The 142,314-nt window shown below is 46.1% G+C and overlaps 2 protein-coding genes across 4 annotated transcripts; both read left to right on the forward strand.

Annotated features, from left to right (window-relative positions):
* The first annotated feature begins 10,050 nt into the window (after window positions 1–10,050).
* Window positions 10,051–14,260, forward strand: B4GAT1 (beta-1,4-glucuronyltransferase 1). Its single transcript, XM_033954427.1, has 2 exons — window positions 10,051–11,452; window positions 13,646–14,260. Exons 1-2 carry the CDS (start codon window positions 10,337–10,339, stop codon window positions 13,835–13,837), a joined length of 1,308 nt encoding a protein of 435 aa, XP_033810318.1. The 5' UTR covers window positions 10,051–10,336; the 3' UTR covers window positions 13,838–14,260.
* A 6,448-nt stretch (window positions 14,261–20,708) lies between these two features.
* BRMS1 (BRMS1 transcriptional repressor and anoikis regulator) lies at window positions 20,709–89,988 on the forward strand. Of its 3 annotated transcripts, XM_033954429.1 has the most exons (13): window positions 20,776–20,851; window positions 22,035–22,101; window positions 22,690–22,864; window positions 37,408–37,498; window positions 40,242–40,400; window positions 52,152–52,279; window positions 66,352–66,431; window positions 66,547–66,643; window positions 68,813–68,905; window positions 79,784–79,848; window positions 82,887–82,926; window positions 86,302–86,428; window positions 89,144–89,988. In XM_033954429.1, exons 3-13 carry the CDS (start codon window positions 22,726–22,728, stop codon window positions 89,259–89,261), a joined length of 1,137 nt encoding a protein of 378 aa, XP_033810320.1. In that variant the 5' UTR covers window positions 20,776–20,851; window positions 22,035–22,101; window positions 22,690–22,725; the 3' UTR covers window positions 89,262–89,988. The 3 variants fall into 3 exon arrangements, with proteins under 3 accessions (XP_033810319.1, XP_033810321.1, XP_033810320.1); XM_033954428.1 differs by lacking the exon at window positions 22,035–22,101 and having other exon boundaries at window positions 20,709–20,851; XM_033954430.1 differs by lacking the exons at window positions 22,035–22,101; window positions 40,242–40,400 and having other exon boundaries at window positions 20,710–20,851.
* Window positions 89,989–142,314: the final 52,326 nt, after the last annotated feature.

The raw sequence follows: 142,314 nt of genomic DNA on the forward strand, positions 1-142,314 counted from the left end.
ACGTCCCCACTAGACGTCCGCAATAGACGTCCCCACTAGACGCCCGCACTAGACGTCCGCAATAGACGTCCGCACTAGACGTCCCCACTAGACGCCCGCACTAGACGTCCCCACTAGACGTCCGCAATAGACGTCCCCACTAGACGCCCGCAATAGACGTCCCCACTAGACGTCCGCAATAGACGTCCCCACTAGACGTCCGCACTAGACGTCCCCACTAGACGTCCGCAATAGACGTCCGCAATAGACGTCCGCACTAGACGTCCCCACTAGACGCCCGCACTAGACGTCCCCACTAGACGTCCGCAATAGACGTCCCCACTAGACGCCCGCAATAGACGTCCCCACTAGACGTCCGCAACAGACGTCCGCAATAGACGTCCCCACTAGACGTCCGCACTAGACGTCCGCACTAGACGTCCGCAATAGACGTCCGCACTAGACGTCCCCACGTAGACGTCCGCACTAGACGCCCGCACTAGACGTCTAGTGCGGACGTCTACGTGGGGACGTCTAGTGCGGACGTCTACGTGGGGACGTCTAGTGCGGACGTCTAGTGCGGACGTCTACGTGGGGACGTCTAGTGCGGACGTCTACGTGGGGACGTCTAGTGCGGGCGTCTACGTGCGGACGTCTACGCGTGCGCGTCCTCGTGCGCGCGTCTTACATTCAGCACCAAGTGGCAGAAACCTAAACCCCAAACTCAGATAAATGCATTCCCAGGCCTTGTTCTCCCCTCCTCCAGGTCAGATTGCTGTTGAAAGCTGAGGCAACAGGAAATACGTCAGCCTCGGGGAGGATCGGAACTCAAGCTGGAGGAGGATGCACAAGGTTCTCACGGAGAAATTCACAACCACTCCCTGCAGCTCATAACCCAAATTCCACTCAGCCTGAGAAGGGTTCCGGCACGCAAACTGTTCAACAGCAGCCGAATCAGACAGCGTGCAGGGTCAGGGGGGCTTTGTTACCCGGTCGCATGACTGCTGAAGGCAGCCAAAGCCAGAAAATGTGAACTTTAGGACTGAAGAAAAGGCGAGGGAAAACCTCACTCCTCCCTTGCAATAGGGACACCCTCCTTCTCCCCCCCCCCCCCCTCTACAGCTCTAACTATGTACCTCACTCCTGCTGGCCCTAGTGCCCTCCATCACACACAGATCTACTAATATACCCCGTTCCTTCCTCGCAGTGCCTTCTGGTACTCACAAACACCCCCCCCCCCCCTCCAGATGGCTTCACATGCAGAAAGAAAGTAGGGCGTCTCATTATTTCTCCAGTGCTGGTGCCAAGAAGCAGACAGAGATTCTGATGTACTAAGGAGCACTTTCTCAGAAGCAAAACCTCCCCCTTCCCCAGGAGTGCAGAATTTGGTTTGAGTTGGGTTTGAACTTGCCAGGGCTGGACAAATTTCTTTCAGTTTGGTCCCAGGTATAGACAGAGCGTCTATTGCCTTTTAACTGGATTCCAAGCCTGAAAACATGTTTCCAAGGGTCGGTCCTTGAGGGGGTCGGTCGGCACGGAGACGGAGAGGTATTAGAACTGGGTCAGATCCCTGAAGAAGCTCATTCTCCTTCTATCAGTTTGGTTCGGTGCAGTGGCGTACCTAGGGGGGTGCGGGGGGGGCGGGCCGCCCCGGGTACCAGCCCTGAGGGGGTGTTCCCGGCCTTGCCGCTCAGTCCCCCCCCACGCCCGAAGGACCGCTCGCCCCACTGACCTTCCAGCACACCTATGAAGCAGCCCGCAGCAGGATCGCGACGTCAGCAATCCCTCAGCTGCTTGGGCGCTGCTTCCTGCGCCGCGGTCCCGTCCCTCCTCTGACGTCAGAGGAGGGGGCGGGACCGCGACGCAGGAAGCAGCTCCTAAGTAGCGCAAATATAGCTGACGTCGCGATCCTGCTGCGGCTGCTTCATAGGTAGTGCGGGGAGGCCAGGGGGGCGAATGGTCCTTCGGGGTGGGTCGGGGCATCAGGCCTTCAGGGTGGGGCGGGCGGGCGGGCAGGCAGACTTTCAAGGGGGAGGGGGGTGACGGGCAGGCAGGCAGGCCTTCAAGGGGGGGTGCAGGTCTTCGGGGGGGGGGGGTGCAGACCTTCAAGGGGGTGCAGGCCTTCAAGGGGGGGACAGGCAGGCAGGCCTTCAAGGGGGGGGACAGGCCTACAAGGGGGGGGGACAGGCCTACAAGGGGGGGGGACAGGCCTTCAAGGGGGGACAGGCCTTCAGGGGGGGTGCATGCCTTCAGGGGGGGGTGCCGACCTTCAAGGGGGTGCAGGCCTTCAAGGGGGTGCAGGCCTTTGGGGGGGTGCCAACCTTCAAGGGGGGGTGCAGGCCTTCAAGGGGGGGGGACAGGCCTTCAAGGGGGGACAAGCAGGCAGGCCTTCAAGGGGGGGGACAGGCCTACAAGGGGGTGCAGGCCTTTGGGGGGGTGCCAACCTTCAAGGGGGGGACAGGCCTTCAAGGGGGGACAAGCAGGCAGGCCTTCAAGGGGGGGTCAGGCCTTCAGGGGGGGGACAGGCCTACAAGGGGGTGGGACAGGCAGACCTTTAAGGGGGGACAGGCCTACAAGGGGGTGGGACAGGCAGACCTTTAAGGGGGGATAGGCCTTCAAGGGGGGGGACAGGCCTTCGGGGGTGCAGGCCTTCGGGGGGGGTGCAGGCCTTCGGGGTGGGTGCAGGCATTCGGGGTGGGTGCAGGCCTTCGGGATGGGTGCAGGCCTTCAGGGAGGGACAGACCTTCGGGTGGGGGGTACAATCCTTCGGGGAGGGTGCAGGCCTTCAGGGGTGGGGTTTAGGCCTTCAGAGGGGGACAGACCTTCGGGTGGGAGGTAAAGTCCTTCGGGGGGTGCAGGTCTTCAGGGGTGGGGTGTAGCCCTTCGGAGGGGGGACAGACCTTCGGGGGAGGGGGGGTCCTGGTGTAAAAGTACACAGAGGGAGAGAGGGAAGGGGGGGTTCAAAGATACGTGCATATGCCAGACTTTGGGGGTTAGAAATAATGGGTCTAAAAACAGAGGAGTGGGAGAGAGATGGTGCATAATGGGATTTAGGGAGGGAAGGAACAGAAAGGGAGAGAACTTGGAAACAGGGGATGGTGTGGAGGGGGGATAGAGATACTGGATAGGAGGATAGTTGGGAACAGAAAGGGAGAGATGGTGGATCCTGGGGTGGTGGGGAGTTGAGAAAAGGTGAATCTGTGGATGGAGACAAAAAAAAGGAAAGATGCCAGATCTCCGGGAGAGGGAAGGGAAACGGAAGGGGAGAACAGAGATGGCAGACGGATGGTTAGCACGGAGAAAGGAGACCCTGGCAAGCAAGACAACAAGAGCCTGGGACCAACAAGATTTGAATATTGATCAGAGAACAAAAGGTAGAAAAAATAATTTTATTTTCTGTTTTGTGATTACAATATGTTAGATTTGAAAAGTGTACATGAGACAGCTTGAAATGGGAACTTTTCTATTTTTGTGAATGGCAAGGCTGAGTTCAGTTAAAATATATGCTTTATAAGAAAATATAATAATGTGTTTTATAAAGTTTATAAGCATTGCTGGCATACTCGGTGAGGTGTTCCTAGTGTTGGTGGTGGTGGTAGCATGTCAGTGTGTTGAGAGGAAGAGGTAGTCTGGGAAATTCTGCTGAGCAAACTCTGGGCCCATTTCCACCCCCAGTTAGTCCACTCCACTCAACTGGTTCACACACTGAGTGGGTCTTTGGGTGTTATTTCTGGGTAGTTGTTTTAGAATCTCTTCCAGTGGTTTGTCAGTATCTCCTTCTGGTCCAAGGAAGGAAACTTTGTCAACCTTAGCATTGACCTTCAGAATATGTTTGTAACAGCGCTGCTTGTGTGGCATTAGGCTATGTAGTGATCGAAAGAAAAAAAACAGACCTTTGCACATTTTTGCACTATATGGTGGGTGTATGAGGAGATTCATTTCCTGCACAGTTAAGTCCATGTGAAGTTACCTTGTGCTGTATTTGACATCTAGCAAGGTCTCTGTTTGGAAGGAAAGATCTAAGCTTAAAAATGAAGTGGCCAGAAGTTATGTTAAAAGTAGATAGCGTAGCTGGTTTTAAGAAAGGTTTGGACAAATTCCTGGAGGAAAAGTCCATTGTCTGTTATTAAGACATGGGGGAAGCGTCTGCTTGCCCTGGATTGGTGCACTCAGTTGTTCCCACTTGGAGAACCTATTGACTTTTACTGCTTTTCTGTGTGGCTTTAACATTTTTGCTATTCAGTATACCTAAACTATTATTCAGTAGAAAAAATTTGTTTGTTCAATCAAATCCTGTGTGGACATTGGACTTCTATGAGTGAATGTTCTGCTTGATTGAACAAACTAAATTTTTTCTACTGAATAATAGTCTAGGTACAATGAAAGTAAATAGCAAAAATGTTTGAGTAGATAATTAAGGAAATCTTTTTCATATTGCTTGCTTATGGACTGGGAAAAAAGACTGTTCAAGCAAATGTCTCCAGAACTGCTTTAATGGAAAAATGTGATTTTTTTTTTTTTAAAGTACTTTGTGAAATTTATTGTTGTTGTGAAATTTATTGTTATACTTTGTTTAAACTTAAAAAGCGGTGTCATTAACAGTGAATCTAATCGAAAAATCGATTCAACAGGGTGAATCGGATCGAATGAAATATTTTTCTCTGAATCGGGCAGCACTATTGGCTACCATGAGAATGGGCTACTGGGCATGATGGACCATTGGTGTGACCCAGTTAGGCTATTCTTATGTTATGTTCTCATCTGTAGGGGCCTTTGTTTTCACTTCTTATTTTAATGTATTTTTTTCCTGGGAACTTATCAGTGTTTTTTTATAATGGGAACAAAAATGGAAGAGAATTAATGTGTGTGGAATGGGGGGGGGGTAACTAATTTCTTCAGCTAAATAATTCAATCCACTTCAAACAGACATAGGAGAACTCACGCACCATTCACACACCCTCCAACCAAAAACGTCAAAAGAAAAAAAACTGTTCGACAACCTCCTAGCCATTCGAGCTGCAACACTTGACCCCCAACTCTACAACCTATTGACCTCGACCACAAACTACAAAACCTTAAAAAAAGAAATAAAAACCCTTCTATTAAAAAAACACATAAAACCAAACTAACATAATCAGAACTGTCCCAAGCATCACCTGCAACTACTCCATATGTACTTCTGATGTCATGACAATTCAGACATAATTTATGTTATGTTATGTTTGGAATAATGGTTACATAAATGAGGTTCAATAAAAGAAAATTTTCTGTGGGAGCATTTGTTGGAACTTCTGTTATCCTGATTTCTTCTATCTGTGGGCTTTCTTTAGCTAACCTACTTATCTGGGGCTTTCCACTTCTGCAGCTGCCCTTTTCACGGTCCACTTTGCGCTTGCACTCTCTGGGGAGGGGGGGTTGGGTCTGGGCTTGGTGGGGTAGGTGTGTCTGGTAGTTTTGTCTGGGTGGTGGCTGGGTGTTTCTTGGGTGCTTGTTGTGCGGATTGGTGTGTCTGGTGAGCGGTCTGGGTGTTGTTGCTTGTGGGGGTTTTTTTCATTATAAAATATGGCTGAGGGTCTAGTCCGGCTTATTATTCTTGTGGGTTCTGGGGTGGGATTTGTTTGCTTGCCCCAAGTTTTGGCCTTTTGTTGTGTATTGCTATGCCTCTCATTGGCAATTTTCTCTTGGGAGAGGCTTGTTCATGCTTGTTGTTGCTGTTACTCTCATTCTGTGTTCTTTTTGATAATGTATAAGTTTCTGTACAGACCATGGTTGCTTGTCTGGACCTTTTGCCATTCTCAATAAAAATACTTTGAAAAAAAAAAAAGAAAATTTTCACTGCCTGTTTCTATTCTGACCATTTATTCCATTTCATGGTTATTGCAAAAAAAAAAAAAAAAAAAATTTTACATGAGGGGGGGGGGGGGGTGTCAAAAAATGATGGGCCCCGGGTGCCACATACCCTAGGTACGCCACTGTGCAGCATATACATAACAAAGTGTGAAATGCCCAATACTAGTTATGACAGTGTAAGAAAAAGTCCAGCATGGCGCGGGGGGGGGGGGGGAGGGGGCAAGAGCCTGCCAGGTGGCCCCAAAGTCCAGCAAGGCCTTCCAGTCAGCAGTTAGCTCCACAGGTGATTAAGAAAAAGGAGAGTCAACTGCTAAGTGAGGAATGCAACCATAGATCGGGTCTAGAACATAACAGGCTCCGCAGGATGAAATGAAGTATCCATTCCCCAATGTCCAACCAGGTACCTTCAGTTTCACCAGTATGGATAAGGTTAGTCCTGGGGCCCCCCGTGGCTCAGCCAGAAACACCTTAAGCTCATCCAAAGTGTCGCAGAGCCAGGGGCCTGAGGCCATCTAGACTCGTACATTGGCCAGGAATAGGACTGTAAATCAAAGCCCCCTGTTGGGTAGTTCCGAACAATAAGGGGCTAGCGCTCTCTGACTAGAAGCATGGCAGGGAAATAGTCATTGAACAGCAGAAGCTTTGCTCCACCTCATTCCAAGGATGCTGTTTTCTGATATAAAGCAAGAATCCTGTCCTTGATGGTCGCATTTAAAAAGCGGACTGCGGTCGAGGGTCTCCCTGGCGCATTTTGCTGATTCTGTGTACATGCTCTACCACTGCACGTATGTCTCCCAGTTCCAGGCCCACCTCCGGCAGCCACTGCTCCACTACGGCCCACAGCTCAGCATCGCAGACCGCTTTGGGCAGACCAACGATACGCAGATTATTTCTGCATCCGCTATTCTCCTGGTCCTCCAGGTGCACAGTGAACGTGATGCATTGAGCCTCGAGGGTCTGAACACGAGAAGCAGCCCGGCCAGTCTGATCCTCCTGCTCCAACCTTTGCTCCAGCTGAGTTATCTGCGAGCCCAGTCTCTCTATGCAGTCCTTGATTTCATCCACCGATGCTTGAAATTTGCCAAACTTATCAATAAGAGCTGAGAGATGCTTGGTAAGTTCTCAAATCGTGTCTTCCTGTAGCTTTACTGCTGTACGGACAGGGGCCCCTTCAGCCACCATCTTGGGTGAGAGCGTGGTTTGTCGGAGTTTAGTCAGCTGCGGAGTCTTAGATGGCATATCCCAGCCCCGTCATTGATACGTGCCAATTAAACACGCACTGTCGCTGCAGAGAGACTTAAAAAACACTTGGCAATAATAAAGAGCATAAATTCACTGCTGCATAGCGAGAAAAAGAAAGGTTAAAGCAGGGGCGATGCGGAGCTCGGGCAGCGAGCCACTGTTCAGCTATGCGTCATTACATAACCCTGCCCCCCTCCCCCGTGCCAGCTGTCTTAAGTTTGAATTCCTCATTAAGGAAGTAAAGGAACAGAGAGGAAGTGGCAAGACTGAGAAGAATTTGTGAGAATGAGAGGTACATCGATGAAAGGGTTCATGAGGTGTCAAAGATTTCTAGCAGTGGGGAAGAAGAGGCTGTGCTGAGGGAAGACAGCTGGACTCAGATTACGGAATCCTGCAAGATTGGTACCGTTACTCCACCCACCCTTGAACTGAAAAACCAGTATGCTACCCTGGAAATGGAAGAGATGAGAGCATCCCAGGGAGAGAAAGGACCAAAGCTTGAAATCCCTAAAATTGCTGGATCCATGACCACTAGGAGGTGTAAAGAAGTGGTGGGAGGAATGGAGAAGAGAGATGCTAAAAACCACCTGAGGTAGGGAGAGATGGAAAAGAAGACAGAGATGCCAGACCATGAGGGGAGCGGAGGGAAGATTTGTGCCAGACCAATTGGGGGGGAGGGGGGAGAGGTGGAAGGGAAAGACAGAGGCAGAGAGAAGGCAGACAGTGGAAGGAAAGAAGAGAATGATGAGAAGATGAGGATAAAGTAGTATTGACTCTTTTTTCAACATCAAGTGTGTAGACCAAAGGACTCGGGCACTGCACACTGCAAAAAAATCAATATAAAAAGCTTATCCTTCCTGCTTCCTGATGTAGCGTAGCGAAACACAGACTGTGTTGGAGCCGTGAACTGACCTTTTCAGATAAACAGCTTTTGTAGAGCCATAACATTTGCCACTCCAGTAGAAGTGAGAATCTTTGCTCCTTGCAATGTGTTATGATTAAAATTCAAGCACTTTTTCAGCGATGTACCGCTGCTGTGGTGCCTTGCTGAAGAGCTTATGAGCCCATTTAAATATTTAAAAGCTTTTAAATGTTATATGATGATATTATTTGAAAAACTTGTCCAGTATTGATGAGAGGGGGGGTCTTTTGTGTTTTGTTCTATTTTGAAAGTATTACCCCCTCGAGTGGACTGTGATTCAAAATCCCCTGTCTGTTTGAATCAGACCATAGAAGGAGGCAGGGGATAGATAGGAAGACATAGTGGATCCAGGGTGTGGGAGAAAGGAAAGGACATGCTTATTTTGTTATCTTTGCACTTTCAATTCTTTTGTAATGCATTTTATTGATGAGTTTATATAGGGGATGGTAGTCTTGGGGCTATATTATTAAATGATTGATTTTGATAAAACCAGCTTCTTTATTGTAAGTTCTATTTTCTGGAGCCATATGGTAACTCTATCCAAACCCCACCAACTAAAGACCTCTTCCCTGCCAAATAAGCTTACATTTGGAGCAGCTGCCAGCACTGTCTCCAAGCTTTTGCTGACAGCTGCAGGCCTCTGCATATGCTCGAGCTTGCATGCTTGAAAAATGAGCATGAATGGGGGGGGGGGGGGCTGTGGCTGGCAGCAGTGGCTCCAGGACAGTGCTGGCAGCAGCCCAAGATATAAATTCTTTTGGTGGGGAGGATGTCTTCAGTTGGCAGAGTTTGGGGAATCTCCACCAGCCACAGTAAAGAACGCCAGTGACCACTACCATTAAGTGGCATAGTAAGGGGGGAGCAGTCCGCCCTAAGCTCAGGCTTCATAAGGGCACAACACCCCTCCTCCTCCCCCTGCTGTTCTCCTTGCCATGTATGCACACCCCTGCCTTCCCCCATACCTTTTTTACTGACATCAGTTCTGGGACCTGCACCTAGGAAGTGATGTCAAATGGCGTGTGGACACCGATGTGGGCTTGCTGCTCACATCGGAGAAGATTAAAAAAAATGTACGGGGAGGGGCATTCCCAGGTGCCACTCACCCTTAATACGCCACTGCTACCACTATGATCAATGGCTGTTTAGCTATTCCATTGAGAAAGGGTTCCACAAAACCAAGAGAATGCTACACATGGATAGACAGGAGTGTTTGGTGTGTTTTGTTGTTTTTTTTAATGGGAAAAAAAACCTCATTTTAAAAATTCTGTTTTCTTTCTTTGAGCTATAGCAAGGGTAGGGAGGGAACTCTGGTCCTGGAGAGCCGTATTCCAGTCAGGTTTTCCCCAATGAATATGCATTGAAAGCAGTGCATGCAAATATATATCATCCATATTCACTGGGGAAATCCTGAAAACCCGACTGGAATACAGCTCTCGAGGACCGGAGTTCCCTACCCCTGAGCTATAGAAATAGAAATTCACAAGTGATTTTTTTTTTTTTTTTTTTAGTAGGTCAGATTTATGAGCCAGCTCTGTGGATGCTGAGTACCACCACTACTAAGCAAATTCCTTCAATGTGTCCAGGGGTAATCTGAGTATCATTTTGAAATATCATTTCCTATGCCAGCGACAATTTGGGGACATCAGATGCTGAAAGTCCAACGTCTGCTTTTGCTGATCGTAGGCGCGTAGTTGGAGGAGCAGCAGCGACCACCAGATAATTTGATGCCCGCTAACCAAATTATCCGTTTATATGTTGAGCACGTTCGGGCGAACTGCAGAGAGCGCATAGGCTGCAAATACTGTACTCGTAAAACTGCAAAAGGGTGTCAAAGTCCCTCCTCGAGGGCCGGAATCCAGTAGGGTTTTCTGGATTTCCCCAATGAATATGCATTGAAAGCAGTGCATGCAAATAGATCTCATGCAGATTCATTGGGGAAATCCTGAAAACCCGACTGGATTCTGGCCCTCGAGGACCGACTTTGACACCTTAAGCAGACAGGTTAATCCTTCCCGCTTGTGCGAGTGATCGCTTTTCTGCCTGCAACACGGACTCCTCCTGCCGGGTAGATGGCGCTATAGGGCGTTTGGGGGACAGTCCCGCTGCTCTTTACTCACAATGGAAAGCTGCGAGCAGAGCATCGGGTGCAGAAGTGAGCCGGGGGAGTGCTCGGTTAAAAGAGTCTGCTGCATGATCCGGGAGGGCTCGTTTAGACTAGGAGTCCGCCTGCGTGCATTTTCGAGCCACGGCAGGTGGTAGCTGAGATTGGAATGTAGCATTTTCTCCTTTTTGGATTGACAAAGAGATTTTGGCTCGTGCACCGTGCACCTTGCTTGCTTGCAAATGCGTTTGCCCATGAAATGCTCCTTTTTTAAGGTGGCATTGACTGCACTCTTGCTGGTCGCTCTGTTACAGCTTCTCTATCTTTCCTTGTTGTCCCGGCTGCATGGAAAGCAGCAGCAATACAAGTATTCAGAGCTCTTCGAAGCTGGCGGCGCCAGAAAGGGGGAGGCGGAGAAGTACCGCTGGGATCGCGAGAAGCGGGAGCACCTCAAGTTCTCATTGGCCTCTGGGGGGGTGTTTGATGCCAGCGGCCAGTACAGGCTCTACCGAAACCTGGTGAGGGCTTCACATGCAGAGGAAGCTGCCCTCCTGCAACACCAGGAGGAGCTGGTGCTAGCCACTCATGCCACACTTAATAACTTGCACTACCTACGGGGGCTGGTGGCACGCTGGAGGGGTCCCCTTTCTCTGGCACTCTTTGCTTCCAGTCCAGAGGAGGCGCGCCTGGCCACCATGGCTGCCTACACCCTGGCCACGCTTTGTACAGCGGTCCGAGAGCTGGTTTCCTTTCATCTAGTGTGCCACTCTGGTGACCTGGCCAGCTTCCCCGAGCTAGAAGACCGGGGTGAGTTTGCTCGCTTGAAGAGCTGTGTGGAAGCATTCAGAAAGGTGGCCAATGCTAGTGTCAAGCAGCGAAACTATGCCTTGGGCACTAACATCTCCTATCCCAATAATCTCCTGCGTAATGTGGCCAGGGTGGCAGCCATGGCCCATTATGTGTTGGTGATTGATGTAGACATTTTACCCAGTGAGGGACTGCGCCCAGCCTTCCTTGCACTGGCCACCAGCAGGGGGAAGGAGCATAGTGGGGAGCAGGCTGTGTTTGTCATACCTGCCTTTGAGATCCGTCATGCCCGAAAGGTCCCTGGAGACAAAGCAGAGCTACTGCAGCTCTACCAGGTGGGGGAGATCCGTCCATTCTACGAGGAGCTCTGCCCACGATGCCAAACACCCCTCAATTATTCACACTGGTTGAATCTACCAGCCAAGCCCAGCTTGCAGGTGGCATATACAATGGAGTGGAAGGACCCCTGGGAGCCTTTCTACATTGGTCCCAGCTCAGTACCCGCCTATGATGAGAGGTTTAAGCAATACGGTTTCAACCGAATAAGCCAGGTAGGAAATTCTGTTGCACCCAAAAAAGGACAGCTGTTGAATTTTAGGGTCACCAGCAAGCTCTGGATCATGAGCGCCATCGCAAATTGGTCCTAATTTTACCTTCCCCCACTGTTGCATCTGTAGGAAACTTTATTTCTATTGCCCTGGTATAATTCATCACATGACCTGAGTAGAGGATGACATTCAGTTTTTGCATCAAAACTAACCTAAACTTCTATGGGATCAAATACACCAATTTTATAGCCTATGTCTAGCAAGGGGACTGAAAAAGCAGGCCTACCTGTAATTCTCATCATAAGGGCCCATTCTTTCTCATCCCACTTAGACATAGAGGGAGCTTTATGGAAGTCTATGAACAATGTTCCCACTAAGCTGCACACCTTTTAATAGCAAACTGAAACAAACCATCTGCGGGACCTTCTCGGACATATGGCTGCCAGCTCACCCTTTTCAACATCACTTCTTTGGGGCAAAGCCAGCAGCCATGGATATGTATGAGAAGGTCCCACGGCCGGTTTGTTTCAGTTTGCTGCTGCTGTTTCAAGAATGCAGCAGTTGGGATGCTAGGAGGCAGACGCTGGTAGAAATTGTTGGGGGTAGGGGTAGAGAGAGGGGTAGAGTTTGTATAGAAGTGGGAAGACAGATGTTGAGGGGTATGGTACAAATAGGAAAAAGATGATGGAATAGGGGAAGTGAAAGGGGAGATGTAGATGGAAGGTGAGAGATACAAAGAGCATGGAAATATTAGTGGAAGGGGAGAAGCTGGATGGAAAGGAGAAGGGGGAGAATAACAGAAGCCTGGCTAGAAGAGGGGAAAGACAGGAGGGAGATGATGGAAGGGGATGTGAAAGGGGAGGGGGGGGCAGACAATGGAAGGCGACAGATGCTATATGGAAGAGGGGAAAGAAGTGAGCAGATATTTTTTGGGGGGGGGAGACAAAGGAGGGATATAATGATGGAAGTAGAAAGAAAAGCACAGTTACTTACCGTAACAGGTGTTATCCAGGGACAGCAGGCAGATATTCTTAACTGATGGGTGACGGAGCCTCGGTACGGACAATTTTAGAGTGATTGCACTCTAAGAACTTAGAAAGTTCTAGTTAGGCTGCATCGCGCATTCGCGAGTGCCTTCCCGCCCGACGGAGGTGCACGGTCCCCAGTTAGGATAAGCCAGCTAAGAAGCCAACCCGGGGACTTGGGTGGGACGTAAGAATATCTGCCTGCTGTCCCTGGATAACACCTGTTACGGTAAGTAACTGTGCTTTATCCCAGGACAAGCAGGCAGCATATTCTTAACTGATGGGTGACCTCCAAGCTAACAAAAAGAGGGATGGAGGGAAGGTTGGCCATTAGGAAAATAAATTTTGAATAAAGTATCATCTTATTTTCAGTTCTTAATTTGTAATGTAGTGTGTATAATTCCATCAGGGTAATGTAATAGAAAATTTTTGCTTTCCTCAACTCAAGTTCTTTGCTTGCAAAAAAATAAAAATTGATCCTTAGAGGGAACATTGCCTGTGAACATCAACAGAGCCATAGCTTGCTGGAACATGTTTCTCTTATTGTAGTGCATTTTAATTTGATCTTGTTTGATGCTGTGTGTTTTTTATTAAGTACTTCATAAAGAAAGATTTAAAAAAAATTAACCTAAATTCTATTTTTGGAATGTTTTCAGTCTTGGCAAAACTGCCTGTATATTTTCAGCGGAGACAGAAATTTTGTGCATTGTCCCATTTGGCTTCCCTTCATTTCCACCTTCTCCTCCCAAAAGAATTCCTCCTCCTCTCCTCCCCCCCCCCCCCCCCCGACCTACCTTATGATCCCTGATGTTCTAGAGCTGTAATCAGACAGGAGCGATGCCTAGTTGCTCCTACCCATACTGGCTCCGCTTTCAAAACTGCCATAACCTACAACAACAGTCTCCTGAGTGGTCACCACAGCCATTATGAGAGCAGAGGCAGTGACTAGGGATTGTTCCTACCCTGCCTATACCTCTACCACCAAGGATTATATGTTGACATTAATATTATAAGTATTTTATGAAGTAATGTGAATACTGATTTAATCTTTAAGTGATTATTTTTCTAATTTACATTGAAATTACAGTTTATATTTCATATTACTATTGTGGTTAACACTGTCACACCTGTTGCATCCCTGTAATGATATCTTTCTATCCCACCCCTCCAGGCTTGTGAGCTCCATGTATCAGGTCACACGTTCCTTGTGCTAGACAATGCCTTCTTAGTGCATCAAGGCTTCAAGGTGGCAGGTGAGTTCCATGACCAGAAGGAGGCCGAGAACCAGCGCAACAAGGTCCTATTCCGGCAGTTCAAGCAGGAGCTGAAGCAAAAGTACCCGCTGACCTCCCGTCGCTGCTAATGCTTCTCCCACAGACAGCAAGAAACATGCCAGTGCTGCAACAGGGGGGGTGGAAGGGGTGTCCAAGTGCCCTGGCAGAGAAAGAGAGCAGTCCATGATCACTATCTGCAGGATCCAAATGCTTCTTCCACTGTGAAACTTGTCCTTGATACAACGGGCATGCAGTCACTTGCACCTGTTTCATTTTGGTGGGTAGATGGTTGATGGTAAAGTACATAGAAAGAATTAAAATGTACTTTTCCTCCCCTGACAATGCCACTTCTCAGTGTAGGTAATTGAAATCTGGATTAAATATAAATTGTGAAAATTGATCCAACATTTCACAGAGAATTCTTTTAAAACTTGAACTGCTTTTGTGTTGCAGTGTTTAAATTATTGCTGGTGTGTCAAATAAAAATAATAAAGTTTTATTTTTGAGAAGTGGAATTTCTTCATTATGGCTGAAGTGGAAAAGTGGAACCCTTTTCTGTTGTCATTTTTTTGAGAAAATTATTTCTCCCTGCAATAGACTTGACATAGTCCATTTGCTCAAAATCAGAAAAGTCCCAGAGTGCAGTGGGCTTAGAACCTAGGAAACAGGGTTCAATTCCCACTGTTGCTTCTTCTAATGCTAGGTGTCAGTTAACCCTCCATTGCCACAGATATAAAAAACTGGCTCATTAAGGACAGAATGTAAACTCCTTTGGTTGTACTACAGAAAGGCAGTTTATCAAATCCATGATCCTTTTTTACCTCATATACTTTACACATTCTAAACACAAAGAAGGGGCTTTCTATCCTTCAAGACTTGATGTTCTTTAATGTACAGTACTCCTATATAAGATATGCTATACCAAGGAAGACAATGGTCCCTTACATCCAGCATCCTGTCTCTTATCAGTTGTTGGTCTGGATTGCTGGGTTTTCTTGATAAATCACAAATAGAAGCCTGGTCCATACTGTGGCCACCTAAGGCTTTCTGGCTCAATCATTTCCTCTGGAAACTTTTGTCACACCTTTAGCTCATAGAAACATAGAAGATAATGGCAGATGGAAAAATTATGTTCTTACCTGTTAATTTTCTTTCCCTTAGACGCAGCAGATGAATCCAGAGACCAATGGGATAGCCCACATCTACTAGCAGGCGGAGATAGAGAAACTGATTAACAGGTGGTCCTATTGGCTGGCATTCCTCCTGTTTATCCAGTATAGCTCCTTGCCCAAGCATCCGTAACCAACAATAGGCATAGCATATAAAAACTTCTTTCCCATAACAAATCTCAAAATGCAATAATACAGAAAACAACCTGCCACAATAACCAACTGCGAAAGTTGCAAACGAAAAAAAACCGAGAGACAATATCCAGAAAGGGTGGGGCTCTGGATTCATCTGCTGCGTCTAAGGGAAAGAAAATTAACAGGTAAGAACATAATTTTTCCTTCCCTAGCAACTAGGCATCCCGTACCCATAACGATCGCAGCAGGAGGGATGCCCATTCCCTTCTGCCCTAAGCCGCAGCGATCCCCAAATGATCGCCAGCAGGAGAGATGCCCTACTGACCCACCCCCAAGTCTACTATCCTAGGGATCCCACTCCTGGTGACAGGTTCCCTTGGCTTAACCCTCTAAGGGATCCCACATGGGCATCCCATTTGCTCTTAAATTCTTGCACGCTGTTTGCCTAAGTTGCAGGAAGCCTAAACAGTGACTTTCCGAGGCCTTGGCGTGGCTTCCCTAGGAAGAGGGAAGACTCTCTTCAGGTAGTATGACTTAGGCCAGGGGTGCCCAAAAGGCCAAACGCGATCGACCAATAGATCGCAAAGGCAATGTAAGTCGATCGTGGAACCCATCTTGGGCTCCGCGATCGACTCATGTTGCCTTTGCAATTTGTTCTCTCTGCTTCTCCGACGCCAGGCCAGGTGCATAGAAGCGCCGGGCCCATAGCCTCTCCCCCCCCCCCCCCCCCGATTGGGAAAGGAATTTCCGGGCCAACCAATCGCTGCCTGGCTGACCTGGAATTTGCTCTCCGATGTCAGAATTGATGTCGGGGGAAAGGCTTGTGGGCCCGGCGCTTCTATGTGGCTGGCCTGGTGGCAGGGAGAAATTGGCAGCAGGGGCTTGGAGAGAGAAAGACAGAAAGGGGGTGGGGAGAGAGAAAGGGGGGCAGAGAGAGATACAAAGAAAGAAAGGGGGGCAAGGAGAGAGAAAGACAAAGAAAGGGGAGGGGCAGGAAAAGAGGAAGAAAAAGTTGGGCTCATGGTTGGGGAATGGAATGCGGTCTGGAGGAGAGGAAGTATGCAGGAGGCAGAAAGAAAGAAATATTGGAATTAGGGTCAGAAGAAGGAAGTGCAACCAGAGACTCATGAAATCACCAGACAGCAAAGGTAGGAAAAATGATTTTATTTCAGTGATCAAAATGTGTCTGTTTTGAGAATTTATATCTGCTGTCTATATTTTGCACTATGGCCACCTTTTACTAAACTGTGAAAGCATTTTTTAGCACAAGGAGCCTATGAGCGTCGGGAACAGTGCAGCTCCCTGTGCTAAAAACTGCTATTGCAGTTTAGTAAAAGGGGAGGGGGTATATTTGTCTATTTTTGTTCAGACATGATATGGGGGGTAAAGCAGCCTAAGGAGTCCATTTTCAATGATTTTGACTAAAAAGATGTTTTTGAGGCAGATTGAGATGGATTGAAAATCCAAAATGGCCACCACAGCCGTGATTTCACACCAAAAAAAAACCCCAGCACAGGACAGCAATATTGTTGCTGTTAGGTGCCATCGGCTCATGTTGAAGTCCTAGCGACTTGATGAATTGCGGATCTAAAAAGAAATTGGTTTTGTGCAAGTCTGGAAAGGTCTCTCAGTATCATCCCCATGGTTGTTTTCAACGTGTCCAGCCAGCTTGATTGTAGATCGCCTTCTTTGCCTGGTTCCTTCGATTTTCCCAAACATGGTTCATTCGATCTTCCCAAACATGGTGTCCTTCTCCAGTGATCTTTCTCTTCTGATGGGGTAACCAAAATAAGACAGTCGTAGCTTCATTATTTGGGCTTCGAGTGACATAGCCGGTTTGATCTCTTCCAGTATCGATTTGTTAGTTCTGGCAATATTAAAAGCCAAAAAAATTCAGAAGAGGTTTTTTTGGAGGTGGGAGACCTAAATCTGGACCCCAGAAATCCCCAAGAAGTCAATTTTCAGAAACACCGCTATCTCCCATAGACTGTAATAGGCTTTACTCACAAGGTTCATAGATAGTGGCGCGCAAGACGCCAGCACGCTGACAATCCAGCGCCGACAATTTGGCGCAAGACAGAAGTGCGCGGGGGAAAAAGTAATTTTTAAAGAGCTCAGACGGGGGGTTTGGGGTGGCAACCCCCCCCCACTTTATTGCTTAGTGTTCGCGCTGCTGTTGGAGGGGGGTTCAGGGGGTTGGAAACCTCCATTATAGCGAAAACGGAACACTAACCAATAAAGTAGGGGGGTTGCCACCCCAAACCCCCAGTCGGAGCTCTTTGAAAATTACTTTTTCCCCCGCGCGCTTCTGTCTTGCGCTGAATTGTCGGTGCGCTGGCATCTGGCGTGCGATTATCTCGTCATCACTCACAATCCTGTCAGGTACAGGCAAGGCTAAAAGGTGAAGGGAAAGAGACTATTAGAGCAAAAAAACACAACCCAACATCCTTTAAAGCACAGGTGTCAAAGTCGGTCCTCGAGGGCCAGAATCCAGTCGGGTTTTCAGGATTTCCCCATTGAATCTGCATGAGATCTATTTGCATGCACTGCTTTCAATGCATATTCATTGGGGAAATCCAGAAAACCCGACTGGATTCCGGCCCTCGAGGAGGGACTTTGACACCCCTGCTTTAAAGAAAGAAAAAAGGATGCAAATGAAGAAAATAAGAAGAGACAAGCACTGGCAAGTTAGATGGATAAAGTTAGTTGATAAAGCTAAAAAAGAATATGAAGAGAAACTTGCCAAACAGGCAAAAACTCATAGTAACAGTTTTTTTAGTTACATCAGAAGCAGAAAATCTGTGAGGGAATCCGTGGAATTGTTGGATGACCAAGGAGCAAAAGGAGCGCTCAGTGAGGATAAGGCCATAGAGGAGAGACTGAATGAATTCTTTGCTTTGGTCTTTATGAAAAAAGATACGAGATCTACCTGAACTGGAAATGGTTTTCAAGGGTGATGATGCGGAAGAACTGAAAGAAATCTTGATGAATCTGGAAAACGTACTAAGCCAAATTGATAAGTGAAAATGATAAATCACCTGGCCCAGATGGTATACATCCCAGGGTACTGAAAGAACTAAAATATGAAATTACGATCTGCTGTGAGATCTGGGAAATTACAGACCAGTATGCCTGACTTCAGTGCTGGGCAAAATAGTGGAAACAATTATAAAAAATAAAATTGTGGAACAATTAGACAAACATGATTTAATGGGAGAGGGTAAGTATGAGGTACATAATAATAAAAAAAATAAAGAAGTCGTCTAAACCCCCACCTAAATCGGCAGTTGGATGAGCAAAATAACAGGTCATCCAAGTACCAATAATTGAACAGGGTTTTAGACATATCTAAAACCAGCTTAGGCCTTTTCCCTGCTTCTGTGTGCCCAGAGTGAAAAGGAGCGTTTTTGGAGGAGTGGGTAAGGCGAGATGTGGGTCAACCTACACTTAGTCATCCGACAGCCATAATCGAAAAGTTTGAAAGGTTGCCTGGATGGAACTTATACGTTTGACTCGGACCAAGTCAAAACAGGTATAAGTTCCGGATCGTGCCACTGAGCTGATTGCAGCTGCTGCGATCAGCTCAGCGGACTGGGCATCCCGTACCCATAACGATCGCAGCAGGAGGGATGCACATTCCCTTCTGCCCTAAGCCGCAGCGATCCTCAAATGATCGCCAGCAAGAGATGCCCAATCTCTTGCTGCGATCCCCCTAACCCTCCCGCAATGTTCCCCGGCAGAAGGGATGCCCAATACCTCCTGCTACGATTCCCCGAACCCTCCCGCAATCTTCCCCAGCAGGAGGGATGCCCAGTCCCATCTGCAGACCCCCCCGAAAGTTTGCCCCCAGGCCCCTCCTGAAAGTTCACCCCCACTAGGACCCTCCCATACCGGGTTTAATTGGTTGGCAGGCCCGCCTTTGAAGGAATGGCAGGGATGCACCAAGGAGAGGCCTAAGGGCCTGATTGGTCCAGGGAGGGGCCTTAGGCACCTGGGCCAACCAGAATGTTAGGCCTATCTCCCAGTGCATTCTGGGATGCACTGGGAGTGGCCTAAATTTCCGATTGGCCAGATCCCCTAGGCCCCTCCTATGGAGGATTGTGAAAAACTGCAAGAGGACCTTGGGAGACTAGGCATCAAAATGGTAAATGACATTTAAGATGAGCAAGTGCAAAGTGATGTCTGTGGAAAAGAGGATCTATAGTAGGGGTCTAAGTCACTCCTTGAAGGCCGCAATCCAGTTAGGTTTTCAGAATTTCCCCAATGAATATGCATGAGATTTATGTGCATGCACTGCTTTCAATGGATATTCATTGGGGAAATCCTGAAAACCGACTGGATTGCAGCCCTCAAGGAGGGACTTTGAGATCCCTGATCTATAGCTAGATGATGCAGGGTGAGGAGTCGCTGCCCAAAAAAAGGATCTAGATTGTCATCATTGAGGATTTGTTTAAACTCTCAGTTCAATGTGTGGCAGTGATTAAGAAAGTAAATAGAATATTTGGAATTATCAAGAAAGGAATGGAAAAAAAAAAGATGGAGTGGCCACACCTCAAATAATGTGTGCAATTCTGGTCACCAAAGAAGATATAGCAGAATTAGAAAAGATACAGAGAAGGGTGACAAAAATGATAAAAGGGGTGGGACAACTTCCCTATCAGGAAAGGCTAAAGCAGCTGTTCAGCTTGGAGATGCCTCAGGGGCAATATGATGACGTTCAGTAACATACTGTTTACTCTTTCCAAAAATGCTAGGACTAAGGGGCACTACTACTATTAATTATTTCTATAGCATTACCAGATGGGTTTGGAGGGCGGTGGGGAATAGGGTTATGGATTGAAAGCTATTATCAAAAAGATAGGTTTTCAGTTTGCATTTAAGTAAGGGAAAGGCTTGGCGGACAAACTCAGGTAACTTATTCCAGGCATAGGGGGCAGCTAGATGAAAGGAACGAAGTCTGGAATTGGCAGTGGAGAAGAGTAAAGCTTATCTGATGAACGGAGAGAAAAGAGAGATATTGAGGGGCAGCAGAATGAACACACTTGTAGGTCAGCAATAGGAGCTTGAACTGTATGTGAAGGCGGATAGGGAGCCAGGAGAGGGATAACCCGATTCCTGTTGCCTTTCTTATCGGAGTTGCTTGCTTGTTTTACTTTCTGTCAAATTGGGGCGGAGGGGGGGGCGTTGCCGATCGATGCTGGAGGGGTCCATCGCCGTTTGGAAAAAACAATGTTGATTCCCTCCTTCATCGGGCCCCCCTGACCATTTCGGGCCCTAGGCACGTGCCTATTGGTTAACCCTGCCCTGAATGCTGCACGGGGGTGGGGAGAACAGACCCGAACATTAGCCCTGGACGTCAAGGAGGTAAAAGCCGGCACGATGCATCGACGTCTCCAAATTCCGTAAACCATAAAACCGAGGAAACAGACGCTCAACACCCCTCGTCTGGGATCTGCCCCAAATCTCCTTCCAGCTCTGTATCTCTCACCCTCGCGTTCGGCTCCTACCTTCAAACTTGTCCTTGAGGTCAACGGTAAAAGGCAGAAATTGCCTGCAACCGCCTCCAAAGCTTCCCTTCTTCCCAGCATCCCTGCCCGCCCCCCTCTATGAAGCAATTGCCTATGTCCCGCCCATCCTGACGCTACTTCCTGCTTCTCGGCAGCTCAGGACGTTAAGGAGGGAAGGAAGTGACGTCAGAGGGGCGGGGCGGGGCACTAGAGAAGGAAAGCGCCGAGGCTAGTTGCAAGCAACTTGTGTGAATCGCCACCTCCGCCAGTGACCTCAGAGACGAGCTCGAAGGTAAGGGAGAGAGGCCGGACCGTGGACGGGGAGGATCGGGGGAGATATGATGGATCGGGGGAGGGATTCTGGATCTGGGATGCTTGGTCTGTGAACCGGTATCTAAATAAATACATCTCTCTCCCCCAAGTAGCAAATAGGACTTAAACAAGAAAAAGTGTCCTGAGCAGCTTCTTATGGGACTTCACCCCCCTTGGTCTTATGGGTAAACTTATATATTCTTAATTTTAGCAAACTCGTACTGCTAACTTAGGTAAATTTCGATTTAATGGCCTAGTGGAAATGTGGTTGCAGCTTAAATGCTTCCATATATAATGCAGACACAAAAAAAGGTTTAAAGACAAAGAGCTGTATTAAGTTTTTAGAAATTAAATGGGAATAAAAATCTAGATACCATTCCTCCCTTTAACATAGTAAATGAAGGCAGATAAAACCTGTGTGGTCTATCTAGGCTGCCCAACAGTCACATTCATTCTCAAGGCAATGTTGAACCAACAAACCAGCAATTGTTCATTTTACTTGCTGAGTTGTAGAATAAGATGTCTTCCCCTCCCCCCACCGAGATAGGTAAGAACTGTACTCAGATGATTTGAATGTAATAAGAATTGCCATCTCCGGATCAGACCCAGGGTCCATCAAGTCCGGTGATCCGCACACGCGGAGGCCCTGCCAGGTGTACCCTGGCATAGTTTTAGTCCCCATATCACATTTGCTTCTCAAGGGAGATGTGCATCTAATTTACCCTTACCCGTATCACTCTATGCCAGTCTTAAGGAGATGTGCATCTAGTTTACCCTTAAATCCTAGAACGGTGGATTCTGCAATTACTTCCTCTGGGAGAGCATTCCAGGTGTCCACCACTCACTGCGTGAAACAGAACTTCCTGATATTCGTTCTGGACCTGTCCCCCCCTCAGCTTCAGTCTTTGTCCTCTTGTCCATGTCACATTGGACATTGTAAATAACTGCTTTTCCTGCTCCATTTTGTCGAATCCTTTCAGTATTTTGAAAGTCTCGATCAGATCCCCTCACAGTCTCTTCTTCTCAAGGAAGAGCAACCCCAGTCTCCTAAGTTGTTCCTTGTAGTCCAGGTTCTCCATACCTTTCACTAGCACATAGGTGCTCTTGATCCGTGAGCCCCTGTGAGACTTGTGGGAACTCACAGTAGCTATTTATGTTCACAGCTCTGCACAGGAGTGTAGGAAGATCACTTCTGTCCTTCTTCACCATTGGACCATCAGGCTTTAAAAAGTAAGTTGTGTAGGGGCCCAGGAGACAGGAGTGGGTCAGAGTCGGCCCTAAAGTTATTCCCAAAATTTTCTTATTTGCGGGCCGGCTTTGCCCCTAAAATATATACTGCTCTCCTATCTGAAGAAGTATTATCTCTACATTATATAATTGAAGAAGTATTATTCCTATATTATATCTGTCAGTTGAGAGTTATATGATGTAGCGGTGGACTCATGTTACTCCTGTTAATACCCACAAGCCCACTTCATGAGAGAGAGAACTATATCCAAAAGAACAATATACATAATAGAAAAGAAACCAATTTATACAAGTGGCTAAATAATCAATTAAGTCCTAACTACATAAGCATCTATTTCTTGATCTTTAAGAAAATCTTCTAACTGTAAAGATTCCCAGAAAGAAAATTCCTTCCCCTGATAAGTAACAAGACAGGGCTCCTAAATTTTAAAGATACTTTCCCATCCCTGATTTTCTTTAACAGTGTTATTTCTTGTCCTGTCTCCTGATGTAATGTACAGTGACTGATCTCAGTATCTTAAAATGTTTGAAGACTGCTATCAAATCACTTCACCATTTTTTCTGCTCTAGGTTAAATATCATCTCCAGAAACCACATCACGTTCCAATGCCTGTTCGGCCACTAAGCAAAGAAGCTGAAGAGATGGAAGGGGAAGCAGAGTCTGGCGCAGAGCTAAATGGGGAGGGGGAGGAGAGCGAGGAGGAGCAGAGTGGCAGCCAGTCAGAAACTGAAGAGGAGAGTTCTGGTAAGGGTCTCCTTGGGAACATCCCCCTAGCCCTCAGCTGCTCCAAAGCTGGGGTGTATATAGAATATCTGAGCCCCTGTCCTGACCTCTTCTTAGCACTGGGACCTCAAAGTCATCAGAAAGTTTTATCACTGATGGTTAGAAAGTTGGTTTGTCACGAGTGCTGCTTGAGCTCAGGAGAGAACAAAACATTTGTTTTCAAGAATGGTGTAGAGCTGCTATTGACTAGTTATGAGGAGGCTAGGTTGAGTGAACCCCTTCTCTTTTTTTTATATTATTAATTCTGTAGAAGAATAAGTGAAATCATAGGGCTATCAAGCCTGGCATTCTGTGTCTGATGGTGGCCAGTCAGGATCTCTAGGAATTAACCTGGCAGAGCCCAAAGATTAGGTCAATTACTTTATGCGCAATATCCAGAATAAGTGATATTCCTGCAGGGAGAGGGGAGACTATCCAGCCTTTTGCCACATGCATGATTGTCTAACAGTTAGAGGTTGTATGTGTGTATGCATTCGGTTCAAAGAGCCCTTGGGGAATGAGTCCAGTGTTCTGAGGCCAGAGTGGCAGACCTGGAAGCGCTAAATGGGATAGAGAGGTATAGAGGAAATCTTCATGGACATAGAAAACAATCCCATTTCCACTGGCAACCTTGTTTCTCCCTTAGAAGGGAAAGGTCACCCAGAAGGAGTTTTATCATCCTGATGTGGCAGGAAGCAATCCTTTAGCCCAGGGGTCTCAAAGTCCCTCCTCGAGGGCCGGAATCCAGTCAGGTTTTCAGGATTTCCCCAATGAATATGCATGAGATATATTTGTATGCACTGCTTTCATTGTATGCTAATAGATCTCATGCATATTCATTGGGGAAATCCTGAAAACCCAACTGGATTCCGGCTCTCAAGGAGGGACTTTGAGACCCCTGCTGTAGACTAAAGCAGCCTTCAAGCCTGGTGTGTGGTGATTGAGAGGATACCACCTTGTTGATGTGTCTCCAGGGCACGCATCTAGGAGGGGAGAGTTAGGATGGCTGGCTCAGTTGGTGTTTTTGTTTGTTAGGCATGCACATAGCAATACTCATGTCCACAACCTACCAGCCTAATCACTTGCTTGCCTGGTGCAAAGGTAGCAGACCCTAACCATCTCTAGATAAGATTTTAAACAGTGATGGGGGAAGTTAGTAGTTGTGATACATGTGGGTACCAATGACAGGAATATATAGGAAAGATTTTCTGGAAGCCAAATTTAAGATTTTAGGTAAAAAGTTGAAATCCAGAACCTTCAAGATGGCATTCTCAGAATTGCTCCCTATTCCACATGTAGGGTCCCAAAAGCAGGCAGAGCTCCAGAATCTTTATGTATGGATAAAAGAATGTTGCAGGGAAGAGGGCTTTAAAAACAGGGCAATCTTTTGGGGAAATGGGGGGGCCTTTTTTGAAAGGATGAGCTCTACCTTAACCATGGTAGAATAAGGTTGCTGACACATTTCTGAAAATGTTTTTTTTATTTTATTTCTTTTAATTCTGTTTCTAGTGTGACAGATACTTTATTCTTGAACCTTGTGGGTAGTCAAAGTTCCCTTCTTGCGAGAATTCTTGTAGAGAGCCTCATTAGCAATTTTTTGCTTCGCCTACCATCCCTCTGGGCTATCCTCCAAGTCCTCAGATGTCTGTCTATGAAGCAAGATGATAGAGCCTATCTTTTCTTTTCATGTTTATTTTTTTATTAAATTTATTGAGGTTTGTTTGGTTTTTTTGGAGGGGGGTTGCTAACCATTTGCAAGGCTTTTTGGTGCAGCAGAGGATCCCACTTGTGATAGCTCTGGCTGCAGGAGAGCGCAGACTCTGAGGTTGAGGGTCTGCTTCCAAGGGGCAGACTGCTCTGCAGTGCACCCACTTGGACAGCCTGCACTAAAAGTTCGGGAGCTCAGGGACTGTTCCATTGGGAGTAAGACTCACCCTAGGTTCATTTGCAGTGGGCTTGAGTTCAGGCTTAGTGGCTCCTTGACTTTTTCTCCAGGATCAGGGCCAACTGCTTTCCTCCCACCATTTGCGTGCACGAGGTCCAGTGGGGGTTGAGGTCTCTGGCCGGTTCATTGGGTCAAGAGGCAGTCCAAAGACACAAGCAGTCCAGATTCCAAGCTTGTTGAGGCAGAATTTCTCCTGAAAGCTGTTTGCAACTTCAGCATTTGCAGCTCTCGGCACACAGCATGGCACAGTGAGTAAACAACAGAGCCTGTAAAAACAAATTTTTTTTTGGGGGGGGGAGGGTTTCTGGGGTTAAAGTTAGGTTTCCCCACTTCTAAAATCCCAAAATCGCTAGTTTTAGGACCCAAATGTAGCTCCCCTGAACTGTTTTTTGCCCTAAAATTGCTGCCACAGTAGCCATCTTGGATTTCTCATTTTGAAAATGAAAGGCTCTAATACCTTGATTATAATTAAAAACAGGTGTGAAGGACTCCTCAGGCTAGGATTCCTTGGATTCATGCAAAGTTTGTGATGGATGGCCGTCTGAGAATCAACCGTGTTCCACATGCTGCACGGCACATGGGGTGGGCGGGAGCCGCTGGCTTAGTCTCCTCTGGTCCCTCTGGAGGTATTAGTGTCCAGATGGTGTGAGGGCTGGGGAAAAAATCCATCTTTGAGTCAGAGAGTAGCACTAGTGCATCCCCTGTCAAAGTGCAGCCATGGTGCTGCTGCAAAACCCCAGAAAGGAGCTCATGAGTATCCGCAGGGGGCCATCTGGACGACATGGATATGGGATTCCCCCTGAATTCATCAGTATGATGTTTGAGGCTTACATGAGTCATGAGCAAAATGTCTGCTTATTCCATTTCCTCCTGCAAGATGCTAGGAATCAGACAGTGTGTGAAGGACTCCTCCTCCAAAGTGACCTTGAGTAAATTACCATTTAAAGGACAATTACTCTTTGGGAATGGTCTGGACACTTTTATGGCCAATGTACAGGATCGCAAGCCAAAGACCTCAAACCCCCTAGTGGGTCAGAGCACAATAAGGTTTGGGCCTCAAGGTGATATCACCAGTTCTCAGGAGGGCCTTTGGGCCAGAGATCATTTCAAAGCTCTAGACAAAGATTTGTAGGGACCAGGCACCCCCCAATCTTCGGGATCTTGCTCTACAACAGCAGTTATGAGACGCCAAGCCATCGGCTGTGCCTCCATGCATTGAAGGGAGGTTGTCGGCCTATTGGGAAGCGTGGATGTAGAGATCACTACAGACCATTGGGTGATGGACATTATAGAGGAGGGGTACAAGCTCTAGTTCTTTCATCCCCTCTTGGATCTTTTTTTAGACTGTCCAGCTGAAAAAGCGGTCAGAGTCCGAGCAACAGTGCAAAAGCTGCTAGATCTGGAAGCCATAGTAAATGATGGCAGATAAAGACCTGAAAGGTCCATCCAGTCTGCCCATTAGTTATACCCATTAAAAATACATGATTAATTTAACTTGCCTCTTCTTTGATATTTCTGGGTCATAGACTGTAAAGTCCACCTGGTATTGTCCTAGGTTCCAAATGCTGAAGTTGCCTTCCAAGCTCTCTCCAGCCTATCCAACCATCCTGTTTGCAGGATATCTACAATAAAGTCTGGCCAGTAACATCCTCATGCTCCAAGTTAGTAGAGTTCCCATTGATGCCCTCCCCAGCCCAATCCTATACCAAATCAGCACATATGGGACACAGACTGTGCAAGTCTGTTCAGTACCGGCCTTAGCTCTAATTTACATTATTTGTTTTCTAATTAGAGATACTCTGTTTATCCCACGCTTTTTTGAATTCCATCACCGTTTCCCTCTCCACCACTTCCCTCGGGAGGGCATTCCAGGCATCTACCACACTCTCCGTGAAAAAGAATTTCCTAACATTGCTCCTGAGTCTTCCTCCACGCAACTTCATATTATGCCTTCTAGTTTTACTATTTTTCTCTTCCCTGGAAAAGATTTGGTTCTATATTAATACCTTTCAAGTATTTAAACGTCTATCATATCTCCCCTGTCCTTCCTCTCCTCCAGAGTATACATATTTAGGTCTTCCAGTCTCTTCTCATACTACTTTTGTTTCAAATCCATTACCATTTTCGTCGCCTTCCTCTGGACCGCTTCAAGTCTTTTTTATATCGTTTATCAGATAAGGCCTCCAAAACTGAAGTTTTTCAAGTTTCAAGTTTTCAAGTTTTATTAGGATTTTATATACCGCCTATCAAGGTTATCTAAGCGGTTTTTTACAATCAGGTACTCAAGCATTTTCCCTATCTGTCCCGATGGGCTCACAATCTATCTAACGTACCTGGGGCTGTGGAGGACTGAGTGACTTGCCCAGGGTCACAGGGAGCAGCGCGGGGTTTGAACCCACAACCCCAGGGTGCTGAGGCTGTAGATCCAACCACTGCGCCACACACTCCTCAATATTCCAAGTGCAGCTTCACCAACAGTGGCATCAGGACCCCCCTTCTTCTGCTGGTTATTCCTCTTTCTACACAGCCTAGCAAATTGCTACAGCCACCGCCTTATCGTACTGTTTAGATGCCTTTAGATCCTCACAATCACCCCAAGATTCCGCTCTTCATCAGTACTTACCAGCCTATCGCCTCCCAGCACATACAGTTCCCTGGGATTTCTACCCCCCAAATGCATCACTCTGCACTTCTTCGCATTGAATTTTAGTTTCCAGATATTAGACCATTCTTCTAACTTTTGCAAATCCTTTTTCATGTTTTTCACTCCCTCCGGGGTGTGTTACAAATCTTGGTATCATCCGCAAAAAGGCTAACCTTACCATCTAACCCTTCAGCAGTGTCGCTTACAAACATATTAAACAGAATTGGTCCCAGCACCAATCCCTGAGGCACTCCATTAGTCATCTTTCCCTCCTCCAAGAGAATTCCATTAACCACCACCCTCTAGCGTCTGTCTGTCAACCAGCTTCTAATCTAGTTCATGACTTTGGGCCCTAACTTCAGCCCATGGAGTTTAAGAGCCCATACCAGAGAAAGATTCGGGCTCCATCAGATACTTGATATACTTCATAGTGCATTAAACAAGCTCGGAAAACTGGAGGCTGATTCTAGACCTCGAGATATCACATTTACAGATGGAGATGGTGAAGTCGGTAATTGCTTCAGTGGTGCCTGGGGAATGTCTCACTTCACTGGATTTGATGGAGGCCTATCTGCACATTCCTATTTTTCTAAAGCACAGTAAGTTCTTGCGATTCCATGTGCTAGAGCACAGGTGTCAAAGTCGGTCCTCAAGGGCCAGAATCCAGTCGGGTTTTCAGGATTTCCCCAATGAATCTGCATGAGATCTATTTGCATGCACTGCTTTCAATGCATATTCATTGGGGAAATCCAGAAAACCCGACTGGATTCCGGCCCTCGAGGAGGGACTTTGAAACCCCTGTGCTAGAGCAACACTTCCCGTTCGCAGCCTTACTGTTCGGGCTGGCCAAGGCATCACATACCTTCACCAAGGTGATGGTGGTAGTTGCAGCACACATACATAGAGCATGTATACAAGTACATCCGTGTATGGATGATTGACTGATAAAAGCCCGGTATGAATCTAAAAGCAGAATGGCTGTGCAAAGAGTGATTTAGCTACTGAAGAGGCTGGGTGGAGTGATCAACTTTTGGGAAAAGCAACTGGAACCAATGCATATCTGGGAGTCCAGACAGACACAGTGGAAAACAAGGTGTTCCTCCCGGAAACCCACAGAAAGAAGCTCCTGTGTCAAATACAGGAGTTTCAGAGCAAGACAGCTTCGACGGCCTGGCATTACTTGCAAGTGCTGGGATTAGTGGTTGCGACCATGGATGTGGTTCTCTGAGCAAGGGTGCACTTGCATCCACTCCAGAATATGCTCTTCTCCTGATGGTGTCCACAGAAGGATGCTCTGCAGCAGTGGCTGCCTTGGATGGTGGAAGCTTGTTGCAGTTTGCCCTGTTGGTTGCAGCCTCAGTTTTTAGTCAGAGGAGTTCCCCTTCACATCTCCGCATGGGTGATCCTGACGATGGATGGCTGCCTATATGGGTGGGGTGCACATTATAAAGGGCGTCCAGCTCAGAGATTCTGGTCCCCTTCTCAGAGGAAGTGGTTGATCAACCGCTTGGAATTTCAAGCCATCAGTCTGGCACTTCAGGTGTTTGGGAGCACGTTGCAGAACAAAGCGGTGCAAGTTTTCTCGGATAACACAATGGCATTAGCCTATGTCAATCACCAGGGGTTACCAAGAATGCTTTTCTATGCTTGGAAACCCAGGTGTTTCATTGGGTGGAGTCCCATCTTTTGGCACGCTAAGCGGCACATGTGACGAGAGTGGACAATGTGCAAGCGGTTTTCCTCAGCCGGAAGACTCTGGACCCTGGGGAGGGGTCACTTTGTCAGGAAGCCTTCATCTGCATTGTGAGTTGCTGGGGGCACCTGAATTTCAATCTGATGATAATAATAATAACTTTATTTTTATATACCGCAATACCACAAACAGTTCAGAGCGGTTTACAGAGGAAGAGACTGTATACAGACAGCGATATTACAGAAAACTTTCGAAATTGCGTTATGTTAAGGTTAATCAAATTTGACTAGAAGTGTTTCAAGGCAGATGTAGGGTCAGAGAAATTTATCAAAGAGATAACTTTTGATTGACTTCCTAAAAGTTTGATAAGAGAGTACGTTTGAAATGAAGTTGGTTAAACATTTATTCCATTTGCCTGCTTGGAATGATAATGTTCTATCAAGGAATTTCTTATAGATACAGCCCTTCAAGGATGACCCGGATTCTGCAAAGTACGTCCTGATTTTAGGCAGCTGTAGGCGTCTTACAGCTGTCTAATCAGCCAATTGGGACGCACGTTTAAAAAAAAAAAAAAAAAAAAAAATGCTCCCCAGGCAGGCTGCCTATATTGAAGGCGCCTCTGGGAGCCTAGGAAGGCCCGCAAGACCACCTAAGCATGCCTAAGGCTAGGCAGTATCCTTAGGCAAACCTAGGCGGCCCTATGCATCTCCCTAGTAGTGTGGGAGATGCTTACAATGTAGGACAGTAAAATGCTGGCTGCTATACTTATCTCTGGGGCCAATTGCTGGCAGGAGGGTGCCCAACCTCTCCTGCTGGAGGACAACCCTCCGCGGACACCCCCTATCTTCCCCCCCCCCACTAACCTTTAATCGTTGACCAGCCGGCTGGGTCTTGCTACTGGCTGGCTGGCAGGCCTGCCTCGTTGAAATGAGGCGGTCCCGCCCATTTCCAGCCCATCTTCAATATGCCTAAGGCCTGATTGGCCCAGGATCCTAGAGCCTGAGCCAATCAGGCCTTAGGTTTATCGGGTCCGCCCATCCCCACCCATCCCCAATAAGCCTAAGGCCTGATTGGCTCAGGCTCTAGGATCCTGGGCCAATCGGGCCATAGGCTTATCGAGGATGGGCTGGAAAGGGGTGGGCCCGCCTCATTTCGACGAGGCAGGCCGGCCGGTAGCAAGACACAGCCGGCCAGCCAATGATTAAAGGTTAGTGTATGTGGGGGGGGAGAGGATAGGGGGTGTCCGTAGGGGTCATCCTTCAGAAGGAGGGCTTGGGCACCCTCCTGCAGGCGATCAGGGGGGTGTCATGATCATCCGCCGGCAGGACAGATTGGGCACCCTCCTGCTGGTGATCGTTGGGGGGGGGGGGGGGACGACAGGCGGCCGCAACCGCTATACCTATTGAGGCAGGGAGATCCCTTGCCATGATAAGTGTAGCGGCCATGTCTACTCTAACCTGGTTCTGTAGCCGGCATCTGTAACATGGACATCGGTTACAGAATCTGGGTTAGTGTAGGCCCAATTCTGTATAGGATTCCCCTCCCGGGTGTCCTATACAGAATCCGGGCCTCCGTGTACAAGTTGTGCCTGGAAATTCGAAGTGATGAGACAGATAGATTGGGGATGAACCTGATATGGTTTTGAAGCAAAGGCAAGCAAACTTAAAGATGACCCTCGATTCCACAGGCAGCATCAGCAGCCAACAAGAAGGCAGCTTGGGTCTTCAGTCGAAGATACGAGCCAGGAAACGAAGGCTTTGATGCTCTGCTGCAACAATGGCCAAAGGCAAGACTTCTCAACATTTTCCCTTCATGGCCTTTGATAGGCAGACTTCTGTGCAGGTTCATGACGCACCAAGGACTGGTGATTTCTAGTAGCACCAGACTGGCTGAGGCAACCGTAGTATGCAGATCTGTTCTGTCTTTAAAGAGACCATAGTATCAGCCTTCCATGTCATCTGAGACTGCTCACTCGGGGCCCAATTGCCTTAGAGGATCCAGAACTCTTTGGTCTTACAGCATGGCTCTTTGAGTGTACAGCACTAGAGCATAAAGGCTATTTAGATGGAGTGGTTTCCACCCTTCTAAAATGTGGGAAGAAAGTGACTCTAGTCACGTATGTGAAAGCCTGGAAGTGCTTCCAAGCTTGATGTGCTCAGAGAAGTGAGGACCTGAGCTCAGCACTGATATCTGTGGTGCTTGCCTTCCTGCAGGAAGGTCTGGAAAAATGCCTAGTGGTTGGCTCCCTGAAAATTCAGATTGTGGGGCCCTCGTGTTTTAGGCCTAGCGTTAATAAGAGCACCATAGCTGCATATCCAGATGTGGTTAGGATTTTGAAGGGTGCATTGCTCCTCTGTCTCATGCGACAGCCTTTTCTGGCATGGAGTCTTAGCGACGCTTGCTAGCGCGCCCTATGAACCTCTAGAGCAAGCTTCTCTGATGGATCTTACACTCAAAACAATATGTTTGTTGGCAATTACTTCAGCTCAATGAGTTTGGAATTGCAGGCCTTGTCATGCAGAGATCCCTTCCTCAGAATTTCACAGTCAGGTTTGGTATTGCGCACAGTACCATCTTTCTTATCGAAAGTAGTCTCCAGTTTTCATATCGGCCAGGGAGCTTGATTGCCTGCCTTCATGCCCTCAGAATCGAAGAAGAGTGATAAAGTGCTAAAATTGTTGAATCTGCACAGTGTGTTACTGCACTACCTGGAGGTTAAGAACGAATTTCGACTGTTGAATTATCTCTTTTTCCTGGCGGGTGCTGCCCACAAAGGCTAACCAGCCTTGAATGACCATTTCCAGATGGATCTGTATGGTCATCTCTTCAGCCTTTATCAGAAGTTGAAAGCGACCACTTAAATCTGTAAAGGTGTGTTCCACTAGAAGCGTAGCTTCCTCGTGTGCAGAATCAGCGGTGTCTCCAGAAGAAATCTGTAGAGCTTAACCCTGGCTGCATTTTCACTGCCTCCTCCCACCCTTCGAGTTTGCGGTTCCGTGGTGGTAGAGGATCAGTCTGACTTCAGTCCAGCTGGCAGCCTGACAGTCTTGGTGTTGAAGGACTAACTGATTGAAGCAGAATTTCTTCTCCCAGATCCAGCTACTTTTTAGAGTTGAGGCAGACTGCAGCATCTTCATAGCACCCTTGTGCCACGTACTGTGCAGCAAGTGAAGGGGGGTGGGTGTGGGAGTGTCCGATTTAGCCTCCATTTTGGTGTCTAGAGCTGAGGAGCCATTGGGCCCTGTCTGCTGGGAGAAAATCCCTTCCAGAGCTCCGGAACAGCAGCATACCTAAGCGGAAGAGTGTGCAAGCTGCAGAGCCCAAGAGATGTAAGGTGGAGTTACTGCTGCCTAGTAATGCCTTTTCTCCTGTATTCATTAATTTGATGTAGAGCAGTGTTCTTCAACCATCGGTCCATGGACCGGTGCCGGTCCACAGAAATTTCCTACTGATCCAAAGGGCCAGCACATGCATCAGGCCCAAAACAGTGTTCTTCAACCGCTGGTCCATGGTGCGATCAATGCGGCGTTATCTTCGAGCCAGCTCCCTTTTCCTCACTGATTCAGTGCACAAAGCCATGGGCAGTGGTTCCTACGCACGTCTTGTGCCTGAACTGGAAGCCTTCTCTCTGATGTTGCAGCTTTGTGCACTGCATCAGTGAGGAAGAGGGAGCGGGCCTGAATATAATATCGGGGGCGTCATAAAATGGCAAGGCGGGAGCAGGCCAGAAGGTAAGGCATAGCATGGAGGGAGGGCAACAACAAAGGTAGGGGGGAATGATTTTATTTTTGAATTTAGTGATTGAATTATGTCAATTTTGAGAATTTGCATCTGCTGTCAGTGTGCTTTGTGTAGTTTAATTTTGTAGTTAACCATTATATGTTGTTAATAAGATTATATTGTGTATCTGTGAAAAATGAATGGAAAAAATAGTGTTACAATTAGTACTATTATGGGGGCGGGGTCTGGGGTGGAGATTGGGTAGAGATGGGCGGGGTCTGGCCCACGACTTAGCACATTGTTCTTCAACTACTGGTCCATGGACCGATGCCGGTCCACAGAATAATTCTTTTATTTCTGCCGGTCCATAGGTATAAAAAGGTTGAAAAACACTGATGTAGAGAGCTTAGCTGTATAGCTGGGATATTCATAAGAAGTCTTGGCAGCAAGCCAGGGGTCATGCAGGGAGGCTTGGGCTCCCAGAGCATATCAGCAGCATTGCCAGAAGCTGACCAGGATCTTGTGGACCTTTCTGACAGGGATTTGGATGGGAATGATCAGTCTGTATGCCTTTGCTCTTGCAGATCAAGTCTTCCCTGTTGGGAAATTTAGGGTCTCACAGGAACAAGTTCGCAAAATGCAGTAGGGGCTCTCGACCAAGGGGAAGATCCCATTGTACGTCGGCTGTTCAAGCCTTTGGCACTATTAGAGATCATTATTGACTCCCTGTGGGAGTTAGACTCCCAGCAAGCTCTTTCCACTCAGTGGTCTATCCTCGGCAACATGAGAGCGCAACTCATGTCTTTTCCCTGGCATCCTGATATGAGCACTGGGATGCTGCTGAGAAGGTAGCCAAAGCAATGTCTAGGCTGTATGCTATGGTGCAGGAGTGTCAAAAGATGTTCACTCAACCTAAGGTAGATTACATGGTTACTCAAGTAACCAAGCAAACGTCCCTGCCAAGTAAGGGAGGTGTAGTATTAGGATATGCAGGATCGCAGAATGAATGTGTTCCTAAAAAGGCAGTTTGAAGCTTTGGCCTTGGGGATCAATGCAGCTGCAGCAGCCTCTTTTGTGGCATGCGCTTGTCATTCCAAGATGCATAGGCTCACCCTAATAGTCTTTGTCCCAGCTGATGCTAGCAGGGGTGAATTATGTGACTGATGCTCTCTACATCATCGGAGTCACAAGCAAAGTTTTAGCTTATTTGATTTTAGCTTGCAGAATGCTCTGGATTAGGCAATGGGCAGGGGATTCCACCTTCAAGGCTATTCTCAGCAGACTCCCTTTCAAAGGACAGATGTTTGAAAAGGGTCTGGATGATCTGATGGCCAACGTGGCAGATCACTGGCCCTATTCTCTCTGCCTGACAACAGATTTCGAGCCTCTAGAAGTTCTGGGCAGTCTAATGTTTGTAATTCCAGGCACTTTCGACAGTACTCAGGAGGAGACTCAGCTCAGAGATCCTATTAGGGTTCAGAGCAAAAATTCACAGGACCTTGGCAAAGCCAAGCCTCCAGTTCTCGTCCCACTTCAACCTCTGAGTAAGCACTATGACACAAGGACCGAAGTCTTCCTCCTGAGGATAGACAGAAGGCTTTCGGCGTATGCGGAGATCTGGGCGCAGAGCTCTACTGATTGCTGGGAGCTGAAGATCATTTGGGGAGGGTACAAACTTCCTTTTGGTTTGGCAACAGCACCCTGTATATTTGCCAAGGTGATGGTGGTAGTGGTAGCAGCATTTCTTCTCAGGGCAGGATTGCAAGTGCATCCATATCTAGATGACTGGCTGATCAAAGCTCCATTGTTCTTGGAAGGAGAACAAGCAATGATTCAAGTGGTCCAGGTCTTACAGAGCCTGGGCTGAATTGTAAATTTCCAAAAGAGCCAACTAATTCCATCCCAATTGCTGGAATACCTGAAATTTTTATTCAACATGGCAGAAGGCCTTATCTATCTTTCAGATAACACATAGACAGAATTTTGCACTCAGATTTTGGGCATGATGGCCAAGCTAGCTTAGTCAGTGTGGCAATTTCCAGGCCAACTACCTTAGCAGGCAGATCTTAGGCCTGGCAGAATGGGTGTTATCTGAAGCAACATTCCAGTCCATCATTCTTTGATGGGGTCAGCCAACTTTCGATCTGATGGCTACAGTGAGGAACAAGAAGGCAGACTGTTTCTTCAGCCTAAGATCCAAGCCCAGAAGTGAAGGCCTGGATGCCCTAGTTCAGCCGAGGCCAAAGAGTGAGCTCTTGTACGTGTTTCCTCCATGGCCCCATGATAGTATGGATACTCCACAGAATAGCAAACCACCCAGGAAGAGTGCTCTTCATGGGTCCAGATTGGTTGTGCAGGCCCTGGTATGAGGACCTAGTGTGTCTATAGAGGGACAAAGGTCTCGGACTGCAGGTTTATCCTGATCTTCTTTCCCAGGGTCCCTGGTCTCAGAAGATCCAGATCACTTTGGTCTTATGGCATGGTTCTTGAACACCAAGGATACTCGGAGGTAGTCATTGCTATTCTCCTCAGAGCTGAGAAGCCTGCAACTGTCTCTGCTTACATTGAGACATGAGAGACTTTTTAGCCCTGGTGCACAACAGAAAAGATGGATCCGTTTAGTGCTCCAATCTCAGTGGTGCAAGTGGCGGGCCTCTCATGTTTCAAAGCTCTTCTGGCTTCTCAGCCCGACATAGCCAGATTCCTAAAAGGGATGCTAAGGCTCATACCACTGGTAAAGCAACCGTTCCTTAGTGGAACCTTAATGTAGTTCTGCACACTTCTTGTTGCTTTTTTATTTCATACACGTCATTACATTATTATACTATCTTTTATAGGACCCCTGAGGAAGACTCTTTTCAAAGCACAGACTGTGTTGGGTCCAACGCTCCCAGCAAACTAGGTCCTTAAGGTTTTTATGTGAATTGCTATGTTGACTTTAATATATATATTTTTTAATAATAAAAGTCCATTTCAGGAACATCGTCTTTCCACAGTGTTTTGGATTTTCTGCACAGCCTCAGTCAAACTCCATGTGAGGCTTCTGTGATGGACCTAACCATCAAGATCATTCTCATGGTCAAGACATCTGTGAGAAGCGTCTTGTAAGTGCAGTGAGCCCTTAAGATCATGGAGGCAGGAGTTTCCCTGTGCAAGGTCCTGTCCTTTATGCCAAAGATCGTTTCCTCATTTCATGTTGATCAAGAAGTAAGACCACCAAGCTTCCAGACCACAAAGTCAAAGAAAAAGGATCAGATTCTGAGACAACTGGATGTGAGGAGAGTCCTCTAAAGATTACTAATGTGTTCAGTCTGTCTGACCATCGTTTGTGCTCACTAGTCAGGTTAGACGTGGTAGACCAGCACCCTAGGCTACCGTTTCAAGATGAATTTGCATGGCCATTTCGTGAGCATATATTGCCTGTAGCAAGCAATCACCAGTCTCCTTGGAAGCACATTCAACAAGAAGCGTGACTTCATGGGTGGAAGCTTGGGCAACTTTGACTGAGGAGATTTGTAGGGTAGCAACCTGGTCCACACTGCATACGTTTTCTCAGTTCTGTAGAGTGGACGTGGCAGCACGGAGGGCACTGTATTTGGTTCATCAGTGTTACGAGCAGGCACAGAAGTCCCATCCTAGATTTTGGGGACTGCTTTTGTATGTCCCTACTGTCTAGAACACAGGTGTCGAAGTCGGTCCTCGAGGGCCGCAATCCAGTCGGGTTTTCAGAATTTCCCCAATGAATATGCATTGAAAGCAGTGCATGCACATAGATCTCATGCGTATTCATTGGGGAAATCTTGAAAACCCGACTGGATTGCGGCCCTCGAGGACCGACTTCGACACCCCTGGTCTAGAATGACACATCTATTGCACTAGAAAAAGAAATTAGGTTCTTACCTTGCTAATATCTTTTCTAGTAGATAGGTGTGTCATTCTGGAGCCCCATCCTGTCAGTTATTTTTTCGCTTGCCTATTCTCTCAATCAGTTCAAGTTTAAAGCTGAGCTTTTGATATCAATCAGCCTTCAAGGGAATGAAGAATAATGTATTGCTATAGCACATGGGGAATGTTTGAACTCTATAAATGTTTCTGATTGGTATGGTTATTCCAAAGTTTGGATTGTTCCAATGCAATGTTTAATATGTTTGTTATACTTTCAGAGCAAAACAGTACTGCATTTCAGAGTCTTCCCGTACCCTTCCTTCTTATGTGTTTCTATATAGGGCTATTGCCTGCTTTGGTACAAACTGAAGGGGGCAGCAGAGCCCTCTGTAAAAAGAGGAGGAATTAAAAACCTGGGTTGGATTCCTTCTGCATGGCTTGCAAGCATGGGGAGAATACCGTACTGTCCAGAATGACAGACCTATGTACTAGAAAATATATTAGGAAGGTAAAAACTTAATCTCATTTTTTTTTTTTTTTTTTTTAAATAAGGCTTCAGAGGTGATCCAGAAAACTACAGACCAGTAAACCTAACATCATGAAGTATTGACATTATTCCTTGTTTGTGTTTCTCTCAGAGATGGATGAACAGGACTGTGAACAGCGGCGAATCGAGTGTTTGGATGAGATGTCGGACCTGGAGAAGCAGTTCTCAGAGCTTAAGGAAAAGTAAAACTAGGATGTGATGGGGAGGGGGGGGGGACCGTTCTATTTTCTTTTCCATCCCTACCCTACCTCAAAATAATATCTGCTGAAGTGATCACCAGTGTCCTACATGTTGAGCAAATACATAAAGTACATAATAAGAACCAGAGTAGAACTCTAAAATTTGCCTAATTTGGAAAGTGTGGTGTCTCCCTGGCCCCACTGACTGCAGTTGAATTTTCAATCATGTATAACCAACACAGTGCATTTCTGCTTTTATAACCTTTGGATGTTATAACTCTGTCCACCATTTATTCACCCAGGCTGCACTTTGCATTCTTGTACATTCCTTTATCAATCAACTTGATTATTTTAACACCTTATTAAATAGTGTTCGTATTGCTGACATAAACACTTCTACAAATAGCCCAAAATATGGCAGTCAAAACTTATTACTAACTCTCACAAATACAGACATGTAATCACTTTACTCTGCCAGGAATATTGGCTACCAATTAGCCATAGAATAATTTTAAGATTTTGTTGATGGTTCACAAAGTCCATTATTCTGGACTCCTACTTTACCTATCATGTTTCTTGATTCCCTATGTCCTCACCAGCTCTTTAACATCTACACAACCATCCAGTGGGCCCCATATTCCACTTTATATGCCTTGATACCATCGGAACAAAGATTTTCAGTGTTTTTGGTCCCTCTCTCTGTAACTCTCTCCCTAGCTTTCTTAGGTTGGAACATTCACTTCAGACCTTTAAACAAGGATTGAAGATGTTTTGATTTCAGAATGCATATGACATTTAATCGTTCCTCTTGATTAAATTCCCTTCCTCCCCTTCTCCTGTCTTTGTACTCTTCGGAGGGACCAGAGGACAAATCAGTGCTGATTTTCTTTTTACTGTCTTTCACTATCTGCCTGCTGTTATTTCTTTCAGATATTTCTATGTCCTTTTGAATTTTCGTTTCAATTTCAATACGTTTTAAATCACTTAGAAAGCTTACTGAATGAGTGATATCAAATAAACATGGGTAAAATGGTAGGCTTGCCATGTTAGTGTGCTTTTAAAGATAATAAATGGAAATAAAATAAAACCAAGAAAATTATACCTTTTTATTGGACTAAATTTAATACATGCTTTGAGCTTTCGAAAGTAACCCTTTTTTCTTCAGATCAGAAATGAGTAAATGATGACCTATATCTGAATATACAAGAACATAAAAGCATTCAGGGAGAAAGGAGGAGGTGATCAGAGGGGTGACAAAGCAGTATAATTTTATGGAAACCCAGATCTTTGTTAAATCTTGTCTGGTGGATGCCAAAATATTTCATCATTTTAATTTCTAAGGTTTTATGTTCCTGGGTGGTTTTGAAATTTCCTTTTAGTATTCTTACCATAATGCCATTAAAAGTACTGTACTCTGGTCTGGCAAAATGCTGTCCTACAGAGGCATCACCCTGGTTAGCTTGGTAGTTTTTGATGTGATGTCTTTTTTTTTTATAAATCTTTATTCATTTTTAATTCTTACATCAAGTGATTTTCACATATCACTTGAATTACAATCAAATAATCTTGTAAGATAAAATAAATACCCCCCTTTTTATCAATACTCCTATTTCCATATGATATACATTACCCTCCCTAACCCCAAATATAAACTATCCATGTGCTAAGATATCATTAGAGTAACTAGTCAATGGTCTCCATATTTTTTTAAAATTATGAATATTCCCTTGTTGTAACGCTATCATCTTTTCCATCTTATGTATGTGGCAAACTGAATTCCACCAAAATGTATAATTTAATTTAGTATAATCTTTCCAATTTTGAGTAATTTGTTGCAGTGGATGTGATGTCTATATAGATTCAGTCTTGTCTTAAGCATTTGGTCTCTCTCTCCACCATAGCGTCCTTTGCATTGAATAATGTACACCTAATGTGTAGGATCCCCATATGCTGAATGTGAGCGATACTGTGATGTGTTGGCACAGTTTGTAGCTTGATGTGTTTCCATTCTCTTTTTCAGTTTCCACTGGGAGCTTTGTTTTCACTAATTTTTATTTTAGATTAGGTGGCTGCCAGAAGGGACAGCATAAGTGGAGCTTGGAATATCTCTTTCAGTAATTCATCCTCCTGGAGTAATCACTGTAGATCTTTTATGTTTCTTCTCAGTTTTTCCAGCTCTAGATTGTATGTCATTACAAAGGGCGCTCTCATTTTCTTTTCTTAGTACTGCAGTAAGTTTTCTCTTGAGTATTTTGAGAGATGAGGCTACCTTCTTGGAAATTATTTTGGTTTAGCACCTGATTATCTTGTGGATCATTTTTTTATTCATTAATTCACAGTGCCCAAGACGTATTTGTAATTTGTTTGCTTTTCCAATGACTCCTATCTTTTCAGTAGAGAGTTGCATAGGGACAGAAATCAAGCCCGTCCCTGCTGGAAATCAAACCTGTCCTTGCTGGAATCAAATCTGTCTCTTTAAACTTCAGAAGTAGTTATTTCATTTAATTATGCTACTGAATTAAAGGCTGAGGTAGAGAACCATTTACAAATTAGCAAAGGCACTTTATTAATTGGGAAATATTAATTGGGAAGAATACATACTTTGTAAATGGGTTTCCACGAGAGCCTCTAATGTAAATATAAAATATAATTACTTCAGCTGATGAAGACCCCCCAAGCTATATCAGTTGAGGGGTGGTCCCTGTGAAACCATTTTCATGTTCTGAGTGTGGTAAATTCTTTTCAGACAAGAGAACACTCGCAACACACCAGAGAAGTCACACAGGAGAGAAACAGATACATGTTCTGAGTGTGGTAAAAGCCACACAGGAGTGAAGCCATATTGTCAGTGTCACCCCTGTGCCTGTAAAGGAAACACTGCAGTGCCCAAGAAGCAGGGATGGAGGTATGGACCAGACTGTGAGAGATGCAATACCTGTCCCTAGTGATAGTCCAGAGTATTGCAGCACCAGCAGAATACTTTACAACTATATTAATGGAGCTAGACTGACCTATGACGCTTTTAGGAAAGCCATAAAAACTGCATTATTTGATAGATTTATCACCTAAACAGTAACTACACTAAACACTAAAACCAATTCTATTTTTTCTAATATATCCACTCTTGCGTATATGTTGTATTTTTAATCAACTGTACATTGTAATTCGCTGTATTTTAAGAATCTGCATATTGGAATTCGCTGACTGTCCAGTTCTCTTCAATGCGAACCACCTAGAAGTCACACGACTATGGCGGTGTAGAAGAATAAAGTTATTATTATTATTATTATTAAGTTTGGCAGGCAGCAGTAGCGTCCCTGAGTTACAAATGTTGGCACCTCAGTAGCTCAGGGATGCTACCAGCGACTGCTGTGCTTGGTGGAGAGGAGTTCTGGCTGTCTTTGGAGGAGGTCCTCAGCTGGCGATACTTGGGGATTCCCACAAGCCACAGCAAGGGTCAGCAAGTACTTCAGCACTGGAGAAATAAAACCAGAAATGCATTTCCTTTTCTTTTCAACACAATACAAAGACATCTGCTATATACATTTCCTAAAGCTAACATATTTCAGTCAAAAAATTTCTTTTTCTGTATCACCTGATAGACTGAGAACAAACTTGTATATCAGGATAGACTCCCCCCTAGCAATCCAGTCTATCTCAGTCTCCATAGCAGGTGGTAAAACTAATTTGGTTCTCCTCTTAGTACTATTGGAATTTTGTTTTGGACTCCTGGGTTCCCCTTTTGTGCCGGCCGGAACTTGGACGGGTCCTTTTTGGGGATCTGTCTGACCTCGGGAGTGTTAAACTCGGTGGGTCTCGTGTTGGGTCCCTCCCCCACCTTCTCAAATTTTTATAGAGGTACCTCAGCCGGCAGCCTGACCCCTGGTTGGTCAGCCTTCCTGCTTTGAAAGCTGTGGAGTCTGTTTTGCTTAAGTTTAAAAAAAATTTCTGAAGTATGCCGGTCTAAAGGGCTCATTTTCCCTTTAAAACTTCCCTTTTTTCTGTGTTTTCTCATTTAACTGGCACTTTTTCTTTCAGCTAGGGTGGTTTTCAGCACAAAGAGCACTTTTAAAGGGAAAAAATGCTCATTGTTCTCCAGACACAAGGTACTTGCGGCCGGCCTATACAAGCGTTGTGCAGGCCGGAGTGATGAGGCAGTCTCGTCGGCAACAGTTGCCTGCGACCAGGGCACCCCACCGCATGTACCTTGCGAGTCAGCTTCGGATCGCAGGTAAGCCCGGGCTTCCCCCAACACCCACGCGGAGGGTGCCCAGCCGCTGATGGTCAGGGTGAAAAGGATTCTCTTACTGCCAGAATGGCTGTGGATTCACTTTTTGCGTCAGTCAGTTCCTCGGCCTCAGCGTCAGGAAAGTCCCAGGCTTTTCAGACGCAGCAGACCACTGGAGCTCCAATTTTGGCAGTTTCAGGTCCAATTTCGGCGGGAACCTCCTCCCTGTCCTGGAAATACACGGGCAAGGTATGGCAGGGTCCCCTGTTGGGGCACAGAGTCCCTTAGGGCCGCTGGGGATTTTTCCCCCTGAATTTATGTTAGCACTTTGTAAAGCTTATGTGCTGGCGGCTGGAGGTTCCGTGTTCACTCCAAGGGGGGGGGGGGGGAGTTTGCTTGTGACATCTTCCCTGGTGCAGCCCCAGGTAGTGGTGGTTTTGCTCCCTCTACTCCTCTCTCATCCAAGCGCCCGAGGGTTTCTTGGGATGAGGATTTTTACCCAGAGGAGCAAGATGTTATTGATGAGAACCTGGACACTTGGGGAGATTTCCAGGATCCTCTTGGGGGTCGGATGCCGCCAGCGAGGGATTCGAGACGCCCCCTGCTGGCGAAGATGTGTCTGTGGTGCGCATTTTTCAGTGGGAAGAGCTTCATGAGATAATTCTTCAGTTTGCTTTGGTATTGCACTTTGAGGACACCGTGTCGGAGCCCCCACGTACAGTGGATCCCTTGGTTAAGGGAATCCGCTCTGCTTCCCGCTCTTTTCCTATGCATCAGGATATTTGGGACATTACACTCGCACAGTGGCAGGTACCGGAAGCTCCCTTCATTTTGCGTGCTCCATAGTCCATCTGTATCCCATTCCTGAAGGGGATAGGGACACTGAAGTCGCCTGTGGTGGATGGTGGTCTCGGCCATCTCTAAGCGGCATACCCTGCCTGTTGAGGGCAGTGCGGCCTTGAAGGACCCTGAAGAGCGTAAGTTGGAGTTTTGATGTGACAGCTCTGGCAGTCCAGGCGGCGATGTGTGACGGGCTTGTGGCTCAGGCGTGTTTTTGCTGGGCCAAGCATATGCTTGACAGTAAATCTGAGGATTGGGAATTGCTAAAGCGCGAAGTGGCAAAGATTGAATTGGGTGCTTCTTATCTTTCAGATGCCAGGTATGATCTCTTGCAAGCTTCGTTCATGTCGTTGGCTTTTGCAGTGGCAGCTCGCTGTACCTTGTGGCTTTGTGCTTGGTCGGCAGATTCAGCGTCCAAAGCTAAGTTGACTAGGTTTCTCTTTAAGGGATATTTCTTATATGGTGAGGACCTGGACAAGTTGGTTCAGATTCTCACTGATTCTAAAGTGCCTCATTTGCTTGAGGAGAGGCCTAGGCTGCTGGCTCGAGGTGATGCTGCTCGTGGGTGTGGGCGTGATTTCCGCCACTTCCACCCTGATTGAGGGACTGCTTCTTTTCAGTCTCCTGAGCTCTCTAGAGGCAGGTTCTTCTAGTGCAAGCAGTCCTTTCATGGGGCCCGCTGGGGTGCGGGTAGTGCCCCCACCGGGTCCCCTGCCGCCTATCCTGCCCAATGACTCCTTGCTGGCACTTGTTTTGGTTCCGGTGGGCACCCAGCTGCAGGATTTTTATCCGAAATGGGCAGACATCACGTCCGATCAGTGGGTTCTGGAGGTGATTCGGGATGGCTGTTCTCTGGAGTTTGCCCGTTCCTTGCCAGATCGTTTTCTTGCTTTCCCCGCGCAGATGGCATGGAAGCAGCAGGCCTTTCGCCAGACCCTTCAAAGAATGTTGGATCTCCATGCGGTGCATAAGAACATAAGAATTGCCGCTGCTGGGTCAGACCAGTGGTCCATCGTGCCCAGCAGTCCGCTCATGCGGTGGCACGCAGGTCTAAGACCAGTGCTCTAAATGAGTCCAGCCTCACTTGCATACGTTCCAGTTTAGCAGAAATTTATCCAACTTTGTCTTGAATTTCTGGAGGGTGGTTCCAGTTCCCCCGCAGGAGTGGGGCACAGGTTGGTACTCTATTTACTTTATGGTGCCAAAGAAAGAAGGACCTTTTGGCCCATCCTAGATTTGAAGGGGCCTAGATGCTCTGGTTCAACCATGACCAACGGAGGGGCTGTTGTATGTGTTCACTCTGTGGCCATTAGTGGACAGAGTTCTTCTCTGCATAGTTCGACAACCCGGCCTTGTGGTTCTGGTAGCTCCAGATTGGCCCAGGCGGCTGTGGTACACGGATCTGGTGAGGCATCTGGTGGAGGATCTTCTTCCTCTGCCTCTCTTGGATGACCTTCTGACTCAGGGTCCCATTGCAATGTTCGATCCGGGTCCCTTCTGTCTTGCGGCTTGGCTCTTGAAAGAGATCACCTAGGTAAGAAGGGGTATTCAGATAAAGTGATCTCAACTCTCTTGGGGTACTGGAGGCTTTCCACTTCTCAGGCTTATGTGAGGGTTTGGCTTATATTTGAGGAGTGGTGTACTGGAGTGGTCTCTTTTTGCGCTTCCTTGCCTACCATCTTAGAGTTCTTGCAGGATGGCCTGGACAGGGGACTGGCTTGGTCTTCTCTCCGGGTTCAGCTTGCGACCTTGTCAGCCTTTCGTGGGTTGTTGAAAGGTCAGCGTTTGACTGCCATTCCTGATGTGATTCGCTTCTTGCAGGCGGCCAAAGTGCTCAAGCCTCCCATATGATCCTCTGTTCCATCTTGGGATCTGAATCTGGTTCTGTCAGTTCTAGTGCACCCACCTTTTGAACCATTGGGCGCCTGCTCTTTGAAGGACCTTACTATTAAAGTGGTCACCTTGGTGGCCTTTACTTTTGCTAGACGTGTTCCTGAGCTACAGGCTTTCTCTTGTAGGGCTCCCTGCCAAAGGTAGTTTCTCCTTTTCATGTCAATCAGACAGTGGTCCTCCCGGTGTTGGGTAGCCGGAAGGGCTCTTACGAGCAGAGACAGTTGCGATGTCGGTTGGATCCTTCGCTCTTATGTGCAGAGGACCCAGGAGATCAGGAAATCAGATCATTTCTTTGTCCTACTCACAGGCCCTTTTAAGGGGGATGGCGCTTCTAAGGCTACTATTGCGCGTTGGATCAAGGAGACTATTGCTTCCGCTTATCTTCTGAAGAAAAAGTCTGTTCCAGAATTTCTCAAGGCTCATTCCACTAGGGATCAGGCAGCTTATTGGACTGTTCTTGGCTATTCGGCAGATTGGATTGCTAGGGGGGAGTTTATCCTGATATACAAGTTTGTTCTCAGTCTCCACCTGCTGGAAGCAGTGAGGTATATAGCCCATTCATAAGGACTATACCAGTCTTCAGGCTAACAGAAAGAAAATTAGCAGGTAAGAACCTAATTTCTCCTTTACCTTTGTTGCCTGGAGATTTATTTTTTCCATCAAGTTGGTCCCAGTTTCTCTTTTTTCCACTTTTCTGTCTTCTGCAAATTCTTCTGTTGCTGTCCATTGGTTCCTCCTACCATAGTCCAGCATGTCTCCCTTTCTCCCATTGTACAGCATCCTCACTCCCTTCTGTCCTGGATCAATCTTCCTCTTTTTCTCTTCCCCACTCCTGAACAGCATTTCTTCCTCTTTGCTCCACCTCCATGTGCAACAAGTCTCCCCCTCTCTCTCACTGTCCACCATCTCTTTATCTATACTCATTCTCTCCCTTGCTGCAAAGGAAGTGGGGAAAGAGAGAGAGAGGAATCCAGGGTGCATCTCTCCCACCCCCTCTATTGCCATATTTAACATTTCTCCCTCTCTTATCCCCCGGATCATGTGCAGCATCTTTCACTCCTGCCCACTAGCCCCATGCTCAATATTTCTTCTTCTATCACCCCTCCCCTGCACCATATCACTCCTCTCCATCTATTCCCTTCACCACTATGTCCAACATTTCTTCCTCTTACAACCCTTTCAAACTGTCTCACTGTTCCCTCTCCACCACCATATCCAACATTTTTCGCTCTCATCTTTCTCTTCCCCATGCATCTGTACCTCACTCCTCTCCCTCCCTATGCCCAAAACATCTTTCTTCCATTCCCCATCTGCACCATCTCTCTTTCACTCTCACTTACTCAAGCCCAATGATTCTCCCTTTCTATTCCATCCCCCACCTCAGCATCTCTTTCCCTCCCTCCCTCCCTCTATGTCTGAAGTACATGCCCCCTTCATATCTCCCTTTTCTGTCTGAAGTTCATGCCCCCTCCCTTCCTTCTGTGTTCTAATTTATGCCCTCCTTCCAGCCTTTGTCCCAAGTTCATGCCCCTCCCATGTCCCAACGTGCACCCTCCTCTATTCCAAGTTCATGCCCCCTCTTCCTTCCTTGGTCCAACATGCACGCGCATTTTGTGGCCCAACTAGTTTGATGCCCCCCTCCCACAAGACTAAACAGAAGCCATCTAGGTCAGCCGCCTCCTTGCCTTCCAACCACACTTCTTCGTAGGGCCAAGGGCCCTGCATGCTACATCGGAAGCCTTCTCTCTGACATTAGAAACATAGAAACAAGCGGCAGAAAAGGGCTATAGCCCACCAAGTCTGCCCATTCCATGTATCCCCCCCCCCCTGAGTTTACTCACTTAAAGATCCCACGTGAGTATCCCATTTTCTCTTAAAATCCGTCACGCTGCTGGCCTTTATCACCTGGAGTGGGAGTCTGTTCTAGAGAGTTGCGCGGGGACAGAAATCCCACCCGTCCCCACCCGTCCCCGCCAAAGTCCCACCCGTCCCCACCCGTCCCCGTGAGGACTCCCACCCGTCCCCACCCGTCCCCGCGAGGAATCCCTCCATCCCCACCCGTCCCCGCGAGGAATCCCTCTGTCCCCGCCCGTCCCCGCGAGGAATCCCCTACGTCCCCGCGAGGAATCCCCTACGTCCCCGCCCATCCCTATAAACTACAGAAATAGTTATTTCATTTAATTATGCTACTGAATTAAAGGCTCTGGTAGAAACCCATTTAAAAATAAGCAAAAAGACTTTATTAATTTGGAAATATTAATTGGGAAGAATACATACTTTGTAAATGGGTTTCTACCAGAGCCTCTAATGTTTATAAATTTTTATCAACACAACTAATATACTACTTTATCCTTAAGCAAAAAAAAAAAAGAATTTTTTTTCCTACCTTTGTTGCCTGGTTTCTGCTTTCTTCATATTCTCATTCAATTCCTTCCATCCACTGCCTCTCTTCTCTCTGTGTCTTCCATTTGCTCTGTTACTGTGCCTCTCCCTTTCTCCCCCATCCCAAATTGGTCTGGCACCCATCTTTTTCCTTCCACTCCCCCCATAGTCTGGCACCTCTGTCTTCTTCCCTGCCAGGGTCTTCTCCCCATTCCCTCTTCCCCATTTCCTTCCAGTGTCCTTCTCCCCCACCATCTTCCCCATGTCCTGTCAGGCAGCATCCTTCTCCCCCCTCTGCCTTTCCCATGTCCTTTCAGCGTCCTTCTCCCCCCTCTGTCTTCCCCATGTCCTTTCAGCGGCCTTCTCCCCCCCTCTGTCTTCCCCATATCCTTTCAGCAGCCTTCTCCCCCCCTGTTTTCCCCATTTCCTTTCAGTGGCCTTCTCCACCCCTGTTTTCCCCATGTCCTTTCAGTGGCATTCTCCACCCCTTTGTCTTCCCCAGTGCTTTCAGGGTCCTTCACCCCCCTCTGTCTTCCACATGTGCTTTCAGCATCCTTTCCCCCCTCCTCCCGTTTACCCCATGTCCTTTCAGCGTCCTTCTCCCTTTGTCTTCCCCAGTGCTTTCAGCGGCCTTCTCCCCCCTTAGCGTCTTTTCTTCTCCATTCCACCTTTCCTCCCTCCCTGCCTCCACCTTTGTGGCGCTTTTGCACCCGACTGACAACAGAACAGGCCCGGTCGGACAAATCTCCCTGTCCTGTAGCCGCGAATCTAAATTACTTTCTTACAGCAGCTGGAGTATTGAAGCTGCTGTAAGAGGTAATTTAGATTCGCGGCTACAGGGCAGGGAGGTTTGTCGGCCGGGCCTGTTGTCGGTCGATTGGGGGACCTGACCAGCTGTGCACATTCTTCGGGGCGGACCGCCCCCTCCCCCCTCTTTCGTTCGCCATTGCCTTCTTCCTACCTGCCCTGCCGCACACAGCCGACCGGAAGTCTTCCTGATGTCAGCGCTGACGTCGGAGGAAGGGAGGGCTTTGCTTAAGCCCTCCCTCCGACGTCAGCGCTGACATCGGGAAGACTTCCGTTCGGCTGTGTGCTGCGACAGTGCAGGTAAGGAGGAGAAGACTACCCTCGCGGCTCGAATGCAGTGCACTGCGATCCAACCCCGCAGGAACCCCGCGACCCTCGGAGGCGTCCCCACGGGATCCCCGTGACCCTAGGGGGCGTCCCCATGGGATCCCCGCGACCCTAGGGGGCGTCCCCACGGGATCCCCGTGACCCAAAGGGGGAACCCGCGGGATCCCCGCGGGTCCCGCGGGATTCCCGTCATCCCCGTTCCCGTGCAGCTCTCTAGTCTGTTCCAATGATCCACAACTCTCTCGGTGAAGAAATACTTCCTGAAGTCGCCACGAAACTTCCCTCCCCTGATTTTCAGCGGATGCCCTCTGGTGGTCGAGGGTCCCATGAGCCGGAAGATATCATCTTCTGACTCGATGCGTCCCGTGATATACTTATACGTTTCAATCATATCTCCCCGTTCTCTTCTTTCCTCAAGTGAGTACAGTCGCAATTTCTTTAGTCTTTCTTCATACGTGAGATCCTTGAGCCCCAAGACCATCCTGGTGGCTGTTCGCTGTACCGACTCGATTCTCAGCACGTCCTTTCGGTAGTGAGGTCTCCAAAACTGAACGCAGTACTCTAAGTGAGGCCTCACCATGGCTCTGTACAACGGCATCACAACTTCAGGTCTCCTGCTGACGAAACCTCTGCGTATACACCCCATCATTTGTCTTGCCCTGGAGGAAGCCTTCTCCACTTGATTGGCAACCTTCATGTCCTCGCTAATGATCACTCCTAGGTCGCGTTCCGCTGTGGTCCTAACCAAGGTCTCACCATTTAGTACATAAGTTCTATGTGGGTTACTCTTTCCCAGGTGCATTACCTTGCATTTTTTAGCATTGAAGCCAAGCTGCCAAGTAGTTGACCATTTTTCCAGCAGCAGTAGATCGTGTGTCATATTATCAGGTAATAAGCTTCTGCCTACTATGTTGCAAAGTTTGGCGTCGTCGGCGAACAACGATACCTTTCCCCTAAGTCCTTGCGTCATATCTCTTATGAATAGTTTGAATAGAATCGGACCCAGGACCGAGCCCTGCGGCACTCCACTTATCACGTCCGATGCTTCAGATGGAGTACCATTCACCACTACCCTCTGATGTCTGCCGCTCAGCCAATCCCCAACCCATGTAGTTAGAGTGTCTCCTAATCCTATCGATTTTAGCTTGTTCAGTAATCTTCGATGAGGGACGCTATCAAATGCTTTACTGAAGTCCAAATACACTACGTCCAGTGACTCTCCTGCATCCAGTTGTCTAGTAACCCAGTCAAAAAAGCTAATCAGATTAGATTGGCAGGATCTACCTTGGGTGAACCCGTGTTGGTGTGGATCACGCAGTTTTTCTTCGTCTAGGATTGTGTCAATATTCTGTTTGATCAGTGTTTCCATGAGTTTACACACTATAGACGTGAGACTCACTGGTCTGTAGTTTGCTGTTTCTGTCCTGCAGCCCTTTTTGTGGAGTGGGATTACGTTGGCGGTTTTCCAGTCCAAGGGGACCCTTCCTGTGCTTAGGGAAAGATTGAAAAGAACAGATAATGGTTCTGCCAGGACTTCCCTTAACTCCCTGAGCATTCTGGGATGCAGGTTATCTGGTCCCATGGCTTTGTTTACTTTGAGTCTTGATAGTTCGTCGTAGACGCTACTGGGTGTAAATTCATAATCTTGAAACGGGTCTTTCTGGTTATCTCCCGTCTGTAGCTGTGGACCAACTCCCGGCGCTTCTCGGGTGAATACTGAACAGAAGTATTGGTTTAGCAGTTCTGCCTTCTCAGAATCTGATTCCGCAAAATTACCGTCCGATTGCTTCAGGCGTACTATCCCATCTTTGTTTCTTTTCCTGTCACTAATATAGCTGAAGAAAGATTTATCCCCTTTCTTAATTTTCTGTGCTAGCTCTTCCTCCATTCGGAGTTTGGCCTCTCTGACTGCTGTTTTGACAGCTTTAGATCTGTCTAGGTAGTCCTCCTTCGCCCCCTCCCTGCCTAGATGTTTGTAGGTGATAAATGCGTCTTTTTTCTGTTTAACTAGGTCTGAAATTTCTTTACTGAACCATTGGGGTCTTTTGTTTCTCCTGCGTTTACTTACTGTCTTTATGTATCGGTCTGTTGCTTCGTGTAGTATGGATTTCAGAGACGACCACATATCCTCCATGTTGTCAGATTTTGCTTGTTTATGTAGCTCCCGATGGACATAATCTCCCATGCGGTTGAAGTTTGTACCTCTAAAGTTGAGAACCCTTGTTGCTGTGGTTGTCTTAGGGAAACCTTTCTTAAGGTTGAGCCATACCATATTATGGTCGCTGGAGGCCAGTGTGTCTCCTACTGAGACTTCCGTGACGCTATCTCCATTGGTGAGGACCAGGTCTAGTAATGCCTGATCCCTGATGGGCTCCAACACCAATTGCTTGAGACGTGCACCCTTTATGGAGTTCAATATTCTTTTGCTGCTACCCGTAGTCGCGGAGAGTGTGTTCCAATCTGCATCTGGCATGTTGAAGTCTCCTAGCATTACTGAGTCTCCGCGCAGCGTGATGTTCTCTATGTCCTTGATTAATTCCATGTCTTTGTCCTCCTGTTGCCTGGGAGGTCTATATATCACACCAAGGTATAGGCATTTTTCTTTCCCTCTGGCCAGGTTCACCCAGAGGGATTCCCCGGTGTATCTAATATCTGTGATTCTGGTGGTTTTGATGCTTTCCTTAGTGTATAGCGCTACTCCTCCTCCCAATTTTCCCACTCGGTCGCAACGAAGTAGGTTGTACCCTGGTATAACCATATCCCACCCATGCGATTCCGTGAACCAGGTTTCGGATATCGCTATCACGTCAAGATCGGCATTTGTTATCTCAGTCTCTAATTCTAGAATTTTATTGCCCAAGCTGTGTGCATTAACATACATAGCCCTCCATATCTGTGAAGAGATTCCTTTGTGAGTTAGTGTGGCTCCTAATTTATCAGTGATCTTTCTCCCTGAAATGTTTTGTGTATCCTTGGTACTTACCTTAGACTTTGTAGTGTGAATGCCACTTGCCTCTTCAGGGTGGTTTCTTACTGCTCTGGGATATAAGTATGTACCCTCCCCCAACTTACCTAGTTTAAAGCTCTGATGTCAGAGAGAAGGTTCTGGGTCAGCAACTGACAGCATGCTTGGAGCGCTACACGTGGCTTGGTAGAGGGGCGAATTCAGCTGGAGGGCAGGAAAGGAGGCGCACAGGTATTGGAGCCCTGTGGGAACCCCCCACAGGATCCCCACGACTCGAGGGAGGAATCCCATGGCTTCAGCAGGATTCCTGTCATCCCCGTTTCCGTGCAGCGCTCTACTTTTCAGGTAGTTTCTTGTGATAAGAGTTTGTAAATCTGTTAGTTAGCTCTGTCTCTTACCAACAATTCAGGAAATTATTGAAAACCTACTTATTTAAGAATTTTTTTGTAATGTCTTGGTCATTTGTTTTTATTGTTACCGTTTCAATTTTCTTTTGTAAACTGCATGGAACTCCTAAGGTAATGCAGTATATAAATACATTTTTATGTTATGTTATATCCTTTTTGTTTGAAGGATTCAGTCAAGATTTTGAGGTGTTTATCTCTGCAAAATGCAAAAATGTGACGAAGGATGCTATGTTAGAGAGACAGACTAAATGCTTAAGACGAGATTGAATCTACATAGACACCACATCAAAAACTATAGTGCTATTCAGAGTGGCATTTCTGTAGGACATTTTGCCTGACCAGAGCACTGTTAATGACTTTGTAGTGGGAATACTAAAAGGAAACTTCAAAACCATCCAGCAACGTAAAACCTTTGAAAAAAAGAAGAAATATTTTGGCAACCACCAAACAGGACTTAAAGATCTGGGTTTCCTATCACATTATGAATCATAAAATATTACTTCTTTATCACCCAACCATCTCTTTCTGTTTCTTACCCCCTTCCCCACTCCTAATTTCTCCCTATGACTGTCATTAGAATGCTTTTATGTTCTGAATGGTCATTTGCTCATTTCTGAATTTCTGATCTGAAGAAGGGTTACCTTTGAAAGATAATTAAAATGTGTATTAAGTTCAATTTAAAAAAAAAAAAATCTTGTTTTGTCTTTTCTTTTTATTACTAATAAACTTGGAAACTTGCAGTTGCATCCTGTGACCAGCAGAGGGGGGTTCTCCCTTTTGATTTCCTCCTCTCTTTTCATCCCCCAGGCTATTTAAGGAGAGGCTAAGCCAGGTGAAAGCCAAGTTGGAGGAAGTGGCCACAGGAAAGGCAACTGAGTACATTGATCCCCTGGCAGTCCTTCAGAATAATATGAAGATCCGTATTGAGGTGGCAGGTAAGGGATGAATGAGCCAATGGTGGTGGCCTATCGCAGGTTTCTAGTAAGTTGTTTCTATGATTTTTCTGTCCCTACAAATAGTTTTGCTTTGTCCCTTTTCTGGCTCTTCTCTGTCAGCCTAATTTGGCTTCCCTCTGCCATACTCTCTTTCCCCCTCTATTTTCTCCTACACCATTAACTTCTCGCTGCTGCTACTACTACTACTACTATTATTTCTAGAGTGCTACCAGGCGTACGCAGTACTGTACAGAGTCACAAAGGAGATAGTCCCTGCTCAAATGAGTTTACAATCTAAACAATCACGATGAATAATGGGGTGCCAGGGTAGGGATTACAGTTAGAGGGGATGGTTTAACTGCTGACTAGGGTGGTGAGCAGAGGGGAGTAGGATAATGAGTTGAAGGCTGTCTCAAAAAGGTGGATTTTCAGCCTATTTTTGAACAAGGGAAGGGGCTTGGTGGATGGACTTGGGTAGTTTATTCCAGGCATACAAGGTGGTGAGATGAAAGGAATACAGTTTGGAATTGGAAGTGGAGGAGAAGGGGTACAGATAAAGGCAATTTGTCTGAGGAATGGCATTCTCGGGGAGGTATATACGAGGAGAGACACTGAGGGGACTGCAGAATGAACACATTTGTAGGTTAGTAATAGGAGTTTGGACTGTATGCGAAGGCGGATAGGAAGCCAGTGAAGTGATTTTGAGGAGAGGGGTGAGGTGAGTGTAGCAATGTTGGCAGAAAATAAGTCGTGCAGCATGGAACTCCTAAGGTACTGCAGTACATAAATACATTTTTATGTCAAGATTTTGAGGTGTTTATCTCTGACTGTTGGGTCAGAGCAGTTGGGGTGGTATCAGGTTGCCTGGCTGTTAAAAATTGATTTTTTATTTTTTATTTTTTTGTGGTATGTGAAGGGTGGAAGCTAGAATTGTGGAGATAGCTGCATCTGTCCGCTGGTTTCTCATATATAGATGTTTTATAGGAAGCCAGTAAAGTGATTTTGAGGAGAGGGGTGAGGTGAGTGTAGTGAGGTTGGCAGAAAAGGTTGTGCAGCAGAATTTTGTACGATTGCACGGGGAGAGGCGGTTCAGCAGGAAACCTGTTAGAAGTAGTTTGCAGTAGTGTAAATATGAGGTTATGAGAGTGTGGACAAGGGTTTGGGTAGTGTGTTCAGAGAGGAAGAGGCAAATTTTGGTGATGTAGACATAGAAGTGACAGGGAATGGGTAGAAAATGAGAGGTTGGAGTCAAAGAAGACTCTCAAGGTTATGAGCAGAGGAGATAGGAACAATAACAGAGAAGTCTCTTCATCGGGAACCTCTCTGAATAATTCCAGGCTAAGGCATATATTCTCCTCCCTGCCTGAGTCCTGCCCCCATGATTCAGCACAGTTAATCCACCTCTTCTAAGGTGGCTCAGCTCTGAGCTGTAGAGCTTGGTGCACTCTTAACTCCTGTAGTTCACCTGGGCCAGTGCCCCCTGCTGCCCAACGGTACAACTGTAGCCCTGGTGAGGGGAAATCCCTCAATAACATATTTTTAATTGCACAATTAAAATTTTAATCAAAACGCAACCCTAAATACAACCATTTAGGGAAGAAGTTCATGTGGAACGAATAGATCTTACCACTTATAGAAAAGGGCAGCACCAACCAAGTCTCTAGCTGTCTCTTAGTATCTTTCAAAAGCTTAGGCACATTTAAAAATAGACTCTTGAGTGTCCATCAGAAGCTGAACATCCAGATATCTAAAGAAGGTATTCGCCCAATGTTAGTGGGAAGGACAGTCTCCATTCCATAGAGAAGTGTGGCTGCCATAGCCTCCAGTTTGGCAGGGTTCATCTTAAGCCTCCAAAATCACCAAATTCCTGAAAACTTTCTACAAATACCAACGAAGAACAATGAGGTTCAATGATGTGCACCAACAGATCATTTGCAAATGCAACAATTTTGAAGCTGGGATCACCAAGTTGGCAGCTCTCTCTCATGGAGGAGAGTCAAGATGGCGGCGGCATGAGAAGCCGCGGGGAACACGGACTTGACAGTGTCTGACGTTTCTCTTCATAACAACAGAAAAAAAAAAGAATTGGGAGCTGATGCCTCGCAGCGTTGTTAGTGATTCCTCTTGAGCCTGGGAAGTATTTTGGGCTCATTTCTTTATCCGGATTGTGGTGGCGTCTCTAAACTATGCCGTACACGAAGAGGAAAGGGGTGGTTAGAGCTGCATCCCTGCCAGCACTTACCTCCACCCCGGTACAGCAGACTGTTGACTGCTTCTTCACGGCTTTACCTGTAGCAGCGCGTTATTCCAGAAAAGTGAACCTGGCCTTGGGAAGTGGTATTAGAGAGCCTTTCTCCCCAATGGGAATGGAAATATCTTTGTCTCCTCTGGTGCCCTTTGAGCTCCCATGTCCAGCTACTACAGGCACGCTGGAGCAGGAGACCTGTGAAACCGGAAGGACTTCTAAGGGGTCTCCCAGCAGGGGCACAGCAGCTGAAACAGTAGTACTGGGAAGTTCAGCTGATGGATCAGGAGGATTACCTGCACCCATGGAGACTTCATTGAAAGACATCTGGCTGCTCCTTCAACGGATGGAAATTTCCTCAACAAAATCTACTTCGGAGGTATCAAAGATTTCATCGCAATTAAATACTTTGACTAAATCAGTAGATTCAATGAAAAAAGATTTCTCTGACCAAGCCAAGCAAAACTCAGGAGAACATACAAAGTCTACAGCAGTTTAAGTTGGCAACAATTAAGGACAGTATTTCCATTCATTGAAAATTGGAATACATTGAGAACTTTAATTGTAGGTTAAACCTTCGTCTCTTGAATTTTCCTGTTTCAGGTATTATGCCTATTGATCTTTTTAAGAGATATCTTATTGAAAATCTAAATATTCCTTCAAACAATATTCCACCAATTAATAGGATTTATTACTTGCCAAATAAAAATATTTCCTATGCAAAGACTGGAAATGCCAAACAGATCCTGGTAATATAACTGCACTATTAGAACAAACTATTACAGCTGAAATGGAAAGAACCACTCTTCTGGTATCCTTTGTTTTTGAGCAGGACATCAATATGATTTTAAAGTTATACTTTAAATATACTCAAAAACTATTCAGAGATCAAAAAGTTTGGATATATCCCGATGTTTCAAAAATAACTCGAGCGAAGGAAAGATTTCCTTTCTTTACGACAAGATACAATTAAATTGGATGCTACGTTCTTCTTAGCGTATCCCTGTAAATGCTTGGTAAGGTACTTGGGAATCAAATATACCTTTTTTTTCCCTGGAACAACTTAAGGAATTTCTGAATGTCAATAGAATCATCAAGTATTGATTAAGAACATAAGAAGTTGCCGCTGCTGGGTCAGACCAGTGGTCCATCGTGCCCAGCAGTCTGCTTCCACGGCGGCCCCCAGGTCAAAGACCAGTGCCCTGAGACCAGCCCTACTTGCATACGTTCCGGTTCAGCAGGAACTTGTCTAACTTTGTCTTGGAGGGTGTTTTCCCCTATATCAGCCTCCAGAAGAGCATTCCAGTTTTCCACCACTCTCTGGGTGAAGAAGAACTTCCTTACATTTGTACGGAATCTATCCCCTTTTAACTTTAGAGAGTGCCCTCTTGTTCTCCCTACCTTGGAGAGGGTGAACAACCTGCCTTTATCTACTAAGTCTATTCCCTTCAGTATCTTGAATGTTTCTATCATGTCCCCTCTGTCTCCTCTTTTCAAGGGAGAAGAGGCCCAGTTTTTCTAATCTCTCACTGTACGGCAACTCCTCCAGCCCCTGTATCATTTTAGTCGCTCTTCTCTGGACCCTTTCGAGTAGTACCGTGTCTTTCTTCAGGAAGGGTTTTTGATTATTATTAGCAGCTGTCTTCATATTAGGCTTTTTTCTTTAAAATTATTACCTTTACTGTCTTCAAATTTAAAAGTTGACTCTCTTTGCGTGGTGGTCTAAGAAAAGATATGGATTTTTCTTTATTAGGAAGGTTGTGTTTTCTCCCTTATTGTTTTTATGTAGTAAGATGTATTCTTGTAGTGTTATGTGAAAACTTTATAAATAAAGAAAGAAAAGGGATCACCAAGTTGTACTGCCATTATAGCAGGGTTTGACTGAATTTCCCGTATCAAAGGTTCTCCTAGGACAAGTAGGATGAGTCAGCCACATATGGGTGTTGTCTCAACACCTCCCAATTTGCGGATAAGCTCTCCAATAGCTCAGAGAGATTTTTTTTTTTTTTTTCTCTGAGCACGTGCAGTGCCCGGGCCCCACTGGGCATGCCTGAGCCCTACCCATTTCCCCCTGCTTCCCCCTAATCCCCAGTCTTTAGTTTCCACCCGTTCCCATCGGTCGGATTTTTCTACAGCTCTCCATTACAACTTTTCTACTCATCAACTTGAAGATGCCTGAATCATCTAAAGAAACAACTGGGATGCAGGAGGAGGATGAACACACTGGATCCTCATGAATTGTGCGCCCACTGATTGGATCCGGCGCTCGAGGTTTCCGTGTGGCTTGCATTGTGCGCACATGTCACCACATGCACGCAAGCTAAGGAAGAGGGCACTGAGAGACTTCATGAAGAGAAGTGAGGCCCGAGAATCTTCCTCCAGCAGCCATCCTCATCGGAGCGTAGCAGCGGGGGATCCACAGACGAATCCGGTGAGGAGCCTCCAGGACATCCTGGCTCAGTCAACCCCCCCCCCCCCCCCCCCCCGACTGCAACTTGCCCGGTTGAGAAATCTCTCCCAGAGGTCCTGCATGCTGTCGCTAGCCGCCAGCCCCTGCAGGAAGCCGATAGGAGTCTCACCAGACCGAGAGATCTTTCCAGGAGTTCCTGCATGTTGCTGCTTACAGCCAGCCTTTGCAGGGCATGAAGAGAAGTGAGGCCCGAGAATCTTCCTCCAGCAGCCATCCTCATCAGAATGCAGCAGCGGGGGATCCACAAGCTACAGTGGCAAGGAGCCACCAGGATGCCTTGGCTCAGCTAATCCCCCCGCCTGCACTTGGCCCGGTAGAGAAATATCTCCCGGAGTCCCTGCATGTTGCCGCTTAGAACCAGCCTCTGCAGGGCAGCCGATAGGAGTCTCGCCAGACCGAGAGGTCTCTCCAGGAATCCCTACAACCATCCTCTGCAGGGCAGCCGATAGGAGTCTTGCATGCTGCTGCGAAAATCCACAGCCTCTGTAAGCAACAGATCGGGGCTTTCACCCTCCAGACGGCATGCTGCCTCTTACAGCCAGCCTCTGCAGGGAGCCGATTGGGGTTCAAAGGTAAGTCCTATCTGCTTGTTTTTGGGAAAACCTCTGATAATCTGTTGCAGCCCCGAGGGCTCTGCCCCACCCTCCTCCCAATCTGAATTTAAGGAGAAAGAATCTCCCATGCTTCTTTCCCTTGGAGGGGACCTGCAGACCTCTCCCCCCAGTAGGAGACATGCTGCCCCAGAGTTCAGCTTATAAAGGACATGCTGAAAAAAAACAAAAAAAAAACTCGATGTTTCTTTCCCTCTTGGGGTCCTGTAGAGTCTACAATTCACACCTTTCCCACCCCGCCCCCCTCCCCCTCTCATGTTGGGAACGAGGAGTCTGCCTTTCTCAGCAGGGTGCTGATATCTTCAGAGATGCAGTCCAGTATTCCAGACCCAGGCTAAAGTCACATTCACCATTTCTTTAAACTTACTAAAAGGAAGCCTCAGCCCCACCACTCCACTGCTAAATTAGTGTTTCATTGCGGGAAGAATTATGTGAGAACTCATCATTGGCTGCCTGTAGCGTTATTATCAAAAAAAAATTTTCATCCAAGACGTATTTATAATAAATATGTAGTATTTTAAAGAGACTTTTAAAGCTTGTACTTAGCTTGTTCAATCAGCCAACGTCCGGGAGTGAAACCCGACATGCATGTTTCGCACTATAAAAGTGCTGTATCAAGGGTCTCCCTGCAATATATGAGAAAAAGGGCCGTTAAAATTAAACATAACCCCCTCTCCCCCCTTATTATAACATTCTTACCATATAGACAACTTGCTCAATACCCACCAAGAACGCCCGTGTCATCCGACTCCACCAATTTTAAGTGAGAAAGATGGCCGCGGCGTCTCGGCTGCGAGTTTAAATAACCCTCCCTACATAATCAAAAAGGTTACCACCCCCTAAATCCTATTGGTCCGGTCTCATCCAATGAGTGAAACCCACTCGATTTCTCCGTTTAAACCCCGTGGCTCTACTGTGTCTAGCATAAAAATATGCCTCTGTTCACATTCATTAAGTTTAAAAGGATCTTTTTCCCCATCCCTCCCAACAACCCTATGAATGACTCGCCAACGGATCTGATCTATTGTATGATGATACGCTAACCAATGTGCCACTAAGGGGGCTTGAATAACAGAGTTGATAATACGGGACTTATGTTCGGTGAGCCTAACCCGATTCGCTCTGCTTGTTCTGCCAATATAAATCAGCTCACAGGGACAGACGATAGCGTACACCACATCTTGTGTCGCACAATTAGTGTCCGATCTCGAAACCAAAGTAATGTCCCTCCCTGGAACCTTCCAACTCCCCCCTTCAATAGTTGAAGTGCACCATTGGCACCTGCCATATTTTCTATGGGAACCCTCCTGATTTCCACCGACCTTACCATAAAGCAAACGATTGCATTTTTGCCCTAATGTCATGCCCCTTGAGTAGGCCACCCTGGGAAACTCCCTCAACGCCTGGTGAGCTTGTACTATATGCCAATGGCGTTTCATCATTGTTACGAGCAGATTTGCTGCTCTTGAAAAAGGAAGTACACAAGTGAGAATGTCTCCCTTGAGTTCCTGAGACGTCCCAAACTCTTGTAAAAGAAGCTCCCGGTTGGCAAATTTAGCTCTCAAATAAGCCTGCCTTATAGATCTTTCAGGGAGGGTTATTTAAACTCGCAGCCGAGACGCCGCGGCCATCTTTCTCACTTAAAATTGGTGGAGTCGGATGACACGGGCGTTCTTGGTGGGTATTGAGCAAGTTGTCTATATGGTAAGAATGTTATAATAAGGGGGGAGAGGGGGTTATGTTTAATTTTAACGGCCCTTTTTCTCATATATTGCAGGGAGACCCTTGATACAGCACTTTTATAGTGCGAAACATGCATGTCGGGTTTTACTCCCGGACGTTGGCTGATTGAACAAGCTAAGTACAAGCTTTAAAAGTCTCTTTAAAATACTACACATTTATTATAAATACGTCTTGGATGAAAATTTTTTTTGATAATAACGCTACAGGCAGCCAATGATGAGTTCTCACATAATTCTTCCCGCAATGAAACACTAATTTAGCGGTGGAGTGGTGGGGCTGAGGCTTCCTTTTAGTAAGTTTAAAGAAATGGTGAATGTGACTTTAGCCTGGGTCTGGAATACTGGACTGGAATTCATGCTGGAGTGACTAGGGCTATAAATATTAGTAGTAAGATTTATTGCCATTCTTTTGTGATCTTCAGAGATGCGGCATGTCAGACCATGCCTCTCCAAAGGTGGGGGTTTGAAACTCATCAGTCTAAAAAGCTGTTTGCTCGTCATAAAACCTAGGCAGAGTGCTTTTCCAGCTAGCATGAGGGACTCTACTATTCATGATTTCTATAGCACTGAAAGGCATATGCAGCGCTGTACAGTTTAATATACAATAGGCAGTACAGCAGCAGAAGCCCACTCAAGAGGCATTATCACTCCTCTTTCTCTGCCTCCAGGCACAGTGGGAAACGCAGCCAGTAGCACTGGCACAGATGAAGGGGTGCATCCTGCCCCCTCTCTGCAGGCTCTCCCCCCCTCTCAAGAAGGACAGAGAAGGGCGGTGGGGTACATGGAACCACCCAACCAGTCAAGTGGAGCAGCACATGAACCTGCGAACCACCAGGGGTGGGACCAGCAGCCACAGTTAATCCTCCTGCTGACCCACTGCTCTCTCAGCGGGCTACACTCCCCACTATGTCCCCCTTTAGAGGGAGCCACGCACAACAACATGGCGCGGTTCAGCGGCATGCCATGCACCCAAGCAACGGAGGAACAAGGTACACACCAGCCTCCAGCCAGGCCCCGAGTCACCACCCACAAAAATAAATAAATATTTACTTAAAAAAAAAAAACCCCCCCACAAACGAGGACTCACCCCTAGTCCCTCCAGAAACTCACAGCCTTTCTCAAGATCCACGTGGGTGGACAACAAGTACCCAAGACAGAGTACTACAAGGCCTGAACTACCAGTACCAGTACTTCACGCAGGCAGTGGCGATTCCAGTCCACAAGAACCTCCTGGACTGCAGAGACAAGATTTGGCTGACTCCCTCCTCAGGGCAACCAACATCAAGGAGACTGGGATTGAAGTACCAGATCTTTCCAGCCCAGGGATTCGACAACCCGCAGCAGCCATACATGGACATTGCGGTAGCTTAAGAGAAACAGGGCAGCACGACCCCCCCCCCCTCCAACCCCCGTCAGGGAAGGACCTGAAAAACCCTGGTTTCCACGGGGAAAAAGACCTTCGAGGGCGCAATGCTGAGCGCACGAATTGCTGCGCTCTAGTTCCAGATGCGGCTTTATCAGAAGGCCAGTGAGAGGAAATAAATAAATAAAATAAAATAGAGACTCCAGCTCACAACTGAGCCAGTCCACACTGGCAGCAGTCTGTGCCCCAGCGCTCGCAACAGTAACATAACTGCTACGCAAACAAGCACCGCCCGAGGGGCAGGGGCATCCAAGGGCAGCCCTCTCCCCAAGACAAAAACAGAACCTTGACCACCCTCCGGCCCAGCAGGATCAGATTGTCTGCGAAGGCTTGGCCCAGGATCACCATCAACCAGTGGGCCCTCAGCATCATCAAGCAGGGATTCTGAATTCGTCTCCACTCCCGCCCCCCCCCCCCCCCCCGAGTGGGCGGGGCACCCTCCATCTGACGACCCAACTTTCCTGCAGCAAGGAGAGGACCTGCTTCGGCAGAATCAATAGAGGCGGTGACGAACAGAGGAGATCACCAAGGGGTTTCTACTCCAGGAACCCCCGCGTCACTATGGACAAGGATAACGCTCGTTCCTGGATCTCTGTAAGCTCAACAGATGCATACACAAGGTCCAGATGCACTCTCTGGGTACAGTCTTGGCCCTGTTACAGCCCGAGTATTGGCTAGTATCCCATGCACCCAGCCCACAGGAGGCATCGTCGCTTCTAAAGCCAAGACAGACGCCTCCAGTACAAGGTCCTGCCCCTTGGACTCTCAACGGCTCCAAGAGCGTTCACAAAGTGCGTGGCAGTGGCACATCCTCGCCTTCAAGGGGTGCGTGTCCTATCTTATCTCGACAGCTGGCAACCCCATCAACCACCATAACCCTCCTCCAAGAACTGGGGTTCCTCATCAACTACATGAAATCCCACCTGATACCCACCCAGGGGATATCGTTCATCTGGGCAGTCATCAACACCACGCAGACCAAGGCCGTCCTACGAGACTACCAGATCGACGCCATGACATCTCTGGCCCAGTGCATCCCTGCCAGCAGCTCATCGTCAGCACGCTCTGGTCTTTGTTGTGCAGCACACCAGACTACTCATGTGATCCCTGAAAGGGCACCTCAGACGTCACTGGGACCAGTGTACCCAACCTCTGACCACCCACCTACTGGAGCTCAGGGCCTTAGGGAATGCCCTCAAAACCTTCAAACAGGCAGGGCAGTCCTCACCCTAACAGAAAACCAGGTGGCCTTGCACTATATCAACAAACAAGGAGGGACAGGGTCAACCTCGTTATGCAAGGAAGCTTGCCACATGTGGGAGTTCTCCAACTCCATTCAATGCCCCATCCAGGCAACTTACCTCCTGTGGGAGCAGAACGACCTGGCAGAAAGACTCAGCCACCAGCTGGATCCCGATAAGTGGTGTCTCAATCCAGCGGCGATGAAGAAGATCTTCATCACCTGGGGCACACCGAGCATCGACCTGTTTGCAACCGAACCACACTCAAAATACTCGATCTTCTGCGCAAAGAAATCAACCCATCGCCGTCTCAGCCCCGACGGTCTGTCTGTGAGTTGGAACACCCTAAGTCCTGCAGAAGATTCTTCAGGACAGAGCAACGGTGATCATGATTGCCCTGTTCGGGCTCATGCAACCATGGTTCCCGTTCTGGCAAGGGATAGCGGTTCACCCACCTCATTACACAACGCGGGAACCTTACCCTCCACCACGACCTGCATTCCTTAGCCCTGACCGCATGGATGATGAGAGGATGAACCTACCACAAGACGTGGAGCACACTCATGGCAGCCAGAAGACCTTCAACCAGAAAACGCTATGGGTTGAAAGGGAGAAGGTTCCGCTACCAGTGCACAGACACGCAGCGAGACCCCTACAACTGCCCCATACCGGACATCCTGCAGTACATACTGAGCTTATCTCAGGGGGACCTAAAACCCACTTCCATCAAGGTCCACCTAAGTGCAATCACGGCATACCACGCTGGCCTAGACAGCAAACCAGTGTCGAGGCATCCAGTAATCACAAAATTTCATGAAGGGACTGTCCAATCTGCACCCACCGGCCAGACCATCACCGCCCGGATGGGACCTCAACTTGGTGCCGCATCATCTCACCTCGACCCCTTCAAACCTTTGGGGAAGGCAGATCCCGTATTCCTGGCTGGGAAAACCCTGACCATCGTGTCTACCGACACACTCCCTCATGAGAACAGGGTGGTACCCAGAACTCACCCCCGATTCTTGCCGAAGGTGGCTTCAGCGTGCCTCCCGGCACTCTACATCTCCCCACAGGGAGGCACACTGCCACCTCAGCAACACCTCCTGGACTGTGTGCGGGCCCTGACTATGCAGCAGATTAGACAAGCCTCAATTGTTCGTCTCCTACGACCAAAACAGACCAGGACTTCCGGCCACCAAACAAAGGCGCTCGCGCTGGATATAAGAGTGCATCCCCTTCACCTATAGAAAGCGCAGCATCAACCGCAGGTGGGAGCCAACGCCCACCAGCGCAGAACCTTAGCCAACACAACGGCACATCTGCACCACACACCAATAGGGGATAGGATGGAGCCACTTGGTCCTCCATGCACACCTTCACCAAGCACTACTGCCTCGACATAGCATTCCATGCTCCAAATGCATTCGGCCGAGCAGTCTTGGAAGTGGCTCTTCCCTCCCGGGAGGGACAGCAACCACTAGCACAGCCTTGACAAACACTGATCAAGTAGGGTGTTATAAATATCGACAAACACTGTTCAAGTAGAGTGTTATAGATATTGATTAAGTAGGTCTTTCAGCACTCCTCCTAGACTGAATGTGGAATAGGCAAGTATGAATTCTCACATGCAAGTACGATTTGTCACTGTTGACCAGTTGGTTTCTCACTGTTCATTGATTGTCATTGACCAGTTCATGTTCTGTGAGTATTATTGCTCAGTTAACACAGCACTTTATCTAAAACCTTGTTTCCACAACTTTACCTGCTTTGCCTGATTACCCTGCCCGGCTCGGCCTCCACAGCCAGGCGAGGGATGCACAAAGCGCTAAGGCGCAGGTCCAGTCGGTACATCCCTCGGCTAGGGAGTCACCCATATGTGGCTGACTCATCCTGCTTGTCCTAGGAGAAAGTGTAGTTACTTACCTGTAACGTAGGTTCTCCGTGGACAGCAGGATAGTCAGCCACACAACCCACCCGCCTCCCCATATGGCCGACCCGGCCACAGCTGGGGATTAGGGGGAAGCAGGGGGAAATGGGTAGGGCTCGGGCATGCCCAGTGGGGCCCGGGCACTGCACGTGCTCGGAGAAAAAAAAAAAAAATCTCTCTGAGCTATTGGAGAGCTTATCCGCAAATTGGGAGGTGTTGGGACAACACCCATATGTGGCTGACTATCCTGCTGTCCACGGAGAACCTACGTTACAGGTAAGTAACTACACTGTCTATTGTAAGCACACAAAGCAGAGGGGAGAGGGTACCAATCCATATAGGGAATGGGAAAGAAAAAATACCATTTGCCCAAACCACTGAAGCTTCTCCCTTTTTTCAGGTGCATATGATTGTTTTTTGAACAAAAGAACATAAGAATTTCCGCCGCTGGGTCAGACCAGTGGTCCATTGTGCCTAGCAGTCTGCTCACGCGGCTGCCCTCTGATCAAAGATCAGTGCCCTAACTGAATCTAGCCCTACCTGTGTACGTTCTGGTTCAGCAGGAACTTATCTAACTTTGTCTTGAATCCCTGGAGGGTGTTTTCCCCTATGACAGACTCCGGAAGAGCGTTCAGGTTTTCTACCACTCTCTGGGTGAAGAAGAACTTCCTTACATTCGTACGGAATCTAACCCTTTCAATTTTAGAGAGTGCCCTCTCGTTCTCCCTACCTTGGAGAGGGTGAACAACCTGTCCTTATGTACTAAGTCTATTCCCTTCAGTACCTTGAATGTTTCGATCATGTCCCCTCTCAATCTCCTCTGTTCGAGGGAGAAAAAGCCCAGTTTCTCTAATCTTTCACTGTACGGCAACTCCTCCAGCCCCTTAACCATCTTAGTCGCTCTTCTCTGGACCCTTTCAAGTAGTACCGTGTCCTTCTTCAAGTACGGTGACCAGTGCTGGACGCAGTACTCCAGGTGAGGGCACACAATGGCCCGGTACAGCGGCATGATAACCTTCTCCGATCTGTTTGTGATCCCCCTTCTTTATCATTCCCAGCATTCTGTTTGTCGTTTTCGCCGCCACCGCACATTGCGTGGATGGCTTCATTGACTTGTCGATCATAACTCCCAAGTCTCTTTCCTGGGAGGTCTCTCCAAGTACCGCCCCGGACATCCTGTATTCATGTATGAGGTTTTTGTTATCTACTTGCATCACTTTACACTTATCCACATTGAACCTCATCTGCCATGTTGATGCCCATTCCTTGAGCCTGATTATGTCACGTTGCAGATCTTCGCAATCCCCTTGTGTCTTCACTATTCTGAATAACTTCGTATCGTCCACAAATTTAATCACCTCACTCGTCGTACCAATGTCCAGGTTGTTGAAGAGCACGGGTCCAAGCACCGAGCCCTGCGGCACCCCACTAGTGATGCTCTTCCAGTCCGAGTATATTGGCTATTAGTTGAAGCAGTTCAGCTATGGTCCCTTTCAGTTCCTTGATGACCCTCAGATGGATACCATCCAGTCCCGTGGATTTATCACTCTTAAGCCTATCAATCTGCTTACACATCTCCTCTAGACTGACTGTCAATCCTGTCAGCTTTCCGTCTTCATTTCCAGCATATAGCCTGATGGGTTCCGGTATGCTGTGTAGATCTTCAGTAAATACAGACACAAACAATGTGTTCAGTTTGTCGGCGATTGCTTTGTCCTCCTTTAGTGCTGCCTTTATTCCATGGTCATCCAGTGGTCCCACTGCTTCCTTCATGGGTCGTTTCCCCTTAATATTTCGAAAGAACGGCTTGAAGTTCTTTGCTTCCTTGGCTATTTTTTCCTTGTAGTCTCTTTTGGCCCCTTTTACTGCCTTATGGCACCTGCGTTGATGTTGTTTGTGCTTGTTCCAGTTTTCGTCCGTTTTTGACCTTTTCCATTCCTTAAACAAAGTTTTCTTGTCTCTGATCGCTTCCTTCACCTCTACAGTGAGCCATGCCAGTTCTTTGTTCTTTTTCCTCTTTAATCCCTTGTTGATATGCAGTATATATAGATTTTGCGCCTCGGTGACTGTGTCCTTAAAAAGGGACCAAGCTTGCTCTAGCGTGTTTACAGTGCTTATTCTCTTCTTAATCTTCTTCCCTACCATGAGTCTCATCCCTTCGTAATTCCCTTTTCGGAAGTTCAGTGCCATGGCTGTCGTTTTGGACCGATGTTTCTCCCCTGTGTCCAGATCGAAGCGGATCATATTGTGATCGCTGTTTCCCAGCGTCCCTTCTATTTCTACATCTTGCGCCGGTCCTCGCAGGCTATTTAGAATTAAGTCCAGAATATAAATATTAAAACAAAATTTACTAATGTTGAATCTTATACTCTTGTGTGCTTTGAACTACTCTCCTTTCTTTCTCTCACTCCAGGTATATACAGAGGGTTTTGCATGGAGGTCATTAAGAACAGGAACGACTGTGAACTACAAGGGGCAAAGCAGCACCTAGAGGTAAGGAACATTGACACTATATCTCAGTAGCATGCTAAGTGGGAGGGAATGTAGAATAATTGCCTTTTGGGTTAACTCCTTTATTCTCTCTGCAATCATCCGGTCTACTTTCTAGAGCGAAAAACTTCTGCTCTTTGACAAGATGCAAAGTGAATTGCTGGAGCGGATTCAGCGGCTGGAGGAGGACCGCCAGAGCATTGATATCTCTTCTGGTGAGATAACTAACCCAATCCTAATTTTCTGATTTTTCTCTCTCCCCTCTCCATCTCTAATACAAGTGGTTAAAGCAGTGGACTGAGAATCAGGGACGCCTGATTCAAATCCCACTACTGCTTCTCCCAATTTTGGGCAAGTCATTTAACCCTCCATTGCCTCAGGTACAGACTTAGATTGTAAGCCCTCCAGGACCCAGCGATTCAGTTGTTCGCTCAACTTTCTTTGCCATGCATTACTTCTGCTTGGTTTATCCTTTCCTTTCTGTCACTCATCCTTATCCTTACCCTTACCCTCCAGCTTTCCCTTTCTGCCATTCTTCCTCTTGGCATTTTAAAACATCTCCAACTGATCTAGTCCACATGCTGATTCAACCATGTGACACTACTCCTCGGGGCTGAGCATTGACTACCGGTCTCAGCCAGTATACAATTCAAGGTCTTTGCCACTGTCTTTAAAGATCATCTTCCTTCAGTCCCTGCTTATATAAATAATGTACAGTGGAACCTTGGTTTACGAGCATAATTCGTTCCAGAAGTATGCTCGTAAACCAAATTGCTTGTACATCAAAGCGAGTTTCCCCATAGGAAGTAAGGGAAACTTGCTTTGATCCGTTCCACCTCATCCCCCCGAGGCTACCGGCAGTGCTCCGTTCCCCCCTCCCCCCCCCCCCCCCCCCCCCCCCCCCGTTGAGACCACTGATGCTGCTCCATACGGGGGGTATGAGGGGAGGCTCCTGCGATCCGGCATCCCCCTCTGCGAACTGGCATCCTCCTCGCCGCTCACGTCGCCCCCCCCCCCCTCCTCTGCGATTCTACATCCCCCCCCCCCCGAGCAACGAAACGAAATCCCTTTACCCGATTGGGCACCAGCACCAACGCATAGGACATGCCGATGCCCGAAGATCCTCCCTCTTTTGGGCTGGGCGTTGTGTCAAAGGAGATCCTCCCTGTTGCCTGGGCTGGGCTGGACTGGGCTTTGAGCATTTGCGCATGCTCAAAGCCTTCTGATCTCGCTCTCTCTGAGATTCTGAATCTGAGAATCTCGGAGAGAGCGAGATCAGAAGGCTTTTGAGCATGTGCAAATGCTCAAAGCCCAGTCCAGCCCAGCACAGACAACAGGGAGGATCTCCTTTGACGCACCACCCAGCCCAGAAGAGGGAGGATCTTCGGGCACCGGCATGTCCTATGTGTTGGTGCTGGTGCCCAATCGGGGTAAGGGATTTCGTTTCAGTGCTCGGGGGGGGGGTGTAGAATCACGGGGGATGACGGGACACGAGCGGGGGGATGCCAGATCGCGGGGGATGGCGCTCGTAACTGGAGTCAAACTCGGTTTCCAAGGCGCCGATTTTGCGAATGTTTTGCTCGTCTTGCAAAACACTCACAAACCGGTGCACTCGTAAACCGAGGTTTGACTGTACTTATTCCTTATGCTCCTGTTCACATCTGGTAATAATAATCTCTTCAGCCTCCCACCTCCTCCTGTTCTTCACCTTAACATCTCCCAAGAAGCTATCTCAGCCTTATGCTCTGGAACTCGTTCCCACATCCCCTCAGATCTGAACCATCCCTGCAGATATATAAGCATTTCTCAAAATCCATCTTTTCTCTATTGCATTTGGCTTCTTCTACACCTCTTTTTTATTTTTCCTTCTTTTGCCTGTTTGTATTGACTTTTGATTTTGGTTGTTAAATTCATAGTTGCTTGCATTGGCTCCTTTGTGGTATATCAAGTGTTGTGAAATAAATAAATAAAGAGCTCCTGTACCTGAATTACCTTTCCTTGCCTACAACAGTAAAAGGCATGAGCTAAATCCAAAAATCCCTACTCTGTGAGTGTTGCAACGTACTTACTGGGGCTGTATGCATATGGTGACGTTGTTGAGCAATGAGAGATAACATGGCATGTACTTTATAAATTGCACCTAGGTTGAATAGGCTGTTGGGAGAGGAGCGGGATAGGGAAATATTGACACTGGCCCCCATGGCACAGTGATACACAAGGACAGACCTGTAGAAGGCAGATATTAGCTGCATATGTGCTAGCGTGTTCCGCAGAGGGGAGAGGAAGCACTGTTATAGAAAGCTTAGTTGTGCTTGTTATGCCCCTTGCTTCCACTCTTTTAAATCTCTATTCTGATTTTTTTTCCCTCTTGTGTCTATGTTCAGAATGGTGGGATGATGAACTCCGGTCTAAAAGAAACCGCAGGAAGTGGGATCCCTTCAGGCCAGAGAAGAAGAAGAGGGCTCCCCTAGTGGCTGATATCCTGTTTTTAATGTGTCATTTTTCACAAATAATGTTTTGCACAGGAGGTAAACACAGCCTTCTCAGACTTGTGTATTACCAAGAGGACATCATTTCTCTTCATAGACAAGACTTCCTGAAAACTTAAAACCTGGCAGTGAGTTTATTTTACAACTTATTTTTCACCTTTTATGGAGGAACTTCGCTAAAGGCAATAATATCAGAACTTAAAAATGTGAAACCACATGCAAGACACATACACATCAAATCTAAAAATACCAAACATTGCAAACTGTAATATGTCCAGGAAATCTGGATAGGATATAGAAATAATTTTACCATAAATAATAATAATAATAATTTTATTTCTTATATACCGCTATACCAGAAGTTCAAAGCGATTTACAACAGAAGATACATTTAGTCAGAGATAGAGATACAAGGTAAAACATTCGGTCTGAAGTACAGAGAACATTCGGTCAGAAGTACAAAAGCATTCATTCTGAAATACAATAACAGTTGAAAGAGTTCATCAGATAGCTCTGAGGATTAAAAGTTATTACAGTGGCATGATTAAGGTGTGGACAGATGTTGGGAATTGATGATGGGATAGGTAGAACATGCTTTGAAGATGAGATAAGTAGGACATGCTTTGAAATTTAGAACTTGTTAAACAGACATGTCTTCAGTATTTTCTAAAGTCAGCGTAAGAGATAGCCTCTAGTATTGATTGTCCAAGCCATGTGTTCAGTTTAGCTGCCTGGAATGATAACATTCTATCAAAGAACTTCTTGTATTGGCATGATTTCAGGGAGGGATAACTGAATAGATAAAGGCCTTTTCTCTGCTCTCATTTACCATCTATTCCAAATATATACAATAAAAGGCAAGTAGAAGGAGTGTAAGTCCCCAGAGCAAAATTTAGTCAAGTCAAAACTATATCAGACACCTGACATGTTTCAACATCCAGCCTCCATCAAGGGCTGTTGATATTTCAGATGAACCTGGATATCTGTTTAAAGACAGATGACGTCTTGTCACATAAACAAAGAGGTAATAGGGGAAAAGCAGTAATGAAGAAATAAGAAAAGAGGGCTTCCGTTTGTTTTTAGTAAACAAAAAAATTTGTCATTGTGATATATGAAAATATTTTCTTAGCATCCAGCCAGACTAGTCAAGAACTTGTGGATTATGTCCATTGACCAGAGGATAGAGACTGAAAGAAAGCAGTTTATTTATTTTTAACATTTCTATTCTGCTTAAACCTAAGTGGATTATATGTTAAGTAAAATTGTATAGTTTTAAGGCACGTTGAAAAACTTCCTCTCTGCCCCAAGTTTTTCATGATTTGTCCTGTAAGGGTATCATTCGACTCTAGTACCCTCATTATCCCAGGACAAGGAGGCAGCTATTCTCAACATGTGGGTGACATCATCCATGGAGCCCGGATGCGGACAGCTTCGCAAGCAGACTTGCTTGAAGAACTTTAGAAAGTTTGTGACTGCCGCAACGCGCATGTGCGAGTGCCTTCCTGCCCGACGCAGGGCGTGCGTCTCCTCAAGTTCCGCGGAACCGAGAAGTCCTATTTTGACACTGCTCTAGACTCAGTCTGCTTCGTGCCTTCTCTCACTGCTGCTTGTGTTCTTTTTAAGACAGGGTCGCTGTGTTATTTGCGCATTTTTATTTTACTTTAAAAAAATTTTTTTTAAATTTGAATTTTCTTTCTTTTCTTCGTGTCGGCAGGGCCTGCCTTGCGGGCTTAGAGTTCGCCGCGACTATTTTTCAGAATGTCCCGTTCAAGGGTCGTGTGCCGCTGTTCTACCGTTCAACCTCGACATCAAACGTCGAGTTCAGGTGAAGAAAATCTTCGTTGGTATGGATCCACTAACCCCGACCTCGACCTCAGCTCCAGTCAACTCTTCTACAGGGTTCCCGCCTTCTCCCTTGACCTCGACCTTAATCAAACCTCATTCATCCTCGAGCAAATCTGCTTAGTATTCTCCTGAGGAGCCGCTTTCTTCGCCGTCTTCCTCAGATCTGGTAGCCCAGAAGTCTGTTCTGAAGCTGCCCATGAAGCATGTCTCCAAATCAAAATGTCATTCTTCCTCGGAGACTATAGCCACATCAGATGTACCAGATCAGGTCTCGGTTTCACATTTGCAGGCTATGATCCAGACCATTATGCCTCAGGAGTTTGATAATATACTTGCCAAACATACTTCTGCCTCTACTCTGCTTCCTGCAGCCCAGCCTGAGCACTCACTAGTATCACAAGGAGTCGAATCCTTGGCAGTGCCTCGAGCTCAACCTATACACTATGCAAGGAGTTGAGTCTTTGCAAGTGTCTCGTTTGGAGCCTAAGCACTCTACAAGGAGCCGAGTCCTTGCCAGTGCCTCGAGATACCGCGACACAAGGAGCTCAGTCCTTTTTGGTGTCTCAACCTCAGTCTCCAGCCTCACATAAGGTGCTGCCCTTTTCGAGGCATAGGGCGAGGACTCTTTGACGTTCCTCTCAATGGGACCTGCCTGGTTCGAGGCACAGTTCTCCACATCAGTTGAGGTACCCATCGAGGCCCAGGTCTTCTTTGCGAGACAGGCCTCGCTCCTCCAGGCCTAGAGGCTCTTCGAGGCCTCCAATTCCAAAGTCGAGGACACCACTTGCTGAGCCTTACCACTATGGTTCTTCTCCTGCGAGGGATTCTATCCATTCTCTCAGTGAGTCATCTGTACCTGCATATTCAACCTTAGGTATTAGCACTCCAGAGAGGCTTCACCTTCGTTCTCTGCTTTGCGAGGCACCTCGAAGTCACCTTCTTCCCCTCGAAGTCGCCCTTCCTCGAATCAGGTCTTTTTCTACGTTCCACTTCGATTCCATGGGTATGTCTCATCCTCCTGGCAAATGAGGTTCAACGTGGAGAAATGCAAGGTAATGCATTTAGGCAATAAAAATAAGGAATACGAGTATACAATGTCAGGTCCAACTCTGGGGAAGAGTGAACAAGAAAAGGACCTGGGTGTACTGATAGATAGGACCCTGAAACCGTCGGCACAATGTGCGGCAGCGGCAAAGAAGGCAAATAGAATGTTGGGCATGATAAAGAAAGGAATCTCGAGTAGATCGGAGAAAGTTATAATGCCGCTTTATAGGGCAATGGTCAGACCACACTTGGAATACTGCGTCCAACATTGGTCTCCCTACCTAAAGAAGGATATAAAACTGCTGGAGAGGGTGCAGAGACGAGCAACAAAACTGGTGAAGGGTATGGAGAAACTGGAATACGAGGACAGACTTATAACACTAGGATTGTTCTCCCTTGAGAAAAGGAGACTGCGGGGGGATATGATCGAGACTTTCAAAATACTGAAAGGAATCGACAAAATAGAGCAGAGAAGATTATTTACATTGTCCAATTTGACACGGACAAGAGGACATGAAATGAAGCTAAGGGGGGACAAGTTCAGGACTAATGTCAGGAAGTTCTGCTTCACACAGAGAGTGGTGGACATCTGGAATACTCTCCCAGGGGAGATTATTGCGGAATCGACAGTCCCAGGCTTCAAAAGCAAACTAGATGCATATCTCCTTGAGAAAGGCATATAAAGATATGGTGGCTATAAAATAAACCAGGTGTATACCTGGCGGGGCCTCCGCGTGTGTGGATCGCCGGACTTGATGGACCGAAGGTCTGATCCGGAGATGGCGCTTCTTATGTTCTTATGTTCTTATGTTCCTGCGAAGTCTCTCAACTTACCCATTAATAGACTTCTTTCTCAGACCTTATTCCATTCCCTGCTGTTTCAGGAAAGCTGGAATCTCGTTACAGGATGGTCCACTGCAAGGGCTTTGTGAAATCTTAGTTATCCAATCAGTCCCTTCTTCTGGAGTCTTCTCTGAAAAGAACCAATCTTGCCACTGTCACTCCTGGAAGAGAGGGCAGGACCATGGACAAATTTGGTTGTCGCTTGTATCAAAATTCTCTTATGGCAACTAGAGTTTTGAATTATCATTTTGTTTTTACTTCTTATTTCAAGCATTTGGTTGACGCCCTCCCTGATTTTTTTTTCAGGTATATTCCTCAACATCGACTACCAGAGTCTGATGCATTTGAACTTTCCTCAAGGGTCATGACCTTCTCAGTGGCAAAGCGCCGGCTTCCCTAGCTCCGCACTGTAGATATGAACCCCTATCTTCAAGATCGTCTGGCCAACATCCCTTGTCAGGGTAATGAATTGTTTGATGACTCCATCGAGGCAGCTACTCAACGATTGTCTGAACATGAGAAATCATTTGCTTCCATCATTCGACCTAAGCCTTCTATCTCTAAAGGCTTCAGGTCTCTTCCATCTTACCAGAGGCGTTTTCCACAGAGAGCAGCTCCTTATACACGAGCGCCTCCTAAGAAATAACCACAACAGTAGTAGTAGCAGCAGCAGCAGCAGCAAAATCCTCAGACTCCTGCTGTGTCTAAGGCCTCTCAACCTTTTTGACCATCTAATACAGAGCATAACCTCCATCGTTCTGCCTCTGTCCTTTCCCCTTCCCATTGGTGGTCTCCATCATTTTTAATCATCATTGGGAGATCATTACATCAGACCTCTGGGTTGCAGTCTATCCTCAAGGAAGGATAGACTGCAACCCAGTCTTTCTTCCAGATTCCACCAGATCTTCCTCCAAGAGAGTATCCTTCCAATTCATTGCAGACCACCCTTCTTATTCAGGAAGCTCAAGCTCTGCTTTGTCTCCGTGCCATAGAGGAAGTTCCCTTGGAACAGCAGAGCAGGTGGTTTTACTCCCTAGTTCCAAAGAAGACGGGCGATCTCCGCCCTATTTTGGACCTCAGAGCGCTCAACAAATTTATTGTCAAAAAAAAATTCAGAATGTTGTCTCTGGCATCCTTATATCCCCTTCTAGATCAGAACGATTGGTTATGTTCTCTAGATCTCAAAGAGGCTTACACTCACATTTCCATTCATCCAGCCTCTCGACAGTTCCTCAGATTTCGGGTGGGAAATCTGCATTCCCAATACAGAGTGCTACCTTCGGCCTGGCATCATCTCTTAAGAGTCTTCACCAAGTGCCTAGTTGTAGTAGCAGCAGTTCTGCGGAACCATGGTCTATAGGTGTTCCCATACCTAGATGACTGGCTCATCAAAGCTTCAACATTTCAAGGAGTTTTTGTAGCGACCCAACGGACTATTTGGTTCTTCCAAAGTTTGGGGGTCGACACCAACTCTACCAAATCCCAGTTACAGTCCTCTCAAACTCTACAGTTCATCGGAGCTGTCTTGGACACTACAACTCAGAGCATTCATTCCTTGTCAACGTCAGGATGCTCTTCTTCAGCTCTGTCACAAAGTGTTTTCCCTCTCTTCGATTTCAGCAAGACACATGATGGTTCTTCTAGGTCACATGGCTTCTACCATTCACGTGACTCCTTTTGCCAGACTTCACCTCAGAATCTCTCAGTGGACCCTGGCATCTCAGTGAGCTCAGACTTTCGACCCACTCTCTCAACACATCAGAGTGACTCCTTCCTTGAGACAGTCTCTCCACTTTTAGATGCTCTCTTCCAATCTCTCCAGAGGTTTACTGTTTCAAACACCCCCTTATCAGAAGGTCCTCATGACAGATTATTCAACCTACGCTTGGGGGGTTCATCTCGATGGTCTCCGTACTCAAGGCCATTGGTCCAGCACGGATTGTCAGTGTCACATCAATCTGTTGGAACTCAGTGATCTTCACTGCTCTCAAAGCTTTTCAGCATCTTCTTCACAACCAGGTAGTCCTCATTCGGACAGACAATCAAGTCGCCATGTACTATGTCAACAACAGGATCTCTCCCTCTTTGCCAAGAAGCTCTGAAGGTTTGGAATTGGGCAATTCACAACACCTTCCTAAAAGCTGTCTACATTCAAGGAGAGACAAACTGTCTTGCGGACAAGTTGAGTTGTCTTCTATACCTCACGAATGGACACTCAATTCCTCGCCTCTTCATCACATTTTTTCTCAGTGGGGAACTCATCAGATAGATCTCTTCATGTCTCCCCACAACAACAAACTGCCTCAGTTCTGCTCCTGGATATACTTCCCTCACCGACTGGAGGCTGATGCTTTTCTCCTGGAATGGACGAATCGGATTCTCTATGCATTCCCTCCATTCCCTCTCATACTCAAGACACTTGTCAAACTCAAACAGGAGCATGCCACCATGATTCTGATAGCTCCTCGGTGGCCCAGGCAACCTTGTTCTCCCTTCTACTTCAACTCAGCAGCAGGGAGCCATTACTTCTACCAATGTATCCCTCTCTGCTTACACAGAGTCAGGGGTCTCTACTTCATCCCAACCTGCAGTCTCTACACCTGACAGCTTGGTACCTCTCAACTGCCACACTACAGTTTTCTCAATCTGTACAAGACATTTTAGAGGCTTCTAGGAAGCCTACCGTTAGACAATGGTGCAATCAGAAATGGACTAGATTTTCTGTTTGGTGCACCATTCATCACAAGGAGCCTCAATCTACCTCCTTGTCTTCAGTTTTGGGATTACCTATTCCATTTGTCTCAATCAGGCCTCAAATCCACATCCATTTGAGTCCATCTCAGTGCAATTGCTGCTTTTCATCAGCCTATCGAAGGGAAACCCCTTTCTGCTCATCCTGTGGGTTTCCAGATTTATGAAAGGTATTTTCAATGTCAAACCACCTCTCAAACCTCCTCCAGTGGTTTGGGATCTCAATGTTGTTCTTGCTCAATTGATGAAGCCTCCTTTTGAACCAATCGCTTTGGCTCATCTTATATATCTCACTTGGAAAGTGATTTTTCTCATTGCTCTCATGTCCACTCACAGAGGCAGCGAGCTACAAACTTTAGTTGCAGACCCACCTTTCACAGTATTCCATCATGACAAGGTGGTCCTCCATACTCATCCTAAATTCTTACCTAAAGTGGTTTCAGAATTTCATCTCAACCAATCCATTGTACTTCCAGTGTTTTTTCCAAAGCCTCATTCTCATCCTGGAGAAACAGCTCTTCATACTCTGAACTGTAAACGTGCTTTGGCTTTCTACTTGCAACGCACAAAGCCACACAGATCTGCACCTCAACTTTTTGTCTCCTTTGATCCAAACAAGTTGGGTCATCCGATTTCCAAATGCACCATCTTCAACTGGTTAGCTGCTTGCATCTTTTTCTGTGATGCTCAGGCTGGACTGCATCTACAGAGTCGAGTCACAGCCAATACAGTCGGAGCCATGGCAGCATCAGTAGCTTTCCTTAGATCTACCCCTATTGAGGAATTCTGCAAAGCTGCCACTTGTTCCTCTGTTCATACCTTCACCTCTTATTATTGTCTGGATGCTTTTTCCAGATGGGATGGCCATTTCGGCTAAGCAGTGTTAACAAATTTATTCTCCTGAATTGCCAACACTCCCACCATCCCATTCTGGTTAGCTTGGAGGTCACCCACATGTGAGAATAGGCTGCCTGCTTGTCCTGGGATAAAGCACAGTTACTTACCGAAACAGGTGTTATCCAAGGACAGCAGGCAGCTATTCTCACAACCCACCCGCCTCCCTTGGTTGGCTTCTCTGCTAGCTATTTGAACTGCATCGAGCGGGAAGGCAGTCACGAAGGAGGTAGTTAGGGGGTGGGCCATTAGCTTGGGCAGACTAGATGGGCCGTGGCCCTTTTCTGCCATCATTTTCTATGTTTCTATGAACTTTCTAAAGTTCTTCAAGCAAGTCTGCTTGCGAAGCTGTTCACATCCGGGCTGCATGGATGACGTAGCCCACATGTTGAGAATAGCTGCCTGCTGTCCCTGGATAACACCTGTTATAGTAAGTAACTGTGCTGTATTTTCTCTCATTAAGCAGATAGTGGTATCTTATTTCTTTCCACCTTTAGTTATTGCTTATGCTTAGACTTTTCAGTGTTGATTGACTTTGGCCTCTTGCTGTAGGCCATACTCAACCCATTGCTGTTTCCTGTGCTTCAACCTCTTGCTGTTTATAAGTCTTCAGACTCTCACTGTCTGCCTTGCTTTTGTAATTCCTACCAGCGTCCCTAAGGGCTTATTTTTGTTGGCATTAACTTTTAGCTTGTTACCAAAGTTGTGAACTGCTTTGCTACATTCCACAAGTTCTGGACTGATCTGGTTGGACACTAAAGAAGGCATTTTTTTTAGTCCTACCAGACCAATATAGAAGCTCACCCTTGTCAATTCTGTCATTGCTTTCTTTATGAATTGTTGATCTGTTCTTTTCAGTGCTCAGTTTGTTCTCCTTTGAATATTGGTTTTCTGTCCTGTTTGTAGTGATGGTTTTTTATTTTTAACAATCTAAGCCACCTACATAAGAACATAAGAGCTGCTATACTGGAACAGACTGCAGGTCTATCAAACCCATTATCCTGTTTCAAACATGGCAGATTTTCTTCTGCTGCCCCTCTCGCCCAACCTTCTGACTCAGGGCCCCATTCCAATGTTCGATCCGGGTCCCTTTTGTCTTACGGCTTGGCTCTTGAGAGGGAATGCCTAGGTAAGAAAGGTTATTCAGATAAAGTGATCTCCACTCTCTTGGGGTCCCGGGGGCTTATGTACATGTTTGGCGTACTTTTGAGGAGTAGTTTGCTGCGTCTGGAGTAGTTTCCTTTCGTGCTTCTTTGCCTCACATCTTGGAGTTCTTGCAGGATGGTCTGGATAGGGGCCTGACCTGGTCTTCTCTTTGGGTTCAGCTTGCAGCTTTGTCTGTGTTTCACGGTTTGCTGCAGAGTAAGCGTTTAACTTCTTATCTGGATATGGTTCATTTTTTGAGGGCGGCTAAATTGCTTCGGCCTCCCATGCGGTCTTCGGTTCCAGCCTGGGATCTCAATCTTGTCCTGTCAGTGCTAGTGTGCCCTTCCTTTTGAGCCCCTGGGTTCCTGCTCATTGAAGGACCTTACTCTCAAAGCAGTTTTCCTGGTGGCCATTACTTCTGCGAGACGCGTTTCGGAGCTGCAGGTTTTCGCTTATAGGCCTTCTTTCAGGCTTTCTCTTGTAGGCCTCCCTTCCTGGAGTTTTCGAGGGAGTGGGTTGTGCTGCGGCCTGTTCCTTCCTTTCTGCTGAAGGTGGTCTTACCTTTTCATGTCAATCAGTCCGTGATCCTCCTGGTCTTGGGTAGCCGGGAGGGTTCTTCGGAACAGAGGCAGTTGCGCAAGTTAAATGTCTGTCGCGTCCCTTGCTCTTATGTACAGGGACCCAGGCATCATCTGTTTGTCCTGTTAGCGGGTCCTCATAAGGAGGACGGTGCTTTCAAGGCTACCATTGCGCACTAGATTAAGGAGACTATCGCTTTCACTTACCTTCTTCAGAAGAAGCCTATTCTGTAATTTCTCAAGGCTCATTCCACTCAGGGTCAAGCAGTTTCTTGGGCTGTCTTCTCTTGTGCCTCCAGTGGATATCTGTAAAGCTGCGGTTTGGTCTTCTCTGCATTCTTTTGTACGACACTACTGTGTGGACGTTCAGGTGCATCAGGATGCGGTTTTTGGTGAGCGTGTTCTGGTGGCAGCCCTCCAGGGGTCCTGCCCATGATGGGTACTGCTTTGGTACGTCCCATCAGTGAATTGTACTGGTCTGGAGAGATGCTAAAGAAGGAGTAATTAGGTTCTTACCTGCTAATTTTCTTTATTTTAGACTCACCAGACTGGTACAGTTCCCACCCTGTCTTGTCTGTTGTTGTTTTTTTTGATTCACGTGAAGAGTGGGATTTTTCTGCAGGTTCTAGTATTTTTATAGGGTTGGGGAGATCAAAAGAACAGCATCTTTGATTCAGCTGGTGTAGCTAGCGAGCTATGGGGACCTTTTGCTGAAGGGGTTTCTTCTGTGCAGTTTCCAACAGTATTGCTCTATGTTAGTTGTTACTCCTGTTAGGAGTGTTGTTACTCTTATAATTAGCACTTCTTAGTTCTGCTTGGCTATTCGGTTATGTAGAGGGAAGCACAGCTATTAGTACTACAACCAAGTTTTGTCTATCTCCACCTGCTGGTCATGATGAGCTATTACCCATCAATGAACTACCGGTCTGGTGTGTCTAAAAGAAAGAAAATTAGCAGGTAAGAATCTAATTTCTTCATATACATAGCTAAAACATAAGGCAAGCTTTGCAGAGAGGCTTTAGTTCTTTTTGGTTTTTTTTTAAATTTTTATTTATTAATTTCCATTTTTACAATAATTGATTCACAAGTAATATAATTAATTACTATATATCATTGTATCTATCATTAATAAAACTTAATTTATAAACAGTATATATTATAAATTATATATAATCAGAAGTTATAAATCCCTCCCCATTTTTACAAATATTATTTCCAAAAATTATACATAACCCACCCCATTCCTATATAAGTACTGCAATTGTGCTAAGAAGTCTAATCATTAGAATAATTAGTCAATGGTTGCCAGTACAAAAAGGACTAAAGACTCTCTGCAAAGCTTGCTTTATGTTTTTGCTATTCATATGTATATGCTTTTACCATTTATATGTTCTTAATAAATTGATTGTCCTTGAGACTGATGTGCGGTGTCCCGTCCTTACTTTTTTGTCTTACAAAGTTCACATACATAGTATCATGAATCAACAACAAAAATAACGCAAAACATATTCTAGCACAAATTTAAAAGTGAATTTTCACAGCATGCAAAATATTGAAGACCCAATCAATAATCAGCAATTAAAAAGGGTAAAAATACTCATTTATAGCCATTTTCTAAAAAGATAAGTTTTCACAGCTCATTAGCATAATTCAGCCACAAATGTATTACATTATGAACCACAGGCCGCCTCAATAAAACATCTCTGTTTATGCAGACAGCACTGACAATTCCAAGTTACAGTTGTTCTCCTTAACTCATTTGCACGCCCATACATAGTATATATGCTGAGAGATCTGGACATCCTGGAAGACTGGACTGCGATTAAGAAGGTATAACTCGGTGTTCTTCAGTGCAAGGCCTGGGGGCCAATGGCTGCCCTAGGAAGCCTCTGGAATTGCCCTCGTCATCATTTTGACTTTTTTTTCTGATACTTTCTGCCTCTCTAACAAGTTCATGACAGGAAGGGGAAAATAGATGGGAAGAAGAGCCACATGCTTGAAGGACAAGCCATTTCTCAATAGGTGAAGAGAATACATTTGGAAATGTCCATCTCCTAAGGATATGCCTAATAAATAGTCTGAAGGTGGGTTGGCAGGGTACATGTCATTTGACACACTGGTCAGCAGTGTTGTGACCTTGCATGGGAAGATATTTGGTGGCTCTCCTTCAGTTCATTGGATTCAAATTGGCACAGACTTAAGAATTAATGAAGACCACTGGTATAACTTGTCTTCCCCATTAGTCTGGTGGAAAAGTTTGCTAATCAAATTCAGAAAAACTCTTTCTTCACTAGCCAAGGTAGTTGGAATGTGTGAGGCTGTTACCAGGCAAGTTCAAGAGCCTGCAGCAGTGGTTTTGGAGAGGAGGGAGTGATGAAAACCAGGAAGGAAGGAAGGATTGCAACATAGAAGACAGAGGTGTTATCCAGCCAAAGATCACTGTTAGAAATGCTGCCCTGATGTTTTCTTTAGTACAAAAAAAATCGAGTGGGACACAGGAGCTCTGATGCCTTAGCTTAGCTTCAATATCAGTGGCAATGCGTTTCTAAATGTATAACTTCTTTATCTGGTAATAGTCCATAAACGTTGAAAACTGAAAAAATCCAGATAACTAAATATTTAACTTTCCTTGGAAGCCTCAGCCCCACCACTCCTCCGCTATATTAATTTTGAAACTGCGGGAAGCTTCCCGCAGTTTCAAAATTAATATAGCGGAGGAGTGGTGGGGCTGAGGCTTCCAAGGAAAGTTAAATATTTAGTTATCTGGATTAGCTTAGCTTCAGGCACTCATCAAAGCAGACATGTTTTGAACAAAAGCACAAGGCTTTGGATCTGTAGGCCTTGTCTTGGCTCTACCAGCTAATCACCCTGCTACAGTGGTTTCAACCAGTGTGTCAGGACACACAGGTGTGTCCCCATGAAGTGGGGAGGTATGTTGCAAAAAATTTGGTATAGACAGCTAGCCTGAGCTTTCCTTAATAACTATTTGCATCTGCAAGCTGGGGAGAGCAGAAATCCTGAGAACCGGGTTCATGAATTCCCTCTACATACAGTAGTTCTTTATTTCTGCTGCCTGACCACCCTCAATAAAAACTGCTGCCACTTGCCCCAACTGGAAATGCTGCAGGTCTGCTGTTTATAGGTTCTGTTTGCTGCATAGTTTCTTGGGCAGGATTTTCAAAAACCCGCATTAAAAAGCGATGGTTTTGATAGCGAATCTAAAAAAGCGAGACATTTTCATAAAAACCCACATGCAAATAGCAGACAGCAGTGAAGATTTGCTAAATTTGCATGTGCCCATCACTGGTGACAGCAATGGGCACATGCACAGAAAAAACATGTCAAGAACCCCCCCCTGAACACAACAGCGGGAGAGATGTTCAGTCTCTCCCACTCAACCGTCAAACACCCCCCAGCAGTGGTAGAGATGCCCCCACACTCCCACTGCACTAAAAACCTCACCATGACTGACCCGACCCCTTCCCGATGCATCCGGGGAGGAGCCTGAGGCTCTGAATGGCTCAACTTGTTTAAGGCTCCACCCACGAGAGGAGCCTTATACAACTGGGCCAATCAGAGTATTAGGCCCTTCCCCGGTGTATCCCAAGATGCACTGGAGAGGGGAAGGCCCATTTTAGATGATGCAACAAGCTGGGAGGAGTGGGTCCGCATCCCTCTGGCTCATCAACTTTGAAGTAAGGCGGGATACTTGCCAGCGGAAGAGAGTGGGCATCTCTCCCGCTGCAGGGAGGAGGTCGGGTCAGTTGTAGCGAGGTTTTTAGTGCATCGGGAGAGTGTGAGCATCTTTCCCGTTGCAGGGGGGGGTCACTGCTGTTCCAAGAGGAAGGTGGTGGTTGCCGCCGTCGCTGCTGCTGTGAAGGAGAGTTCTAATGCAGCAGAGAAAACGGGCATCTCTCCTGCTGTATCACAACACAGGGATTTCTAGCAGTCTGTGACACTGACCAACACCCCTGTACTAGTTGCTTTTTTTAGTTGCCAAAAGCCAATGCCGCTTTTTAAAAATTAGTCGTCATTTTTTAAGAATCCACCGAGGGCTCATTTCAATGTTGAAGTGTCCATTTACATGTCAGTGTCAGAGACTGCTAGAATCATCGCTAAAGCCAGAGATAATAATCCCTTATGATAATCTGTCACTACACTGCTTACAGACTAAACCGCTGGAAAACAGTTTAGCGACGGCGTTAAAGCTTTGAGAATCTGGGCCTCAATTGTGTATTTGAAGGTTTTGTATTGCTTCACAGTTTCTAGCAGTGGAAGGATTTTCTGTTGCTATTACTGAGGTGACATCAGAATTTGAATATATATTTTGTATGATAAGCAAGAAATGTGGGACTGATGTGCTTATAATTTTTTAACATGAGATTGAATGGTAGGCAAATTCATACTAAATTGTCAACAATGAAATATTTAGGAGTTTTTGTGTTTGGCTGTGAATTTTAGGACTCCTTTTACAAAGCCGCGCTAGTGGTTTTAGCACACGCACTGGATTAGCGCGTGCTATAGTGCGCGCTAGCCGAAAATCTACCGCCTGCTCAAAAGGAGGCAGTAGCAGATAGTGCCCGTGGCAATTTAGCGCGCGTTATTCCACGCGTTAAGGCCATAGCGCGGCTTTGTAAAAGGAGCCCTTAGTGTTCAGTTTCTCCGTAAAAATGTTGAGAACCATTGTCTTACTATGTAACCTGGAGGTATTTGCACATTTAGAACTGAAAGGGTAAATTCTTAGGACAAAACCTTCACAGCCATATCGATCAGCTTGCGCAGTGCTAAGGAATCAATTTCTTGTGCCAGTGGCCCTGGATAAACTCCTATTTGTATCTCTCTGCAATCCTCATCCTTGTCTCTTACAGGCCAAGGCAGCAGTGTCCCCACAGAAACGGAAATCAGATGGTAAGCAATAAGCAGAGTGTTTTTCACAGACAAACATGCAGTTTGCACATAAGGCATTTTCTTCTAGTTTGTAAAGAATGCCTAAAAACAGGTGGAGGGTTGTTGGGTTGCGGTTGTTGTTTTTTGTTTTTGCTTTGTTCTTTGTTTTTTTTGAGGAGAGGGAGGGTGTGGATTCATTCTGTCATTTTCCTAGGTTTAACAATTATTATGCAATGTCTTTTGTAATTGTGTTCTCTAACATATCTTTCTGTGACACAGCTGGGACTGTGCTGAAGGGCTCATTGCCTCTGTAATATGGTCTGCCATGATATAGACCAGTTGTCTCAAACTTGCGGCCCGGGGGCCACATGTGGCCCGCCAGGTACTATTTTGAGGTCCTCGGTATGTTTATCATAATCACAAAAGTAAAATAAAACAGTTTCTTGTTCATATGTCTCTTTAGCTATAAATTACAATATTATTATTAAGACTTAGCCAAAAGGAAAGATTTATAAACTATAAAGAGTTTTACCTCATGCAAAATTGTCATTTCTTTAATAAGACATTAACTATTTTGTCTGAGGCCCTCCAAGTACCTACAAATCCAAAATGTGGCCTTGCAAAGGGTTTGAGTTTGAGACCACTGATATAGACTAAACAAATGACCAATGGTTGGAAATGTATTAATAGTGAAAACAGTGGCAATGTTTACAGAGAGAGGCTCAGAAGGAGAGCTAGGAATAAGACAAACAAGAGGAAACAGTGGGTGAGGCCTCTGGAAACATTCTTCCTAGTCTTTCCATATACCTTTTTTTTTTTAAGATTCTTCTGTTGATTTAGAATAATTCACTTTTGATATTTTTTACTCAGCTTCCTGAATCAGCCATTAGTGAAACATGGCCCGTGTCGAGCTCAGGTTTACACTTGTTCTACATCAGTGTTTCTCAACTTCTTCAAGCCAAGTACCCCCTAAGTCTAACAAATATCAACTGAGTACCCCCCGCCCAGGCTCTGCCGCAGACCCCACTACCATATTAATAATACTAATTGTAATGCAATTTCTTCCATCCATTTTTCATATACACACAATATAATCGATTAATACATAATGGTAACTACAAAATTAAAAAAACAAAACACAAAGTACGCTGTTTGCAGAGAAAATGTTAATTATCATTTATATGTTGGGGGGGGGTCAAAGAAGTCAAGGCAGATGACTTTAAAATATGCAGTGTCATCTCAGTAACAACTACATAAGAACATAAGCATTGCCTCTGCTGGGTCAGACCAAGGGTCCATTGTGTCCAGCAGTCCGCTCCTGCGGCGGTCCCCCAGGTCCATGACCTGTAAGTGCTCCTTTACCCAAGACGTTTATTCCCTATTCATTTAATATCCCGTATTGTAGCCCTCTGTCTATACCTTGCAATCCCCTTTTCCTTCAGGAAGTCATCCAATCCCTTTTTGAAACCCAATATGCATTTTTTCCTGAACAGACAGCAGATGTACATAAGTAGTCGCCTCCGCCGGGGCAGACCAGAGGTCCATCCTGCCCAGCGGTCCGCTCACGCGGCGGCCCATCAGGCATATTGCCTGAGCAGCGGTCCCTGATTAATTTTATACCTACCTCTACACTTATCTCTAAACCTTCCACTGCTCTTATCTGTACCCCTCAATCCCTTTCTCCTCCAGGAACCTATCCAGGTCTTCCTTGAAACCCTGTACTGTGCTATTTCCTATCACGGCCTCCGGAAGGGTGTTCCATGTGTCCACCACCCTCTGTGTGAAAAAGAATTTCCTTGCGTTTGTAAACTATAGTAAAACAGAAAAATATAGTGTTAAATATAGACAGCAGGTATAAATTCTCAAAATGGACACATTTTGATCACTAAATTGAAAATAGAATCATTTTTTCTACCTTTGTTGGCTGGTGATTTCATGAGTTTCTGGTTGCACTTCCTTCTGACTGTGAATCCAATATTTATTTCTGCCTCCTGCACATTTCCTCTTCTCCAGACCTCATTCCCTTCCCCAACCAACATCTCTCTCTCTCTCTGCCCCTCCATGAGTCCAACATTTCTCCCTCCCTCATCCCCCGGATTATGTGCAGCATTTTTTTGCCACTGCCCACCAGCCCCATGCCCATTTCTCCTTCTATCACCCCTCTCCAGCACCATGCCACATCTCTCCCTCCATCACAATGTCCAATATTCCTCCCCCTTGCATCCCCTTCAATCTGTCCCTATCCACCATATTCAGCATTCCTTCCTCTTATCCTTCTCTTCCCCATGCATCTCTACCTCTCTTTCTATGCAGAATTTTCCCTTTCTTTTCCCTTCCTCCTATGTCCCAAGTTAGTGCCCCCTTGCTCCCTCCCTTCTGTGTCCCATGTTCATGCCACCTCCCTTCCTTCTGAGTTGAGTTCATACCCCCTCCCCTCCCTGCCTTCCAGTGGTTGTCTCAGAATCGTGCCCCTCCAATGCCCCAACACATTCCTCCCCCCTCCTTTCTCCCTTTGTCCCAGAAAGATCATATCCCCTTACTTGTTTGAACCACAATTGCTCCATCTGCCTTCAGTGGCTTGTTGGGGGGATACACAGGCAGGGATTCACACACTGCACACGGCTGATCCACAAGCCTTCCCTCCGACGTCGGCTCTGACATTGGAGAGAAGGTTTCTGGGTCAACTATGTGCAGTATATGAACCACTGCCAGCTGCACGTCCCTTCAATAAGCCGCTGAAGGCAGAAGGAGCGAGTGTAGCAAGGAGGTAATTGAGAATCTCCCCCCCCCCCCCCCGCCGCTGACCCAGAAGGCTTTCCTCTGACATCAGCTGTGACATCGGAGGGAAGCCCTGTGGGTTGGCTTCGGGAGAGAGGGTGGAGGGCAGGGATCCCTGGCAGCAGCTTCAGCGGGTGGGGTGGACAGCAAGGAGAGATTCCTTGCGGCGGTAGCACAGCTTTGACGGACAGATGGGTGGGCAGGGAATATTCTCTGCAGCGGCCATGCCATTTACTCCCAAGGTTATGTGTACCACGTGTTGAGAAACACTGTTCTACATGATGAGATAAGTACAAACTTTTTTCTACAAGCAAATACATATATTTTTTCACAGGGCAGTATTGACAAATATGTGCTATGATTAGAGTAACAAATAATTCATTCCGTTTTTGAAAGCTTCATGGTCATTCTGAGAAGAGTTCAAATATAAGCACAGCTGATAAAGATTTAAAATATTTTCTCTATTCAAGTGGTTGTAAGTAGTTATGTGTCTGTGGGATTTGTTTTTATATTTAGTCTTTCCGTACAACATAGAAGGCTGCCTGGTGCATTTTGTGATCTGCCTCAGAGATGGTTTTAGCATACTCGGTGCTAATTATTCATTTTTTTTTTCTTCAGTGGTGCTGAAGGCAGAGAAGCAGCAGTATTCTGCTAGATGTGAGGATGGACGGCTGTACTATGAGGGTGAATGTTTCTGGAAAGGGCAGAGCATTGTGGTGGAGATCAAGGATGAAGCACCCTGCCAGTAAGTAAATAGTACATCTATAAACCTTGAGAACCTGTATTTGGAAGGGCTGAATTGTAGAGTGTAATGTGTGTAGTGAGCATTCTTGCACTGATGAAAAGTTGATGGACTTTTTTTTTTTTGGCATTCTGAGGTGTCCATCTGCTAAAAATGTCCAAATTCCAATTTTGGAAAGTCAGAATTTGGACATTTTCACACTGTAGAATGTCCACATAGCGAGGGGCATGTTTTGGGTGAGACTAGGGAGTACTCAAAAGTAAGATGTCCAACGTTGATTTTTGAACAGGAAGAAAAAAGTCCATGACTAAAAAGGATGTTTTTATCTAGATTTGTTTCAGTTATGTCCAGTTACAAAAAGGAACTCTGATTTGAGCAGCTGACCACTGAAGGGATTAAGGCATGACGCCTCCTCAGTCCCCCAGTGTAGTTTCCCATATACAGTGGTACCTTGGATTACGAGCATAATCCGTTCCAGGAGCATGCTCGTAATCCAAAATGCTCGTATATCAAAGCAAGTTTCCCCATAGGAAATAATGGAAACTCGCTTTGATAGGTTCCCACCCCCAACCCTCTCCCCCCGAGGACAGCAGCGCTGCTCCCCCCCCCCCCCGAGAACCGGCATTGCTCCCCCCGAAGGCCCCCCCCCCCCGCGAACCGGCAACCCCCCCCCCCCGCAATCCGGCACCCCGCCGCCGCCATCGGGCACCCCCCCCCCCCCGCCGCGACCTGAGGTCCCCCCAAGCCACCCGAACCCTCTTCTTACTTTTCTGTAGCCTCCGCAGCGGCACCGGCACCAGCATGTCATGTGCGTGGTGCCGGTGCCTGAAGATCTGCTTCCTGTGCTGGGCCTTGAGAGTTCACGTTCGACGTGAACTCTCAGGCCTTGCACAGGAAGCAGATCTTCAGGCACCAGCACCACGCACAGGACATGCTGGTGCCGGTGCCGCTGCGGAGGCTACAGAAAAGTAAGAAGAGGGTTCGGGTGGGTTGGGGAGATCTCAGGTCGTGGCGGAGGGGTGCCGGATCGCAGGGGGGAGGGTGCTGGTTCACAGGGGGGGCGCTCGCAAATCGAAGCGCGCTCGTTTTCCGAGGCGCCGATTTTGCGAATGTTTTGCTCGTATTGCAAAACATTCGCAAACCGGTGCACTCGTAAACCGAGGTACCACTGTATGTCTTATTTACTATCAAACAACTTGTATTTCTCTTCCCTTTCTTTCTTTCTTTTTGTTTTAATATTTTTGTAATATTAGTTTTTAATATGTCTTACAAGATTTAATTTGTGTCGTCTGTTTTGTTGTCCCCTAAATTTTGTAATTTTACTGATTTGTACATCGCTTAGAATTTTGAATAAGCGATCAATCAAATTTATATTAAACTTGAAATTTGTTGTCCCCCCCTCACTCCCCTGAAAACGGAATCCGAAAGGAAAACCAGACTGTGAGCTGCAGATATTATGGCCATTTTGAATAAAGCAGCAAGCGGGTCAGAGGATGGATTGTAAACCAAGGAATGTAGGTTCAGATCCCACTGTAACTATTTTTTTTTTCTTGGGGCTCCCTCCAGGAACAGAAAAATACTATACCTAAAGATAATAATAATAATAACAACTTTATTTTTGTATACCGCAAATACCACAAGCAGTTCAGAGTGGTTTACAGAGGAAGTGACTGTACATAGACAGCGATGTTACAGAAAATATTTTCAAATTACATTGGTAAGTCGAGAGAAGCTAGGTATTTCCGGAAGAATATCAGGGATACAACAAGTATTTCAGAGGTACAACAAGGCAGGAAGGAGTCAGAGAAATTTATCAAAGAGATAGGATTTAATTAATTTTCTAAAGGATTGGTAGGAGGGTATATTTGAAATGAGAGTAGTTAGGCATTTATTCCATTTGCCTGCTTGGAATTACAGTGTTCTATCAAGGAATCTCTTGTAGATAAAGCCTTTCAGGGAGGGGAAGGGAAACAGATAGGCATTGTGTGTGCGAGTGGTGCTTGGGAATACAAAGTGGTGTGACATGTAGATTGGGGATAAGTCTGTTATAGTTTTGAAGCAAAGGCAGGCAAACTTGAAGATGATATAGGACACCTACAAGCCTGAAGGCTATTGAAGTGGTGTACAGTGGCATTTGAACTTGTGTCCCTTTGTTTTCAGTCCACTGCACTAACCACTAGACTACTCTGTTCTGCAGGGAAGACTGTGTGTTAAGAATACTACCAGACAGATGTCCCTGTGCCTTGTTTTCGCTTGTTTATAATTTAAACATTTCAGTTTGTAAAATGGTTGAATGGATGTCTCCAGCGTAAGGATGCCCCCTCACGTATTTTCGAGCAGTAAATTTGGACGTCTCTCTTGTTTGAAAATTGCTATGAGATGGATGTCTTTTCAGAAATGGGCCTTTGTCTCTAAAGTATAGGTCCTCTAACCTGTCATGGAAACATATCTAAATGGTCTGCGGTTCATGATACTTCCAATTAATGTGCATAAGATAGTGACAGTGTTCTCGTTATTTCATATAAAGATCCTGAAAACCATTCTGGTTAGATGTGATTCTAGGGCACTGTCCCTAGAGCTGTAGGAGAGAACTTTGTACTATTTCTGGCTCTCCTCTGGGGCCTTAGAGCTGTGTGATTTGAGCTTTGTCATGTGTGTCTCAGAGGCCCTGTGACAGTTTTATGATTTATTTTAAGGTTTTTCTGTCCTGTTTTACAGTGCGGTGATTACAGCCATCAGCACTGGAGAGGTGTGGCTCCGACGGGATGATGGCAGCAAGACCAAACTCTACGTGTCCCAGCTGCAAAAGGGTAAATACGCTGTGAAGAGTATTTAGCCTCCACTCACACCATCAGAGAACCAGACCTGGATCCAGCACTGTTCTAGGTCCTGTCAAGAACAGGCCAAGGGAAACTTATTTAAGCTGCTGGTGAAGTTCACTTCTCACTGCAGGGGTGGAGGCAACCCAGAGCAGGTACCTCTCTCCGCCACCCAAAGACTCTCGGTGTGTGCAGTGTGGTGTGTCTACTGAAGTGCAACTGAAAGATATAGCTGGGTGAATGCGGACAGGGGCTTAGTGCTCTGTTCTGCTCTAAGAAATGCCTCTTTGGGATGGAAGAAAAAAAGAGAGATGTAATTCTGAAATTCATCAACTTGGAAAAATAAGGTTCTCTTCATTTTGGACAGGGTCATCGTTAGTGGTGATTTTGCCTCTTGGGCTCCATGCAGCAGGAAGTTGGTCTTGCATTCCCATTGCAGATCGCACCTCTGCACCGCACTGATATCTGTAATACACAGGAGATGGCAAAGGTTGGGCAGGTATCCTGGAGCCAGGCTTCGAGCCTTTGTACTGTGTAGAAAAGGCTGTGCTTGGTCTGTGATAGAGTACAGCAATTATACAACTATGCAAACTAGTCAGTTTTTCAAGCTTTTGTCAATGACCAGTAGAAAAGTTCTGGTTAGGAAAGATCTTATTATGTTGCCTATAACTACTACTGCAAAGATTGTTTGAAGCAATATGTTTTAAAGTTTTATAAATAAAGAACTTTTTTTTCTGTGGATTATTTTACTGTAAATGGGGGCTTTTTTTGGGAGGGGGGTAGAATCAGAACAGAATAAGAACCCTCCATGGTCAGAAGCAGCCCAGGTGTATAGAGCAGTCAGCCCTTCAGTGTGAAAAGAAAAAAAAAAATAGTCTAAGGGCAAGGCAGCTGAGAATCAATGTATGACTTAAAAGTAGCCAGATAATGATGTTTACAGAAAGGGATGCTGGATAACAAGACTAAATGGAGAGCGTTTTTTGGACTGAAAGAAGTGGTCTCCTATAGGAACTAGAAGAGATGGACATTAGATAGCTAGGAGCACCTGCTTTTAAATGTAAATAGCCAGGACCCTAAATATCTTATTCAGAAATGTGTTAGTGGAAACGGCACCGGGCTGACACAACTACTGTAGCTCTGTACATTAAATCTTATTCCCAGTGCAAAGGGTACAGAAGTCTGCACTATAGGTTTTATCCCCATATTCACGAGAAACTTGCAGAAGGCATCAAACTGATTCTTCAGCTCTGCCTCCTTGTGTCACTGGGCAGTACCCTTCTCCCACAGTTTCTCCTTCTGTAAGCAGGTTGCAAAGCTGTCTTTTCTTCTCTGTGTCTAGTTTATTATTTTTGGTTTATTTATCTGATTCTGCAAGGTTTTCTGGAGCCCAAGAGGTCCCCAGAATTCCTGGGGGCATCTTGGCCTGGAAGATGATACAGACTCTGTAATTGGAGATCTGGGGGGGGAGGGGTAACTTTTCCTACAGGGACCCTACCTAACATTAACATTGTGGATAGCTTGGGGTTCGGTCCCCTGGGAACACAGCTCATCCCTGGTTAATCAAGCGCTTTACCGCAGGCTGACTGGTCCTCGTATCAGTCCTGAGGGATTTGTGGGTGCTGTTCTGCATCCCCCTCCTCCCTGGAGACACATCTGGAACTAGTGGGGGTTGAGGATTTCAGAACTAAAAGACAGCCCAAAGAGACAAGTTTCTAGAGGATCTTCATGCTAGCCTGAGGCAGAAAATCTTGAGTCCAGCTGCTGTGTAAATCTGATGCAGGCAGGCACTTGACAGGATTGTGAGTACAGCCTATTACTTTCTATGGGACTCATCTGGGGAGGTGGGGGAGGTCTGACTTTTGGGGGATTTCTGTGGCCATGATTTAGGTCCCCCACCTCCAAAAACACCTTTTCTGATATTTTTTTTTGGCTTTTCATTTTGCTCTCCCAAGCTGTTTTTGGCACAAAATTGCGACCATGGCGGCTATCTTGGATTTTTCAATCCATCTCAATCTGCCTCAAAAATACCTATATCATGCCAAATTTGTGATGGTTGACTTACTGAGGAGTATGGGGGGGTGGGGGGTGAGGGCTGGAGCACTGAGCTTAATTCCCTCTGGTATCTTCAAAGGGTTGGAGTTAGTCAGCTCAGTTTTTGGATCAGAAATCCCTTCTAGAGCTCCCTGAGGGCGACTTGATGTCATCGGCAAAAAGCAAGCACGCAGATACCTCTGAACCCATAAGGAGACAGGATGTGGCCCGGCATAGGTCCTTGAGATCCAGTGCAGGGTTTGGACTCTGATTTTGTGAGTTTAATGTTCGAAGCTTATCAGATGCTTAAAGAGGCATCAGCATCAGGTGCCAGCTCAGGGAGGGTTCCCCTGCATAAAGCTTAGTTCTACTGCAGAGGGTTGATCTGCAGGATTCGGAGGTCCGATATGAGAAAGATTGGGATGACAAGGTGTCTAGCTCTATGCCCTTGCTCTCTCAAAATGATTCTGCGGGCTGAGAGGAGTCCGGGTCGCAGGCAGGTGCTCATAGCCACAAGTCTGTGGCTACCCTAGACCAAGAAGAGGACCCGATACTGTGTAGACTTTTTAAATCATTAGACTGTATGGAAGTCCTCAAAGCTTCCCCGCAGAAGTCTACAGCTCAAACTTCTCTGTTAAGCAGTTCTAAGACCCAATTCACATATTTTCTTTCAAATCCAGAGATCATCATGAAGCTGATGGGGCATTGGGATGCACTGTAGGGCCTGTTTAAGTGGGTGCCAGGGCTATGTCCAAATTATATCCAATGGCTACGGATTTTCAGCAGCTATTTACACAGGCTAACTAAGTAACTAAGTGTACTTTGCTTCCTAATGAAGGTGGAGTGATCTTGAAGGATACACAGGATTGGAAAGTGGATCTTGTGCTCAAGAGGCAGTTCAAGGCTTTAGCCTTGGGTCTTAAAGGCAGCAGCTGTTACCCTCATTTGTGGTGCACACTTGCCAAAAGATGTTGCACCAGACTTCAGCTGCAGAGGAGGTCATTTTACCCCAAGTATTGCTTTCAGGGGTGAACTATGTAGCAGCTGCTCCTATACGATTTGTTTAGAATAATGAACAAAGTCTTTGCTTACTATATGTCTACTTGCAGAATGCTCTGGATCAGACAATGGGTGGGTAGGTGAATCGGCACCTAAAGCTAACTTAAGCAGACTACCCTTCAAAGGGCAGATGCTTTTCGGCAAAGGATTGGACAGCCTTATGACCAGTGTCACGGACCATCATTCTAAATGATTACCTGACAGGCCACATGTCCCAGGGGGATCAGGTAGGAGTTCCTTTTGTGGCTACAGAAGGTCTCGCCGGTCAACAAGTTCATTTGTGCAGAGACCCTTTCATTGATCTTGGGCAGAGGTTTGGAGGCTCCAAACAAGTGCAGATGTTGGGGTCTTGCTCAGCAGCCTCCACCTAGAAGTCCCAATGATGTTAGGCTTCCCCAAATAGGAGAGAAAATCTCAGAGTTCTGGGAGGCCTGGAATAAGATTTGCTCAGACCAGTGGGTGTTGAATGTCATTCAAGAGGGTTACAAGCTCAAAGATTGTCATCCACTTCAGAATTTCTTTATGAATTCCCTAGCTGGAAGGCCAGAGAAAGCGGTCAAGGCCCAGGCAAAAGTGAAGTGCCTAATATGAATTCAGGCTGTGAAGTCTGCCCCAAATGCAGATGCAGTTGGGCCAACTCTATATACTTCATGCCCAAGAAAGACTCAGATGACTGTAGTCCAATTCTAGATCTGAAGTCTGTCAATGCAGGCTTAAGAGTGCCTCAGTTCTGGATTGAAATCATATGTTTGGTATCACTGGAGGAGTTCCTAGCGTCGCTGGATTTGACAGGCTTACTTGCATATTCCCATCTTCCCGGAACACAGGAAATTTCTCAGGTTCCATGTGCTGGGACTACCTTTTAGTGGAGGCAGCAGTACATATGCATTCATACTTGGACAATTGGGCTAATCAAGCCCCATCCAAGGCAGCATGCTGCAAAGCAGTGACAGAAGTAGTGCAACTGTTGCAAAACCTGGGGTGGATCATCAGTTTCCAGAAGAGTCATCTGGAACCAACCCAGTCCCGAGAGTACTTGGGAATCCCCTTCAAAACAGCAGAAGGCCGTGTTTTTCTTCCAGAGTTGTACAAACTGAAGTTACAGCATCAGATTCTGGACATACTGGTTATGCCAGCCCCATGCCTTGGCACTACCTGCAGGTTCTGGAGTCGACGGTAGGAACCATAGAAGTGGACCCCGGGCAAAAGCTCATCTATGCTCTCTTCAGAATGCTCTGTTATCCCACTGGTCTCCAAAGGTGGCTCTAGATACTGTTAACCTGGATGGCGAAGGTGCATCACCGTTTACAGTGGTGGCTCTGGGTGGAGATGCTATCCAAGGGAGTGCATATCTTCTTGGTGGATGCTGATGATGGATGCCATCTGTACAGCTGGGGAGGCCATTGCAAGGGTCATCCAGTTCTGGACTTCTGGTTACCCTCACAGAGAAAATGATCAGCCAGCAAATTGGAACTCTGAGTCATTTGTCTAGCACTTCAGGCATTGGAGTCAATCCTGGAAAGTCTGGCGGTCGGGGTCTTCTCAGTCAAAACCACAGCAGTGGCTTGATTCAATAGACAGGGAGGCACCAAGAGTGCTCTGTTGAAGCTGGAAGCTCAGTTATTCTGTTGGGTGGAAGCCCACCTGAAGACCATATTGGCGGCTCATGTAGTGGGAGTGAGAAATGTCCAGACCAACTATTTCACTCACCAGACCCTAGATCCAGGAGAGTGGTCCCTGTTGTAGAGGGCATTCAACAATACACTTCTCCCTCCGTATTCGCGGTTTCAGCATTCACGGTTTCGATTATTCACGGTTTTTGGCTTGCTGGCTCCTCCCCCAAAATTACATCAGCTTGCATAGAGAAATTTGCAGAGAAAATCGCCGATTCCCAGCACTTTCTTCACTGTGTTTTGCCTCTCCTTCAGGAACAGGCCAGGTCTCCCACCATGTTATTCGCGGTTTCACCATATTCACAATGGTTTTTAATAGAAAACATCAAATAACATATGAAAAAGTTATTTGCAGTTTTTCTGTATTTGCGATTCCGTTAATCCCCTATCACAGCGAATACGGAGGGAGAAGTGTATTGTGAAATGCTGAGGGTAGCCAACTTTGATCTATTGGCATCAACAGACAAGAAGAAAGTCTTTTGGTGCTTCAGCCAAAGATTTGCGCCAGGAAGCACCGGCATGGATGCCTTAGTACAGCCTTGGCCCATGACCAGTGATAGGCCGGATCATTCCAAGAATAGCAGAACACTACGGAAGGGGTCACGTGATGCGTCTGACTTGAGCAGATGTGTGCCTGTGAGCTCTCCCACCCGCAGTCTTAAAACACCGGCTTAACTCACTTCTTTGGACAGTTCGTCTGCTTTTGTGTTTCCCGGACCATTCCGCACGGGGAAGAGCGAGTGTGGACCGGAGGACAACTTATTTTGGCCCGGAATGCCGGTAAGATCGGCGAAAACGCCGAAGCATAAGACAGCGGTTTCTCTGCCCAAGATGGCGGCGTCCCCGACTCCCGCTCCTGCTCCAGCGTAATGGGGTGAATGGGCCTAGGAGATATCACGCATGGTTACCGCGGCCCTGGAGGACAGGCTTCATAAATTGCAGTCGGCTGTAGACTGCATTCATGAGTGCTTTGAGGCGCAAGCAGGACGAATAGCGGCGGTGGAGCAGAGGGTGTCTGATGGCAAGGATGCGGCGCTGCAAGACCGCACGAGTGCAGCCACACTGACGGACCAGCTAGACAACCAGGAGAATCGCCCGCGCCGGAATAATTTACGCGTTGTGGGGCTGCCTGAGTTGCGGGCGGACCAGGATCTCTATCATTTCTTTCAAGTCTGGCTCCCCACACGGCTTGGTTTGGAGATACCGGCAGCTGGTTTCACCTGCGAGCGAGCGCACTGCGTGGGCTGGTGCGTGGGGAATAACAACCCACCCCGAGCAGCGATTGCTAGATACCTTAATTGGAAGGAAAAAGAGCTCATTCTGCAAGCCTTTAGAAAACCTGGACAGCTGGAACATGAAGGGACAAAGCTGTTGCTGTTCAATGATTACTCCTTATGTGTGGCTTCCCTTCGCAAGGAAATGGCGCCGCTTTGCTCCACGCTTTATCGCCTGGGAGTGCGGTTTGCGCTTGTGTACCTGGCGTCTCTGCGCATCTGGAGAGATGGGAAGCCACAAACCTTCACCGACAGAGCCACGGCACAGCATTTTATGGACTCCCTGCCAGCAATAGCATATGGCGGAGCCCCGGCGGCGGATCCAGCTGTTTAATTCTATCTGTCATCAGCTGTGCTGTTCTCTTGGAGACCTTCACCTGTTTGCGACAGTTCCTGGTTCTCTTGGGCTGTTGAGGACAGCTCTGCTGGGCTTTTGTTGCCCTGTTTGTATGTTGCCCTGTTTGGAAGGCTCTGGGCCTGGTGTTCCGCTTTGGGCCACTGGTCTGTTTCTGGTCCTGCGGGATGGACTTTCTGCTCCTGGATACAGTGCCTCTAGTTCCTACCTTCTGCAATTATATCTTGGCTGGGAACCTAGTGGGTCTGGACTGCTGGTGAGATCAGCGGGGGCTTCAGAGATGGTTGAACGCTCTCCCGAAATGGCGATGTCTGTCTTTGTGGGAGGCTGTGGGTCTATGGGAGTTCGGCCCTGGACTTTAGGATGCTCCTTTTTTTGGGAGTGCAGTTTTTTGTTCTTAGTTTTTTCTGTTATGTGGGGGGCTGGAGTTTTGGGGGGGCCTTTGGAGATGGGTTTCTCTGGGGGGTTGGGTGGGCTTGGTTGGGGATGTGGGAGGGAGGGGTATGGGAGTGGTATAGGGGGGTGCTGATTGATGTGTGTGACTGCTGGTATGAATGGTGGGTGTGCATGTGGTTTGGGGGGAGGGATGGATGTGTGGTGGTGCTCCACTCTTGGGAGGATTTTGCTTTGATCCTGAGTGTTTGATTGGGGGCTTTGTACTTCAAAAAATGTCAATTGCGTTGGGCATCCAGCCATTGGGTTTCTGTATTGTGACCATCTGCTGTTCTGGTTTTCCAGTATTGTTTTATCTACCTGTTATGTTTTTATGCTTGTTTTGACCCTGGTTGTTTGTTCCCTTTGCAATTGCTAATAAAAACAATTTTAAAAAAAAAGAACACTACGGTCTGAATGTTCTTGTGGCACCAGATTGGCCTCGACATCCCTGGTATGCAGATCTACTGTAGTTCAGCTGTAGCAGGACAGGTGTCTCAGGTTACAGCCACATCCAATTCTGTCACAAAGGCCAATTGCATTGGAAAGTCCAGATTGCTTTGGGCTTATGGCATGGCTCTAGAGTGCAAAGGTTATTTAGAGGCAGTTATTACTACCCTCCTATGAGCTAAAAATCCAGTGACGATCGATTACTGCTTATGCTAAGGCATGGAAGATATTTCAGGACTAGTGTGCAGTGCAGATGGTTGGGCCTTTTTGAGGCCCCAATTTCAGCAGACCTGGCATTTCTTCGGGACGAGTTCCAGAAGGGCCTTGCGATTGGTTCGCTCAAGGTACAGGTGGCAAGCCTCTCTTGCTTTTGACAATGAGGGATAAAAGGGATCCCTGACTTTAGCAAGATTCCTGAAGGGAGCATTACATTTGCATCCTCTCATATGACTGCCATTTCCAACATGGAGTCTTAACATTGTTTTGCGGTCCCTCAGTGGGACTCTGTATGAACCCTTGCAGGAGACATCATAACAGATGTCAGAACTTCAGGTTCTTGTAAGAAGCCTTTCTTCAGGTTTGCGGAGGCTAGATTATCTATGCACACCATGCCTTCCTTTCTGCCGAAAGTAGTGTTGTCATTCTTTGTAAATCGGGAACTCTAGCTGCTGCATTTTTGGCCACAGGTGGAAAACAGCAGGATAAGAATTTGTTGTTGCTGGATGTCAAAAGAGTTCTCCATTACCTTGAGGTGACAAATCCCTTTCGTCTGTCTGACCAGTCATAGTTGCCTTGGGAAAGACAGCCTAAAAGGCTATTATTTCCAGATGAATTTGCATGGCTATTGTACTGTACTCTTTGCACTGGAAGGGAAGATTAGGTTCTTACCTCGATAATCTTCTTTCAAGTAAATAAGTACAGTAGTCTGGATGACCCGCTCCGTCAGAATTTGTGACAGTAATGAGAGCAAAAGTATGTCTCCTATAAAAGTAGGGAACATCCGAGTTATAATCATAAGCATGAAAATAACAATGAATGGACATAAGTAAAGTATACAAATATGTGAAATATGGAGAGAAAAGAAAAGAAAATTAAGTAGGAAGTAAAAAGTAGAAAGTAGGGAGCGGTCTACTCAGGGAGGAGAAACGGAGTGCAGGTAGGTTTTCAATCGTAACCATTTCTTTTGAAAGGAGAGATATCTGTTAGAAGATTTTGCCAGGTAAGCTTCCGTTCTGTAAGTGAGGCACACTAAATTCCACCATTGGCAGTAAGAGGCCTTGGATAGATCTTTCCAACATGTGAGCAAAATTTTTAGAGCCAAGGAAAGTAGTATGTCAAACAGAAAGTGATCTGGCTCAGAGATCAGTGGGGAAGCCTGGAAGGATTTCAACAAAAGCATTTGGTAGGTCAGAGGGATGTTAATGTGGAAGATAGAGCAAATGGTATCCCATGTGGAAGCCCAGTATGAGGAGATTGAAGGACAAGAGAAAAGAAGGTGTTTTAAGGAGCCTAGTTCTGATTGGCAGGTCCAACATTTGTTGGAGAAGGAAGCGTTAATTTTATGGGATCTGATCGGGGTCCATATCGCTCTATGTAGTAAAAAGACCATAGGTTGGAGGATCGATGCTGAGCGAGATGTGTGGAAGGTGGAATGAAATATGTGGGACCATGCTTCATCAGAAATGGAGATCTCGAGGTCTGTCTCCCATGTAGTTTGGAGGTGGGACGATGGTACGCAAAATAGGGATTTGAGGAGTTTATAAGAGTGAGAAGCGGAATGGCCTAAGGCTAGGAATTGTCGAGAAAACGTATATAAAGATGGAGCGGACATAGATGCAGCAGGAAAGAGACCAGATTTTTTAAGGGAGGATCTTAATTGAAGCCATTTATAGAAATGTGATGCATTAATGGAGAAAGCATCCATAAGTTCATTAAATGTGAGAAAGGTGCCATCGGGGTGGCACACAGAGCCTATGTCCCAAATGTGGTGGGTAAACCAATGGGGCCAGGATATGGGTTTTCTGTCAATGGAAATCAATTTATTATACCATAAAGGGCAGAAGGATGATTGATTCCAGGGAATGTCAAGGTGAGAGTCAATCATTGTAAGAACTTTATGAGTGGTCGGTATGATGGGGTTATTGAGAAGGTTGGGGAAGCCCAAAGTGCCCATCAGGCGAAGAAGGGGGAGTGGACTAGCAAAGGATGACTCTAGGTGTAGCCAATTGGGTGTATCCTGCAAGGTAGGAGAGGAAAGCCACAGTGCCCCTTGTTTCAATATGAAAGCTTTGTGGTAACATAAAAGATCTGGAAAATTAACACCTCCCTGATGCAGTGGCGTACCTAGGGGGGGGCGGGGGGGGGGCGGGCCGCCCCGGGTACCAGCTCTAAGGGGGTGTTCCCGGCCTTGCCGTTCAGTCCCCCGCCACCCCCGAAGGACCGCTCGCCCCCCTGGCCTCCCCGCACCACCTATGAACAGCCGCAGCAGGATCGCGAAGTCAGCGTCAGCATCCCTGCGCTGCTTCCTACGACGCGATCCCGCCCCTCCTCTGACGTCAGAGGAGGGGCGGGACCGTGGCGCAGGAAGCAGCAGGGATCGCTGACGCTGACTTCGCGATCCTGCTGCGGCTGTTCATAGGTGGTGCGGGGAGGCCAGGGGGGCGAGCGGTCCTTCGGGGTGGGTCGGGGCATCAGGCCTTCAGGGTGGGGCGGGCGGGCAGGCAAGCAGGCTTTCAAGGGGGAGGGGGTGACAGGCAGGCAGGCAGGCCTTCAAGGGGGGACAGGCCTTCGGGGGGGGGGTGCAGACATTCAAGGGGTGCAGGCCTTCAAGGGGGGCAGGCAGGCCTTCAGGGGGGTGCAGACCTTCGGGGGGGGGTGTAGGCCTTTGGGGGGGTGCAGACCTTCAAGGGGGTGCAGGCCTTCAAGGGGGGAAAGGCAGGCAGGCCTTCAAGGGGGGGACAGGCCTACAAGGGGGGGGACAGGCCTACAAGGGGGGGGACAGGCCTTCAAGGGGGGGTGCAGGCCTTCAAGGGGGGGTGCAGGCCTTCAAGGGGGGTGCAGGCCTTCAAGGGGGAGACAGGCCTTCAAGGGGGGGAAAGGCAGGCAGGCAGGCCTTAAAGGGGGGACAGGCCTACAAGGGGGTGGGACAGGCCTTCAAGGGGGGGACAGGCCTTCGGGGGGTGCAGACCTTCAAGGGGGGAAAGGCAGGCAGGCCTTCAAGGGGGGGACAGGCCTACAAGGGGGGGGACAGGCCTACAAGGGGGGGGACAGGCCTTCAAGGGGGGGTGCAGGCCTTCAAGGGGGGTGCAGGCCTTCAAGGGGGAGACAGGCCTTCAAGGGGGGGAAAGGCAGGCAGGCAGGCCTTAAAGGGGGGACAGGCCTACAAGGGGGTGGGACAGGCCTTCAAGGGGGGGGACAGGCCTTCGGGGGGGTGCAGACCTTCAAGGGAGTGCAGGCCTTCGGGGGGGGGTGCAGTCCTTCAGGGGTGGGGTTTAGGCCTTCAGAGGGGGACAGACCTTCGGGTGGGAGGTAAAGTCCTTCGGGGGGTGCAGGTCTTCAGGGGTGGGGTGTAGCCCTTCGGAGGGGGGACAGACCTTCGGGGGAGGGGGGTCCTGGTGTAAAAGTACACAGAGGGAGAGAGGGAAGGGGGGGTTCAAAGATACATGCATATGCCAGACTTTGGGGGTTAGAAATAATGGGTCTAAAAACAGAGGAGTGGGAGAGAGATGGTGCATAATGGGATTTAGGGAGGGAAGGAACAGAAAGGGAGAGAACTTGGAAACAGGGGATGGTGTGGAGGGGGGATAGAGATACTGGATAGGAGGATAGTTGGGAACAGAAAGGGAGAGATGGTGGATCCTGGGGTGGTGGGGAGTTGAGAAAAGGTGAATCTGTGGATGGAGACAAAAAAAAGGAAAGATGCCAGATCTCCGGGAGAGGGAAGGGAAAGGGAAGGGGAGAACAGAGATGGCAGACGGATGGTTAGCACGGAGAAAGGAGACCCTGGCAAGCAAGACAACAAGAGCCTGGGACCAACAAGATTTGAATATTGATCAGAGAACAAAAGGTAGAAAAAATAATTTTATTTTCTGTTTTGTGATTACAATATGTTAGATTTGAAAAGTGTACATGAGACAGCTTGAAATGGGAACTTTTCTATTTTTGTGAATGGCAAGGCTGAGTTCAGTTAAAATATATGCTTTATAAGAAAATATAATAATGTGTTTTATAAAGTTTATAAGCATTGCTGGCATACTCGGTGAGGTGTTCCTAGTGTTGGTGGTGGTGGTAGCATGTCAGTGTGTTGAGAGGAAGAGGTAGTCTGGGAAATTCTGCTGAGCAAACTCTGGGCCCATTTCCACCCCCAGTTAGTCCACTCCACTCAACTGGTTCACACACTGAGTGGGTCTTTGGGTGTTATTTCTGGGTAGTTGTTTTAGAATCTCTTCCAGTGGTTTGTCAGTATCTCCTTCTGGTCCAAGGAAGGAAACTTTGTCAACCTTAGCATTGACCTTCAGAATATGTTTGTAACAGCGCTGCTTGTGTGGCATTAGGCTATGTAGTGATCGAAAGAAAAAAACAGACCTTTGCACATTTTTGCACTATATGGTGGGTGTATGAGGAGATTCATTTCCTGCACAGTTAAGTCCATTTTTTCTACTGAATAATAGTATAGGTACAATGAAAGTAAATAGCAAAAATGTTTGAGTAGATAATTAAGGAAATCTTTTTCATATTGCTTGCTTATGGACTGGGAAAAAAGACTGTTCAAGCAAATGTCTCCAGAACTGCTTTAATGGAAAAATGTGATTTTTTTTTTTTTAAGTACTTTGTGAAATTTATTGTTATACTTTGTTTAAACTTAAAAAGCGGTGTCATTAACAGTGAATCTAATCGAAAAATCGATTCAACAGGGTGAATCGGATCGAATGAAATATTTTTCTCTGAATCGGGCAGCACTATTGGCTACCATGAGAATGGGCTACTGGGCATGATGGACCATTGGTGTGACCCAGTTAGGCTATTCTTATGTTATGTTCTCATCTGTAGGGGCCTTTGTTTTCACTTCTTATTTTAATGTATTTTTTTCCTGGGAACTTATCAGTGTTTTTTTATAATGGGAACAAAAATGGAAGAGAATTAATGTGTGTGGAATGGGGGGGGGGTAACTAATTTCTTCAGCTAAATAATTCAATCCACTTCAAACAGACATAGGAGAACTCACGCACCATTCACACACCCTCCAACCAAAAACGTCAAAAGAAAAAAACTGTTCGACAACCTCCTAGCCATTCGAGCTGCAACACTTGACCCCCAACTCTACAACCTATTGACCTCGACCACAAACTACAAAACCTTAAAAAAAGAAATAAAAACCCTTCTATTAAAAAAACACATAAAACCAAACTAACATAATCAGAATTGTCCCAAGCATCACCTGCAACTACTCCATATGTACTTCTGATGTCATGACAATTCAGACATAATTTATGTTATGTTATGTTTGGAATAATGGTTACATAAATGAGGTTCAATAAAAGAAAATTTTCTGTGGGAGCATTTGTTGGAACTTCTGTTATCCTGATTTCTTCTATCTGTGGGCTTTCTTTAGCTAACCTACTTATCTGGGGCTTTCCACTTCTGCAGCTGCCCTTTTCACGGTCCACTTTGCGCTTGCACTCTCGGGGGAGGGGGGGTTGGGTCTGGGCTTGGTGGGGTAGGTGTGTCTGGTAGTTTTGTCTGGGTGGTGGCTGGGTGTTTCTTGGGTGCTTGTTGTGCGGATTGGTGTGTCTGGTGAGCGGTCTGGGTGTTGTTGCTTGTGGGGGTTTTTTTCATTATAAAATATGGCTGAGGGTCTAGTCCGGCTTATTATTCTTGTGGGTTCTGGGGTGGGATTTGTTTGCTTGCCCCAAGTTTTGGCCTTTTGTTGTGTATTGCTATGCCTCTCATTGGCAATTTTCTCTTGGGAGAGGCTTGTTCATGCTTGTTGTTGCTGTTACTCTCATTCTGTGTTCTTTTTGATAATGTATAAGTTTCTGTACAGACCATGGTTGCTTGTCTGGACCTTTTGCCATTCTCAATAAAAATACTTTGGAAAAAAAAAAAAAAAGAAAATTTTCACTGCCTGTTTCTATTCTGACCATTTATTCCATTTCATGGTTATTGCAAAAAAAAAAAAAAAATTTTACATGAGGGGGGGGGGGGTGTCAAAAAATGATGGGCCCCGGGTGCCACATACCCTAGGTACGCCACTGCCCTGATGAATGGGGGCTTTTAGTTTGCAGAGGGAGATTCTGTGGGGCTTATCATTCCAAAGGAATTTAGACATTTTTGATTCAAGTTGTTTGTACAGTGAGGTCGGGAACAGGAGAGGAAACATGTTAAAGATATAGGTAATCTTAGGAACCACCATCATTTTTATGGTATCTAACCTACCCCACCATGAGAGATGTAGAGGTGACCAGGAGGAGAGAATATGCGAAAGTTGGGTAAGAATTTTAGAAGAAATTAAATGTATAGATGAGCGGATGTCTCTGCCAAATGTAAGACCCAAATATTTGATCCCTTCAGTGACCCAGGTGAGAGGTTGATTGGAGATGGTGAAAGGAGTGCACGACTCAGTTAATGGCATAATTTCGGTTTTGTCCCAGTTGATTTTATAGCCTGAGATTAGGGAAAAAGAAGATATAAGTTGCATTAAAGAGGATAATGATGATTCCGGATCGGAGAGATATAATAATATGTCGTCTGCATAAGCTGAAATTTTGAATTCAATGCCAGCTATTGAGATGCCCTTAATGGATGATGTAGATCTAATAGCTACGAGGAGGGGCTCCAAGGCTAGGTTAAACAAAAGGGGGGATATGGGGCATCCTTGACGGGTCCCCCTATGTAAAGTAAAAGGAGAGGAGGCTTCATCATTTACAATTAGTCTAGCTGTGGGGTTATGATAGAGAAGGGAGATCATATGAATGAAAGAAGGAGGTAGACCAAATTTAGAGAGAACAGCAAAAAGATAATGCCACTCCACCCTATCGAACGCCTTTTCAGCATCCAATGAAACAAGAGCTTTAGGATCAGGGTCCGATACGGTGGAGTGGAGTACATGACATAATAATCTAGTATTGTCTGCTCCAAAGCGACCCTTCATAAATCCTACTTGGTCTCTGTGAATCAGACAAGGCAGAACTTTCTCTAAACGAAATACTAAAATTTTAGCAAAAATTTTATAGTCCAGATTCAACAGAGAGATAGGTCGGTAGTTTTTCACAAGTTGAGGGTCTCTGTTAGGTTTTGGAAGAACAATGATGTTCGCCTCAAGGAAGCGATGAAGACCATGAGGGTTTGAGACTAGGCCTTGGAAGTAAGAAAGTAAGTGCGGAGTCAAAAGGATGGAGAATGACTTGAAGAATTCTGATGTCAAGCCATCGGGGCCCGGAGCCTTGGCAGAGGGTAATGAGGCAATGGCACGCTGAATTTCCTCTGAAGAAAGTGATTGTTGTAGAGATTGACATTGAGGGTCAGTGAGAGTAGGTAAGTCCAAGGATCGAAAAAAGTCAGGAATTGAATTGCCAGCTGAGGAGGTTTCAGACGTATAGAGGTCTTCGTAAAATGCGTGGAATTCGTTCAAAATATCCTTAGTGGAAGTGTGGAGAAGACCATTGGAAGATTTGATGTGGATGATCCTTTGCTTGGAATGTTTTCCTTTAAGGTACGTGGCCAACAAGCGGCCTGATTTATTAGCAGAGGAATAGTATGTAGCTGAGCGTCGAAAGATTGATGCTGAGGCGAGAGAGCTGAAAATTTCATTATATTGGAATTTAAGAAGCTGTAGTTTTTTGTACGTAGAAGAATCATGGTGGTGATAAAGTGAGGTTTCATAGGAGTGGATGTCAGTTTCAAGTTGGGATAAAGTGGATTTGCGCTTTTTGAGCTGGAAAGCAGAATAACTGATTATTTCCCCTCTGAGCCAGGCCTTGTAAGATTCCCAAATAACGGAGAAATCCGAAACTGAATTAAGGTTTGTGTCAAAAAAGGATTGAGATTCTTTATTGATATGTGAGATGAAATCTGCATCGTGAAGAAGGAAATTGTTTAATCTCCATTGGCGAGAGGAGGAGGTCACTGACCAGTGAAATGTGCAGGAAACAGCTGCATGATCTGAAATCGTGATATCATGGATTTGAGACGAAGAAACAAGGTTCAGAACATCCTTGGATCCCAAAATATAATCGATCCTAGAGTGGGATTGATGAGGAGCAGAGTAGAAAGTGTAATCTTTCGTGGACGGGTGAAAGATTCTCCAGATGTCAGACCACCCATAATGATCCATTAGTTTGAGAACTGCATTTCGAACACCCAGTTTAGCTGGACGACAGGTGGAGGATCGATCGATGAAAGGATCAATGGGAAAGTTGAAGTCCCTAGCAAAGATAGTGTGAGACGTCAGTGGAGTTGTACTCACGGTCTGGAAGGCGTGAAAAAAGGAGGGGTCATCAGTATTTGGTGCATAGATGTTGAAGATGTTCAAAAGTTGTCCCGCAATAGAGCCTTCCACTAAAGACCATCGGCCGTTAGAGTCAAATTTGTGAGAGATGAGCTGGAAATTGAGGGATTTTTTCATTAGTGTGATGACACCATTTTTTTTTGCCCTGGGCAGGTGCAGCAAAGCAATGTTGGACCCAACCTCCGGACAGTTTCTGTGCTTCCTCTAGAGATAGGTGGGTTTCTTGAAGGAGACAAATGTCCGCATCCAGATGTTTGAAATAATGCAAAATCTTTTTTCTCTTGATTGGGTTATTTATCCCTTTAACATTAAGAGATACAAGGTGGATTTTAACCATAAGGTATGGCGAGATTTGATGGAATCCAGGTGCGACTGAGGGCAGTCAGTTGAAGCAGGTGAGAGGAAAAAGACGGTAGACCACTGTGCAAAAATAAACTAAAAAAGGAAAGGGGGGAAAAACAGCAGTTTCATGCTTATTGGGAACTGGAGCAATATAACAAACGAAGCTCATGAGATGGGGTCGCATGCTGACTAGAGGAGCTCAGCTAGCCACACCACAGCCCGCCTCATATTGAGCATGGGAACGGATGAAATACAGCCCTTCAGTGTGATGAAAATGGAATATCAAGGCTGGTGATTCAGGTCATTGCATTGCACCCACTGATTCATCCAAATATTTTTGTAAGTCAGCTGGAGTGTCAAAGTTTTTGGTAACATTATGGTAGGTCACTCTCATCCGGGCAGGATAAAAGAGCCCGTATTTCGCTCCAATACTCTTAAGTTGAGGACGCATGGACAAAAAGGCCTTTCTTTTTTGTGCCGTGGCTTTGGAGACGTCTGGGACAAACATGATCCGCTTGCCATCCACATTTAAATCAGAGATGGATTTTGCAGATTGCAGGATTTGAATAGCCTGCGGGTAGCGTAAGAATTTCATTACAACAGGTCTCGGAGGCTTGGATGGTGAGGGGGGGCCTGATGGGACCCTGTGTGCTCGTTCTATCTCCAGCGGAGGGGAGAACTGCGTGTTTAGAGGTCTGGGGATGAAAGAGTGTAAAAATACCATCATGTCTGACCCCTCTGATGATTCTGGGAGACCAATAAGGCGCACATTGCTGCGGCGCATACGGTTGGAGATATCTTCCAGTTCAAGTTGTAAGGAGGAGATTTTGAGAAGGTCACGTTGTACCGTTAAGTAATGGGTATCATGCGTTGCTAACCTCTCTTCCACGAGGTCTATGCGAGCGTTATGCTGTTTGAGCTGCAGCATGATGTTGCTCATTTCATTTTTGATGTCGGCGGTGGCAGCGAGATTCTCTTGCATGAGTTCTCGCAAAACTTGTAAATCGCTCGAGATAGACGCGCTGTGATCGGCGGTTCCGGCGGATGGGGCCTTGGCGGGAGACGGCAGCTCATGTTTGGAGCGTTTGGACGCGGAGTGAGAGGAGACGGAGCTTGCGGCGGATGCAGGATCCGACTTACTGGATTTAGAAGACATTCCCGAAGGTATTGGTGGCGATCGCTGACTTAGAACATAAGAACATAAGAAGTTACCTCCACTGGGTCAGACCAGAGGTCCATCTCGCCCAGCGGTCCGCACCCGCGGCGGCCCATCAGGTCCACGACCTGTGAAGTGGTTTCTGAACACCTCTACAACCTACCTCAAGTTCTATCTGTACCCCTCTATCCCCTTATCCTCCAGGAACCTATCCAAACCTTTCTTGAACCCTTGTACAGAGTTCTGGCTTATCACCTCCTCCGGAAGCTTGTTCCATGTGTCCACCACCCTCTGGGTAAAAAAGAACTTCCTAGCATTTGTTCTAAACCTGTCCCCTTTCAATTTCTTCGAGTGACCCCTAGTGTTTGTGGCCCCCCACAGTTTGAAGAATCTGTCCTTATTTACTCTCTCTATGCCCTTAAGGATTTTGAAGGTTTCTATCATGTCCCCTCTAAGTCTCCTCTTCTCCAGGGAGAACAGACCCAGCATTTTTAACCTGTCAGCGTATGAAAAATTTTCCATACCTTTTATCAGTTTAGTCGCCCTCCTCTGCACTCCCTCGAGTACTGCCATGTCCTTCTTGTGGTACGGCGCCCAGTACTGCACACAGTACTCCAGGTGCGGGCGCACCATTGCACGATATAGCGGCATGATGACTTCTTTCGTCCTGGTTGTGATACCCTTTTTGATGATGCCCAGCATTCTGTTTGCTTTCTTTGAGGCTGTCGCACACTGCGCCGATGGTTTCAGTGATGTGTCTACCATCACCCCCAGGTCCCTTTCAAGGTTACTCACCCCTAGTAGTGTTCCCCCCATTTTGTAGCTGAACATCGGGTTCTTTTTCCCTACATGCATGACCTACATGTGCTCTGCAGGGCTGTAATGGCGCGAAGTAGGCAGGGCTGTAGCGGAGCGAAAGAGCTAAGCAGCCATCTTGGTCGCGTGCACGTGACGCCTCCCCAAAATAAAAGAAGTTTTGAAACTAGAATCTCGGGTGGTGGGGGAAGCTGAAAGTTGCTCAAGGTTCAGTGTAAGGTATCTTTCAAGGATGCTATCAAAATGAGGAAGTTAGGGCGTCCTGACCTTTGTGTTTTGCACAAAGGCAAAACTAGTAAGCCAGGAGCCTTTAAGAGGAGAACAGAGTAAATGATGGTAGATCATTCTGCTGAACTGCTAAGCAGCTTGTAGTTTATAGTTTATTAGTATTTTAATATACTGCTTTTCAAAGCAAATAGCAAAGTGATTTAAGTTTAATTAAAGCAGGAAAAGAAATCCATAATATAAATAGGATAGCCAAAAAAAATCTGAGACTTAGGGCTCCTTTTACTAAGGTGCATTAAGGCCTTAACGTGCGGAATGGCGCGCGCTAGACCTTAACGTCAGCATTGAGCTGGCATTATTCTAGAAGCTTAAAGTGCGGTAATTTTGTAACGCTAGCACACCTTAGTAAAAGGAGCCCTTAGAGACAAACCAAAAACACCCTTTGAAATATCTGTATTACCAATGCTAAAGCCTAAAAAATAAGAGGGGAGTTTTATATAGCACTAATTGAAGAGGTAGATATAATACATATTTTGGAGACCTGATGGAAGGAGGATAATAAATGGAACACAGTGTTATCAGAGTATAAATTAATATCACAGTGATAGGGTGGATCAAATTGGAGGAGAATAGGGTAGTGCTAAATTTTAAAGAGGGAATTTTGTCAAATAGAATAAGAATTTAATAGGAAACTGCATCCTGGAATGTGTATGAATAGAAAATGAAGGAAAAAAAGAAAAGGTAGGCCTATACTACGGCTGCCTGGCCAGAGAGAACAGAGGGATGATGAAACAGAAATTAGGGAAGCTAACAAATTTAACAACACTATAATGGGTGATGTCAATTACTAGAAAATCAGCACTGAAATCTGCATAAAATGTGTTGAAGAGCTTCTTTCTGTTCATGTGCAGCATTCACACATCTGTACATTAACAACTGTGGAGAAAACAGCTCAGTTTAAAAAAAAAAAATGCCAAAATGCCCTCTTAACAGTTTCCCATTCCTGACTGGTGATATGGTTCTGAAGAAGTGCTGAGTGTGGATCTGCTAAGGGGAAGAAAAACTCCATTGGAATATCTTACCTGCAGGCATTCAAACTTGGGAAAAGGTAAACTTGGGTTTCAGTAGGTTATTTCTTCTTTTCTTTTACTTTTTTTGTTCTGTACTCTGCTTTTTCAGTAGTCAGTTTAGGCAATAATGTAGCCTTTAGAGCCTCTCTTAAGGAAATGAGGGGATAGTGGATGCTGTGGATGGGCTATTTGGCCTTTATCTGCCATCATGTTTCTAAGCATTTTAGTCTAGATTAGTATTTTAGGTTGCATTACAGAGCATAAGATCAGATTAGGGCACCAATAGCAGTTAAGGAAAGTCTTTAGTGTTTAATTCCTTTGCACTCACCCCAAGGCTGAACTTCTGATTTATAGCTCTTCAGCCAGTTAGGAACAGGACATCCCTTTGGTAGGATTTTATCTGCTTTTTCTTCTATTTTTTTTTGTCATCAGGCTGGGAAACATCGTATCACCAAAGCTGTTGCTCAGGTTTCAGCTTCTGTCTCTGTGCAGACAAAAAATGCTACCCAAGTAGAGGGAGTGGTTCCATGTGCAAGCTGTCTTCATGAAGGAAGTAAAGGAACTGAGAGAAGTCGCAAGTCTGAGAGGTACGTTGATGAAATGTTTCATGAGGCATCAAAAATTTCCCGCAGTGGGGAAGAAGAGGCCCTGCTGAGGGAGGACAGCTGGATTCAGATTACGGGACCCTACAGGATTGATACTGTGACTCCACCTGCCCTTGAACTGAAGAACAGGTATGCAACCCTGGAAGTGGAGGTGATGAGAGGAAGGATCAAAGCTTGAAATCCCCAAAGTTGCTGGATCCATAACCACTAGGAGGTGTAAGGTAGTGGTGGTTGGTGATTCCCTTCTAGTGGTTACAGAGGTGTCCATCTGCAGACCAGTCATGATGTCTCGGGAGGTATGTTGTCTGCCTGTTGCCAAAATTCAAGATATTACGGAGAGCTTCCTGAGACTCATCAAGCCTAATGACTATTATCCAATGCCATGTTGGCACTAATGATACTACTAAGTACCCCTCTGAACATATAAATGTGACAATGTGGCTCTGGGAGAGAAGGTTAACAGGTGGTATTCTCTTCAATCCTTCTTGTTAAGGGTAAAGGGAAGCGAAGCTTACCTCCTGGAGATGAATGTGCAGTTGCATGGATGGTATCGTTAAAAGCGTGTCTGCTTCCCTGACTATGGGATGATATCAAAGAAGGGAGGAAATGCCTTCAGCAGCAGACTGGCTAACCTACTGAAAAGGGCTTTAAACTAGAATCTTTGGATCATGGTGATCAAAGCACCAGGTGAGTATGATCCCTCTGGTAAGTGAATCACTAAATATCTGCCCCCTTTTTTCATTTGGAAAGCAATATATATTAATGCTCGAAGTATGGGAAACAAGGTTTTGGATCTAGAGGCTGTGATGGAAGAGGCTGAGTTGGATATAGTAGCAATCAAAGAGACATGGCTCATGGAAAACCATAACTATGATATAGTTATATTGGAAAGACAGGGTAGGAAGAAAAGGAGGAGGAGTGAAGTTATATGTTAAAGATTATATTAAAGACACACTATTGCAGGATCTGAGAGTAAGAAAGATGCATTTTGGGTCAGTCTGGAAAGAGGGAATGGGAAATGTATTTACTTTGGTGTGTTATACAGGCTTCATTCACAGGACAGATTTAATAGTAGACATTCAGAATATAGCTGTAAAAGGAGAAATATTACTAATAGGAGATTTTAGCATGATATGTTCTAGAAGTAGAGAGAACCTGGATTCTCTACAAGGAGAACTGTTCCAGCAGTTGGTAATGAAACCCACGTGAGATGAGGGCCATACTGGACTTAGTGCTTACAAACAAGGAAAAATTTTCTGATATTACTTTTTACAATCAGCGCTTTAACAATTGAGTTTGTTTTTGTTTCTTCAGAGTCCTAAGTTTTACTCTGTTGTAGGGTGCCCATAAGTTTGGAGACAGTATTCCTAACACAATAGCACCCTCTAGTGGACCAACTCCCATGCCCCTGAGACAGGCTTCCAGTTGAAGGCCGAAACACGGACCGTGTCAGGTCACCAAATACATGTATTTAATTGTGTTTTGAGAGTATATGAATAAAATTTGTTGGTTCCAAGGATGATGTGTTCAATCCTGCTCCCCACTTGTTTTCATTGTCTGTTTGACTCTACATGGGGTTGTTTTTCCTAGGTTTTTTTTGTTTGTAGTGGTTTAATATTAAGACAGGTATAGAGAGTGCTCATTCAAAAGTAAAGGTTCTAGGCTTTAAAAAAACAACTTTGTTCAGATGGGGATTATATCAAGGAAGTATCTGGATGGGAACATCTGGAAGAGGTAGAAAAGCAGTGGGCAAAACTGAAAGGAGTAATTGTAAGGGTTGCAAACCTTTTTGTGAGGCAAGTAAGTAAAAGTAAGAGGAAAGGAAGGCTGCTTAGGGGGTTCATAGACAAAATCGCGCAAGACAACGGCGCGCCGACAACTGAGCGCAAGGTTGACGGCACGCCGAAGAAAAGCACTATTTTAAAGGGTTCCGACGGGGGGTGTTGGTAGGGAACCCCCCTATTTTACTTAACAGACATCGCACTGGCGTTGTGGGGGGTTTGGGGGGTTGTAACCCCCCCTCATTATACTTGAAACCGAACTTTTTGCCTGTTTTTTAGGGAAAAAGTTCAGTTTTAAGTATAATGTGGGGGGTTACAACCCCCCAAACCCCCCACAACGCCAGCGCAATGTCCCCACACCCCCCATCGGAGCCCTTTAAAATAGTTCTTTTCTTCGGCGCGCCGTCAACCTTGCGCTCAGTTGTCTGCGCTCAGTTGTCGGCACACCGTTGTCTCGCGCAATTTAGTCCCGTCACCGCTTAGGGTCTCAAAAATAGTATCTGAAAAGGTAAAGAAAAGAGGTTAGCTTTCATAAATTACAAAAGATCACAGAAAGAGGAAGTCCACCAAAAATATCATGAGAGGCAGGTCAAGTAGTCAGGAAATCAAAGAAAATGGAAGACAAAAATAGCTGACACTGTAAAATGGGGGACAAGACATTTTTTAGGTATATAGGAAGAAGTGCAAAAGTGGCATTGTGAGACTCAAAGGTGAAGGGGCGAAATATGTAGAAGCTGATAAAGATAAGGCTGAATTGCTTAACAAATATTTATCTTTTCTGTGTTCTCAGCTGAAGGACTGCAGAAGACAAACATAAATAGGGATGGAGCTGTGGTAGACCCTGATTAATATTCAGAGGATTGTGTTCATGTGGAACTAGCTAAACTAAAGGCGGACAAAGCAATGGGGCTGGGTGATGTACTGTACATCCAAGGGTACTGAAGAACTTAGGGAATTTCTGGCGGCTCTGCTGGCTGACTTTCATTGCTTCTCTAGAGTCTTGAGTGGTACTGGAGAAGGGTGGACATGGTCCCTTTCCACAAAAGTAGAAGTAAGGAAGAAGTAGTGAACTACAGGCTGGTAAGTCTAACTTCTGTGGTAAATTAATGAAAATGCTTTTAAAATGGCAAATACTGATGTTACCGGAATCTAGTGGATTACAGGACCCGAGGAAACATGGATTCACTAGAGGCAGGTCTTGTCAGACAAATCTGATCAACTTCTTTGGCAGGGTTACCAGAGAATTGGATAAAGGGAGTACGCTAGATGTGGTGTATTTGGTTTTTAGCAAAGCCTTTGACAGTGTTCCATACAGGCATCTAATAAATAGTGCCCTCGGTATAGGCCCCAAAGTGACGGATTGGGTCAGGAACTGGTTGAGTGAAAGGCGATCGCTCTGAGGAAAGGGATGTTACCAGTGGTGTACCTCAAGGTTCAGTTCTTTGGCCTGTTCTTTTTAACATTTTTCTAAGCAATATTGTTGAAGGGTTGTTAGGTAAGATTTGCCTCTTTGCAGATGATACCAAAATCTGCAGTAGAGTAGACACTCCTGATGGGGTCAATAACATGAGGGAAGGACCTATCGAAGCTTGAAGAATGGTCTGAAATTTGGCAGCTAAGATTTAATGTTAAGAAATACAAGGACAAGTTTATGCATTTTGTCTGCAAAAACCAACGGCAAAATCTAGAAGAATGCTAGGGTGTATAAGGAGAAGAATGGCCAGTAGGAAAAAGGAGGTACAATTCTGGAGACCGCACCTTCAAAAAGACTTAAACAGGATGGACGGTCCAGAGGTAGGCTACTAAAATGGTCTGTGATTTTCATCATAGGCGTATGGGGACAGACTTAAAGAACTCAATATGTATACTCTGTAGGAAAAGTGAGAGAGGGGAGATATGATAGATATCTAAATACCTACATGGCGTAAATGCACATGAGGTGAGTCTTTCATTTGAAAGTAAGATCTGGAATGAGAGGACATAGGAAGAAGTTAAGAGGCGATAGACTCAGAAGTAGTCTAAGGAAATACTTTGTTACAGAAAGGGTGGTAGATGTGTGGAATAGTCTCCCAGTAGAGGTGGTGGAGACAAAGTCTGTGTCTGAATTCAAGAAAGCATGGGACAGACACGTGGGAACTATTAGGGAGAGGAGATAGTTGATGCTGTGGATGGGCCATTTTGCCTTTATCTGCCATTATGTTTCTGTGGTTAAAAAATCATAGTATAATGTGTGATTAGCAGACAGCATGCAATGCTGTATATCATTCACAGAAAGCCTCAAGCTACACAGCTTGTGAAAGGAGTAATGGATCTACCATTTGAACAAGCAGCTCAAACTCAACAATCATAAAAAAGATAAACAAAACCTTAGGACTCCTTTTACAAAGCTGCACTAGAGGTTTCTACCATAGGCCGGCAAGGTAAATGCTCCAGTGCTCCTAGGAATTCTATGAGCATCAGAGTATTCTTTAGCGTCCCTCCAGCCCGGCACAGAATGGATGGATTTACACTCCTCTGCCAGCAGGTAGAGGCTGAGATGTTGGATTTTTGGCTGTAGTACAAGAGGGTTGTGCAGTCACATCTACAATCGGTCTGTTCTCAATCTCCAGCAGGTGGAGGTGGTAATCCTGTGCAGTCTTTACCTTGTTTAGTGTAGAGCCTGTTGGATTTGATTAGTGGCCTTCTCCGTTTGTGGGTGCCAGATTGAGCTTGGGGGACCCTTTAAGGGGTCTGTCAAACCTCGAGGGTACCACACTTGATTGGTCGAGTCCCTCCCCCCATTTCCCCAAAATTGTTTTGCATATTGGTGAAAAGGATTCAGGTCCCAATTCCTGCCCCATACTTTCTCTGTCTCTGTCATATGTAAGTCAGGTACCTGGGGACACATCTTAAAGACCAGAAACCATCTTTCAAATATGTCCGTCTTTTATTATGAGTTTCACATATTTATACGAATCAGGTTTGCCAGCATGTGTCAGCATGTGACGTAAGGTCACATGAAACTTTAAACACATCAGCATTTTTCCTATCTAGAGATTGAAGTCCAAAAGGTAAGAAAAAGCCTTGACCAGCAGAGCTTCTTAACTAAAGCTGTCTGTAAATACGGCTTAACAAAACAATTGAATTCACTTCACTACAACTCTGTTTAAACATTCATGTCAAAGAAAGAAAGACAAACATAGATGTCCTTATACCATCTTCAAAGAAGGGAAAGATAAACAGGGCCTACCTTTGCATCTTTAAACAACATATGCCTAAGGACACTTACTAAAGTTCTGATACGTGTCCGTTCAATTCCCCTCTTACGTCATGTAAATGACGTCACAAATACACAGCATGAGCTGGAAGGGAGTGATACCCTAGGTATGCCTCTCAAGGAGGGGTCTTTTAGGAGCTGTAATACGAATAACACAGTACATGAGCAGTCAAGACAAGAGTGCAAATAATAAGAGATTATGCATTCAACTAAAGTGCTGATCCCAAAAATTAGATAAATCAGAGTTACATTTGAACTCAGCAAAGAGGTCTGCTAATTTCTGAATGTCCATAGGAGGACCTATATTGTCAGAAAGAAAAGTACAACAGCATAAAATACTGAGGAGAATTTTTCAGCTAGAATCCTAGCTAGGGCCATACGATTTTGAGAACCATCTGAGAAGTGGAGCCTAATTGATCAGTAATACCTTGCAAGGCGTCCCTAGAATAGTTCACAAAGCGTTGCTGATTATAATAATTTTAACTAATCCGATCAACATTCTTATTAATAGTAATAAAGGGAATAAGGAACTCAAACCCAGCCTTAACCTGAGCTCGGGCCTTAAATTCATCTGGGACCCCTCTTGGGACCCCTATAGCATCTATGTATACATGTGATCAGATTTATATCGAGACAAATAAAAGGAAAAACCATGTGAATAGGAAGGATGCCTTTCAGAAAGAATATGCAGAAGCATAGTAACCTTAACTAAAGTGCACTGGCCTATCTACTGGCTGGGTAGCTTAACAGGGAGCCAAAAGTCTCCATAAAGCCAGTAAATATCAAATCTGATGCAGCAACAATGGGGCATACCTATGAGCCAAGACAGAACAATAACCTGGGGGTAAATTACCTACAAAACTACCCTGTGTCAGATTAGAAACATGACATGTGTAATTGCCCTTATAGATGGTAACGGCAATATCAAGCTTTTGCTGTCCTGGCAACAAAGGGTATTTAGAACACTACAGTGCACAAAGAGGATAGGTAAAATTAGAGGAGATACTGGTAAATAACCCAAAAAGCATGGTTGGATACCAGGAGGGAGGTCCAGAGGTACGGTTCCTAGATGGGGTCTAGCTTGAGCACATATGTAACAATTACTCTTATTATGTTGATCAGCAGTGAATTTCATCCATTCTAACCAAAGGTTACGTTCTGAAAACCCTACCTCAACAGCCACAATATCTTCAAAAGTGGGATTGGCAATAGCCATCATGTCAGTAAGTTTATTGAATGTAGGGGCCAGTGGGTTAGTATTTTTTGGGGCCCCCACAAAATGGCGGGAGAGGATGAGTGGAGGTAGATAGATCCCGTAAGAAAACTGATGATAGCTAGACCCACCCTTAAACCACATGTCCATAATGTACATACCTTCATCAGTAGGTCTAGGGTTGTCAATAGTAAGAGAAAGCTTAATAATTTGTGCAGGAACACTTTTCCTATAACAGTGTCCAACCTTATGAAGGGTCATACAAGTAAGCAGTGATTTACCATTTTGGTCCACTGTTTTTCAGAGTATTCTCTAGTTTATAAGCCCAGTCAGTATTAATATTCCACCCTACCACTCCCCAGAATGCACACTTAACCCCCAACGTGAGTCAGTAACATATACATATATGTCCTTAGTTTTAGGAATCTCTGAGGACCAATGGCACAGCCTTGGGATATCAATTGATGAACAGTCCACAATGTCACAATACTCAAAGGAGAAGGTGGCAACTTGCACACTGCTGGAATTATACCAAAGGGTAGCATCGGTCTTTTCTGGATTCCAATTGAAGGACAGCCTTTGCGAGGGAGTAGTCCAGCTTGACGTCTTAGTCGCAAAGAGGTGTCGGGGGTGCTGTTTACAGCAGGAGTGTCATTTACAGATGGGTATGGGCAGAAAGTGTCATGGACCCAGAACACATCATCCCTGTAGACCCAGTTAGAAATGATCCATACAGGGAGAAAAACTAGCAGCAGCGGTGCCAGTAAGAGAATGATAAAGTTGGTGGAATGCTGTGATGAGATCATCATGTTGTTCCTCTGAAGGGGGTGAAATCTGCGCAGGGAAGACTTGCTTCTGGGGTTTTAGGTTAACCCTCTTCAAGCGACTTGCGTGGATCCAAACAGGAAACTCCTCAGTAAGTGCAGCGGGCCTGGTCACAGCAATCACAGTAGTGGGAAGGCCAAAGGGGAAATCCGTCTGCTTCCGATCCTTGGAAAGCTGCTGGATAATCACCAGGCTGGAAAAAATGGGTAGGAATCTGTGGAGAGAAAGGAGAAGTGCAAGACACGTTTCTTTGAACAAGCCCTAATATTTCAATTAGCTTTTGGACGTATTCCTCCTGTATCAAGGGAAAATCTACCCATGGGGCGGGGAAAGGTCATCCCGTGAGAACCTCAAAGGGAGAACAGCCAGATGTCTGTGCATACAGAAAGAGATACTTGAAAAGAAATGCTTGGAAAGCATTCCAAATATCATTCAGCAGCTGTACTCCAATGTGATCCAAATAAGAGATAGAAAACAAGAGAAACCATGTTGCCTGTACTGAATGTGGCAACATGTAACAATACCAATTCATTTACTTAGCATAGCCATGGCAAAAGAGAGACAATACTCACTTACTTAAGGTTCTTAATTGAACAATCCAAAAGGATATGTTTTTTCGTGCTTCATATAACTATTATGCACTTCAGAGAGACCATACTGATGTACTGAATGTATTCAGAAATGTATATTGAATGGATCATATGTAGGGAACACCACGAAATAAATGCTGTATAAAATAAAGCTTTTTCTTATAACCCCTAACTAAACTATATTCAGAATATAAAAGCTATAAGTAAAAGAACATTGCGCAGTTAGGCTAGTAAGAAGTGGAAAAAGAGCTCTAGAAGTGGCCAATATTATGTATCCTGGGGTACCCACTAAACTAAAACAAGTAGACATGACACAGACAAAACATAAAGTTTTTAAGCGTGGAGCTATTACTCCATCTGTCAAGTGTGCAGGGCTGAATTTAACTCTGCAAATAAACACATTGATATAAAAGAACCAAAACTACAAATAATGTATATCATAACCATCTCATATTTGGAAAAAGGCATAAAGCTAATGTCTCTTTGGAGCGTCTCTATCTCTGCAGTGATAAAGAGGACCCGTGGAAAACATTAGAAATATCTGTGCCAAAACGGATCTGGGATGGCTATGTATAAATCCGGAAAAAACCTTTTTAAATTAGCAACATCCTAATTTCAGCTAAAACAATAGAAAGGAATTGTATTTTCCAATTTATTTTCAATTCACAACCGTGCCAGCTGTAATTATTGAGCTATATATCTCTGTATCAAGGAGCAAAAGGTCAAGAATGAAGATATCACTAGCAAGAAGTTAAAATGTCGAGCGAGCACTACGATAACCAATACCATGATATTGAGCAATGAATAAGGAAGAGCTAGCAGCTGGTATCCAGGGTTTCCCCTCTTTGCACCAAAGTCCGTCCAGAAGGGCGGCTTTGGGCACCTGCCAAATGCCAGGCATCAAATTCAGAGGAGGGGGTGGTAACAAAGGACTGAAGCTGTGAAAAAAGAGAGGAAGAGAATCCTGTTCACCCTTGAGACCCAGAAGCCTATTTAAAAGAAGGGCTTGGACATCGTGAAGAGTATGAAGGGTAATGGGGTGACCTAGGGTCAGAAAAGTAACCATCTCTACCACCATAGCACAAGCAGCCAGGGAACTTGAACAGGAGTGACTATAAAAAAAGGCAACAGAGCGTAATTTACCGCCATGTTCTCCCTTCATGGTGTTACAATAGTCCCAAACAGAGAGATAAAACATGTGGGCATAAGCAGGAAAACCCAAACTTGAGCTAGAAACCAAAGCACATCTTAAATGTCCAACATTTCATAAGTCCATCTGATAAGAGCAGTCATTTCAGAAACCAGGGTCTGTCTCAAAATCTGGTCATAGAAGGAACAAGCAGAGATCCATTGGCGGCAGTGACCAATCATAGCAAGAAAAGTAAGCATGTCTTTCTTGGTAGCTGGGCGGGGCCGACCCAAAATAGCAGCAATGCAGAAAGTGCAGATTTTCCTTTGACCATGAGACAGGACAAAACCCAGGTATTTCACTTCAGATGTACACCAGTGCAGTTTATTTCATGACACCTTGTGACCACACACAGACAACCATTATATCAGCCTGACAGGTCTCCTGAATTATGAAACACAAAAGTTGTACAAAATAAGAATAGGACCATGAGGGGCAGTGCATGACTTGTAGAATAGCCCGAAGGACATTCCACACTAGGTATACTGTTGCTTAAAGGTGAAGGCAGCCTCACCAAAGGGACTAAAAATAAAGCATTCTTTAGGAAAATGACAGAAAAAAAATCATTGGCTGCCGGTGGAATGGTGGAAGAAACATAAGTGCAATGAGAATTACCAAAACATTAACAGCCCGAAAATCTAGGACGAAACAGGGAATGCCATCAGCTTTGGCAACAAGAGCGATGGGCGTATTATAAGAAGAGATGGTGGTTTTGATAATGCCGGAGAAAAGTCAAGAGACAAACAGTGGAATCTCACCTTACTGCTTGATAAAACCAAGAATGAGTAACTTCAAAGAAGCACTATAGGGGGTCAGTGGAAGCCCAAACAGAGAAGTCTGGGGGAAGGGACAAAAACATTCATGCACAGACCCTGATAATGAAAGCAAAGAACAGATTAGCTTTGCTCTGCACAAGAAAGAAAACCTTTAAAACGGAATTTTTTCTTTTTCTTTTTCTTGTTTCTTTTTTTTTTTTTTTTTATATGATCCAGCACAGAACACAAAGAAAGCAGCCGGTAGAAGAAACGCACAAAATTAGGCAGGATCAAAAGGAAGACAAGAAATAATGCTTGTGTACAAACTACAAGGGAAAGATCTTAGACTGATTCAACCAGCGCTTTCAATTCATTCCACATAACAGCATGTCCTACCTCAGTAGTAAACATTGGTGACACAGAAAGATGGGAGCAAAAGGAAAAATGTCATACACACACACAGCCGTACAAGTCTCATTTGTCTAGGAGTAAGTGCCTTTATGACTCATTACAAAACCCATATAACAATGCAAAAATATTCGCTTATCTTACCTTATAAGCGAGGTACAGTAATAAGAGACAATAAAATCTTATACTCTATAAAAGTGTTAACCTTACAAATGACAGAGTGGGCAGGGGGGTTCTATAAATAAATTCATTCTTCCCGAAAGAATGGCAGCTGCGTATATATATGAGGGGTGCTTACTGAAAGTACCCCAAGATTTTTCCCAAAAAAACTCCATAATAGAACCCAAAGCTTGAACTTAAAATAAGGGGTTGGGTACAGGTCACCACTACCCAGTGAGTATTAAAGAACAGAAAAATTCAGAAATACTCACAAAATATTGGTGATATCATCTGCCCATCCCGGACGAGCCCCCAACTGAAAAGGATTCAGGTCCCAATTCCTGCCCCATACTTTCTCTGTCTCTGTCATATGTAAGTCAGGTACCTGGGGACACATCTTAAAGACCAGAAACCATCTTTCAAATATGTCCGTCTTTTATTATGAGTTTCACATATTTATACGATATGCCTAAGGACACTTACTAAAGTTCTGATACGTGTCCGTTCAATTGGTGCCTCAGCTGTAAGCCTTGCCACTATTTAGGCACGGTATATAGTAGAGAATGGCGCGTTGGCTGTTACCCGCGGGTAGCTGCGGGTAACCCGCCAAAAGGATAGGGGAAAAGAAAGTGCTCACTGCAGGTACGGAGACAAGGCCATCCACCGCCCCATGGAGCGGAGAATGGCCTTGTCTCCGCAGTTAAGGGAGGGAACAGAGAGTGGGGAGAAGACGCTGGAAGGGAAATGGGGAACAGAGAGTGGGGAGAAGACGCTGGAAGGGAAATGGGGAACAGAGAGAAGGGAGAAGACACTGGAAGGGAAGAAGACAGAAATGCCAGACTGGGGGGAGCGGAGGGAAAAAGATGGTGTGTGGAGGGAGAGATGAAAGGGAAGGCACAGTAACAGAGCAAATGGAAGACACAGAGAGAAGGCAGACAGTGGATGGAGGGAACTGAATGAGGAGAAGATGAGGACAACAAAGGAAGAAAAAAATTTCTATTTATTTTCTTTTTGTTTTAGGATAAAGTTGTATATTAGTTGTGTTGATAAAAATTTAGAAACAAAGCTCTGCAAACTGAACATCTTTCTCTAGTTCAGCAGCCAGAACTTTGATTTATAAGGGAGGAATAAGCTAAATATTGCAGTACTGAGGCTTGTTTTGATGCTGCGGGGACAGAGCAGTGGTTGCTGGGATGGGGGTGGCAACAGGGACAATGATCACGGGGGTGGTGACAAGAGACAGGAGTCGTGGGGACTGGGCGGTGACAGGGACGGTAGTCACGGGGACGGGACAGTAACGGGGATAGATTTTTTCCCCATGTCATTCTCTGGTATATAGCTTTGAGAGCCAGTTGTATTTTTTAAAAAAAACAACATCTTGAGGCAGTGCTAGTCGGAAAGGAAGCTTTAAATTAGCTTCATTAGCTTTTGTCAACTGGTGGTTTTCCTTTCACTTTTTAGCGATTTGCAATGATCACTTTTAAAAAGCAGAAAAAGTGCTCGATGAGCGGTGGACACAGCCGACGTGTGCACGAAGTACTCCAGCCACTCTGAAGGGGGAATTCTCGTCTGTTTTGGGTGCTGGCGAGCAAGATTCCCCTTCTCATGTGCACCGCTTGTCGGCTGCAGGCAGTAGGGAAGCCCAGGATTCCCCTACTGCCCACACTTGCATTAAGACTACATTAAAAGTAAAAGAGAATAGTGAATAGAGAGAGAGAGTATTTGAGCAACAAGCAATGGTTTCCCCCATGTCATATTCACGGTGGATGCGGGCGGAACATAGCCGCGAATATGGAAAAACCGCAAATAACTTTTTGTTGTTTGTGGGGGTTTTTGTAACAGCCAGCGTTTTTACTATTCAAACCATGAAAAACTTCATCTGAAGGGCCAGCAGAGAAGCCAAACCATCCCTATCAGGAATCACTACTCATTGTGTAAACTGCCCTTGCTTGTCCTGGAAAGCAAGCACCTAAACTCCAAGTTCCCCAACCCTCTAGTCCCCATAGAAAAGGAGGCAGCACAGGATCAGGAGCTCAGTGCGGCTCATCCTGGCCCCGGCTTCTGCACTGGCACTCATCGGCCTACAGCCATGGCCAAGGACCTCGCTTTTCTAAGCCTCGCTCACAAACACTGACAAGCACCTATTCTGTTCCGAGAGCTCTCCTAGCTCGCCCATAGTTTCCGCCCTGCGCCACTAGGCCATTTCCCCAAGACCCATGAGCTACAAACCCCACCCTGCATGTCAATCCTACATCGCTGCTAGAGCTGCGGAGCAGGCGAAACCAGAAAAGTGGCTTTGGCGTGCTTCTTTTGTAATTTCCAGTTTTGTTAATTTCCTTGCGCTAATCTGTCTTGTCAAACAAAAGGGAAGGTGAAAGGAAAATTAAATGTGCACATACAAAATGAAAAATTGCGAATAAGCGAAACCGCGAGTGCTGAAACCACAAATATGGAGGGAACATAAGAACATAAGATAAGACGTTGCCTCCACTGAGGCAGACCAGAGGTCCATCTCGCCCAGCGGTCCGCTCCCGCGGCGACCCATCAGGCCCACTGCCTGAACAGTGGTCTCTGACTACTTTTATAAATTACCTCTAATTCTATCCCTATAACCTTACCTCTACTCTTATCTGTACCCCTCTATCCCTTTGTCCTCCAGGTACCTGTCCAGACCTTCTTTGAAGCCCTGTAGCGTGCTTCTGCTTATCACATCCTCCGGTAGCACGTTCCATGTATCCACCATCCTCTGGGTGAAAAAGAATTTCCTGGCGTTTGTTCTAAACCTCTCCCCTTTCAATTTCTCCGAGTGTCCCCTTGTACTTGTGGTTCCCCATAGTTTGAAAAATCTGTCCCTGTCCACTTTTTCTATGCCCTTCATGATCTTGAAGGTTTCTATCATGTCTCCTCTAAGTCGTCGCTTTTCCAGCGAGAAAAGACCCAGCTTTTTCAGTCTGTCAGTATATGAGAGGTCCCCCATACCCTTTATTAGCTTAGTTGCTCTTCTCTGGACTCTCTCAAGTACCGCCATGTCCTTCTTGAGTTACGGCGACCAGTACTGGACACAGTACTCCAGGTGCGGGCGCACCATTGCACGATACAGTGGCAGGATGACTTCCTTCGTCCTGGTCGTGATACCTTTCTTAATGATACTCAACATTTTGTTTGCTTTCCTTGAGGCTATGGCGCACTGCGCCGACGCCTTCAATGTTGTGTCTACCATCACTCCCAGGTCTCTTTCAAGGGTGCTCACCCCTAGTGGTGATCCCCCCATCTTGTAAGTGAACATCGGGTTCTTTTTCCCAACATGCATGACCTTGCATTTCCCTATGTTGAAGCTCATTTGCCACTTTTTGGCCCACTCTTCCAGCGTTGTCAGATCTTTTTGGAGGTCTTCGCAGTCCTCCATGGTTTTGACCCTGCTGTACAATTTAGTGTCATCCGCAAATTTAATAACCTCACATTTTGTTCCCGCCTCCAGGTCGTTAATAAATATATTGAACAGAAGCGGTCCCAGCACCGACCCCTGCGGAACTCCGCTCGTGACCCATTGCCAGTCTGAGTAATGGCCCTTTACTCCAACCCTCTGTTTCCTGTCCGCCAGCCAGTTTTTGATCCATCGGTGGACCTCCCCTTGTACCCCGTGGTTCCATAGCTTCCTTAGCAGTTTTTCGTGTGGCACTTTGTCGAAGGCTTTTTGGAAGTCAAGGTAAATGATGTCTATGGATTCCCCTTTATCCACCTGGCTGTTTACCCCCTCAAAGAAGTATAATAAGTTCGTGAGGCATGACCTGCCCTTGCAGAAACCATGCTGGCTCGACTTTAGCTGCCCATTGTTTTCGATGTGTTCCCAGATGCTGTCTTTAATCAGCGCTTCCATCATCTTTCCCGGGACCGAGGTCAAGCTCACCGGCCTGTAGTTTCCCGGATCTCCCCTTGAGCCTTTCTTGAAGATGGGCGTGACATTTGCTATTTTCCAGTCCTGTGGAATCTCTCCAGTTTTTAAGGATAGGTTGCATATTTGTCGAAGTGGCTCAGCTATTTCGTTCCTTAGTTCCTTGAGTACCCTTGGGTGAATGCTGTCCGGACCTGGCGATTTGTCGCTCTTTAGCCTGTCTATCTGCCTGAGGACATCCATCTTGCTCACCTCTAGTTGGACCAGATTTTCATCCTGATCTCCTTTTGCGATCTCCTCGGGTTCCGGAATGTTGGTTGTGTCCTCCCTCGTGAAAACTGACGTGAAGAACCCATTTAACCTGTCCGCTATCTCCTTTTCCTTTTTTACCGCTCCCTTTCTGTCTCCATCATCCAAGGGTCCCACTTCCTCCCTTGCTGGTTGCTTCCCCTTGATGTACCTGAAGAATGATTTGAAGTTTGTTACTTCCCCCGCCAGTCTCTCTTCATATTCTCTTTTTGCTTTCCTAACCACTCGGTGACACTCCTTTTGGTGTTTTTTATGCTCCTTTTGGTTGTCTTCTGTCTGGTCCTTTTTCCATTTTTTGAATGATGCCTTCTTATCATTTATTGCCTTTTTTACTGCATTTGTTATCCACTCTGGGTTTCTTGTTCTATTTTTTTTGCACCCTTTCCTGAACTTGGGGACGCACAGGTTCTGTGCTTCGTGCACTGTGCCCTTGAGTAGGGTCCAGGCTTTTTCTACGGACTCCATCTTCCTTGTGGTATCGTTGAGTTTCTTTCCCACCATTTTCCTCATGGCATCATAATTCCCTTTTTTGAAGTTGAGTGCTGTCGTTGTGGTTCTTTTCACCTTTGATGATCCAATTTCTAGCCTCTACTGGATCGTGTTGTAATCGCTGTTTCCTAGTGGGGCTAGTACTGCCACCTCCTTAGCGGGTCCCCCTGGTCCGTTGAAAATTAGGTCAAGAGTGGCATCTCCCCGTGTTGGTTCCCTGACCAACTGTTCCATGAAACAGTCCCTCGTGACCTCCATGAATTTGGTCTCCCTCATACAGTTTGAGTGCCCGATGCTCCAGTCTATTCCCGGGTGGTTGAAGTCCCCATCACCACCACACTTCCGCTTTTGCATAGCTGCCTCAGTTCGGCCTCCAGGTCCTGGTCGATTTCTTCCGATTGCCCAGGTGGGCGATAGTACAGACCCAATTTTATGTCTGCTCCTGTTCCTTCTGATAGCTTAACCCATAGTGATTCCAAGTCATCCGCCTTTACTGTTGTTTCCATCCTGGATGACGGTATGGAATCTTTTATATATAGTGAGAAGTGTATAGACATTTTTGTCCAGGAACTTGTCCAGATATTTTTTAAAACCAGACACATTAACCGCTGTTACCACATCCTCTGGCAATGAGTTTCAGAGCTTAATTATTTGTTGAGTGAAAAAAAATTTCTTCCTATTTGTTTAAAAAAATATTTCCATGTAATTTCACTGAGTGTCCCCTAGACTTTGTACTGTTTGAAAGAGTAAAATATCAATTCAGTTTTACCCATTCTACACCAGTCAGAATTTTGTAGACTTCATTCACATCCCATCTCAGCCTCTCTTTTCTAAGCTTAAGAGCCCTAACCTTTTAAGCCTTTCCTCATATGAGAGAAATTTATCATGTTGATCACTCTTCTTTGACTCTCTTCTAATTCTGCTATAGTTTTTGAGATATGGCAACCAAAACTTAACATAATACTCAAGGTGAAGTCACATTGTGGAGCAATACAGAGGCATTTTAATATTCTTGGACTTATTTACCAACTCTTTCCTAATGATTCCTAGTATCCTGTTTGCTTTTTTAACTGTTGTTGCTCACTGAGCAGAAGATGTCGGCATATTGTCTACAATGACGCCTAGATCTTTTTCTTGGGTGCTGACTCCTAAGGTGGACTTTAACATCAAGTAAGTAACTATGATTGGATTATTTTTCTCAGTGTGCATCAATTTGTATTTGTCCATGTTACATTTCATCTGCCATTTGGATGCCCAGTCTTCCTGCAATTTTTCATAGTCCACAACTTGGAATAGTTTTAGTATCGTCTGCAAATTTAATCATCTCACTCATCATTCCAATTTCCAGATCATTTATAAATATGTAAAACAGGACCAGTCCCAGTACAGAGATCCTTCCACTATTGAAATGGCCATTTAACCCTACCCTCTCTTATCTGTCCAGTAACCTCCTATCCCATTACTTTTTAATTTTCTCAGGAGTTTCTCATGAGGAACTATTGAAAGCCTTCTTAAAATCTAGATACACTACATCAACTGGCTCACCATTATCCATATATATTCACACCTTCAAAGAAATTAAGCAAATTGAAACAGAGGAAGTGCTGTGGCTCACTGGTTGAGCTGCTGCCTCTGCACCTAGAGGTTGTGAGATCAAATCTAAGTGCTGCGCCATCTGACCCTGGGCAAGTCAGTTAATCCTCCAGTGCCCACCACTTTGAATGTCAGCTTTGAAATGCCAAAGCAACAAAAAGGCAGTATATAAGTCCCCTTCCCTTCCCTTGGCTGAACCCATGCGGACTATATTGGTCTATGTGTTCCATAATTTTATTCTTTATAATATTTCCACTATTTTGCCCAGCACTGAAGTCAGGCTTACCAGCCTGTAATTTCCCAGATCACCCTTGGAACTTTTTTAAAAAAATTGGCCTGGTAGACTGATATAGTCCTTACAAATGGGTTATATACCTCACTGCTACCAGCAGGTGGAGACTGAGAGAAAACTTGTTTATCAGGATACCTTCCCCCCCCTAGCAATCCAGTCTATCTCAGTCTCCATAGCACCCTTCTTAGTACTGTTGGAATTTTGTTTTGGACTCCTGTGTTCCCCTTTTGTGTCAGACGGAGCTTGGACAGGTCCTGTGTGGGGATCCGTCTGACCTCGGGGGGTGTTAAACCCGGCGGGTCTCGTCATGAGGTCCTTTCTTCCACCTCCCAAAATTTTTGTAGAGGTGCCTTAACTGGCGGCCTGGCCCCCTGGTTGGTTAGCACTTCAGCTTTGAGAGCCGTGGAGTCTGTTCTGATTAAGTAAAAAAAAAAAAATCCTGAGGTGTGCCGGTCTAAAAGGCCCATTTCCGTTTAAAACTGCCTTTGTGCTGTATTTTTTTCATCTAACTGGCACTTTTCTTTTAGCTAGGGCAGTTTCAGCACAATGAGTACTTTTAAAAGGGAAAAAATGCTCATTGTACTTGCGGCCGGCCTTTGCATACTTTGTGCAACCTGGAGCAGTGGGGCTGTCTCGTCAACAGCGGTTGCCAGCATCCAGGGCACCCCACCGCATGTACCTCACAAGTTGGCTTCGGATCGCAGGGAAGCCCGGGCTTCCCCAAACGCCCACGCGGAGGGTTCACCAGCCGCCGACGGTCAAGGTGAAAAGGACTCTCTTACTGCCAGAACGACTGGGGATTCCCTTTTCGCGTCAGTCAGTTCCTCGGCCTTAGCGTCAGGAAAGTTCCAGGCTTTTCAGACGCGGCAGGCTGCTGGAGCTGCAATTTTTGGCGGTTTTAGGTCCAATTTCGACGAGAATATCCTCCTTTATTTCTGTTACCTCAGGTGACCTTCTCCCTGTTCTGGAAATACAGGGGCAACGAATGGCAGGGACCCCTGCTAGGGCAGGGAGTCCCTTGAGGCCGCCGGGGGTTGCCTGAATTTATGTTAGCACTTTGTAAAGCTTATGTGCTGGCGACTGGAGGTTCCGTGTCCATTACAGGGGTCTCGGAGGGAGGGGGGTTTGCCTGCGATGTCTTCCCCGGTGCGGACCCAGGTAGCAGTGGTTTTGCCTCCCTCTACTCCTCTCTCATCCAAGCGCCCAAGGGTTTCTTGGGATGAGGATTATTACCCAGAGGAGCAAGATGTTATTGATGAGGACCTGGACACTTGGGGAGATTTCCAGGATCCTCTTGGGGGGGTAGGATGCTGCCAGCGAGGGATTCAAGACGCCCCCTGCTGGCGAAGATGCATCTATGGTGCACATTTTTCAGTGGAAAGAGCTTCATGAGCTAATTCTTCAGGTCTCCTCGGTTTTGCACTTTGAGGACACCATGTCGGAGCCCCCGCATACGGTGGACCCCTTGCTTAAGGGGATCTGCTCTGCTTCCCGCTCTTTTCCTATGCATCAGGATATTCGGGACATTATGCTCGCACAGTGGCAGGTGCTGGAAGCTCTATTTTGTTTTGCACGCTCCATGGCCCACCTGTATCCCATTCCTGAAGGGGATAGGGACACTCTGAAGTCACCTGTGGTGGACGTGGTGGTCTTTGCCATCTCTAAACAGCATACCGTGCCTGTTGAGGGCGGTGCGGCCTTGAAGGACCCTGAGGAGTGTAAGTTGGAGTCCCTCCTTTAACAGTTTTGATGTGACAGCTCTGGTGGTCCAGGCGGCGATGTGTGACGGGCTGGTGGCTCAGGCGTGCTTGACAGTAAATCTAAGGATTGGGAATTGCTCAAGCGCAAGGTGGCTAAGATTGAATTGGGTATTTCTTATCTTTCAGATGCCATATATGACCTCTTGCAGGCTTCTGCCAAGTCGGCTTTTGCAGTGGCAACTCTCCGTACCTTGTGGCTTTGCGCTTGGTCAGCGGATTCGGCGTTCAAAGCTTGTTTGATGAGGATCTGAACAGGTTGGTTCAGACTCTCACTGATTCTAAAGTGCCTCGTTTGCCTGAGGATAAGCCTAGGCCGCTGGCTTGAGGTGGTGTTGCTCGTGGCAGTGATTTCCGCCGCCTCTGCCCTGGTCGAGGGACTGCCTCTTTTCAGTCTCTTGTGCTCTCTAGAGGCAGGTTCTTCCAGCGCATGCAGTCCTTTCAGGGGCCCGCCCAGGTGCGGGTAGCGCCTCCACCAGGTCCCCTGCCGCCCATCCTGCCCAGTGACTCCTTGCCGGTGCCCGTCTTAGTTCCGGTGGGCACCCAGCTGAGGGATTTTTATCTAAAGTGGGCAGACATCACGTCCGATCAGTGGGTTCTGGAGGTGATTTGGGACGTTATGCTCTGGAATTTGCCCTTCCTTTCCAGATTGTTTTCTCGCTTCTCCCTCACAGGTGGCATAGAAGCAGCAGGCCTCTCGCCAGACCCTTCAAAGATTGTTAGATCTCCATGCGGTAGTTCCAGTTCCCCCGCAGGAGTGGGGCACAGGTTGGTACTCGATTCACTTTGTGGTGCCAAAGAAAGAAGGGACCTTTCGGCCCATCCTAGATTTGAAGAGGGTCAACAGAGCTCTTCATGTGCCTTCCTTCTTCATAGAAACTCTGCGGTCGGTGATTCTGGCGGTTCAGCAGGGGGAGTTTCTGACCTCTCTAGATCTGACAGAGGCCTAATTGCACATTCCTATTTGGACCTCCCATCATTGCTTCCTGCGCTTTGCGATCTTGGGGCAACACTATCAGTTCTGTGCACTTCCGTTTGGTCTGGCCACAGCTCTGCAGACATTCACCAAGGTGATGGTGGTCGTTGCAGTGGCGTTGCAAAAAGAGGGCAATCTAGTTCATCCCTACCTGGACGACTGGTTGATTCGAGCGAAGTTGTTCAAAGAGAGCACCTGGGTCATGGCTCGGGTGGTGGAGTTTCTGCAGTCGCTGGGATGGGTAATCAACCTTTCCAAGAACCAGTTGTCTCCATCTCAGTGCCTGGAGTATCATGGAGTGGTGTTAGACACCTCCTTGGGGAAGGTCTTCCTTCCAGAGTCCCGGGTAAGTAAATTGCAATCTCAGATTTGCCTGCTTATGGCGTCCCAGTGTCCTTGGGCGCAGGATTTCCTCCAAGTCTTGGGGTCGATAGTGGCCTCTCTCGATGTTGTTGGGTGGTCGAGGGCCACATGCATCCTCTTCAGTATGCTCTTCTTCGGAAGTGATCGCCTCAGAAGCACAGTCTGTATCACCCTGTTAACGCTTCTGGACTTGGCTTGGTGCAGTCTTCATTGGTGGCTCCAAACCTCCCATCTTGTACAAGGGGCGAATCTGAACCAGCCGCAGTGGGTGGTTCTGCTCATGGATGCCAGTCTTCTCGGTTGGGGAGCTCAGTGTCTAGGTCACTCAGCTAAGGGCACCTGGTCCACGGAGGAGGCTTCTTGGTCGATCAATGTCTTGGAAACCAGACCAGAGCCATCCATCTGACGCTGTTAGCCTGCCAGTCGCTTCTGATGGGCAAGTCAGTCAGGGTTCTTTCAATCAATGCCATGGCAGTGGCCTGTGTCAATCATCAGGGGGGCACCCGGAGCATTTTGGTGGCGCAAGAGGTGGCTCTGCTCATGGTCTGGGCGTGTCTCATCTTCAGGACATATCAGTCTCCCACATAGCCGGAGTGGAGAATGTTCAAGCGGACTTCCTTAGTCACGTGCTAGATCCCAGAGAGTGGTGTCTTAAGCCCCGTAGCCTTTCAGTTGATAGTGCAGTCTTGGGGTCAGCCCCTCATGGAACCGATGGCCACAAGTGTCAACACCAAAACACCCCGCTTCTTCCGACATCGCAGAGACGGTCAGGTCGAGGGCCTAGATGCTCTGGTTCAACCATGGCCAACGGAGGGGCTGTTGTATGTGTTCCGTCCGTGGCCATTAATGGGCAGAGTTGTTCTCCACGTAGTTCGACTTCCGTGCCTTGTGGTTCTGGTGGCTCTGGATTGGCCCAGGCGGCCGTGGTATGCTGATCATTTGAGGCATCTGTTGACAGATCATCTTCCTCTGCCTCTCTTGGACGACCTTCTAACTCAGGGTCCCATTCCAATGTTCGATTCAGGTCCCTTTTGTCTTAACGGCTTGGCTCTTGAAAGGGATTGCCTGGGTAAGAAGGGGTATTCAGATAAAGTGATCTCAACTCTCTTGGGGTCCCGGAGGCTTTCTACCTCTCGGGCTTATGTGAAAGTTTGGCGTATATTTGAGGTATGCTGTGCGTAGAGCGGTCTCTTTTCGTGCTTCTCTACTTACCATCTTAGAGTTCTTGCAGGATGGCCTGGACAGGGGACTGACTTATTCTTCTCTCTGGGTTCAGCTTGCGGCTTTGTCAGCCTTTCGTGGGTTGTTGAAAGGTCAGCATTTGACTGCCATTCCTGATGTGATTCACTTCTTGCGGGAGGCCAAATTGCTCAAGCCTCCCGTACGACCCTCTGTCCTTTCTTGGGATCTGAATCTGGTTCTGTCAGTTCTAGTGTGCCCACCCTTTGAACCGTTGGGTGACTGTTCTTTGAAGGACCTTACTCTTAAAGCTGTCTTCTTATGGCCATTACTTCTGCTAGACGTGTTTCTGAGCTACAGGCTTTCTCTTGTAAAGTTCCCTTCTTGGAGTTTTCTAGGGAGCGGGATGTCTGAGGCCTTTCCTTCCTTTCTGCCAAAGGTAGTTTCTCCTTTTCATGTCAATCAGGCAGTGGTCCTCCCGGTGTTGGGTAGCCGAGGGGGGCTCTTTCGAGCAGACAGTTGCACAAGTTGGATGTCGGTTGAGTCCTTCGCTCTTATGTGCACAGGACCCAGGAGATCAGGAAATCAGATTATCTCTTTGTCCTTCTAGTGGGACCTCGTAAGGGGGATGGTGCTTCTAAGGCTACTATTGCGCGTTGGATCAAGGAGACTATTCTGAAGAATAAGTCTGTTCCAGAATTTCTCAAGGCTCATTCCACTAGGGTTCAGTCAGCTTCTTGGGCTGAGTCTTCTCTAGTGCCCCTATTGGATATTTGCAAGGCTACAGTTTAGTCTTCTTTGCATTCCTTTGTCAGACCGTGTGGATGTTCAAGCACATCGGGTACATGGTATTTGGTTATTGTGTTCTGGTGTCGGCCCTTCGGGGGTCCCACCCTTGATGGGTACTGCTTTGGTACGTCTCATTTGTAAGGACTATTCCAGTCTACCAGGCGATACAGAAAGAGAAATTAGGTTCCTACCTGCTAATTTTCTTTCTGTTAGCCTGTAGACTGGTATAGTCCCCCACCCTATCTGTCTTTGAGCAGTGATTGCATGTGTTTGTTTGCTTGCGTGTAGATTTTGTGTTTTCTGCGGGTTCTAGTATTTTTCTAGGGCCGGGAAGAAGTAAGAACAGCGGCTATGTCTCAGCTGGTGAGCTGTGGGGATATTTTATATACCAGGATTAAGTTCAACACATGTTCCAACAGTTGTTTACAGATGTTTGTTGTGTTTACACTCCTATTCAGAGTGTGTTTTACTGTTTTCACTTGAAGTCTTTCTTAGGTTCTGCTTGGCTATTCGGCAGATTGATTGCTAGGGGGGAGTCTATCCTGATATACAAGTTTGTTCTCAGTCTCCACCTGCTGGTAGCAGTGAGGCATATAACCCATTCGTAAGGACTATACCAGTCTACAGGCTAACAGAAAATTAGCAGGTAAGAACCTAATTTCTCCTTTCTTCAGGTACTACAGATAATTTTTTTTTTTTAATGGCCCTAAGGAGGTCCCTGATTGGCTGAGGTACCCCAGCCCCTCCAAAGGGGAAGGAGCCTGAGGTGCCTCAGCCAATCATGTGCATTAGATGATGTGCCGGGGCGGGACCTAAGGCCGCTATTGGGCAGAGGCGGGCAGCAGAGTAGGAGCAGGAGGAGTTTCCTCCTGCTCCCGAAGATTTTGGAGCGGCGTAGGAGCAGGAGGAGGGTCCAGGCTCCCGTCCTGCTCCTAAAGATGTTGGGGAGCCTTGCACAAGGAACAGGAGGGACCAGGCACCCCTCCTGCTCCCAACTATTTTACAGGTACTGGGGTGGGTGGGCTGAGCCCGATCTCCTGGCCTGACCAGGACTGGGCCGGGTAGGTAGGAGGCCTAGGAGCAGGAGGGACTGAGCACCCCTCCTGCTCACAACTTTTTACTGCCGGGGGAGGGCGAGGGCTGTACCAGTCGGGGGGTGTGAGGGGGGGCGAGGGCCGTGCTGCATGCATGCAGCATTTTTAAAAAAGCGCTGATGGCAGGAGGGAGTTGGTATCCCTCCTGCTTTTTTCTCTGGGGGGGCGGCAGAGCAGGGCAGGCAGGAGAGATCAGGGCCTGGAGGGGGTGTCGGGCAGATCTCTCTTGCCTGCTCCCGGATTCTCCTGCTCTCTGCTGCTGTTCTCCACAGTGCAGGTTTTAAATCCATGGGCTTGCACGGCAGAGAGCAGGAGAGTCCGGGAGCAGGCAAGAGAGATCTGGACTGGGCTGAGCCCTGATAGCAGTGACAAGAGGCTGCTTCTCCTGTCACTACTGTCAGGGTGTGTGCATGAGCAGGGATCGCTTATCTTTCTGTATGTAAGTAAGCTAATGTTTGTATTTTTCTAGTATTGAAATTTGAAAAAATAAAGTACAAGGTACAAAAACAGTTCTGATAGATAATTGTGGAGGGACGAAGGAATTTGCGTTCTTGGTAAACTTCATCAGGATGAAATACTAAAATCCTTTCATCAGATAAAATGGGATGAGAAGAGAATAATTTTGGTGCTGATGTTCTTCAGCTTTGACTGGAAGAGGAGGAGATTTATTGCAAATTTATAAAGCTGTCAAGTTACCCTTCATGTGCACCATATATTGATCCACCCTGTTTCCTGTGTGTCTGTCATAACTTAGAATGTAAGCTCTTTTGCGCAGGGACCGGCTCTTGCATGTTTAATGTACTGTGCTGCGTGTATCTGGAAACACTATAGAAATAAGAAATAGTGGTAGAAGTAGCTTCATAGAATTTCTCAAACAGATACTGTTCCTATATGTGATAGGAATGGTGACAAATTGCCAACTGCCCTGGCTGTGGTGCCTGTGTTTAGTTATGAAGATCTCTTTTTTTTTTTTTTTAAATTATTTATTTATAGAATTTTATAATATTACCAAGCATAAACTTCTTGTACAGCAAAGTGCAGTCAAAAACAAATAAACTGAGTTCCCAAAATTGAAATACACAGTTAAATTTAAAAATAAAATTACATAAAATAATATAAACTGATTTGATCGCACACTAGTCCTCAATCTTGGATCCAAGATTTAAAGAGTAGAACAAAATAAGTCAAAATGAGTTATCAAGAAAGCCATGTCTACTACAGTACAGAGAGCTAACCTTCCTTAGGCGCAGCTATTCCTTTCTCAAGACGTTTCATTGAGAGAAAACTTGTCAAATGAAATGGTTCTGTAAAAATATACTTCAAAGATAAGTATCTAACTACACATTTACATGGATATCTCAAAAAGAAAATACCCCCTATTGAGTCACTCCAGATTTCAGAAGTAGAAATTATTTTCTTCTTTTTTGGGTCTCTAGAGACATCAGGAAATATCTGAATATGATGTCCCAGGAAGTCCTTGGATCTATTTTTAAAGAAGAGTTTAGTTATGAAGATCTCTTAACCTGTGTGATGTTACCAGTCCCAGAAGCAAGAACCTGAGCCTGGAATGGAACCCAGGTCTCCTATCAGTACAGCATTCTCAATCCAAACAACAGGAGCCTGATCCAGAAATGGGAACCCAGGTCTCATAAGCACTGCAACTCTCTGAGCCCCATGTGCAGGAGCAGGATGTGAGCAGATGAGTGTGTTTTCCTGTTTAGATGGCGAGGAAAGCTAGCAGTGGGGAGGTTTTCTCCTTGTTATTACTAAGGTCATTGCATTCGCATGCCTATGGCACAACTTTTGCAAGAATCCACCATGAGTGGGTGATGAAAAAGTTAGACAGGACTCAAATACTTCACAAGTGGGATGAAACTGGCCAATACTACGTAGGGAGTTTAGAAGTTTCACTTTTTTTTTTTTTTTTTTTTCGGGGGGTGAAGTGTCAGGAACAGGTTTTAAGCTGGGTAGCAAAGTTTCACCTGCTAGTAGATGTCTGTGGCTGAGTCCAGTTTTGATAGCAGCTGAAGGTACCCAATGGCATAGTAGCGTGGGGGGGGGGGACACCATCCCGGGTGCCATCTTTATGGAGGTGCTGACACCTCTCAGCCCCCCCACACCACACTCATGCTCTTCCCCACTCTCCAGTACCTCTTTAAAATCTTTACCAGCGTGAGCAACTACTCTAGCTTGCTGCTCGTATGGACCTGGCTCCCTCTGATGTCACTTCCTGGCCCTGCAATCCGGAAGTAATTTCAGAGGGAAAGCCAGCACGAGCAGCAGACCGGAAAAGCTGCTCCTGTTGGTGAAGATTTTAAGAGGTGTGGGAAGGGAGGGCACAAATGTGGCGTGGGATGGGGGGTTGCCACCACCCCAGCATCTCCTACCCTTGCTATGCCACTGGGGGTGCCTGCCTACTGCATTTCCTTCCATGCTGTCTCCAGGAAGTATTCAGGCTCTCCCCTCCATCCTCCAATTTATTTCTCTTGCCCTGAGCCCAATTGATTACATTTTTTACTTGCCTTTCTATATAAAATAATCAAAGCAAGATAACAATCGCACAAACCCCATAATGTAAAAACTACAGCAGTATAAAATGATTAAATATGTCAAATTACAAATCACAGTAACAACATGAGAAGCAGATGGCAGCTTATAGACTACAAAGAATAATATAGTAGTGAAAGACAGCTATGACAATCGAGAAAAAGAGAACTTTTTTACCCCATATTTTTAGTACGTACATTTCCTGTGTAGTCCTGTATGGTCTCAAGAAAATTTTTTGTGGATTTTTGTAATCTTAAATCTTCACTATCCATATTACATACCAAATCATTACTGTGCAGTAAGGTACTTCATCGATGCCTGGGACGACCAATCACTGGTGTACACAAATATTCCACTGCTGATATTCAAATCGCAACAATATTCAAACAAGAAAATACTTCAGCCAGACCCGACACAGCCCTGTTTTGCATCGAGCTACAGCAAGGGCACTGGCCACTACTCACAGACATAGCGACAATCAGCTTGTAAAGTAGAATCTGTCCCGATGGACACTCACCGGTACCGTGGGCTAACCAGTTTATTGAGGCCTGAGCTTTTCAAGATCAGAGATCATTTTATCAGACCCTTGAAAGCTCAGGTCTCAATAAACTAGTGAGTATATAACGTGCCACCGGCCTCTGTCACTTTTGTTACCCCAAACTAATGTGACTACCCCTTTTAAAGTAAAAATAGAAACATACCTTTAGTCTTGCTTCCCCAGTCTGTCACTGATCAGCTTACATTGATCTTCTCACTAAGGATGGTTTGCTCCCAGTAAGCTTGGGTCACTGGAGAGGGGACATGTAATCTAATTCTAAGTTTCCCCTCTCCCATTCATTTCATGCTGGGACATGTTCTCCACAGTGGTCATTGTCTATGCACGTGGCCGTGCAACACACTTGTTTCTCTCTACATCTTTTTCAGTGAAAAATGACAGAAGACCAGTCTTTCACTGGGAGTTTAGAGACTAGTGATTTGGTGAGCCCATTAATGTTCACTGATGAGGTTCAAAGCACCCAACCAGAGCTAGGGCTCATCGTGTTTGTACTTCGGTGTATCATGTTTTTCTCAATGGTCCCCACCCCTTGTCTAGCTGCAGGGACAGGGCAGGATTAACCAATAGGCCAAGTAGGCACGTGCCCGGCCCGAAATGGTCAGGGGGGCCCGATGAAGGAGGGCATCAACATTGTTTTTTCCAAACGGCGATGGGCCCTTCTAACATCAATCGCCAACACGGGCCCCAACCCATTGACGGAAAGTAAGACAAGCAAGCAACTTGGGTAAGAAAGGAAACGGGAACTGTAATTGTGCAAGTGGTGCTGCTTGCCCAAAGCTTCCCTCTGATGCAGCTTCCTGTTTCCGCCTGGGCGCATGGTGGGGTGGGGTAGGGGGGCCCAGTGTACTTGTGTGCCTAGGGGCCCTCGATGAATTAATCCTGCCTTGTGCAGGGATGAGAATTTTCTTCTCTGACAGAGGTCTCCAACCTTTTTCACATAAAGGTCCGCAAAGTGGACCCAAGAAAGCTCTGGGGGCCATGAAAAGATTTTAGGCTTACAAGTATAATTTTAAATACTAATTTTGGGTCTACAAGCATAATACTACTGTCCAACAGTGCAACATCATGCAAGTAAGTGCAACTGATGAAAGTACACACAACACAGCCACTACACAGCATTGCTGCAATGTCAGCATATTGATGCAAAATACCGCAGACTTTTTCTCTAATTTTCAAACCTATCAAGCCAGTATTAAAATGGGAGGTATATGTTTACCTGCAACCATGAACCTGGTAATTCCATACCGCTTAGAGTTGGGGGACTGAGCTGAAGCCGAGGTGTGCGATTGAGAGGTTATGCCAGTATTGTGGGCAGAGAAAAAGACCCAGGAAGCTCCAGTGGGTTGTGTGTGACTGCATGGTCACATTGATGCGTATGTGCACACATGTACTAGGAAAAGCAAGTTGATCAGCCATGTCAGTGTGACCATGCAGGCACTCATGACTCAGCAGAGCTTCACTGGGCCTTTCTCTACTCCCAGTAGTGGTGTGGGTTGCTGGCTATGAGTGCCACATGTTGGAGGCCACTGTTCTGTGGTATTTTCTAGCTTCACCTGATTTAATAATCGGAAGGAAACGTATATGCTGGGAGGTGAGAAGCTGATATGCACGGACGGGGAGAGGGACCTTGGAGTGATAGTGTCCAAAGATCTAAAGGCGAAAAAACAGTGTGACAAGGCAGTGGCTGCTGCCAGAAGGTTGCTGGGCTGTATAAAGAGAGGCATAGCCAGTAGAAGGAAGAAGGTGTTGATGCCCCTGTACAGGTCATTGGTAAGGCCCCACTTAGAGTATTGTGTTCAGTTTTGGAGATCGTATCTGGCGAAGGACATAAGAAGACTTGAAGCAGCCCAGAGGAGGGCGGCGAAAATGATAGGAGGCTTGCGCCAGAAGACGTATGAGGAGAGACTGGAAGCCCTGAATATGTATATCCTAGAGGAAAGGAGGGACAGGGGAGATATGATTCAGACTTTCACATATTTGAAGGGTATTAACGTAGAACAAAATCTTTTCCAGAGAAAGGAAAATGGTAAAACCAGAGGACATAATTTGAGGTTGAGGGGTGGTAGATTCAAAAGGCAATGTTAGGAAATTCTACTTTACGGAGAGGGTGGTGGATGCCTGGAATGCGCTCCCGAGAGAGGTGGTGGAGAGTAAAACTGTGACTGAGTTCAAAGAAGTGTGGGATGAACACAGAGGATCTAGAATCAGAAAATAATATTAAATATTGAACTAAGGCCAGTACTGGGCAGACTTGCACGGTATGTGTCTGTATATGGCCGTTTGCGGGAGAATGGGCTAGGGAGGGCTTCAATGGCTGGGAGGGTGTAGATGGGCTGGAGTAGGTTTTAACGGAGATTTCGGCAGTTGGAACCTAAGCACAGTACCAGATAGAGCTTTGGATTCTTGCCCAGAAATAGCTAAGAAAAAAAATTTAAATTGAATCAGGTTGGGCAGACTGGATGGACCATTCGGGTCTTTATCTGCTGTCATCTACTAAGTTACTATGTTCACAGGCTCCTTCCCCAGCAGGCAGCAATAGGGCAGAGGTGTTAAAGTCAAATCACCTAAGGGGCCGAAATCTAAAACACGGGCTAAGTCGCAGGCCGGATTTGTTTATTAAGATGCTTACCTCCTTTGCTGATGCACAGCGTGGGCCCCAGCACCGGCGGCTGCTCTGACACTCGGAAGACTTCTGTGAGCATCGGATCAATCGCCACCACCGCCAAAACCCATGCTGTGCGCCAGCAAAGGAGGGAATTAGTCTTAGTAGAAGTATAGGGATACAACCTCTCTAACCCCACGCTGGCTACAGAATAAATAAAAAAGACTTTGTCTCTCTTTTATGTCCTAGTTCAATGGTTCCCAACCCTGTCCTGGAGGACCACTAGACCAATCGGGTTTTCAGGCTAGCCCTAATGAATATGTATGAGAGCAATTTGCATATAATGGCCGTGACAGGCATGCAAATTTGCTCCATGCTTATTCATTAGGGCTAGCCTGAAAACCCGATTGGCCTGGTGGTCCTCCAGGACAGGGTTGGGAACCACTGTCCTAGTTCACACTTGCTGTCTTACCACCTGCTCTGGCAGGATACCCATTTCAAATCTGACATTGTAATCACAAAATATAAAATAAAATGATTTTTTTCTACCTTTATTTGGTCATTTTGCTTTTAGTCCCAGTTTCTCTTTCTGATTTTGTCTATCTTCTAATTCTCTTCAGTGTCTGCTGTCCATTTTTTTTTCTCCTCTTCTCTCTTGCTCTAGTCCCTATCTCCAACATATTGATTTTTCCCTTTCGACTTTTCTCCTTTTTTCTTTTCTGCCTCTGTCCACTCAAATCTCGCCCTCTTTCTCATTCTTCTCTTTTTTACATTTTCAGCTACCTATCAATTTTCCATCTTCAAATCCAACTTCTCTCCCTTTCTCTTCCCAACTGCCCCCCATCCCATCTCTTCCCCCTGTCTGCCTGCCTCCCTCCTCCCCCCAAGTCCACCATTTCTCCCTTTCTCTTCCCAATGGTTCTCCCTTCAAGTATCTTTTTCCCTCTTTCTCTGTACTACCCCAGGTCCAACCTCTCTCCCTTCATCTCGCTCTCTTCAAAGCCCAGCATGCCTTTTCCTCCAGCACCAGTCCCTCTCTCCTCACAGCCCTGTCTCTTTTCCTCCAGCGACGGTCCATTGTCGCCGCCAAGCCAAGGAGTCTGCCGGCCTCAGCGATTCGGCAGTGTTGTATGTGGCTCCCACTCCTGTCATGGTCTGTCTCTGACGCGCAACTTCCTGTTTCTCCCTGGGTGGACCGCAATGGACGGAAGGCAGCAGAGGGAGCCATGGACAACACCACTGAATCACTGCCGAAGCCAGCAGCTTTTCTGGCGTGACGGCGACGTCGGACCGGCAAGGGAGGGAGGACACACTGGGCTCTGAGAAAGGGAAGTGAGGGAGCATTTCTGCGGGCCACATAAAAAGGCCAGGCAGGCTGGATTCGGACCGTAGGCCTTGTGTTTGACACATGTGAACTAGGGTTAGCAGACAGCTGGGAAAACCCTGGCATGTCATCTTTTTAGAGGACTGTCGGGGCTCCCAGACAGACTTTCTGGCATTTTTCTGGGTTTTGAAAAGCCCTGCTGAACTCTGGCTGCATCTGGAGGGCCTCTGAGCATGTTTGGATGACGTCACACTTCCGCGCATGCTTCAGGCCCTCAAGACGTGACTGGAGCTCATCCGGAAGAAGAGAGAAGGCATTGTGGGGGTGGGGCTAGGACAGAATGGTTGGGGGGGGGGGGGCCAGTGGCCAGAGTTTCCTGGAGAAAAATATGGTAACCCTAATATACACAAACACCACACAACATCTTTGAAAGCTGTTATTTTATGCAAGTATCTACACTTCTCCCTCCGTATTTGTGGTGATTGGGGCTGGTCTGAACCGTGAATACGGAAAAACCGCAAATAACTTATAATATATGTTTCAGCCTTCCCTGCCCTGCCTGTGGCCTCCTTCAAATTGAGCCCGGCGCCGCCATGACAGGTCCAACTCATCAGCTGCGAGGGGGGGGATGGTAGGCAGGAGGTACCTCTTCCCTGGAAGCCATACTCTTTATCCACCAGCTCCCGCACTTTCCACATATTCAGCATGTTAGCAGCTTCCCCACAACGAGGATGGACTGGCCTCGGCTGGTCCCTACCTGGCCTCTGGAACCGGATGGGAGTGTGGAGGGGGTCAGGAGAGGGGAAGCAACCCATCACAGATTTCCTCTCCCACTCCCGGGAATCCTGACAGAGCAGCCGTGGCCTCGTGCTCCTGCCTCCAACGCCGCTGCAAGTCCAGTCGCTCAGGCGGAGAGTCGTAGCATGCATGCTACGGCGCTCTGCGTGGGAAGGCACGTCCTCTCGCAGGGCAACCCTGGGGGGTATAGTTTGTGGGGTCGGGAGCGAGGACTTTGCTTCCTGGTTTTTCAGTTTACAGTCGTTCCCATTTCTGCACTCGTGGAAAAACCATGAATAATCAAAATCACGAGTGCAGAAACCGTGAATACAGAGGGAGAAGTGTACATTGCTTCTTCCAAGCTGTAAGTGCCCTTGCCAAAGAGGAGTGTTACTAATTTAAGAATAAATCTGTTTCTATGGTCTGCTTCAGACAAACTGGCATGGGGAGGGGAGTTGTGAATTTTTAATGGGGGAGACTTCATTTTAATCCCTGATCCTGTCTGGGCAACAAATTTCAGCCTTGAACACAGGCAGCAGCTACACAAACACATATGCACTTGTACACCAGTGAGCAGATGGGGATTAAGTACAAATTATTGTTAAGGCTTTCAATTTATCTTTTATCTCTGCTCTATCTATATCTGTGTGTTGGACCTATGATGACAACTCAAAAATCTTTTTTTATACTCTGTTAGAAAACTAAGAAAAAAATAAAGTAATTTTTTTTTTCAGTAGCAGAAAAAAGTCAGTCTCTGGAATTTGCTCCCAGATGAAATTAAGTCTTTATTAATGTTATCACTTTTGATATGGAGACAAAGCCTAATGGTTAGTACAGTGTCCTGTGAACCTTGGGAACTGGGTTTGTTTTCCACTGGGCGGGTCACTTAAATTTATTCATTATATACAGGTATTTATTTGTACTTGGGGTGATGGAAGGTTATTTCATTGTAATCATAGATAGGCGGTATATCAAATACCATCCCCTTTCCCTTCTACAAAAAGTAAAGTTTTTTTTTTGCTCAAGCTTTTTATTATGTAATGTTTTTTTTTAGTTCAAAAATGTTTTATTAAGTTTCCAAAAACATAATACAAAAGACAACATAAATACATTAGAAAGTATATGGTCCATGTACATGAAAACAACATTGAAGTCAAGTATCGAGTAGGCATACTATCAAAGTAAAGCAGGAGGTGACAAGAAATATCTCGTCTAAGGAAGTGCAGTTGAGAGGTATCAGATTCTAGCGGCGGAAGAGCTATATGAATTCAATAAGAATATACAATATCAATTCACTCATTCAAACAGTAATGGTATATGGGAGACCAGACATTCTTATACTTTACTAGGGCATCATTTTTTTCTGCTATAACTCGTTCATATTTACTATTAATTTATTTTGAAAAGTTATACATGCCCAAGCACCATGGTTCGAGGCAGTTTACAAAAAACATGGTATGACAACGACAACAGAACACAAAAACATGAAAAACAAAATTCTTAACATTACATTTATTATGTAATGTTAAGAATTTTGTTTTTCATGTTTTTGTGTTCTGTTGTCGTTATCATACCATGTTTTTTGTAAACTGCCTCGAACCATGGTGCTTGGGCATGTATAACTTTTCAAAATAAATTAATAACCTCTCCCCACAACACACACTGAACAGAGGACTGACAAGGGCAGTGCATGCTTCATATACCCCCTATGCAATGTAATAAGTATATAAACTATAAATTAGGCCTGTGTGCTGAGACTAACAGCGGCAAAACTTTATTATTTCACAAGCTAAGAAAGTAGCCTAGAAGTTAGAGCAGCTGTCATGGGCCTGCTGATCTGGATTCAAGACTGAGTTAAACCAAGCAAAAATACATTTTCCTGCCGCAGCTCTGGGGTAAAACACAGACCTCCCTTAGCTGAAGTGTTTCCTCAAATTTATAGTGTCAGCACATCCATAGGGTCAGAAATGGCAACGGTTACAGTGGTGGAATGAGGGGCTAAAACACGGACCTGCGGACATGAAATATGAAACCTCAGCTGTCAAGTGATTTTTAAGGACGTGTGATTGAGATCCACAAGGTCTGGGTTTTACCCCTTCCCCCATAAAAATCACTCTGAATTTACTTTTCTAATCATTAGCAGTGGTATAGAAGCTTTCAATAAACATATACATTTATCTTTCTTAGGTTAATCTTCCTTTCCCACCACATTTAGTGTAAGTGGTTCAGTCTATGCAATTGTCCACTAAAAAACATATTTTGTGCATAAAGTTCCTAAGACTGTTAGATACTAAACTATTGTCACAACATTAAACAAACAAACAAAAAAAAATCAAAAATTATCCCTTAGGTCGGTAGCAT

This window comes from Geotrypetes seraphini, chromosome 8, assembly GCF_902459505.1.
Source record: "Geotrypetes seraphini chromosome 8, aGeoSer1.1, whole genome shotgun sequence".
NCBI classification, from domain to species: Eukaryota; Metazoa; Chordata; class Amphibia; order Gymnophiona; family Dermophiidae; genus Geotrypetes; species Geotrypetes seraphini.

Coding starts and splice junctions, on each gene's coding strand:
- B4GAT1 (XM_033954427.1), top strand. CDS start 10,337: ATGCGTTTGCCCATGAAATGCTCCTTTTTTAAGGTGGCATTGACTGCA. Junction 11,453..13,645: donor GTTTCAACCGAATAAGCCAG/GTAGGAAATTCT, acceptor CCACCCCTCCAG/GCTTGTGAGCTCCATGTATC.
- BRMS1 (XM_033954428.1), top strand. CDS start 22,726: ATGCCTGTTCGGCCACTAAGCAAAGAAGCTGAAGAGATGGAAGGGGAA. Junction 22,865..37,407: donor AACTGAAGAGGAGAGTTCTG/GTAAGGGTCTCC, acceptor TGTTTCTCTCAG/AGATGGATGAACAGGACTGT. Junction 37,499..40,241: donor TTCTCAGAGCTTAAGGAAAA/GTAAAACTAGGA, acceptor AATTCTTTTCAG/ACAAGAGAACACTCGCAACA.